The sequence below is a fragment of the Trichomycterus rosablanca genome, chromosome 3 (genome assembly GCF_030014385.1).
Source record: "Trichomycterus rosablanca isolate fTriRos1 chromosome 3, fTriRos1.hap1, whole genome shotgun sequence".
In the NCBI taxonomy this organism is placed as follows: Eukaryota; Metazoa; Chordata; class Actinopteri; order Siluriformes; family Trichomycteridae; genus Trichomycterus; species Trichomycterus rosablanca.
This window is the reverse complement of record NC_085990.1, coordinates 56,801,210-56,945,388: the sequence shown is the minus strand read 5'-3', so window position 1 is coordinate 56,945,388 and position 144,179 is coordinate 56,801,210. Positions and strand designations below refer to the sequence as shown.

The 144,179-nt window shown below is 40.9% G+C and overlaps 1 protein-coding gene across 1 annotated transcript; it reads left to right on the top strand.

Moving 5' to 3' along the window:
• The first annotated feature begins 25,195 nt into the window (after nucleotides 1–25,195).
• LOC134310006 (NACHT, LRR and PYD domains-containing protein 3-like) lies at nucleotides 25,196–134,338 on the top strand. The gene is made up of 15 exons (XM_062991509.1): nucleotides 25,196–25,388; nucleotides 43,412–43,528; nucleotides 43,993–44,109; nucleotides 44,330–44,356; nucleotides 45,871–45,987; nucleotides 47,647–47,763; nucleotides 47,977–48,040; nucleotides 48,875–49,073; nucleotides 49,474–51,265; nucleotides 57,539–57,712; nucleotides 60,936–61,109; nucleotides 73,425–73,598; nucleotides 99,078–99,251; nucleotides 131,153–131,329; nucleotides 133,433–134,338. The coding sequence occupies exons 1-15, from the start codon at nucleotides 25,342–25,344 to the stop codon at nucleotides 133,437–133,439; spliced, it is 3,477 nt and encodes a 1,158-aa protein (XP_062847579.1). The 5' UTR covers nucleotides 25,196–25,341; the 3' UTR covers nucleotides 133,440–134,338.
• Nucleotides 134,339–144,179: the final 9,841 nt, after the last annotated feature.

Genomic DNA, 144,179 nt, shown 5'->3' with positions numbered 1-144,179 from the left:
GGGGAACATAATTTATTATGTAAAACACTATCTAGTGTACTATGTGGGGAACATAATTTATTATGTAATACACTATCTAGTGCGCTATGTAGGGAACATAATTTATTATGTAATACACTATCTAGTGCACTGTGTGGGGAACATAATTTATTATGTAAAACACTATCTAGTGTACTATGTGGGGAACATAATTTATTATGTAATACACTATCTAGTGCACTATGTGGGGAACATAATTTATTATGTAAAACACTATCTAGTGTACTATGTGGGGAACATAATTTATTATGTAATACACTATCTAGTGCACTGTGTGGGGAACATAATTTATTATGTAATACACTATCTAGTGCACTATGTAGGGAACATAATTTATTATGTAATACACTATCTAGTGCACTATGTGGGGAACATAATTAATTATGTAATACACTATCTAGTGCACTATGTAGGGAACGTAATTAATTATGTAATACACTATCTAGTGCACTATGTAGGGAACATATGTAATTATGTAATACACTATCTAGTGCACTATGTAGGGAACATAATTTATTAATACACTATCTAGTGCGCTATATAGGGAACATAATTTATTATGTAATACACTATCTAGTGCGCTATGTAGGGAACATAATTAATTATGTAATACACTATCTATTGTACTATGTAGGGAACATAATTTATTAATACACTATCTAGTGCGCTATGTAGGGAACATAATTTATTATGTAATACACTATCTAGTGCGCTATGTAGGGAACATAATTAATTATGTAATACACTATCTAGTGCACTATGTAGGGAACATAATTTATTAATACACTATCTAGTGCGCTATGTAGGGAACATAATTTATTATGTAATACACTATCTAGTGCACTATGTGGGGAACATAATTAATCAATACACTAGTGCGCTATGTAGGGAACATAATTTATTATGTAATACACTATCTAGTGCACTATGTAGTGAACATAATTTATTATGTAATACACTATCTAGTGCACTATGTAGGGAACATAATTTATTATGTAATACATTATCTAGTGCACTATGTGGGGAACATAATTAATCAATACACTAGTGCGCTATGTAGGGAACATAATTTATTATGTAATACACTATCTAGTGCACTATGTAGTGAACATAATTTATTATGTAATACACTATCTAGTGCACTATGTAGGGAACATAATTTATTATGTAATACACTATCTAGTGCACTATGTAGGGAACATAATTTATTATGTAATACATTATCTAGTGCACTATGTGGGGAACATAATTAATCAATACACTAGTGCGCTATGTAGGGAACATAATTTATTATGTAATACACTATCTAGTGCACTATGTAGGGAACATAATTTATTATGTAATACACTATCTAGTGCACTATGTAGGGAACATAATTTATTATGTAATACACTATCTAGTGCACTATGTAGGGAACATAATTTATTATGTAATACATTATCTAGTGCACTATGTGGGGAACATAATTAATCAATACACTAGTGCGCTATGTAGGGAACATAATTTATTATGTAATACACTATCTAGTGCACTATGTAGTGAACATAATTTATTAATACACTATCTAGTGCGCTATGTAGGGAACATAATTTATTATGTAATACACTATCTAGTGCACTATGTAGGGAACATAATTTATTATGCATAATACACCAGATAGTGTATTACATAATAAATTATGTTCCCTACATAGTGCACTAGATAGTGTATTACATAATAAATTATGTTCCCCACATAGCGCACTAGATAGTGTTTTACATAATAAATGATCTATCTAGTGCACTATGTAGGGAACATAATTTATTATGTAATACACTATCTAGTGCACTATGTAGGGAACATAATTTATTATGTAATACACTATCTAGTGCACTATGTAGGGAACATAATTTATTATGTAATACACTATCTAGTGCACTATGTAGGGAACATAATTTATTATGTAATACACTATCTAGTGCGCTATGTAGGGAACATAATTTATTATGTAATACACTATCTAGTGCTCTATGTGGGGAACATAATTAATCAATACACTATCTAGTGCACTATGTAGGGAACATAATTTATTATGTAATACACTATCTAGTGCACTATGTAGGGAACATAATTTATTATGTAATACACTATCTAGTGCGCTATGTAGGGAACATAATTTATTATGTAATACACTATCTAGTGCACTATGTGGGGAACATAATTAATCAATACACTATCTAGTGCACTATGTAGGGAACATAATTTATTATGTAATACACTATCTAGTGCACTATGTAGGGAACATAATTTATTATGTAATACACTATCTAGTGCACTATGTAGGGAACATAATTTATTATGTAATACACTATCTAGTGCACTATGTAGGGAACATAATTAATTATGTAATACACTATCTAGTGCACTATGTAGGGAACATAATTTATAAATACACTATCTAGTGCGCTATGTAGGGAACATAATTTATTATGTAATACACTATCTAGTGCACTATGTAGGGAACATAATTTATTATGTAATACACTATCTAGTGCACTATGTAGGGAACATAATTTATTATGTAATACACTATCTAGTGCGCTATGTAGGGAACATAATTAATTATGTAATACACTATCTAGTGCACTATGTGGGGAACATAATTTATTAATACACTATCTAGTGCGCTATGTAGGGAACATAATTTATTAATACACTATCTAGTGCGCTATGTAGGGAACATAATTTATTATGTAATACACTATCTAGTGCACTATGTGGGGAACATAATTAATCAATACACTAGTGCGCTATGTAGGGAACATAATTTATTAATACACTATCTAGTGCACTATGTAGGGAACATAATTTATTATGTAATACACTATCTAGTGCACTATGAGGGGAACATAATTTATTAATACACTATCTAGTGCACTATGTGGGGAACATAATTTGTTATGTAATACACTATCTAGTGCACTATGTGGGGAACATAATTTATTATGTAATACACTATCTAGTGCACTATGTAGTGAACATAATTTATTTTGTAATACACTATCTAGTGTACTATGTGGGGAACATAATTTATTATGTAATACACTATCTAGTGCACTGTGTGGGGAACATAATTTATTATGTAATACACTATCTAGTGCACTATGTAGGGAACATAATTTATTATGTAATACACTATCTAGTGCACTATGTGGGGAACATAATTAATTATGTAATACACTATCTAGTGCACTATGTAGGGAACGTAATTAATTATGTAATACACTATCTAGTGCACTATGTAGGGAACATATGTAATTATGTAATACACTATCTAGTGCACTATGTAGGGAACATAATTTATTAATACACTATCTAGTGCGCTATGTAGGGAACATAATTTATTATGTAATACACTATCTAGTGCGCTATGTAGGGAACATAATTAATTATGTAATACACTATCTAGTGTACTATGTAGGGAACATAATTTATTGATACACTATCTAGTGCGCTATGTAGGGAACATAATTTATTATGTAATACACTATCTAGTGCGCTATGTAGGGAACATAATTAATTATGTAATACACTATCTAGTGCACTATGTAGGGAACATAATTTATTAATACACTATCTAGTGCGCTATGTAGGGAACATAATTTATTATGTAATACACTATCTAGTGCACTATGTGGGGAACATAATTAATCAATACACTAGTGCGCTATGTAGGGAACATAATTTATTATGTAATACACTATCTAGTGCACTATGTAGTGAACATAATTTATTATGTAATACACTATCTAGTGCACTATGTAGGGAACATAATTTATTATGTAATACACTATCTAGTGCACTATGTAGGGAACATAATTTATTATGTAATACACTATCTAGTGCACTATGTAGGGAACATAATTTATTATGTAATACATTATCTAGTGCACTATGTGGGGAACATAATTAATCAATACACTAGTGCGCTATGTAGGGAACATAATTTATTATGTAATACACTATCTAGTGCACTATGTAGTGAACATAATTTATTAATACACTATCTAGTGCGCTATGTAGGGAACATAATTTATTATGTAATACACTATCTAGTGCACTATGTAGGGAACATAATTTATTATGCATAATACACCAGATAGTGTATTACATAATAAATTATGTTCCCTACATAGTGCACTAGATAGTGTATTACATAATAAATTATGTTCCCCACATAGCGCACTAGATAGTGTTTTACATAATAAATGATCTATCTAGTGCACTATGTAGGGAACATAATTTATTATGTAATACACTATCTAGTGCACTATGTAGGGAACATAATTTATTATGTAATACACTATCTAGTGCACTATGTAGGGAACATAATTTATTATGTAATACACTATCTAGTGCACTATGTAGGGAACATAATTTATTATGTAATACACTATCTAGTGCGCTATGTAGGGAACATAATTTATTATGTAATACACTATCTAGTGCTCTATGTGGGGAACATAATTAATCAATACACTATCTAGTGCACTATGTAGGGAACATAATTTATTATGTAATACACTATCTAGTGCACTATGTAGGGAACATAATTTATTATGTAATACACTATCTAGTGCGCTATGTAGGGAACATAATTTATTATGTAATACACTATCTAGTGCACTATGTGGGGAACATAATTAATCAATACACTATCTAGTGCACTATGTAGGGAACATAATTTATTATGTAATACACTATCTAGTGCACTATGTAGGGAACATAATTTATTATGTAATACACTATCTAGTGCACTATGTAGGGAACATAATTTATTATGTAATACACTATCTAGTGCACTATGTAGGGAACATAATTTATTATGTAATACACTATCTAGTGCGCTATGTGGAGAACATAATTTATTATGTAATACACTATCTAGTGCGCTATGTGGGGAACATAATTTTTTATGTAATACACTATCTAGTGCACTATGTGGGGAACATAATTAATCAATACACTATCTAGTGCGCTATGTAGGGAACATAATTTATTATGTAATACACTATCTAGTGCACTATGTAGGGAACATAATTAATCAATACACTATCTAGTGCGCTATGTGGGGAACATAATTTATTATGTAATACACTATCTAGTGCACTATGTAGGGAACATAATTTATTATACAATACACTATCTAGTGCACTATGTGGAGAACATAATTTATTATGTAATACACTATCTAGTGCACTATGTAGGGAACATAATTTATTATGTAATACACTATCTAGTGCACTATGTAGGGAACATAATTTATTATGTAATACACTATCTAGTGCACTATGTAGGGAACATAATTTATTATGTAATACACTATCTAGTGCACTATGTAGGGAACATAATTTATTATGTAATACACTATCTAGTGCACTATGTAGGGAACATAATTTATTATGTAATACACTATCTAGTGCACTATGTGGGGAACATAATTTATTATGTAATACACTATCTAGTGCACTATGTGGGGAACATAATTAATCAATACACTATCTAGTGCACTATGTAGGGAACATAATTTATTATGTAATACACTATCTAGTGCACTATGTAGGGAACATAATTTATTATGTAATACACTATCTAGTGCACTATGTAGGGAACATAATTTATTATGTAATACACTATCTAGTGCACTATGTAGGGAACATAATTTATTATGTAACACACTATCTAGTGCACTATGTGGGGAACATAATTTATTATGTAATACACTATCTAGTGCACTATGTGGAGAACATAATTTATTATGTAATACACTATCTAGTGCACTATGTAGGGAACATAATTTATTATGTAATACACTATCTAGTGCACTATGTGGGGAACATAATTAATCAATACACTATCTAGTGCACTATGTAGGGAACATAATTTATTATGTAATACACTATCTAGTGCACTATGTAGGGAACATAATTTATTATGTAATACACTATCTAGTGCGCTATGTAGGGAACATAATTTATTATGTAATACACTATCTAGTGCGCTATGTGGGGAACATAATTTATTATGTAATACACTATCTAGTGCACTATGTGGGGAACACAATTTATTATGTAATACACTATCTAGTGCACTATGTAGGGAACATAATTTATTATGTAATACACTATCTAGTGCGCTATGTAGGGAACATAATTTATTATGTAATACACTATCTAGTGCGCTATGTGGGGAATATAATTTATTAACACACTATCTAGTGCACTATGTAGGGAACATAATTTATTAACACACTATCTAGTGCACTATGTAGAGAACATAAATCAATTGTTAAATATACTGTCTAGTGCACTAAGTAGGTAATACAAATTCTCGTGGAGGATGTCATACCTGTAAAATACAATCTAGGGGGCGCAAAATAATAATAAAAAATAAGATCAAAACAGAGGAACAAAGCCATACAACGATACAATGAGAAACTTAAAACAGTAAGTTTTTAGAGGTCATATGTGGGATGGTTCTAGCAGTTTTCTTCACCCATATCCTTTGATGTGTGCGAGAGCTTTTTTAGCTTTTTTTTTTTTTTTTTTGGGAGGGGGGCGTGGAAATCAGTTTTTGCAACTTGGGATGTCTGTGTATGCTTCTGTAATATTGCTGTTTTAAAATAAAAGTTATTAAAAAAAACTTTTAAAAAATGTCAGTTTGCTTCCACACGGTGGCGACACTCCACCCTGTTTATCTGACAAGACGAAAAAGAACGTGTGCGTTCCAAATCGCACTTTGTAAACTATGTAGTGCACCAGTTGGTGACTTTATTTGTTTAATTTAGCAGAACGGATTAATAAAAGTGAAATTATGTGCGGATTTATGAAGCACCCAGGTAAATCAGAAAGTCAGTAAATAGGCAGCCTACGTGTAGTGGACTTGTGTAGTGGATAGGGAGTAGGGTGGAGAGTTGTATTTAAAACACATCCGAGCGTTCTGCTCACTGCGCTGTGATTGGCTAGGTAGTATGACGCACATTGAGTCCATCCAATCAGCGCAGTGTGGTGTGAAAAGAGGTGTGAAATGCCCGAATGCGGTTGGGAAAAGTGAAAGGTTGAGTCCATCAAATCAGGCAAATAAGTGATAATCTAAGTAATTATTAATTCCCTTTTTGTTCAGTGTGTGTCCGTGCTTTGCGTTCACTGTTTTCTGTGACCAGCCGCGACCGTGACCAGGGTTAAACAAACTAAAACACTCTGCCAGCAGTTACACATAAATAATGTCGGTTTGTTTCCACAAGGTGGCGACACACTTTATAATCCCAGTTCATCCTTTTTCTGCAGAAAACTATAAACTGGTGTAGGAGATCCTCCATGGTTCGTTCTGTTCCTTTCTTTTTCTGTTTAAGAGAAATCAGGAACTTACGAACACAGCAAACAATAAAAGTACTATATACAAATATGAATATAAAAATATAAAACAGTACTTAAACAAAACTGTGGTAGAAAAAACCCTTTTAATAAATACCTTGAAGACTGGATTATAAGTAGAAAAAGAGGTTTATTCTTATCTGCAGAGAAGGATCACACTGGCAAGCCCTTCACGTAAAAAAACCTCAGCAGTGCGACCCGGAACAAAGGAACAGTCTTTCTTATATTCATGGTGACAATGCCCTTCTAGCTGTGTGGGAAAGTTCACACATTAACAGATGTTTCTAGATGGGGAGTAGGAACTGTTTGAATTCAGCGGGAACAGGATTTGTAAGTCTCTTTATTGCAGGCAATAGTCTTTTGTTATGTATAACAACTGGCGAAAGACAGGATCTGGACGTCATCATAGGATCTGGGAGTAGGAGCAAACCATGCACCTTTTGTTATGTGTATCAATTAATATTTTCTTTAACAAAACAGAAGCAGAACTGAAGCTATTGCACATGTCCTATTCAAATTAAGTTAAATTAGAAGTTGCACATGTCCCATTTAAAGTGAAATAAGTGAAATTGCACAAGACCCGTTGAATGACACATGTTGTGCCACATGTTTGTGTTTAAAAACTGTCTCTTAGTCTATTAGCCTGTACCGTCTACCCGGGGGCAGTAGTTCGAACATCCAGTACCCTGGGTGTGTGCTGTCTTTTTAAATTTTTTTGTGCCCTCCTGAGACAGCGGGTGCTGTAGAGCTCCTTTAGTGATGGGAGAGGGTGCCCAATGATTTTCTGCAAGAACAAAGTGATGTAAGAAATTCATATTATTCAGGGGTATATTTGGATGCATGGTTTTGCACTTTTGTTTACTGTTATAACTACACTTTTCTAAAAGTAAGGATTAACATTTGTGTTTACTTTTGTGTTTAGTGTTCTCATGCCTGTTGAAATATCTTTGTTTTCTTGAAATGTACGGGGAATTCGTGGTTTGAACGGAAAGCTTTGTTTTTGTTTTGCACTTCACAGAGAAAAAAACTTTTATTTTTTGCAGAAAACTCAAAATGTTGATCATAAGCAGCGCAAGAAGCTTGGAAAGGCCTTTAAACATAACTTTACTCCTCATGCCACTATTCTATGGAATAACCAACACATTTTATACAAAAATAAATCCATATTTAAAAGTGATTGGTATGACAGAGGTATTGTTTTTGTAACAGATTTGCTCAATGTAAATGGTGAAATGTATCAATATGAGGAACTTATAAGTATACTGGGATGGAATTTCTTACAGAAGGAATATAACAATATTTGTAAGAATATATCATCTAAATTACTTCATCTAATATTCGCAAATGTGCACATGGCACTACTGCACCAGCAATGTATGTATATATTGTATATTATCCACTATACTTGTATACTCTCTTCTATTTATTATCATTCATTTAGCCCCTGTAGTTAATTGATTTATCCACTGTAGTCACCTTGTAATTATATAGTAGTCTATACACTGTACAACCTTTATCTGTTTACTGTTTTTAATATATGCACCTTTTTTACTTATCTTATTTGGTTGGTGGTTTTTGTATTCCAGCTCATCATCGCCTGTTTCATCCGGAATTAAAGCCGTTCTTCTGTGACTACCAGCAGAAGCGCCGGTGAATCCAACATAAACATCATCTCCAACTCATCTTGTAAAGCTAAGTATATTTCTTTGTTACTATGGCCCCAGCAGGAGCTTTGTATCCATGTTCCGAGTGTAATATGTTCAGTTATTCCTTCTCCGTGTTTAGTGATAACTTTACATGTGATAAGTGTAGATTAGTTGTTAGCCTGACGGAGAAGATCTCAGTGTTAGAAGGGCGCATTCGGGCGTTAGAACAGACTACTACTAGTGAGTGTTTAGATTCAGCTGTAGCAGTCCCGAATGCCAGCAGTTCAGGTGTAGAACCCCAGACTCCGGCATTAGAGCCCTCACAGCGGGGCGACTGGGTGACGTCTCGGCGACATAGTCGTAGGGAAAAGCACCGACCATCTCAGTTGCACGTGTCCAACAGGTTTTCCCCACTCAGTGAGCCACCCACTGAGCAGCCTGTTAATGTAAGTGCTCTGGTTATAGGAGATTCTCAGCTCCGACACGTGCGTATTGCAACCCCCATAGAGACACCAGCAACCATAGTCACTTGTATTCCGGGGGCCAGGGCGCCTGACATCAGAGCAAATCTAAAAGTGCTGGCTAATGCTAATCGTAGATTTTCGAAGATTGTTATCCACGTCGGCACTAATGATGTTCGCTTACGGCAGTCTGAGGTTACTAAGAGTAATGTTAAAGAGGTGTGTGAGTTAGCTAGGTCGATGTCTGAGGCAGTAGTGTGCTCTGGCCCCTTACCGATTCGACCCAGTGGCGAAACCTACAGCAGGTTGTTGTCGCTGAACCGCTGGATGTCTAAATGGTGCTCAGAAAACTGCATTGATTTTGTAGATAACTGGTCCACCTTTGAGGGAAGGCCTGGTCTTTTGAAGCGGGATGGTGTCCACCCCACGTGGGAGGGTGCTGCTCGCATTTCTTGCAGCATAGGTGACAGGCTGTACCACCGCGTTAGTGTAGCGGCAGATAGTGTTAAATGACTATCCAGAGCCAAGACCAGGCAGCAGACTAACAGGCCTAACCGACTGTCTGCGAGTCGCCATCGGACGTCACCTGGAATCCTTAGGTCACAAACCATTGAGACTGTGTCTGTTTACCGTGGCAGGTGTAAGCCAAAACAAAATCAAAAAGTATGTCATAATAACTTAATTACAATTAATCTAAATGAGCATCATGAAAACCCTAGTAAAGTTAAACTAAAGTTAGGACTTCTAAACATCAGGTCACTTGCATGCAAAACAGTAATTGTAAATGAAATAATTACAGATAATAGTCTTAGTGCCCTGTGTTTAACTGAGACCTGGGCTAGACCTGATGAGTATCTAGGTTTAAATGAAGCATCTCCTCCGGGTTACAGTTATGAACATAAGCCACGTCTTAGCGGTCGTGGTGGAGGAATAGCTACAATTTATGATAAAGACATAGGTCTTACTGTAAAATCATCTCCCATAACAAACTCGTTTGAAGTTCTTATCTCTGACATAACCAATAAATGTTCATCTGATAAAACTAGTATGTTTAAACTGGTTACTGTTTATCGACCCCCTGGTCCTTACTCAGAATTTCTTAACGAATTTGCCGATTTTCTTTCTAAATTAGTTTTATCAACTAAGAAAGCTTTAATTGTTGGTGACTTTAATATTCATTATGAGGATAAGTGTAATCCACTCAAAATTGCGTTTGACTCTATTTTAGAATCCTTAGGCATCACCCAAAATGTAACAGGACCCACTCACCGCTGTAAACATACCTTAGATTTAATACTTACTTATGGTATAAACATAGACAACCTGGAAATTATACCACAGAATGACTTAATTTCCGATCACTCCCTACTAATATATGAAGTGTCCCTGTCCAATAATATACAGCAACCAAATCGTTTTAAATATAAGCGCACTATTACATCTGCAACTGCAGCAGCGTTCATAAACTGCCTACCAGAATTACCAAATATATCAGCATCGGAACCTAAAGAACTAGATCAGGCAACTCAAAACCTAGAGACCGTACTGCGCACAACCTTAGATAACATAGCCCCACTCAAAACTAAACTGATTAGGGAGAAAAAACTTGCTCCATGGTACAATGACCACACATGCGCACTTAAACAAGCAGCACGGAAATTAGAACGCAAGTGGCGTCACACTACACTGGAGGTGTATAAGATTGCTTGGAAAGATGCTCTAACTGAGTATAAACATGCACTTATAAAAGCTAAATCTGTATATTATTCATCCCTAATAGAGAAAAATAAAAACAATCCTAGATTCCTTTTTGAGACAGTGTCCAAATTAACTAAAAACGTCAATGAAACTGAATCTAATATACCGCCTGACTGTACCAGCGATGATTTTTTAAAAATTCTTTAATGACAAGATAGAAAAAATACGACTTCAGAGTCAAAGTGTGTCACTTGCCAATGTTAAGTCTGGACTCACTCCGAGCAGCATTGGTGATAATAGTAACGAGTTAATCCAACTAAATTCCTTTAATCCAATCTCCCAAAATGAACTAACTGTGTTGATTAAATCATCGAAGTCATCATCGTGTATACTCGATCCTGTTCCAACTCGTTTACTTAAAGATTTACTCCCAGCTATTGTAGAGCCCCTGCTTACATTAATCAATGCATCCCTTAGCCTTGGGTATGTACCTAAATTGTTTAAAAGTGCTGTTATTAAACCCCTGATTAAAAAACCTAATCTTGATCCACATATTTTATCTAATTATAGGCCAATTTCAAACCTTCCTTTTGTCTCAAAGATATTAGAAAAAGTCGTTTCCAAACAGCTATGTTCTTATTTGAATGAAAATTGTATTCATGAAAAATTTCAATCAGGATTTAGACCCAACCATAGTACCGAAACCGCATTAATTAGAGTAGTTAACGAGTTGTTAATGTCTTCTGATAATGGATGTGTCTCTTTTCTTGTTCTATTAGATCTTAGCGCAGCGTTTGATACGGTCGATCAGAACATTTTACTGGAGAGGCTAGAAAATACAGTAGGTGTTAAAGGACTCGCACTCTCTTGGTTTCAATCATATCTGACTGAATGCTCTCAATTCGTTTATGTAAATAATAAATGCTCAGAAACTACAAAAGTAAAGTGTGGTGTTCCACAGGGGTCGGTACTTGGACCGCTATTATTTACACTCTATATGCTTCCACTAGGTGAAATTATTCATAAACATGGCATAAACTTTCACTGCTATGCAGATGACACACAGCTGTATATATCAGCCAAACCAAATGATACTGACACAATCAGTAAGATAGAAGATTGTGTAAACGACATAAAAAACTGGATGTCGTGTAATTTTCTTTTACTTAATTCAGATAAAACTGAGGTTTTACTTGTTGGCTCTAAAGCTGCAAGAGACAAGTTGTCTAACCTGGTGCTAAACTTAAACACGTTCTCTGTTACTCCCAGCCCAGATGTAAAAAACTTAGGTGTCACAATAGATTCAGATCTCTCCTTTGATACACACATTAATAATATTACTAGAGTTGCTTTCTATCATCTTTGTAATATCTCTAAAATAAGAAATATACTATCTGCTAATGACGCCGAAAAACTGATCCATGCGTTTATAACTTCTCGGTTAGATTATTGTAATGCTCTTCTAACTGGATGCTCTGGTAGATCCATAAACAAACTCCAGTTAGTTCAAAATGCAGCAGCTCGAGTGCTAACTAGAACTAAAAAATTTGATCATATCACTCCTGTTCTATCATCTCTACACTGGCTGCCAGTTAAATTTCGCATTGATTACAAAATACTTTTACTAACCTATAAAGCGCTACATGGTCTGGCTCCACAGTATCTGAGTGAACTTATTAATCACTACAACCCAGCACGTCCACTTCGTTCACAAGATGCAGAGTTACTTATAGTTCCTAAAATTAAAAAGACCACAGCTGGTGGAAGAGCGTTTTCTTACAAAGCTCCACAACTCTGGAATAATCTTCCTGCCTCTGTTCGGTATTCGGACACAGTCTCAATGTTTAAGTCTAGACTGAAAACATATTTATTTTCTCAGGCTTTTGAGTAATATAGACAAAGGTGCAGAGCTTGGGGGTTCTTGGTCATAGAAACTTGTGGTGATCAGGGATGTTGGGTCGCTGTCGTTCTGCCTCTCTTGTCCGATCACTCCGGTTTGGGTAGGAGAGGTGGGCGCTGATGTCCTGTGAAAGCCTTCATGACCTTGTTACCTGCTCGCTCTCCCTTTTAGTTATGCTGTAATAATTAGGGCTGCCGGAGTCTAAAACTCTCTGTAAAACTGTTTTACTCAACTAGCATTGTACATTATTAACTACATTCTCTGTTGTTTTACCCCGAGGGCATTCTGATGGAAACCTGTTTACCCGCCGAGGTTAAGGATTAAAGTCAAGACTGCCGGGACAACGATGCTGCTCCTGTCAGATGTGACGGGTCTGGAGTAATTGCAACGACAAGAAATCACTACAGACTTTATTGAAGACTACAGCGGATAACAACTCTATTATTATTTAATTGTTTATTTATCTATTTATTACCAGTTATGACTTTTAGATCATTCAATTCTGTGTTTGTATGATTTGTGTAAATCGTGTATTTATTTAAAGTATCCTCCAGACCACCCAAGAAGGATGGGCCCTGCTGAGTCTGGTTCCTCTCAAGGTTTCTTCCTGTAATTTTCAGGGAGTTTTTCCTTGCCACAGTCGCCCTCGGCTTGCTCAACAGGGGTTTTTGTATCTGTTGGTCCTGGATTTTGTAAAGTTGCTTTGAGACAATGTATATTGTAAAAAGCGCTATATAAATAAAGTTGACTTGACTTGACTTGACTTAATATCTAAGTTTTTTATACATAATAAGTTTAAAGAAACCCATCTCAAGATACTTCATAGAATTTACCCAAGTAATGCCTCTCTCCAGAAATGTCATGTTAATGTAACATCACTGTGCTCTCTTTGTAATTGTGAAATAGAAACAACTGTACTGTACATCTGTTTTTTCTGTTAGGGTTGCACCTGTAAACAATATAACGGGTCTTACACCATCATAGGAACATTATCAAAATGTTTAATTTAAGCTGTTTAACATATATTATTTTCATTCTTTAATGATAAATCAGAACCATATTTTAGGTAAAAGCACATGCGTAAACAACATCATGTAACATTTTTTCTCAATAGTGAAAACAACATTTTTACATAATCCATCTTCACACCGACATGCAGCCCGGTTCTGGACTGTGTTGCTTAGGGGGGCAGTAAGAAAATTGTGGGAGGGTTGGGGCAATGCCCACCCCAGCGCCCCCATAGTGCTGGCCCTGCTTGTGTTACTTTAGTTTCGCCCTAAGCCGGATGCCCACTGCGCTACTCAAACAGTGAAGTATTTATAGTGGTGGTAAATTCGGTTCATTTTATGGACTCGGGTTAATCTGAGTATTGTGATCCGGTTCACTTGGGTCACCTGAGTCAGTTGAGTCACTGACATTCTGATTGCATTTACATTTACATTTTCAGCATTTAGCAGACGCTCTTATCCAGAGCAACTTACAGAAGTGCTTCCATAGTGAACATTTCATTTCTCAAGTTTAGGTAAACAACAGTCAAAAAACACAAATCTGCTAAAACCTGGTGTTTTTTTTTTTTTTTTTTTTTTTTGGAAATGGAAAAGAATGGAATAAAGTGTTAGTAAATAAGTACAAGTCAGCTTAAGTGCTTAATAAAAAGGTGTGTTTTTAATCGTTTTTTAAAGACAGCAAGAGACTCAGATGTTCGGACAGACAGAGGAAGTTCGTTCCACCACTTGGGTGCTAGAACAGAGAACAGCTTTGATGCTTGTCTTCCTTTAATCCTGGATGGAGGCTCAAGTCGAGCGAGACTAGAGGCTCGGAGGTTGCGTGGTACAGAGCGGGGTTTGATTAGGCCACGAAGGTAGCTTGGGGCGGCTCCATTTTTGGCTTTGTAGGCGAGCGTCAGTGTTTTAAACTGAATGCGTGCAGCAACAGGAAGCCAGTGAAGAGAACGCAGCAGTGGGGTGATGATGAGGCAGCAGTGGGGTGATGATAAGGCAGCAGTGGGGTGATGATAAGGCAGCAGTGGGGTGATGTGGCAGTGTTTAGGTTGGTTAAAAACCAGACGGGCAGCTGCATTTTGAATGAGCTGCAAGGGTTTAATAGTGGACATGGGAGCTCCTGCCAAGAGGGAGTTGCAGTAGTCCAACCGTGAGATTACAAGTGATTGGACCAGAATCTGGGCAGCTTCCCTGGAGAGAAATGGACGAATCTTCCTGATGTTGTACAGGAGGAACCGGCACGATCTTGTCATGTGGGCTATATAAGGAGAGAATCAGCTGGTTATCAAGGATAACACCAAGGCTTCTTACCTTATCAGATGGTCTGATCTGGGAGTCATGCAGAGAGATGACCAGGTCCTGGGTTGGAGACTGATCTCCAGGAATGAGCAACATCTCGGTCTTGCTGGGATTAAGTTTTAGATGATGAGCTGACATCCATTGTGAGATATCTCGCAGACATGCTGAGATGCGAGCTGAGACTTGCGTGTCTGAATGAGGAAATGACAGAACGAGCTGAGTGTCATCTGCATAGGAGTGGTAGGAGAAGCCATGGGAGGCTATGACCTTACCCAGAGAGCGGGTGTAGATAGAGAAAAGAAGTGGACCAAGTACAGAGCCCTGAGGAACACCGGTTGAGAGAGTGCATGGGTGAGATATGGATCCCCTCCATGACACTTGGTAGGAGCGTCCTTCCAGGTAGGAGGCCATCCATTGCCATGCTGAACCTGTTACTCCAAGGTTGGAGAGAGTGGTCAGGAGAATGCTGTGATTCACTGTGTCGAAGGCTGCAGAGAGGTCAAGAAGAATAAGGACAGATGACAGTTTGGCTGCTTTGGCTGCATGAAGCTTCTCCGTAACAGCTACAAGTGCTGTTTCCGTAGAATGCGCTGCCTTGAAGCCAGACTGGTACGGATCGTGGAGGTCATTCTGAGTAAGAAAGGCAGATAGTTGGTTATAGACAGCACGTTCAAGAATTTTGGATAGAAAAGAGAGGAGTGAGACAGGTCTGTAGTTGTTAATGTCTGTAGTGTGTAGTGTAGGTTTCTTAAGAAGGGGAATTACCTGAGCCTTCTTAAAAGCAGTAGGGACAGCACCTGATGTCAGGGAGTTGTTGATGATGGGTGTGATGAAGGGGATTAGGTCCTGTGAGATGTCTTTGAGGATGGTGGATGGTATAGGGTCAAGTGTGCATGTAGTGGGATTGCTGGATGAGAGGAGCTGTGTAACCTCATCCATGGTGAGTGGGGTGAAGCTGGTGAGTGTGTTGGTGGGTTGAGGGTCAGTTGAAAGTGGGTCAGTCAGTGAGAAGGATTGATTGATTTTGTCGATCTTGTCCTGAAAGAATGTTGAAAAGTCAGTAGCAGTGAGAGAGGCAGATGGGGGAGGGGGAGGAGGGTTCAGAAGAGAGGAAAAGATAGCATGAAGCTTACGTGGGTCAGAAGCAGATTGTTCAAGCTTGGCTTTGTAGAAAGATGTTTTTGCAGCAGTCACGTCAGATGAGAACCTGGACAGCAGATTGTGGTAGGAGTGAAGATCAACACCGAGCTTAGATTTCCTCCACTTTCTCTCAGCTGCCCTTAGTTCTCTTCTGTTGCTGCGCAATGCATCTGAAAGCCAAGGAGCAGGGTGAGAAGGTTTTCCTCGTTTGAGGGTAGGAGGACAGAGCTGATCGAGGGATGTTGAAAGAGAAGAGAGTAGAGTATTAGTAGCAGAGTTGAGTGGAAGGGTAGCAAGCATGTCAGGGTTAGGTAGTGAAGTTAGGATGTTAGAGATCAACAGGGAGGAAGATAAAGAGTGAAGATTAGGGCGTGTTGTAAGGGTGAAAGTGTGGTTGGAGGTAGGAAGAGTTGGGAGACAGAGAGAGAAGGACACAAAGTGATGATCGGAGAGGTGCAGTGGGGTGACAGTGAGGTCCAGAACAGAAGCTGGACGGCTGAAGACCAGGTCCAGAAGATTTCCTCCTTTGTGTGTCGGACGGCTGTGGTTAAAGAGGAGGTCGAAAGATGAAAGAAGAGGAAGAAGACAGGAGGACTGAAGTGAAGGGAGATTAAAGTCACCAAGAACAGTCAGAGGAGTTCCATCTGAAGGGAAGAAACTCAGAAGAACATCCAGCTCTTCTATGAAGTCTCCCAGTGTGCCAGGTGGTCTGTAGATGACAATGATATGAAGAGTAATTGGAAAAGTAACAGTAATAGCATGGAATTCAAAGGATGAAATGTTAAGGTGAGAAAGATTCAAAGTAGTGAATTGCCATTTCCTGGTCAAGAGCAAACCTGTACCACCACCCCTACCAGATCCTCTCGGTGTATGAGAGAAGGTGTAGGCAGAGGATAAGGCTGCTGGTGTTGCTGAGTTCTCGGTGGTGATCCACGTCTCAGTCAGTGCCAGGAAGTCGAGGCTGTGAGAAACTGCAAAAGCTGAGATGAAGTCAGCTTTTTGGACGGCTGATTGACAATTCCAAACCCCACCTACCACCACTGTTTGAGACTGTTGTAACAGTTGAGGGTAGATGAGGTTACTGGCGTTGCTGTTCCTATAATGTGCCCTCTGATGTCTGCAGGGTCTGTGAGATATAAGCACAGGGATGATTGAGTAGCACATGCTGAAAAAAGTTTGATAGATTACACAATGTCAGAGACTGAAAGTACTTACCCAAGTTAGTTTGGATTAGGAGAAAGTAGAAAGTTAAATAGATTAAACAATCCAGACAGACATTAAAATCTAGTGATAGCGAAGACCAGGAGCTTTAATTTTATACTAAGCTTAGCCCTGCCCCTCAATTCACACCTAGGCCTCTAACACTCGTGATTCCTGATTCAGTACAAAGATTCGGATTATTAACCCGGGTGATTCAGGAACCGCCCAGCTCTAGTACTGAACATCTAATCTGCAGCATTTCTCTCCCATTGATAAAAATACGGAACAAAGCGCGTCCAGTATCAGTTCAATACGAAACACCACATTTAGTTTCCAAATACGGAACGATTCCGTATTTTACGGGACGGTTGGCAACCCTAAATAAAGTCCAAATCTAAGTAATTATTAATTCCCTTTTTGTTCAGTGTGTGTCCGTGCTTTGCGTTCAGTGTTTTCTGTGACCAGCCGCGACCGTGACCAGGGTTAAACAAACTAAAACACTCGGGGCGGCACGGTGGCTTAGTGGGTAGCACTGTCGCCTCACAGCAAGAAGGTCCTGGGTTCGAACCCCAGGTGGGGCGGTCCGGGTCCTTTCTGTGTGGAGTTTGCATGTTCTCCCTGTGTCCGCGTGGGTTTCCTACGGGTGCTCCGGTTTCCTCCCACAGTCCAAAAACATACAAGTGAGGTGAATTGAAGATACTAAATTGTCCATGACTGTGTTCGATATAACCTTGTGAATCGAATAAACTTGTGTAATGAGTAACTACCATTCCTGTCATGAATGTAACCAAGGTGTAAAAACATGACGTTAAAATCCTAACAAACAAACAAACAAACTAAAACACTCTGCCAGCAGTTACACATGAATAATGTTGGTTTGTTTCCACTATATATATATATATATATACTGCTCAAAAAAATAAAGGGAACACTAAAATAACACATCCTAGATCTCAATTAATGAAATATTCCAGTTGAAAATCTTTATTCATCACATAGTGGAATGCGTTGAGAACAAAATAACATAAAATTGATCAATGTAAATCAAAATTATTATCCCATGGAGGTCTGGATTTGGAATCATACTCAAAATCAAAGTGGAAAATCCAATTACAGGCTGATCCAACTTCAGTGGAAATTCCTCAAGACCAGTTAAAATGAGGCTCAGTAGTGTGTGTGGCCTCCACGTGCTAGAGGTAGCATGAGACGGTGTCTACAACCCACAGAAGTTGCTCAGGTAGTGCAGCTCATCCAGGATGGCACATCAATGTGAGCTGTGGCTAAGAAGGTTTGCTGTGTCTGTCAGCACAGTGTCCAGAGCATGAAGCAGATACCAGGAGACAGGCCAGTACACCAGGAGATGTGGAGGGGGTCGTAAGAGGGCAACAATCCAGCAACAGGACCGCTACCTCCTCATTTGTGCCAGGAGGAACAGGAGGAGCAGTGTCAGAGCCCTGCAAAATGACCTCCAGCAGACCACTAATATCCATGTTTCTGCTCAAACTGTCAGAAACAGACTCCATGAGGGTGGTATGAGGGCCCGACGTCCACAAGTTGGGCTTGTGCTTACAGCCCAACACCGTGCAGGGCGATTGGCATTTGGCAGAGAACACCAAGATTGGCAGATTTGCCATTGGCGCCCTGTGCTTTTCACGGATGAGAGCAGGTTCACAGTGAGCACGTGACAGACTTGACAGAGTCTGGAGATGCCGTGGAGAACGTTCTGCTGCCTGCAACATCCTCCAGCATGACCGGTTTGGCAGTGGGTCAGTAATGGTGTAGGGAGGCGTTTCTTTGGAGGGGCGCACAGCCCTCCATGGGCTAGCCAGGGGTACCCTGACTGCCATTAGGTACTGGGATGAGATCCTCAGACCCATTGTGAGACCATATGCTGGTGCAGTGGACCCTGGGTTCCTTCTGATGCATGACAATGCTAGGCCTCATGTGGCTGAAGTGTGTCAGCAGTTCCTGCATGATGAAGGCATTGATGCTATGTACCGGCCTGCCCGTTCCCCAGATCTGAATCCAATCGAGCACATCTGGGACATCATCCACCAATGCCACGTTGCACCACAGATTGTCCAGGAGTTGACTGATGCTTTAATCCAGGTCTGGGAGGAGATCCCTCAGAAGAACATCCGCTGCCTCATCAGGAGCATGCCCAGGCGTTGTAGGGAGGTCATACAAGTACGTGGAGGCCACACACACTACTGAGCCTCATTTTAACTGGTCTTGAGGAATTTCCACTGAAGTTGGATCAGCCTGTAATTGGATTTTCCACTTTGATTTTGAGTATGATTCCAAATCCAGACCTCCATGGGATAATAATTTTGATTTACATTGATCATTTTTATGTTATTTTGTTCTCAACGCATTCCACTATGTGATAAATAAAGATTTTCAACTGGAATATTTCATTAATTGAGATCTAGGATGTGTTATTTTAGTGTTCCCTTTATTTTTTTGAGCAGTGTATATATATATATATATATATATATATATATATATATATATATATATATATATATATATATATATATATATACGGTATATATATATATATATACAGGGGTTGGACAAAATAACTGAAACACCTGTCATTTTAGTGTGGGAGGTTTCATGGCTAAATTGGACCAGTCTGGTGGCCAATATTCATTAATTGCACATTGCACCAGTAAGAGCAGAGTCTGAAGGTTCAATTAGCAGGGTAAGAGCACAGTTTTGCTCAAAATATTGCAATGCACACAACATTATGGGTGACATACCAGAGTTCAAAAGAGGACAAATTGTTGGTGCACGTCTTGCTGGCGCATCTGTGACCAAGACAGCAAGTTTTTGTGATGTATCAAGAGCCACGGTATCCAGGGTAATGTCAGCATACCACCAAGAAGGACAAACCACATCCAACAGGATTAACTGTGGACGCAAGAGGAAGCTGTCTGAAAGGGATGTTCGGGTGCTAACCCGGATTGTATCCAAAAAACATAAAACCACGGCTGCCCAAATCACGGCAGAATTAAATGTGCACCTCAACTCTCCTGTTTCCACCAGAACTGTCCGTCGGGAGCTCCACAGGGTCGATATACACGGCCGGGCTGCTATAGCCAAACCTTTGGTCACTCGTGCCGATGCCAAACGTCGGTTTCAATGGTGCAAGGAGCGCAAATCTTGGGCTGTGGACAATGTGAAACATGTATTGTTCTCTGATGAGTCCATCTTTACTGTTTTCCCCACATCCGGGAGAGTTACGGTGTGGAGAAGCCCCAAAGAAGCGTACCACCCAGACTGTTGCATGCCCAGAGTGAAGCATGGGGGTGGATCAGTAATGGTTTGGGCTGCCATATCATGGCATTCCCTTGGCCCAATACTTGTGCTAGATGGGCGCATCACTGCCAAGGACTACCGAACCATTCTGGAGGACCATGTGCATCCAATGGCGGTGCCGTGTATCAGGATGACAATGCACCAATACACACAGCAAGACTGGTGAAAGATTGGTTTGATGAACATGAAAGTGAAGTTGAACATCTCCCATGGCCTGCACAGTCACCAGATCTAAATATTATTGAGCCACTTTGGGGTGTTTTGGAGAAGCGAGTCAGGAAACGTTTTCCTCCACCAGCATCACGTAGTGACCTGGCCACTATCCTGCAAGAAGAATGGCTTAAAATCCCTCTGACCACTGTGCAGGACTTGTATATGTCATTTCCAAGACGAATTGACGCTGTATTGGCCGCAAAAGGAGGCCCTACACCATACTAATAAATTATTGTGGTCTAAAACCAGGTGTTTCAGTTATTTTGTCCAACCCCTGTATATATATATATATATATATATATACACTGTTGTGTTCAAAATTATTTAGCCCCCACTGCAGTAAAGTGTTTTAGCAAGTTTGACATTTATTTTTTATCTTGTTCACAATCAGATCAAATAAGGACGTGTATAATAGACAAATGCAACTGAAATTACAACAATATTTTTTGTAATATACCAACAAACGTCCTTTTTGTGATTTCCTCATTGACACAATAATCCAACTTCTTAGTCACATACATTATTAGTACTTAGTACAACTCCCTTTGGCAGTAATAACGTCCCTCAGACATGAAACATAGCCTGACACAAGTTTCTTGCAGCGATCTACAGGTATCTTAGCTCATTCCTCATGGGCAAAGGCCTCCAGTTCATTGACATTCTTGGGCTTGCGTAATGCGTGCTGCAACTGCCTTCTTCAAGTCCCACCAGAGATTTTCTATGGGTGAATTGGAGGTATGCTTGGGATCGTTGTCCTGTTGTCCTGTTGTCCTGTCCAACGTCTCTCCCAAGCATCAGCTTTGTCACTGACTGCATGACATTTCCACCCAAGATCTCCTGGTAGTTAACTAAATTCAAGGTACCTTGCCTTGAGGTACCTTAAGAATCCCTGTACCTGAAGAAGCGAAACAGTCCCAGAGCATGACTGACCCACCGCCATGCTTCACAGTAGGCAAGATGTTCTTCTCTGTATAGGCCTCGTTCTTCCTCCTCCAGACATATTGTTGAGCCAGAGGCCCAAAGAGTTCCAATTTTGTCTCGTCGCTCCAGAGAACAGTATCCCAAAACCTTTGTGGTTTGTCCACATGGTTTGTCCACATTGGCATACTGGATTTGACTCTTCTTGTGCTTTTGGGGGTGCATCTGGGAGTTCTGGCACAGAGGCCTTCATCTCGCAGTGCGTACCTTATTGTCTGGGCCGAAACCTGAGTACCTCCCTCTGACAAGTCCTGTCACAGTTCCTCAGCTGTCAGCCAGGGAATTTCTCCATCTTTCATTTTAGGTAACGGACAGCAGTCGCCAACAGCATCCACTTTCTGCCACGCCCAGGTAGCATTTCCACTGTGCCAATTATGCTACCAATTGTGTCTCTTGGAATGTTTAATGTCTTTGCTATCTTTTCATATCCATATCCTTGCTTATGAAGAGAAATCACCTCCTCTCTTGACTTGTTTGACCATTACCTGGACTTCACCATGTTGTCACCATTAACTGTCTAAAAGGAGTTGAGTATCTCAGTCCTTTTAAATCTGCTTAATTGCTGCTGGTTATGGTTCTGTTCACATCTACAGGTGCTTTCAACCGCTGATTAAAAACACCCGATTGAAACCTCTGTTCTTGAGAGTGGTAATCTTTAAGGGGTTAAATAATTTTGTCAATGAGGAAATCACAAAAAGGACATTTGTTGGACCTGCTAAATCTGTGTGCAACAAACCTAGTACCTCTTTAGCTTTTTTGTCAGGATTCCGGTTTCTGCTTTGGGTGAACTTTCCCTGTATACACACTTTACATGGCAAGTTAGATACAGTGGGGCCAAAAAGTATTTAGTCAGTTCTCCTACTTAGAAAGATGAGAGGGGTCTGTAATTTTCATCATAGCTACACTTCAACTATGAGAGACAAAATGAGAAAAAAAAATCCAGGAAATCACATTGTAGGATTTTTAAAGAATTTATTTGTAAATGATGGTGGAAAATAAGTATTTGGTCAATAACAAAAGTTCAACTCAATACTTTGTAACATAACCTTTGTTGGCAATGACAGAGGTGAAACGTTTCCTGTAAGTCTTCACCAGGTCTGCACACACTGTAGCTGGTATTTTGGCCCATTCCTCCATGCAGATCTCCTCTAGAGCAGTGATGTTTTGGGGCTGTCGCTGGGCAACACGGACACCGCAAATTTTCTATGGGGTTGAGGTCTGGAGACTGGCTAGGCCACTCCAGGACCTTGAAATGCTTTTTACGGAGCCACTCCTTCGTTGCCCGAGCGGTGTGTTTGGGATCATTGTCATGCTGGAAGACCCATCACACGTTGATGTCAGTTATAACGTGTGATGGTGCAATGCTAAGGTAGGGTGACCAAACGTCCGTATTTCCCGGGACATGTCCGTATTTCACGTCCTGTCCCGGGCGTCCCGGGTTTTTTTTTTAAAAAGTGAGGAAATGTCCTGGTTTTTAAATTACCTTCATTGGACCATTAAATTTACAGGCACTAGGGCACTGCGCACGGCGCTGCGTGTGACGTAATCCCTGAGCAGCGTCAGTGAGGGCAGCCCTGTTCTTAATCAGATTATTAATCAGAGGTATTTTTTTGTTAATTGGCTAATTCGTTAATTTATTTTTTCCAATAGCTGATTGTTAATTAGTTCATTTGTTAATTTATTTTTTTCCAATAGCCTACAGAACAGACAATATTTGGTTCATTACTGAGGGTAACTGAGTATCATGTGTTATTTGGAGTTGAGAGTTATTGTTAACTTTTGTTGTTAAGTGAGGGATGTTTAGATGAGACATTATTTCTTTCATTGTGCTATTCATTCATTACAGGAAATGTTAACTTAAGCATTTTGAATAAATGCATTTTGAATAAAATTATCATTTGTTATTGGAGTTTTTGTTGTTGACTTTTACTGAAAATAAAACTTTTACTGAAATAAACCAACTGTAAATGTCATGTTATTGTAGGATTACGTGGGCCTATGTAATCCCCCCCCCCCCCCCCCGCTCCAAGGTGTCCTGGTTTTCCCAAATGAAAATATGGTCACCCTATGCTCAGGGCTGACCGTGTCAGTATAATCTGTTAAAGTATCAGTAATAATCAGTATAAGAGTTGTAATGTGAGTTCCACTTGATATAATACAACTTGTTTTGGAGCAATTTGATGCATTTTTTAAAAGCTATTGAAGTTATTAATATGATGAATACTTTATCAGCTGGCTTGTCCTGTGACCACAGATGAAGGTCTAGAAGATGAGCGACTCAAACAGCAGCAATAGATGAGCGATTTTCTCTGACTTTACATCCACAAGGTGGACCAACTAGGTAGGAGCGTCTAATAGAGTGGACATTGAGTGGACACGGTGTTTAAAAACTCCAGCAGCGCTGCTGTGTCAAGTGAAGCTGCACATTCTTAAACTCTTCACTCCCCGAGATGTGACTTAGTTATGGTTTAATAAAAGTCCTTATAAACTCATTATTTTATACAGCTCCAAGTGTAGTGGTGAGTTCTTTTTATGGCTAAATTAATTCAACTACATTTATTCAACTACATTCATTTAACTACATTTATTGAGTATGTTTTGAGGACAGATTTAAACTGGTGAAGTTTTTATGTAACATATTAAATTATTTACATTTTATTGACACCATTTTAGCCAGTGGTGTGATGCATCCTGGGAAACACCTCACCCGCTGACTACCACGAATAACTCAACCCATTCCGGGAAATGGGCTGCTGTTTACAATCATTTCTGTACTGCGCGCGCGCGTGCGTGCGTGCGTGTGTGTGTGTGTGTGAGTGTGTGTGTAGCTCCTCCCTCCTCCGTCTCAAACCAGTTCAGTCCTGTTTTTAAAAGCGAAAGTAAACTCGCTGCGCAGTTTAGTGAAGAGAGGAATATAAAGTTATATAAAGAAAATCACAGTGAGAAACTGAATTTAAAGCTGTAATATGTAGATGTTATAAATCTAGACCTCATAAAGAAGAATTCTGTTGTGCTGCTGTCGGAAGAGAAATGAGCTCTGAAATGAATCTCTCTGAGGAGCTGAGAGAAGTTTGGGGGTGAGTGAATTTATCTCTCAGTGTAAATAATAAATAATGTTGATAAGTAATTAAAATTCTTCACTCTAAGTGTTTCTGTTACTGACTGATTAAAGTAATTTGGTATAAAAGCTCCAGAAAAGTAAATAAAAGCGTCATTAAACTCCCTAAATACGTTTTCAACCATCAGTCCGAATCTCAAATAGTTTCTTACTTCCTACTCCTGTACACTATGTAGGGTACAATAATAATGTCTTCTATTCACTATGTAGTCAGTATGTAGTGTATATGAAGTGATTTAGGATCGATATTGCTGGTATGTAACACTAACAAGTTCTGGCTGATTTTACTGTTTATCTCCAGCACATTTCATCAGTTTTACTCACTGAGAGAATCTTACCTGTATTTTACTCATTGAGAGAATCTTACCTGTATTTTACTCACTGAGAGAATCTTACCTGTATTTTACTCTCTGAGAGAATCTTACCTGTATTTTACTCACTGAGAGAATCTTACCTGTATTTTACTCATTGAGAGAATCTTACCTGTATTTTACTCACTGAGAGAATCTTACCTGTATTTTACTCACTGAGAGAATCTTACCTGTATTTTACTCACTGGGAGAATCTTACCTGTATTTTACTCACTGAGAGAATCTTACCTGTATTTTACTCACTGAGAGAATCTTACCTGTATTTTACTCACTGAGAGAATCTTACCTGTATTTTACTCACTGAGAGAATCTTACCTGTATTTTACTCTCTGAGAGAATCTTACCTGTATTTTACTCACTGGGAGAATCTTACCTGTATTTTACTCTCTGAGAGAATCTTACCTGTATTTTACTCACTGAGAGAATCTTACCTGTATTTTACTCACTGGGAGAATCTTACCTGTATTTTACTCACTGGGAGAATCTTACCTGTATTTTACTCACTGGGAGAATCTCATCTGTATTTTACTCACTGAGAGAATCTCACCTGTATTTTACTCACTGGGAGAATCTTACCTGTATTTTACTCTCTGAGAGAATCTTACCTGTATTTTACTCACTGAGAGAATCTTACCTGTATTTTACTCACTGGGAGAATCTTACCTGTATTTTACTCACTGAGAGAATCTCACCTGTATTTTACTCACTGGGAGAATCTCACCTGTATTTTACTCACTGAGAGAATCTTACTTGTATTTTACTCACTGGGAGAATCTTACCTGTATTTTACTCTCTGAGAGAATCTTACCTGTATTTTAGTCACTGAGAGAATCTTACCTGTATTTTACTCACTGAGAGAATCTCACCTGTATTTTACTCACTGGGAGAATCTTACCTGTATTTTACTCTCTGAGAGAATCTTACCTGTATTTTAGTCACTGAGAGAATCTTACCTGTATTTTACTCACTGAGAGAATCTTACCTGTATTTTACTCACTGGGAGAATCTTACCTGTATTTTACTCACTGAGAGAATCTTACCTGTATTTTACTCACTGAGAGAATCTTACCTGTATTTTACTCTCTGAGAGAATCTTACCTGTATTTTACTCTCTGAGAGAATCTTACCTGTATTTTATGAGAATCTTACCTGTATTTTATGAGAATCTTACCTGTATTTTACTCACTGAGAGAATCTTACCTGTATTTTACTCACTGAGAGAATCTTACCTGTATTTTACTCACTGGGAGAATCTTACCTGTATTTTACCCTCTGAGAGAATCTTACCTGTATTTTAGTCACTGAGAGAATCTTACCTGTATTTTACTCACTGAGAGAATCTCACCTGTATTTTACTCACTGAGAGAATCTTACCTGTATTTTACTCACTGGGAGAATCTTACCTGTATTTTACTCACTGAGAGAATCTTACCTGTATTTTACTCACTGGGAGAATCTTACCTGTATTTTACTCACTGAGAGAATCTTACCTGTATTTTACTCACTGGGAGAATCTTACTTGTATTTTACTCACTGGGAGAATCTTACCTGTATTTTACTCACTGAGAGAATCTTACCTGTATTTTACTCACTGAGAGAATCTTACCTGTATTTTACTCACTGGGAGAATCTTACCTGTATTTTACTCACTGAGAGAATCTTACCTGTATTTTACTCACTGGGAGAATCTTACCTGTATTTTACTCACTGGGAGAATCTTACCTGTATTTTACTCACTGAGAGAATCTTACCTGTATTTTACTCACTGAGAGAATCTTACCTGTATTTTACTCTCTGAGAGAATCGTACCTGTATTTTACTCACTGAGAGAATCTTACCTGTATTTTACTCACTGGGAGAATCTTACCTGTATTTTACTCACTGAGAGAATCTTACCTGTATTTTACTCACTGGGAGAATCTTACCTGTATTTTACTCACTGGGAGAATCTTACCTGTATTTTACTCACTGGGAGAATCTTACCTGTATTTTACTCACTGGGAGAATCTTACCTGTATTTTACTCACTGAGAGAATCTTACCTGTATTTTAATCACTGGGAGAATCTTACCTGTATTTTACTCACTGGGAGAATCTTACCTGTATTTTACTCACTGGGAGAATCTTACCTGTATTTTACTCACTGGGAGAATCTTACCTGTATTTTACTCACTGAGAGAATCTTACCTGTATTTTACTCACTGGGAGAATCTTACCTGTATTTTACTCACTGGGAGAATCTTACCTGTATTTTACTCACTGAGAGAATCTTACCTGTATTTTACTCTCTGAGAGAATCTTACCTGTATTTTACTCACTGAGAGAATCTTACCTGTATTTTACTCACTGAGAGAATCTTACCTGTATTTTACTCTCTGAGAGAATCTTACCTGTATTTTATGAGAATCTTACCTGTATTTTACTCACTGAGAGAATCTTACCTGTATTTTACTCTCTGAGAGAATCTTACCTGTATTTTATGAGAATCTTACCTGTATTTTACTCAATGAGAGAATCTTACCTGTATTTTACTCTCTGAGAGAATCTTACCTGTATTTTATGAGAATCTTACCTGTATTTTACTCACTGAGAGAATCTTACCTGTATTTTACTCACTGAGAGAATCTTACCTGTATTTTACTCACTGAGAGAATCTTACCTGTATTTTACTCACTGAGAGAATCTTACCTGTATTTTACTCTCTGAGAGAATCTTACCTGTATTTTATGAGAATCTTACCTGTATTTTACTCACTGAGAGAATCTTACCTGTATTTTATGAGAATCTTACCTGTATTTTACTCACTGGGAGAATCTTACCTGTATTTTACTCTCTGAGAGAATCTTACCTGTATTTTACTCACTGGGAGAATCTTACCTGTATTTTACTCTCTGAGAGAATCTTACCTGTATTTTATGAGAATCTTACCTGTATTTTACTCACTGATTGATTGTTTACCACCGCAGTAAAGTTAGGTTTAGTGATGGCATATGTGGGGCGTTTGAGAGATTGAAGCAAATGAAACAAAAGATTCAGAATAAGATTCGAGCTTGTGAAACGTTTGAATCATCGCACCACAGTCACATCTAGTGTCCAATCAGTGGTCTAACAGTAACATCTGTCTTATCCACGTTTATTAATAGGGTCCTCTCCTCTGGGCAGATATGGAGATGAGAGGTAGCGTTGAACCTCAACAGTGGCATCAGCAGTGATACTCTGACTCTCGGTTGTTTTACCGACTCTGCTGTCAAAAAAATCTCACAGGTTGTCTTGATTCTCCTGACTGACCAGAGCTGCTGTACCTGCTGATGTTGTTGGCTGACAATACCTGCTTTGTGTTTGAGATGTTTCACGTATGATAGCACAACACTCAGATGTTAAAATCTTCACTGCTTTGTTAGCATTTTCAGTACATCCAAAACCCAGAACCTTGAATCTAGGGTCCAGTAAAGTTGCCATTTCAAGGACCCTCACAGATTCCACCCCACAGCGTACCCTTAAATTATTATGTAGGTTATGGCTTAACTGTAAAGCTGCTGGATTTGACATGTTTTGGCTTTTCTCTTGGACCTTGTGATTTAGCATCCGAATCTTCTTCTTCTTCTTCTTTCGGCTTTTCCCTTTTCAGGGGTTGCCACAGCGAGTCATCCTCCTCCATCTCACTCTATCCACTGCGTCCTCTGTCCTCACCCCAACTACTTCCATGTCCTCTCTAACTGCATCCATATATCTCCTCTTTGGTCTTCCTCTTTGTCTTTTTCCTGGCAGCTGCATATCTAACATCCTTCTACCAATATACCCACTGTCCCTCCTCTGGACATGTCCAAACCATCTCAGTCTGGCCTCTCTAACTTTATCTCCTAGTTGTTTAACCTGTGCTGTACCTCTGATTATCTCATTCCTAACCTTATCCATCCTTGTCACTCCCAAGGAGAACCTCAACATCTTAATTTCTGCCACTTCCAGTTCTTTCTCCTGTCTTTTTGTCAATGCCACTGTCTCCAAACCATACAACATAGCTGGTCTCACCACTGTCCTGTAAACTTTTCCTTTGACCTTTGCTGTCACCCTTTTGTCACAAATCACTCCTGAAACTTTTCTCCATCCACTCCATCCTGCCTGAACTCTCTTCTTGACCTCTTTACCACACTCCCCATTTTCCTGAACAGTTGACCCTAAGTACTTGAAGTCCTTCACCTTTGTGACTTCTGCTCCTTGTAGCCTCACTGTTCCACCTGTCTCTCTCCCATTCACACACATGTACTCTGTCTTACTACGGCTGACTTTCATTCCTCTTCTTTCAAGTGCATATCTCCACCTCTCCAAGTTATCTTCCACCTGTTCCCTGTTCTCACCACAGATCACAATATCATCTGCAAACATCATAGTCCATGGGGATTCCTGCCTGACCTCATCTGTTAGTCGGTCCATCACCAAAGCAAACAAGAAGGGGCTCAGAGCCGATCCTTGATGTAGTCCCACCTCCACCTTGAAGCTATCTGTCACTCCTACAGCACATCTCACCACTGTCCTGCTGTCCTCATACATGTCCTGTACCAGTCTGACATACTTCTCTACTACTCCAGATTTCCTCATACAACACCACAGCTCCTCCCTTGGCACTCTGTCATACGCTTTTTCTAAATCAACAAAGACACAATGAAGCTCTTTCTGACCCTCTCTGTACTTCTCCATCAGCATCCTCAAAGCAAAGATGGCATCTGTGGTACTCTTTCTTGGCATGAAACCATACTGCTGCTCACAAATAGTTACCTCTTGTCTAAGTCTAGCTTCCACAACTGTCTCCCAGATCTTCATTGTGTGGCTCATCAACTTAATTCCCCTGTAGTTGTTACAACTCTGTACATCACCCTTGTTCTTAAAAATGGGCACCAGCACACTTCTCCTCCATTCCTCTGGCATTTTCTCACTCTCAACAATGCCATTGAATAATTGAGTCAAAAACCTCACTGCCATCTCACCTAGACATTTCCATACTTCCACTGGTATGTTATCAGGTCCAACTGCCTTCCCTTTCTTCATCCTCTTCAAAGCTTTCCGAACTTCATTCTCATTGATCTTTCCTACTTCCTGATCCACCGTTCCTATGACCTCTACTCTTCTTTCCCTTTCATTCTCTTCATTCATTAGCTCCTCAAAGTACTCCTTCCATCTTCCCATCACACTCTCCTCATTTGTTAGAACATTACCATTCCTATCTTTGACAAGTCTAACCTGCTGCACATCCTTTCCAGCCTGATTCCTCTGTCTGGCCAATCTATACAAGTCCTTCTCTCCTTCCTTAGTGTCCAACCCCTCATACAACTCCTCATATGCCTTCTGCTTTGCCTTTGCTACCTCTCTTTTTGCCTTACGTTTCATCTCCTTATATTCCTGTCTACTTTCGTCAGTCCTGTCAGTGTCCCATTTCTTCTTGGCTAACCTCTTCCTTTGAATCACTTCCTGCACTTCACTATTCCACCACCAGGTTTCCTTATCATCTTTTCTCTGTCCAGCTGCCACACCAAGTACCTTCCTACCTGTCTCTCTAATCACTGTTGCTGTAGTAGCCCAGTCATCTGGAAGCTCTTTCTTACCACCCAGAGCCTTTAACAGCTCCTCTCTGAACTCTTCACCACATTCCTCCTTCCTCAGCTTCCACCATTTGGTCTTCTTCTCTGATTTGACACTTTTTCTCTTCTTCACCACAACAGTCATTCTACACACCACCATCCGATGCTGTCTGGCCACACTCTCCCCTGCCACAACCTTACAGTCCCCAATCTCTATCAGGTTTCCTCTTCTACACAGAATGTAGTCTACTTGGCTACACATTGGTACACTTCCGGTTGAGAGTTACGCTGTGCGCTTTGTTTTGCTGCCGCTTCTCGCCGTGATCTTTTCTCTATTTTTCTTTTCCTGATTTCTTTCATCACGCTGGATACTATGGACTGAGATTCTCCTGTTTTTCGGACCGCTGCTGCCGTCTTGCTCGTTATTTCACTATGCGTATTAAACTTGCGCTACTAACTTTTTCTTTCTAATACCGGCTGCTATTGCTTGGCTGCGAGCCCGCTTACACAAATCGGCCCTGTAGCTTCGGCAAGGTGAGTGAATGTCTTTTCATTCTTTTGTTGTTGGCTATCAGATTCCATCAGTTTCGAGTGTTGCTGATTGTTTGTCTGGTTGGGTTCGGCTCTGTTTTTGGCTAACGTTAGTGCTTGCAACTTAGCGTCACGGTGTTGTAATGACGAGCCGGCGGCTATGCGGGTTGTCGGAGTTTTTACTTTGGGTCTACATTTTTGGAACTTCTGAATTTGGCTCTGTGATGGATGGGGTAGTTGGCACTCAATGCTCTAACCCCAAATACACATACACTACTACGGATCTCCGATGTCTACGCTCATTCCACCGGCTTGATGCTTCAGTATATAGTCTATGCCGTTCTATTGGCATCACTAGGCGACCTCGCTACATACATCGCGGTCGTAAACACCGATCTCATCCTCTACCTCCTGTGCCCTGTGTTAGTTACCCTGCAGTAAGGATTACTGATCGTGGGTTTAGGAGACGCACTGGAAGCTCGCACCGTGGAGTAAACCACAGTGTTCTACGGGAGGTTCCTTGCTCTACCACAATGCATCAGTCCACTACATCCACATCATCACATCGTCTGTTTAATCTGGCTCTGCTGAACTGTCGCTCACTCACCGATAAAGCTACACTAGTTAATGACCTCATTGGTCAATACCACTTGGACCTATTTTTTCTAACTGAAACCTGGCAAGTACCTGGTGAGTTTTTTCACCTGAATGCTGCCACTCCCCCTAACTTTAAATACCTAGCCTCACCTAGGAAAACTGGCAGGGGCGGGGGTCTTGCAGTACTTTTCAGTGAAGGAATTGAACTGTGTTTGTGCAATATACAGGAGGTCTCCTCCTTCGAGCTCATGGTTCTCAAGGCACATGGATGCAGCCCATTTATCTTTGTGCTGGTTTATCGTCCCCCCAAGGGCTCTATACCTGAGTTTCTGTTGGAATTTGGAGAGGTTTTGGCTTCAGTCAGTTCACTTTCTGCCTCGTTTATTGTTCTTGGCGACTTCAATATTCACCTCGACTCTGGATCTTCTTCTGCCTCGGAACTTCTGTCACTTTTGAGCTGTTTTGATCTAATACAACACGTGGACTTCCCGACTCACAAGAAGGGACACATTTTAGACATAATTTGTTCTGCATGTGGGATTATCAATAATTTGACTGGACATTGTATAGGTGTTTCCGATCATTTACTAATCAACACCTCTTTTTCTCTACCTGCTCCCAAATCTCGGCTCAAAACTGTAGTCTCTTATCGTAATGTAAAAGCTGTTGACTCCCTTTCTCTGTCTGCTTCTCTGGAGGCTTTCAACCTTGCTTGCATTAGCTCTATGGAATCTGTTGATGATGCAGTTTTATTTTACAACCAGACTCTCTGTGCTTGCCTTGACACCTTGGCACCAGTAAAAACTAGGTCTGTGCCCTCTACCCATAGGTCTCCCTGGTTTACGCCTGCTCTCCGTATTATGAAAACTGTTGGTAGACGTCTTGAACGTCTCTATAAGAAATCTGGGCTGCAGGTTCACATTTTAGCTTATACTGATCATCTGTCAAAATACAAGTCTGCATTAAATGATGCTCGTTCATCATTTTATGCAGATGTACTTAGGAAAGCCGGACAGGATCCTAAGCTTCTGTTTTCAGCTGTGAACAAGCTCCTACGCCCTCCGTCTGAATTACTGGCTGCCTCAACTGATTTATGTAATGCCTTCCTGAGTTTTTTCGATGACAAGGTGTCAACCATTTATCGGGAATTGCTAAACTCTCCTGCTGACCACCACTGGCCCCTCTCTTCCTCTTTTTCCCCATCATTTTCACTCTCAACCTTCTCTCTGACTGATTCAGCCAATATTGTCAAAATCATAACAAGCTCGAAGTCCTCATCCTCACGACTTGATCCAGTCCCCACCCATCTTCTACAATGCTGTGTCTCTGTCCTATCAGAACCTATCTGTCACCTAGTGAATCTTTCACTCTCCTCTGGTCATGTTCCTGTTCCATTAAAAACTGCTGCTGTTACTCCGATCATTAAGAAACCTGACCTGGACAGGTCAGTTCTGAGTAATTTCAGGCCTATTTCAAATCTTCCCTACATTTCCAAAGTCCTTGAAAAAGTCGTGGCTTCCCAGCTTCTTGACTTTATGAACTCTAAGGAACTCTTCGAAAAATTTCAATCTGGCTTTCGTTCTCACCACAGCACAGAGACTGCTCTTCTGTGTGTCCTAAATGACCTCCTTTCATCTGCTGATTCCGGTTGTGCGTCCATTTTATTGCTCCTGGACCTCACTGCTGCCTTTGATACAGTCAACCATAGCCTTCTTCTAACTCGGCTCACTGAGATTGGTCTCTCAGGGACTGTGCTATCCTGGTTTAATTCGTATCTGACTGACAGGCATCAGTTTATCGCAATCAGGAATTATGTATCGGATACAGTGTCCATCAAGCAAGGTGTCCCTCAGGGGTCCGTTCTTGGTCCCCTTCTCTTTATTATCTATATCCTTTCACTCGGCAACATTTTTCGCAGGTACAAGTTAAATTTTCATTGTTACGCTGACGACACTCAGGTCTATCTTAGTTTCAAACCGACAGATCCTTTTCCTCCCGCTCACCTAACTGGGTGTCTTAATGAACTAAACTCCTGGCTTCGGGCAAATTTTCTTTTACTGAATGCTCAGAAAACAGAGTTTCTAATTACTGGTACAAAGTCCACCGTCCACTCTCTCTCTAACTCCGTCCTTTCTATTAATGACATCATAATCACACCCTCAGACACTGTCCGCAATCTCGGTGTTCTGTTCGATCCCCTTCTGTGTTTTGAACCGCACATAAAATCTCTATCCAGGTCTGCATTCTTCCATCTCCGCAACATCGCGCGTATCCGCCCTCTACTGTCCTCTGCGGCAGCTGAGACGCTGGTCCATGCCTTTGTGACTTCTCGGCTGGACTATTGCAATTCTTTGCTCCTTAGGCTTCCCTCTAAATCTATACGCCCCTTGCAAATGGTCCAGAATTCTGCTGCACGGATCTTAACCCATACAAAAAAGTTTGATCACATCACCCCAGTCCTGGAGCAGCTTCACTGGCTGCCCATTACCATGCGCATACAGTACAAAATTATACTTCTCACCTATAAGGCACTCCATGGGTTGGGTCCCCGTTATCTTTCAGACCTCCTAAAACTTTACAATCCATCCCGTAACCTAAGGTCATCTGATGCCGGTCTCCTAGTGGTCCCCAGGTTCAGACTGAGCACCATGGGTGGCCGATCTTTCAGTGTTGCTGCCCCTGCACTTTGGAACTCTCTTCTATCCTCGTTACGGTCTACTACTTCTCTATCCAAATTTAAAACTTTACTAAAAACCCATCTCTTTTCTCTGTACTTTTCCCCTTCCTCCCCTGCTATTCTGGTGTGATTGTTATTGTTATTGTGATTGTTATTTTTTGTTATTTTGTTTGTAAAGCGACCTTGGGTTTTTGTGAAAGGCGCTATATAAGTGTAACTTATTATTATTATTATTATTATTACTTGTGAACTCCTTCCTCCACTCTTATAGGCCACCCTATGTTCCTCCCGTTTTTGGAAATAAGTGTTGACTACAGCCATTTCCATCCTCTTGGCAAAATCCACCACCATCTGTCCTTCCTGGTTCCTTTCCTTGACACCAAACCTACCCATCACTTCCTCATCTCCTCTGTTTCCTTCACCAACATGTCCATTTAGGTCTGCTCCTATCACCACTCTCTCCTCCCTGGGAATACTCTCTATCACTTCATCTAGATCCTTCCAGAACTTCTCTTTTTCCTCTTTCTCACAACCAACCTGCGGAGCATAACCACTGACAACATTCAACATCAGACCTTCTACCTCTACCTTCAGACCCATCACCCTATCTGACACTCTTTTCACCTCTACTACGTTCTTTGCTAACTCCTCTTTCAAGACCACCCCTACTCCATTTCTCTTTCTATCCACACCATGGTAAAACAGTTTAAACCCTGCTCCAATGCTGTAAGCCTTACTGCCCCTCCACTTTGTCTCTTGAACACATAAAACATCTACCTTCCTTCTCTGCATCATGTCAGCCAGCTCTCTACCTTTGCCTGTCATTGTCCCCACATTTAGAGTTGCCACCCTCAGTCCTACACTCTTGACTTTCCTCCTCTCTTTCTGTCTCCTGACACGTTTCCCTCCTCGCGGTCTTCGACTAACAGTAGCACAATTTCCACCGGCACCCTGTTTGTCAACAGCACCAGTGGCGGTCGTTGTTAACCCGGGCCTCGACCGATCCGGTATGGTATCTCTTAGATGAACTCGCATGATAGTTTTGGCAAGTGTTTTACGTCGGATGCCCTTCCTGACACAACCCTCACCATTTACCCGGGCTTGGGACCGGCACAAAAGATACACTGGCATGTGTTCCCTAGTGGCTGGTTTGATTTAGCATCCGAATAATTGGAATAATTTTAGAAGCAGAAATTCTTTTTTCTGCTGACAGTTCAACAGTAGCTTGATTAAAGGCCACAAGAACTTGAAGACACTGACCGATTATTTCATGTTGCCCACTATTTAGGGGAGTCACACTGGTGTTGAGGGAGGCCAAGGCTGCTGCCACTGCTTCACGTTGCTCAAACAAACGCTATGCTATTCCATCTGGTCTCCACTTCCTGGATGAGTTTTATTTTAGGTTTGCCCATCTGTTTCTGGGTGTTTGAGAGTTTTTCTTTTGCAGTGGTGCTAGATCTAAAGTAGCCAATAATGTCTCGAGACTGTGACCGCACCTCATGCAGACCAGGAGTTTGTTCTATGGCCTTTTTCACTACCAGATTTAGTGTGTGAGCAAAACAAGGCACATGTTGTACCTGATTTGCACAGGCAATCATATTAGGAGCATTGTCTGTAACAAGACATGTGACCTTGTCCTTTATTCCCCATGAATCCGGAAGTGCAGTCTTGGCCTCTTTTATGTGCTCTGCTGGGTTTCAGGAAATTTTGACACCACCAAGAGAGTGGTACAGAGCTTGCTCTGGTCATCAGTGTAATGGCATGTTACTGCTAGGTAGGCATCCATGTTTACTGAGGTCCACATATCAGATGTTATGCTGACAGCTGTTGTTTTCATTACTTCTGTCATTGTCTTTTTCTTGCCCTCGTCATATTTAGATCTCACCATTACCTTAAGGGTATTTCTACATGGAAGAACATAATTAGGGTCAAGCTTGTGAACAAAATTTTTGAAACCCTCCACAACAGAAAATGGTTGTGAGTCCTTTATTATTAAGTTGACAAGAGCCTCATCTAGCTTGTATTTCTAGACATTAAACTAAGTATGCTTTACACAAAGCAGGCTAAATATTAATATGATGTCATTTTTGGACTAACAGTACACAATTAATTTAAAGTGTAATATATAGATAAACTAATTTTAAACAAGCACACAGACACACATTTAAAAGAATAAAAAAAATATTATGTTGTCATATATACCATATGTGGACCATCTTTCAACATCAGAAGCCACATTGGCACTGAAAAATTCAGGATGCTTTGAACGGAGGTGTCGCCACATACTTGTTGTATTATTACAATAAGCAAGATGTTGCTGGCAGATCAAGCACTTTACTTGTTTGTCTTGAACAAGTTCAAAATGATCCCAAACAGCAGACCTTGGTCTTTTTCGAGATCCTTCCATGTTGTAAATTATATAATTTGCAAAATAATAAGAAAATATTGAAAAAGAATGTGTTATTTTTTCCCATAGAAAATAGTTAGGTGGCTTCGCATCTCTTTTAAAGTTTGTGAGGGTGTGGCAATGTCGTAACATGTCATGTTCACACTAATCACAGTTCTGGGATCAGTGATAAGATTTTCCGCCTTTTATTTAGAAGCATTCTGGGTAAAAACATTGTGAACTCAGATCAGCTGCTTGCACTTCCTTATGCGCGTATAGCAAAACGCGGGAAATCATTTGAAATGTTTCGAAACAGTGTGACGTAATGAAACCTTTTTCGGGACAGTCACGTGACTTTTTCATTTTGATACGGACTTCGAAGCAACGTTTCGAAACACTGAGCTTCAAATTAATCGATTCAGTTTCGAATACGAGTTTCGAGGTTGACATCACTAGTTAGGTTTATATTGGACATTCGGCTGACGTTTGAGTTTATTTCGGCTTGTTCTCGGCTAATAAACATAAAAAATTAATGAAACTGCACGAACTGATACCTCAGTAAACACAACAAACTACAATTAAATTTAAGTGTTTTCTGCTCATTTTTATTTAACGTTATTTTGTGAGGTGCATCTGCATTGAAATGCTAAGGAAGTGCTAACCCAGCTAACAAAATCCCCAAACGTTCCAATTTGGTTGTGGGAACGTTGCATTGGAATGTTCCCTCAACGTTATTCTGCCAAGTTTTCTTGATGTTCTCAGAACGTTTTTTAAGTTATGAAAATGTTCTCTGAACATCCTCACAACCTCATTTGCAAAGATTATAGGAATGTCTTGCAATGAGAGTGTGTACATTTACTTTCATTTATTTAGTCATTTAATTCTATTATGATACAGAAATGTTTGAAGGTTTATAGTCCCAGTTTTCTTAATATTTTTAAGACATTTAAGTTGAAGAACATTCCCAAAAACATTTTTAAATGATTTTTAAATGTTACTTTATCATACCTTTAACATAACTACAGATTGAGACAATGTTGTTAATCCCTTTGTCTTAACCCCTTCAGACATTACCATTAATTATAAAAAATATATATCTGAATCACTCATTTGCTATGATGGTCTAATTTAAACAATTCATTTGAAAATAGTGACATAAACTAAGGAAAAATTAATGCAAACATTTATTTAAAAAAATGTTTTACCATCATCAGTCAGATTCAGTTGAATGAAAGAAAAAAGAAAAAATGAAAAATCCTTCAATTTTTCTATCCCTTATAAACTGAGGTAAAATCAATTAAAATATATTGTATTTGTTATATGTTATTATTGTTATCATTATTATTATCAAGCAAATAATTTAAATGAATCAATGGAAAATGGGCAAAAAACAAATGATAATTCAGGGCGTCTCTGCATTCTCCACCTGCAAATTAAACAAAGAGGTTTTTTAAGTATTTCTGCATATTTATCAGTACATGTAAAACATTTTACACTGTAACCAGGTCATTCTGGGCAGCTAAAATACAAAGCTTCCTCAAAGTTATGTTGCAGTCTTTCATTTTTAAGTAAATGTGCAAGAGGCATCTGTGGCTATTTTTAATGGTTGAATTACTGGTATGTGATAGGATTTTACAGTGAAAATCATGAAATAGCATTATAAAACAAATGTCTTACAAAATGGGTACAAAAATAAATTATAAATTGTGAAAATGCAATAAAAATAAAAGGTTAAAGTAGTCTCCTAGTGGATTGTACTACTTACTACAGCTGTATTACAAAAATGCTGTACAGTATAGGTACTATAATAAATCATAAAATCACTATATAAAGTAACTACTACAACTTTTATTCTATAAAAATGTCATTTTTGTTAATTTTTTACATTATTGCTTACCTACTGTAGCCAGTAAGACTTTTTTTTTATAAAACTCCTACAACCATCGTTATAGTAAAATGTACATTTCTCAAATTATTGTTAATTATTTACAGTATATAAAATACTGCTGTACCCTTACTGTAGGACTTTTTTTCTAATGCACTAGGTAACTACTACAATCTTTGTTGTATAAAAATTAGCATTTCTCAAATTTTGTAATTTTTTTTTAACATATTTTGATTACTTACTGTCCCCGTGCTGCAGTTTTTTTTGTAATGCCATTGTAGTAAGCAGTGCAAATGACTGGGTATCTACCACAACCTTCGTTATATGAAAATGTGCGTTTCTTAATTTTTGTTGTTTTTTAAAATGTTATGATTCTTTACTGTATGAGTCCTGTAGGACTTTTAATTGGTAATGTGGTTGTAGTAAGAAGTGCAAGTGACTAGTTAACTACTACAACCGTTGTCAAAATATGCGTTTTTTTATTTTTATTAATTTTTAAATTTTGTTTTGATTTTGTTTAGATTTTACTACAACAAAATCTGCGTTTCTCGGTTTTTGTTCGTTTTAAATTGATATTGTGGTTGTAGTAACTAGTACAGGAGACTAGTTAACTACTCCACTCTCGTCATATCAAAATGTGTCTCGATTTTTATCAAAATTTGTCTCGACTTAATACAGTTGTATGCCACTGAGTCATTACTACACCTCGGCACTTTGTAGACGCTCCCTTAGCATTTCAACGCAGATGTACTGTAGCTCACATTGACGAAATAACGTTAAATAAAAATAAACAGAAAACAAACAAATTTTTTAAACAAATTTGATTGTAGTTTGTTCCTTGTTTACCGAGGTATCAGTTTGCGCAGTTTCATTAATTTTTGGATGTTTATTAGCTGAAAACGAGCCGAATGTCAGCCGAATGTCCAATATAAACCTAACTTTACTGCAATTCATTACCGAGACACATTAAAATTAAATCTAAAATCCACACATTACATCACTGAGAATTACCTAGTAGTGTTAACAGTAATCCGTACAGCACTGGTTCATGATATCACTAATTAATTAGACAGTTACTAATTAGCCCCAGCTGCCAGTATTTAAGAGAGGCTCTGGGAAAGGCTGGTTGGAGACTATTCTTGGTAACTCTGTTTGGTTTGTACCTCTGATAGCTGTTTGAAGTTCCGTCTGAACTTTTCTGCCTTGTCCTGGTCCGTCCCATCCGGTCTGTTTGTTCTGTTCATGTTTTGTTTGTCAAATGTTCCTGTCTAGTTAGTTCATGTTCCTGTCTATTTAGTTTATTTAGCCCTTTGTTTGTTAGCTCCCTGTATTAGCATTACCCTTTTTTAAATTAGCTTTAGTTCTGTTAGTACCTGTTCAATCCTGTCTAGTTCCTGTTTAACTTAGTCTTTGTATGTTTAGATTAGTTAGCATTTAGCTTAATTCCTTTGTGTTTAGTTTAGCTTGTTAGCATTTAGCCTGTTTGGTCTTTGTAATTTGTTTAGATTTGTTTAGGTCTTGTGTTTCTCTGTCTTGTCTTTAATTATTAATGAATCCTTGATTTTGTTTACATCTCTGCGTGTGTGTCTGCCCCTCCTGTCCGTCTAGACAGCCTATAACCATTACACATACATGTTATGTTAAATTAGAAATGTGAGAAGTGGTTTTACCGCTTCTCATCTGAACGTACACTAAATGGGCACAGTTCCCACATACACACTCCAAAATCTTGTGGAGCCTTTCCAGAAAATAAAGTAAATGTTCCTGGTTTTTGAAATGTGATCACTAATTAATAGCCGGTTGTCCACATACATTTGGCTGTGTAGTGTTCACTAGGGGTGGGGTGACACGTCAACGCAATCAACGTAATCGATTACAAAAATACGTCGATTTGCAAAAAACGTGCGTCAACGTGTCGCAAAGATGACCACGCCCACTAAAAACATGGCTTTCTCTGGGGAAGCTGCAACTTAAAAAAACTTGCACACAAGCATCTAAAGTTTGGGACTTTTTTTTACAAAGATACAACATGGTGCTTCGTAAACTCCGTAAAAGTGAAGATTTTATCACAGCAGTACAACTACTTATATACACGAGCATATAATAGTGATGGCATAAGTGGGGTGTTCGAGAGATTGAAGCAAATGAAACAAAAGATTCAGAAGAAGATTTGAGCTTGTGAAACGTTCCAATCATCGCACCACAGTCACATCTAGTGTCCAATCAGTGGTCTAACAGTAACATCTGTCTTATAGATCAGCCTTTCTCAACCGGGGTGCCGTCAAAAATATTCTGACGTTACTGATATTATGAAATACATTTAAAATACAAAACAGTCAACTTATCATGAAAATTTGAGATGGACCGATCAGCGCTTTTGAGGCCGATTCTGATCGCCCATCACCTTTCAGCGTAATCAGCCGATAGCCGATACCGATCGTGGGCGAGGCTATGTGCCACGGCAGGACAACATGCAATTTTTAGCGCAAGAAAAACATGAAACCTGGTCTAACTGGTTTATTACCATTTTCACAAAGCTCATGTGAAACAGCGTAATATCTTTAACAAAATTAGCAGTAAATAAACAAAGTAAATCAAACAAATACAGTACTTAATTTCCTTCGGGATTAATCTGTCTGTCTATCGAATACTGCAATGATTATATTTAGACCATTTATTAATTTAAAACATAAAAAGTAAACTAAATAAATGCAGTCAGAACTGCAGTCATTAAACGCAGCCTTTGGGTTATTTTAAATGAAAAACTGCAATCATTAAATGTAGATCTTGAATTATTTTAAAATGAACTCAAATTGTTTTTAAACAGTAAATTAAACAGTCAGTAGTGCAATACGCAATAGGCATTAAAAACAGGCCCAGTTGTTTAATTTTAAACGTTTCATATTTTATATAGCTGCTGTTATATTTCATCTATAATTAATTTAAGACCTATCACAACTGCGCGATTTCAGTGACGCTATGCAGACAACATTTGTTTGATTTGCTGTTTTTTGTTAAAAAAAATTCAATATATACATTTAATGGTTGCAGTTATTCGTTTTAAAATAACCCAGGGTCTGAGTTTAATGACTGCAGTTTTGACTGCTTTTATGTAATTTACTGTTTTTTGGTGTTAAAATAATTAATCGCCTAAATTTAATGATTGCAGTATTTTCACTGTTTTTGTTTAATTCACTGTTTTTCCGTTTTAATTAAGGGCTACGTTTAATTATTGCAGTTTAATTTTGTGATGTTTCATGCATTGTCTCTTAAGATGACATGTATTTTACTCTTTAAAATGGACCACAACTGAAACATGCTGTCGGCATCATCCCAGACTCAGGTTTCCGATTAAAAGTAAATCACGTTTACCCCTCCCTCCCTAAATGACACCTTATGGTGTGTGTAATCTGTAAATGTATATGTGACAAATAAAGACGATCTATATTCCTTTACTGGAATTTTACAAGCTCTTACTTTAATATAATAGGAGATTTAATGTTTGACATTATAATAAAGGTACCCATTACTGCAGGTATTTTTTGCCGAATGATGCCCTGCATGTTGTGTTAAGAGAAGATTAGAGAAAATATTGAAACATTAAGATGAATTCTGTTTTTCATTATTTTATGTTTGCGTGCACACATAAACCCCTTTAAAATAATCAGTAAATAAGATTAATCGAAAAAATAATCGTTGGGTGCCGCCCTAGTGTTTACCCACATGAGATATGGCTTCATATAATATTTATACTAAAATGGTACATCAGATGTTTTTTAATCCCAAATGTAGCATGTTAGTAATGCTAGTAGGACATGTTCAAAATATATTGTGTGCCATTATTACTTTATTCATTATTCATCATCATTTTATTGATAGGTGGAGATTATTTTCAACATCTCATCACTATACAAGCTTATTAATCACATTTTAATCTCCAGTGATTGTTCTTCTGTGCTTTAGATTACTGGAAGTGGAAAGCTCAGACTCACCTGAACCCAGCTGGGTGTCCATGAAGAGTGATCGGTCAATAGATCATCCCTTATTCTTCAGAGGAGGCAATTATTCTACTGATCTGAGGTCAGGATTGTATTTTCTATTTTATTAAGTTTTTCATTCCCAGTCTCACCTGATTAAATTAATTAACTTGATGTATTTATGGAAGATGAGATTATTAGAACATCAATAATTCACGTTGCCTTGCCATGAGCACACTGTCCAGTGTTCAGCCTTACAGACAAGGTAAAACCTCACAACTTACACCGGTGTGTGCGTTCCCAAGCTGTAGTGTGTTGGATAATTTCATAATGGATTTACCTACTGCTATCTCATGACTATCAGCACATCAGTATAACAGTAATAATACAACACAAAATCGGAGAAAGTCGACTAAAGGAACCAAAAATATTTCATGATTTTTCTGGTCAACTTTATCATTAAGATGGAAATATCTAAATATATTTTCACCTATTTTCAACATCTCATCACTGTACATGTTTATTAATCACATTTTAAACTCCAGTGTTTGTTCTTCTGTGCTTTAGACCAGTGGCATATAAAATCTCAGACTCACCTGAACCCAGCTGTGTATCCATGAAGAGTGATCGGTCAATAGATCATCCCTTATTCTTCAGAGGAGGCGATTATTCTACTGATCTGAGGTCAGGATTGTATTTTCTATTCTGTTAGGATCTTCACTCCCAGTCTCACCTGATTAAGTTCGTTAACCTGATTTATTGTTTATGAAAAATGAGAGTTTCTGATTGTACTGCATTGCTGTTAATGATGTTAAACAGCTGCTGGATGTTTATTGCTGTTTGCTGTGCAGATGTAAAAATGTTTTATTATTTACATTAAACTTGATGTTTCGGTTCTTTACAGAAACCAAAAGAACTTATACACAGAAAGGTAAAACTCTTTTGCACTAATTATTATCCGTCTCTCTCTCTTAACAGAACTGTTTACAATTAATATACATTAAATCAGTGTGTATCTGCCTAATTTATGTAATTACAATTTATTAATATTAAACTATTCACTAACCCCCAGGCTGGATGCTAATCATTTACTGCAGCACACATCTATTCAACAAGATGTATTCCAAACTACATTGACAATCAGAAAAAATGGAAATTATGTATCTGGAACATGTGCAGTTGGGGTCATAAGTTTACATACACTAGAAATTCAGGAAAATGTGTTTATCACAGGTTCCATGTCAGCAAACTACAGCTTTAGCAGGTTGTTTAGGTTCTACTGTACACGACGGATCTTTTTACTTATAATTCACTATATTCAAATCTCAGTGGGTCAGAAGTTTACATCCAGTGAATTCACTGTGCCTTTAAACAGCCTGGAAATTTTCAGAAAACAATATCAGGACTTTAGAAGCTTCTAATAGGCTAATTGATGCCATTTGATCATTAGTGTACCTGCGCTTGATATCATGGGAAAATTAAAAGAAATCAGTCAATACATCAATAAGGGGCGGCACGGTGGCTTAGTGGGTAGCACTGTCGCCTCACAACAAGAAGGTCCTGGGTTCAATCCCCAGGTGGGGCGGTCCGGGTCCTTTCTGTGCGGAGTTTGCACGTTCTCCCCGTGTCCGCGTGGGTTTCCTCCGGGTACTCCGGTTTCCTCCCACAGTCCAAAAAACATGCCACCAGGTTAATTGAAAACACTGAATTGTCCTATAGATACCTAGCCGCTAGATGCACTAGTGCATTGTAGTGCCGGTCCCAAGCCCGGATAAATTAGGGAGGGTTGTGTCAGGAAGGGCATCCGGCGTAAAAACTGTGCCAAATCAATGAGCGATCATGAGGATGACTCGCTGTGGCGACCCCTGAAAAAGGGAAAAAGCCGAAAGAAGAAGAAGAAGAGTCAATACATCAATAAAATAAGTGTGGACCTACACAAGTTCATCCTCTGGAGCAATTCCCAACTCCCTGAAGGTACCATGCGTATCTATACAAAAGACACTGTGTATTGAGGAATGTTAAATGCCTTCAAACTTCTGAAGGTCCATACGTCTGGCACCCACTATCATGTCTTATTAGAACATCAATAATTCACGTTGCCTTGCCATGAGCACACTGTCCTGTGTTCAGCCTTACAGACAAGGTAACACCTCACAACTTACACCGGTGTGTGCGTTCCCAAGCTGTAGTGTGTTGGATAATTTCATAATGGATTTACCTACTGCTATCTCATGACTATCAGCACATCAGTATAACAGTAATAATACAACACAAAATCGGAGAAAGTCGACTAAAGGAACCAAAAATATTTCATGATTTTTCTGGTCAACTTTATCATTAAGATGGAAATATCTAAATATATTTTCACCTATTTTCAACATCTCATCACTGTACATGTTTATTAATCACATTTTAAACTCCAGTGTTTGTTCTTCTGTGCTTTAGACCAGTGGCATATAAAATCTCAGACTCACCTGAACCCAGCTGTGTATCCATGAAGAGTGATCGGTCAATAGATCATCCCTTATTCTTCAGAGGAGGCGATTTTATTACTGATCCAAGGTCAGGATTATATTTTCTATTCTTTTAGGATCTTCACTCCCACTTTCACCTGATTAAATTCATTAACCTGATTTATTGTTTATGAAAAATAAGATTTTCTGATTGGACAGTTTTGTTGTGTTGTTACAATATGATGATGATGTAACACAACACAGTTACAACACAGCTGCTGGGTGTTTATTGTTGTTTGCTGTGCAGATGTAAAAATGTGGTATCATTTACATTAAACTCAATGTTTTTAATATATATATATATATATATATATATTTATATATATATATTTATATATATACAGGGGTTGGACAAAATAACTGAAACACCTGGTTTTAGACCATAATAATTTGTTAGTATGGTGTAGTGCCTCCTTTTGCGGCCAATACAGCGTCAATTCGTCTTGGAAATGACATATACAAGTCCTGCACAGTGGTCAGAGGGATTTTAAGCCATTCTTCTTGCAGGATAGTGGCCAGGTCACTACGTGATGCTGGTGGAGGAAAACGTTTCCTGACTCGCTTCTCCAAAACACCCCAAAGTGGCTCAATAATATTTAGATCTGGTGACTGTGCAGGCCATGGGAGATGTTCAACTTCACTTTCATGTTCATCAAACCAATCTTTCACCAGTCTTGCTGTGTGTATTGGTGCATTGTCATCCTGATACACGGCACCGCCATCGGATGCACATGGTCCTCCAGAATGGTTCGGTAGTCCTTGGCAGTGACGCGCCCATCTAGCACAAGTATTGGGCCAAGGGAATGCCATGATATGGCAGCCCAAACCATCACTGGTCCACCCCCATGCTTCACTCTGGGCATGCAACAGTCTGGGTGGTACGCTTCTTTGGGGCTTCTCCACACCGTAACTCTCCCGGATGTGGGGAAAACAGTAAAGGTGGACTCATCAGAGAACAATACATGTTTCACATTGTCCACAGCCCAAGATTTGCGCTCCTTGCACCATTGAAACCGACGTTTGGCATTGGCACGAGTGACCAAAGGTTTGGCTATAGCAGCCCGGCCGTGTATATTGATCCTGTGGAGCTCCCGACGGACAGTTCTGGTGGAAACAGGAGAGTCGAGGTGCACAGTTAATTCTGCCGTGATTTGGGCAGCCGTGGTTTTATGTTTTTTGGATACGATCCGGGTTAGCACCCGAACATCCCTTTCAGACAGCTTCCTCTTGCGTCCACAGTTAATCCTGTTGGATGTGGTTTGTCCTTCTTGGTGGTATGCTGACATTACCCTGGATACCGTGGCTCTTGATACATCACAAAGACTTGCTGTCTTGGTCACAGATGCGCCAGCAAGACGTGCACCAACAATTTGTCCTCTTTTGAACTCTGGTATGTCACCCATAATGTTGTGTGCATTGCAATATTTTGAGCAAAACTGTGCTCTTACCCTGCTAATTGAACCTTCACACTCTGCTCTTACTGGTGCAATGTGCAATTAATGAAGATTGGCCACCAGACTGGTCCAATTTAGCCATGAAACCTCCCACACTAAAATGACAGGTGTTTCAGTTATTTTGTCCAACCCCTGTATATATATATCAACGTCAAACAGTAAATCTGTCAGCATCTATCAAGCAGTTTGTGTTCAAAATATGCTTTACTGCATTATTACTTTTCTTCTTTATTACAATTTCTTCTGTGCTTTAGATCGGTGAAGAGAAAAAAATCAGACTTACCTGAACCCAGCTGGGTGTCCATGAAGAGTGATCGGTCAATAGATCATCCCTTATTCTTCAGAGGAGGCGATTATTCTACTGATCTGAGGTCAGGATTGTATTTTATATTCTATTAGGATCTTCACTCCCAGTCTCACCTGATTAAGTTCATTAACCTGATTTATTGTTTCTGAAAGATGAGAGTTTCTGATTGTACTTTATTGTTGTGATGATGTTAAACAGCTGCTGGATGTTTATTGCTGTTTGCTGTGCAGATGTGAAAATGTCGTATCATTTATATTAAACTCGATGTTGTTTACAGGAACCAAGAGAAATTTAAAAAGTTTAAAAGAAGCAGCAGAAATAAGTTGGACTCAATGTTCGAGGTGTGTATCTTTGTGTGGAATTTATGTTTCTTTATATTGTTCATACATGTAACGGTGTGATGGTTAATCAGAGATGATTACAGTTTATCTGTTGTAATAAACAGTAACTCTGGTCTCTCTTTCATAGAACAGTCAAATATAGTGAGCTCCAAAATTATTGACACCCCTAAATGGTAAAAGAAGTTTTTTTTAACCATTTTACTTGGTTATTCAGGACCTCCTGTTCAAAACACAATTGGGTGTTAGGGTTAGCTTTTGTTTTGATTGTTTTAATCATCTGACCTAAAACCCTTTAAAAAGCTGTAATGTAACAATAACACTACAATTCCTTATTTGAATAAATATTGTAGCACTTGGTGCATTTATGCCACACCAACTGGGACCTGCCTGAGGGCTTTGTATGTAAATAAGTTAAGCTAGTGTTCATGGATGTTATATGTTTTTGGCAATCTACAATCCAGGTCTCAGTTATTGATTGAAACATCTAGATGTGAGCAAGTGAGCTTGCTTAGAGTTTGAGTATCTGTATTGTTACTACTGGGAGTGTTGTCTTTCTGTTTAGCTTGATAATAGCGTAGTGGTTGATGTGTTAAACAGTTGCTGTGAACAGCTCCGTCTAAGAATCACATCTGACTATTATTATTAATGTAGATGTAGAGTTACAAGGTGAGCTAGTGAAATGAGCCCACATGTAAGAACTTTGAAACCTGGAGGATCTGCAGAGATTCTATCATGACCATTTTACTCATTTTAACAAAAGGAGCCAAGCATTCTGGTGCTGAATGTACCTGTGTTTTTCTCTAGATGTTTTATTATTGTGTATTTGTTAATCAGGAGCTGGAGCAGAAAGTCTTCACTCTGCTGAAGAATGAGCTGAATAAATATAAGAAGATACTGAGTCCAGATTACCCAGAATGCCTTGAGGTGAAGGATGAGGAGGATCAATGTAGTTTTAGAGAGGAGGCACTGAAGATCACTCTACACGTCCTGAAGAAGATGAACCAGACAGATTTAGCCAACACACTGCAGACCAGTAAGAGCTGCTGGTTTTACTTTCACATTTTCAGCATTTAGCAGACACTTTTATCTAAAGCGACTTACAGTACAGTTACAGTATACAATCTGAGCAATTGAGGGTCAAGGGCCTTGCTCAAGGGCCCAACAGCAGCAATCTTGCAGTGATTAGGCTTGAACCAACAACCTTTTGATTACTAGTCCAGTACCCTAACCACTAGGCTACAGCTTGCCCCAGATTTATTCCATCACTTTCATTTAAGAACAACAAAACTGGTCCAGATTTAATTACAGATCAGTTCAGTTTTGATATTTCTAGTAATAATAAACATTAATAAAGGCAAAGTGATTTAACAACTGTTTTTAACATTTTGATTCATACAGTGAAATATTTCTCTTCATGTTCTTCTGTTTATTAGAGCTGGTCTCTGTTTATCAGAAGAACCTCAAAACCAAACTGATAGAGAAATATAAAAGAATTAATGAAGGAATCTCACAGCATGGATCATCAGTTCTCCTGAATCAGATCTACACTGAGCTCCACATCACAGAGGGTTCGAGTGGAGACGTCAATAATGAACATGAGGTGAGACAGATTGAAACGACATCCAGGAGACCAACAACACAGGAGAAACCCATCAAATGTAACGACCTCTTTAAAGACACGTCCATCAGAACTGTGCTGACTAAAGGAGTTGCTGGAATTGGAAAAACAGTCTCTGTTCAGAAGTTCATTCTGGACTGGGCTGAAGGAAAAGCCAATCAGGACGTTCTCTTCATGTTCCCACTTCCCTTTAGAGAGCTGAATCTGATGAAGGAGAAACATCTCAGTCTGATGGAGCTTCTTCATTATTTTTTCCCAGAATGTAAAAGAATAGAATCAATAAACTGCAGCACCTTCAAGATCATTTTCATCTTTGATGGTCTGGATGAGTGTCGACTTCCTCTAAACTTCCAGAACAATGAAACTGTGAGGGATGTAACAGAATCAGCCTCAGTGGATGTGCTGCTGACAAACCTCATCAAGGGGAACCTGCTTCCCTCTGCTCTCCTCTGGATCACCTCTCGACCAGCTGCAGCCAATCAGATCCCTCCTGAGTGTGTATCCCAGGTAACAGAGGTACGAGGGTTCAGTGATCCTCAGAAAGAGGAGTACTTCAGGAAGAGGATCAGTGATGAGGACCTGGCCAGTAAAATCATCAAACACATGAAGTCATCAAGAAGCCTCTACATCATGTGTCACATTCCAGTCTTCTGCTGGATTTCAGCCTCTGTTCTAGAGAGAATGCTGGGTGAAGCAGAGGGTGGTGAGATCCCCAAAACTCTGACTCAGATGTTTACCCACTTCCTGATCTTTCAGATTAAACACAAGGAGCAAAAGTATCATGGGAAATGTGACCCCAACCCTCATCAGACCAGAGAAACGATACTGGCACTGGGAAAACTGGCTTTCCAACAGCTGGAGAAAGGAAACCTGATGTTCTATGAGGAAGACCTGAGAGAGTGTGGTATTGATGTCAGAGAAGTGTCAGTGCACTCAGGATTGTGTACCCAGATCTTCAGAGAGGAGTTTGGGTTGCACATGGGGAATGTCTTCAGCTTTGTTCATCTGAGCGTCCAGGAGTTTCTGGCTGCTTTATTTGCATTTATCTGCTTCATCAGCAAAAATCAAAGAGAACAACAAACCACTGATCTGTCTGATCTGTTCACCAAGTCCAGCATGTCTGATTTCCTCAAGAGTGCAGTGGACAAGGCCTTACAGAGTGAGAATGGACACCTGGACCTTTTCCTTCGCTTCCTTCTGGGTCTCTCACTAGAGTCCAATCAGACTCTGTTACAAGACCTACTAACACAGACAGGAAGTAGATCTCACAGTAAAGAGAAAGCTGTTAAATACATCAAGGGGAAGATCAGGAAGAATCCCTCACCAGAGAAAGCCATCAATCTGTTCCACTGTCTGAATGAACTGAATGATCACTCTCTAGTGCAGGAGGTCCAGACTTACCTGAACAAAATTAAACCTGATTATGAATTTGATGATTCTGGTTGTCTCAGTGGAATTAGACTCTCTCCTGCTCAGTGGTCTGCGCTGGTGTTTGTGTTGCTGAACTCAGAAGAAGATCTGGAGGAGTTTAATTTGAGTAAATATTACAGATCAAATGAATGTCTTCTGAAGCTGCTGCCAGTGGTGAAAGAATCCAGAAGAGCTGTGTAAGTATTTTCTTCATTAATATCACAGCAGCAGCTTTTTACTGTTAATATAAATGCAGTGCAGCAACATGAAGTGGTTCTGATCCACCTAAACACAACTTATTCTAACCTGTGTGTTTGTATTACATTTTTAAAATGAGATGAATCTTGATGACAGTTTTTTCATTTATTGTTAGTTGTACTGTAGTAACTTTGTTGGGTTACTGTCTCAACCCTTTGGTGCATTTATTCAGAATCAGCTTGCAATACCCTTGTACAAAAGTTTCCAAAATAGATTCCAAAGTATGTACGTAAACTATCGTTAACATTCTCTCATGCTATAATTTTGTGCTATTTTTAGTACGATGCAGCACGTGGGCATCTCGCGGTGCTTTGCTAACCATGGAGGTACTAAGCCATTACACTTTTTGTAGTAAGGAACACACATAACTTATTAGTTTAGAACATTTTTAGAACACACAAAACAAGGGCTGAAATCGAGGCCTAGTTTAATCCATACAACTATATACAGCTCACGGTGTTTCACACTTTTGCACAACGCGTTCACGCTGTGAGCAGGTGACTGAAGAAGCCGACAGCTGCATCCCAAATCTCACACTTAACAGGACATAATCCGGGTACTTTTCACGTACAGTTCATATGTTTTTTTAAACACGCTCACCGCTCCTGCGTACTTCAGTATGAAAGTGTGTGATTTGAAAAGCAGCTGAGATTTGATAGCGCAGACTGCAGAATGGTGAGAGAGAGAAAATATTGAGGGGCGAACAGAGGAGACCGAACAGAGAAGACCACAGAGCGTTTCAGATTATTTTAAGCTGGAAAAAAACGAAAACTTAGAACAACATCCACACCATCAGAGCGTCGCGTTGATACTCTGACTTTTCTTCCTTGTAACCACCACAGGCTTTTTTGAAGGCTCAGACAAACACGCACACACACACACACACACCAGATCTACCTCATCTAGGAGATACAATCCTGACAGAAGCTCCTACAAACACCACAAAACCTCCCAACAAAATGTTACAGCTTTATGTTCTGTGTGAGCTGGAGCTGAAACTTTTAGAGGTTTATATTTATGTATTATTGTTTATTATTATGTATGCTTTAGTTTTAGGTTGCCATTTTTAAAAGTAATTTGATTTATTCTTGATGTATTTGTTTTTGCATTTCAAAAATGTTCTCTTTAAACTGTCCTGTATGCAGGAATAAAAATGTAGAGTTTGCTTTAAGAGGCGCATCTTATTTAATCTTATATGTACTTATTTTTGCTCTTTATTAAAGCAAAAGTATTTCTTATCCAATTACTCGATTAATTGCTGGAATAATCGATAGAATACAAAATTAATCGATAGTTGCAGCCCTACACAAAACACAGTTGTGGTTTAAATATTGGATTAAACTCTTTTTATTTAAATAAATGTTCACATTTTATGTGGTTTTACCTGTTGGGAGGGAAACAATAAAATAGAGAACTTTTTCACTGTCTCAATTCTTCAGTGCCTTTATTCAGAATGAGCAAAGACACAGTGACAGCGCCCCTGAAAACTGGCATGAAACAGGCATTAGCAATTCAGTGCAGTCCAGTATATGAGCCAGTACTAATAGAAAACAGATACACTAATGTAAACAGTAGTTTTAAAAAATACTAACAGTTTTTTTTCTTTTTTACAAAAATGTTATTTTTCCAATACTAGCTCAAAAGGTATATTTACAAACTTTAAAGTAATAATCAAGTGATAAAGAAAACTTCACAAATTAACCCTTTACAGTACCACCATTTTATCCTGGTCAGGGTTGTGATGAGTCTGATTTATTGGGTGAAAGGCAGGAAACACCACTGACAGGTTGCCAGTTAAAGATGAACAGGACCCATGAGCTCTAAAATGTTCCACCTTTGACTCATGCATCCACAGACTGTTATACCAAAAATCTTGGGGTCATCTAGATTTTCTTTGGCAAATGTGAAATAAAGCTTTGTGTTCTTGGTCAGCAGTGATTGCCATTTTTCTCTCTTGTCTTATAATAGCATAGTGTTCATGTACATTGATTGTAACTGAGGCAAATCAGGCCTGCAGCTCTCTAGATGTTTGTTTGGGTTCTTTTTTAAACTCTTGAATACATTTTGGATGGAAGTTCAGGAAGTTTAGATAGAACAGGTGTGGCAGTGTCATGCTGAGTGTGGCTAGTGAAATTGAACCCAGTTGTGAAGTGAATTTGGTTAACTGGTTGATTTAGTATGTAAGGGGAATACTGGGTGATAGAGGTTTTGAATACATTTTTAGCTTTAATAAGTGAATTGTTTTTTAAAGCTGTATCTTGTGTTTACTTGTGTTTCTTTATGTCAGAAACATTTAAATGTGATAAATGATCAAAAATACTATAAAATGGGAAGGGGGTAAATACATTTTCACAGTACTTAAATGATTATAGAAGAATAAATATAATCAGGCGATGCACCACCAAAGATCAACCGGCACACGATGCGAGATCCCGAATGCTTCTTCCTGTATGAAAGGAACAGAGAGGAAAAAAAAAGAGTTAAATAGAGGAACCAACTTACGAGTCAGATTTATCAAAATAATTGATTTGTGAGCGAATTCACTCAAGCGAGAGCAATGGCTTCCCAAGAACGGAAGCGGTAGATTTCGTTGCAGAGTGATATCTACTTTTAAGCAAAAGCTTGAAGAGTACTTTTCTATACGAAGTAAGTAGCAAGCATACGCACACTGGCCAACTACCTTGTCGGCTGGGGTTGACTCAGCACAGTGCAACGCTTAAATACATTCACCCACAGGTGCTACAAATTAGCGCTAATCAGCGCTATGGCTTTTGGGACTTGTAGTTCCTTTGAAGCGGGCCGATCTACTCTTCCTGCTGTGAGAAACAATGAGTGAAGGTATTCGACCCGTTACACTAATTGTGACTGTTCTAGACAGTTTGTTTTGCCTCTGAAAATCATAGTCCCATCACCGTCGAGTTGGGTTCTGTACAGCATCACCCCCTTTTGGGCGATTAAAGTCTGATTGAAAATCACCCAGAATGCTCTCATACACTCATGTTAAGGCTTTTTTTTTCCAGCTGTAGTCATCGCATTGCAGTCTGTATGGGTTCCAGGAGGGTAACCTGGTGTGCTGATAATAGGGGCTAGCAGATAGATAGATAGATAGATAGATAGATAGATAGATAGATAGATAGATAGATAGATAGATAGATAGATAACTTTATTAATCCCATAGGGAAAGTCAGTTATTAAAGCAGCTCCAGGTACATTAAAGTACAAATAATTAAAGTACACAAGTAATGTTGTACACACTATGTAATTAAATAAATAGAATAAAAAAAAAAAGTAGTATGTCATATAAAAAACCTAAAAAGTATCCGAGCAATAAATATTTAGATGATATATGTAATTTGTGATATACTAAGCTGTTGTAGTGTTAAATAATAACAGATGTGTAGTATAGTCTTTATAAACTAGAACATGCACCATGAGTCTGTCCTGATAGAAGTTTAGTGTTTGATGAGGTCCCGAACTAATGAGGTGTTGTACTGCGTGATCGCTGCTGGTATAAACGATCTTCTGTACCGTTCCTTGTTACAGCGGAGCTGGATGAGTCTGTTGCTGAAAGTGCTCCGCTGTCCGACTAACAGCTCATGAAGGGGGTGTGATGGGTTGTCAAATATGGTTTTGAGTTTATTCAGTGACGACCTTCCTACCACCAACTCGAAACTGTCCAGTGAGCAGCCCAACACAGAGCCAGCCTTCCTAATCAGTTTATTAGGTTTCTCTGAGATTGCTTCCCCAACACACTGCTGCAAAGAACACAGCCCCCCCCCCCCACAACCAACTGGTAAAAGATAGCCAACATTTTGTTGCAGACATTAAACTCCACGAAACTGCTCACTAGGTCTCTGTACACATCCTTCTGTCCATCCCTGATACACCCAACCACTGCACAGTCATCAGAAAATTTCTGAAGGTGGCAGTGGTCTGACTCGTACTGGAAGTCGTTGGTGTACAGCGTGAAAAGAAAGGAGGAAAGCACAGTTGCCTGTGGTGCTCCAATGTTGCTGATCAGGCGCTCAGACTGGCAAGTTCCCAGCTATACATACTGGGGTCTTTCAGACAAGTAGTCCAAGACCCAGGTGATCATGGTTTTGTCCACTCGCATGTTCTCCGTCTTTTCCCCCAGTATGCAAGGTTGAATGGTGTTGAAAACGCTTGAGAAGTCAAAGAAAGTGATTTTCACTGTGGTGTTGCTCTGGTCCAAGTGGAAGTGAGCCCTCTGTAGTAAGTAAATCACAGCATCGTCCACGCTTACCTGCTGTTGGTAAGCAAACTGCAGGGGGGTCCAGGAAAGGGCTGACCTGAGACCTCAGGTATGACAGTACTAGTCTTTCTAGGACCTTCATTACGTGGGATGTCAGGGCCACAGGTCTGTAGTCATTCAGAGATGAGGAACAGGACTTCTTTGGAACAGGAACCAGACAGGATGTTTTCCAAATCATTGGTACCTGCTTTTGCTTGAGACTCGGGTTGAATAGATGCTGAAGAATTCCACAAAGCCGGGTGGCACAGACCTTCAGTACTCTTGTGCTGATTCTGTCCGTTCCTGCAGCTTTGCCCACTTTAAGTTTCTCCAGCTGTCTCTTCACTTGGCTCGTTGTCACTTCTAGCAGAGAATATGGGCCATCAGTCAATGGGTCGTATGACTGTGGGTCCTCTGAAAATGGGTCATCAGACTGTGGGTCTCCTGACAACAGGTCGTCAGAGAATGACTGTGGGTCCTCTGACGATGGGTCATCAGACTGTGAGTCTTTTGACAATGGGTCATCGGAGGATGGCTTTGTGTTGAGGAGGTGCAAGTCGTTATGTGTAAGAAGTGGAGGTGGTGAGGGAGTGGGAATGGTGTTGCCAGTGCTGGAGGAGGATGGTGTTGTGCTGAACCTGTTAAAAAACACATTTAGATTGTTGGCTGTGTTCAACTGCCCCCTACAGTGATCTGCTTCATTCCAGCCCAGACTTCTTTTGCATTATTTTGTTCAAGTCTTCCCTCCAGCTTCCTTCTATAGGCATCCTTATTCTCCCTCAGTTTCAACTTCAGTTCCTGAAGCAACAGTGACTCTCCTTCACAGTAATATGTCCCAGATTACACCATCTGTTATTCACAAACAGTGTGACTCCGCCACCTTTCTTCTTACTGCTCCGTTTAGCATCTCTGTTCCCTCTCACTATCTGAAAGCCGGGAATCGAAACGTTGGAGTCCGGAATATCAGCATGAAGCCACGTCTCAGAAAAACACAGCACACTGCTCTCCCGATACTACCGCTGGGTTCCGATCATTGCGTTCAACTCATCCATCTTATTTCCAAGTGTTCTCCCGTTCCCCATGATGGTGGAAGGAATGAAGGGCTTGTAGCATCTCCTCTTCGACTTCTGTTTTAGTGGGACCTGTACTCACAGCCCAGCACCGTGCAGCTCGACAGGCATTCGCCAGAGAACACCAGAATTGGCAGGTCCACTATTGGTGCCCGTTCTCTTCACAGATGAGAGCAGGTTCACGCTGAGCAGATGTGAAAGAGTCTGGAGATGCCATGGTGAACGTTATGCTGCCTGCAACATCATCCAGCATGACCAGTTTGGTGGTGCGTCATTGATGTTCTGGGAGAGTTGCACAAACCTCCATGTGATAGCCAACGGTAACCTGAATGAAATCCTCAGAGGCCCCGTGTGGCCAGAGTGTGTGGGAAGTTCCTGGACAATAAAGGCATCAATTGACTGGCTCTCACGTTCCCCAGACCTGAATTCAATTGAGAACCTCTGGGACTTTATGTATCAGTGCATTTGATGCTGCCAAATCACACCACAGCCTGTCCAAAGTCTCAGTGATGATGACATTAACAGAAATAGGACAAGTCTATGATTTCAATGTTTTACTTTGATTTTCTGTATGAATTTGAGGTCTAGCCCTCCATGGGATGATGATGATTTTAGTTTCCATTGACTGTTGTTGTGTCATTTTGTTCTTATTCTTTTTTATTCTTCTAATTACACAATTTATATTAGTAAAGATTTTCAACTTAAATCTTTCGTTCATCCAGATCCAATGTGTGATTTCCCCCTTAAGGTTTTTGAGCAGTGTATATTCATTCAACTTTTATTAGGATTTGTAGCTTAAAGATTCACGTGTGTGTGTGTGTGTGTGTGTGTGTGTGTGTGTGTGTGTGTGTGTGTGTAAATAATCTGATGTTTCATCTTTTCTTTTTCAGGTTGTTTGATTGTTCTCTTACAAGTAAAAGTTGTGCAGCTCTGTCCTCAGTTCTCAGTTCAAACTCCTCCAATCTGAGAGATCTGAACCTGAGTTACAATAAGCTGCAGGATTCAGGAGTGAAGCTGCTCTCTGCTGCACTGAAGAATCCACACTGTAAACTGGAGATACTGAGGTGAGATTATAACACACACACACACACACACTGTACACTGGAGATACTGAGGTGAGATTATAACACACACACACACACACACACACACACACACACACACACACTGTACACTGGAGATACTGAGGTGAGATTATAACACGCACACACACACACACACTAAACTGAAGATACTGAGGTAAGATTATAACACACACACACACACACACACACTGTACACTGGAGATACTGAGGTGAGATTATAACACACACACACACACACACTGTACACTGGAGATACTGAGGTGAGATTATAACACACACACACTGTACACTGGAGATACTGAGGTGAGATTATAACACACACACACTGTACACTGGAGATACTGAGGTGAGATTATAACACACACACACTGTACACTTGAGATACTGAGGTGAGATTATAACACACACACACACACACACACTGTAAACTGGAGATACTGAGGTGAGATTATAACACACACACACTGTACACTGGAGATACTGAGGTGAGATTATAACACACACACTACACTGGAGATACTGAGGTGAGATTATAACACACACACACACACACACACACTGTACACTTGAGATACTGAGGTGAGATTATAACACACACACACTGTACACTGGAGATACTGAGGTGAGATTATAACACACACACACACACACACACACACACACACACACTGTACACTGGAGATACTGAGGTGAGATTATAACACACACACACACTGTACACTGGAGATACTGAGGTGAGATTATAACACACACACACACACACACACACTGTACACTGGAGATACTGAGGTGAGATTATAACACACACACACACACACACACACACACTGTACACTTGAGATACTGAGGTGAGATTATAACACACACACACACACACACTGTACACTGGAGATCCTGAGGTGAGATTATAACACACACACACACACTGTAAACTGGAGATACTGAGGTGAGATTATAACACACACACACACACTGTACACTAGAGATCCTGAGGTGAGATTATAACACACACACACACACACTGTACACTGGAGATACTGAGGTGAGATTATAACACACACACACACACACACACACACACACACTGTACACTTGAGATACTGAGGTGAGATTATAACACACACACACTGTACACTGGAGATCCTGAGGTGAGATTATAACACACACACACACACACTGTACACTGGAGATACTGAGGTGAGATTATAACACACACACACACACTGTACACTTGAGATACTGAGGTGAGATTATAACACAAACACACACACACTGTAAACTGGAGATACTGAGGTGAGATTATAACACACACACACACTGTAAACTGGAGATACTGAGGTGAGATTATAACACACACACACACTGTAAACTGGAGATACTGTGGTGAGATTATAACACACACTGTACACTGGAGATACTGAGGTGAGATTATAACACACACACACTGTACACTAGAGATACTGAGGTGAGATTGTAACACACACACTGTAAACTGGAGATACTGAGGTGAGATTATAACACACACACACACACTGTACACTTGAGATACTGAGGTGAGATTATAACACACACACACACACTGTAAACTGGAGATACTGAGGTGAGATTATAACACACACACACACACTGTACACTTGAGATACTGAGGTGAGATTATAACACACACACACACACTGTAAACTGGAGATACTGTGGTGATATTATAACACACACACACACACACACACTGTAAACTGGAGATACTGAGGTGAGATTATAACACACACACACACACACACACACACACACACACACTGTAAACTGGAGATACTGAGGTGAGATTATAACACACACACACACACACACACACACACTAAACTGGAGATACTGAGGTGAGATTATAACACACACACTGTACACTGGAGATACTGAGGTGAGATTATAACACACACACTGTAAACTGGAGATACTGAGGTGAGATTATAACACACACACACACACACACACTGTAAACTGGAGATACTGAGGTGAGATTATAACACACACACACTGTAAACCGGAGATACTGTGGTGATATTATAACACACACACACACACACACACTGTAAACTGGAGATACTGAGGTGAGATTATAACACACACACACACACACACACACACTGTAAACTGGAGATACTGAGGTGAGATTATAACACACACACACACACACACACACACTAAACTGGAGATACTGAGGTCAGATTATGACACACGCACACACACACACACACACTGTAAACTGGAGATACTGAGGTGAGATTATAACACACACACATCTTCATATGCAATGTTTTCCAGGATCAATAACGTGTTATCTAATATGATTCTAGCAGTGGAGGAACAAACCATTAATGTTAGAAGATGAAGGAAATGATCATGATTAGATTCAGATTCATTACAGCTTCAGTAATGGGGCAGATATTTGTGTGGATTTTGATTTTTTGACAACTTAATTGTGTTGTGGATTTGATTTTGATTAGCAATATTGTAATTAATCAACACTTAATTACCCGTAATGATTACATTAAAAATACCATGAGTTTCTCATCAATAGCTTCTATCTCACCACAGTACCATACAGGCCTGGTTTATGACGTGTTAAAGATTACTACTCAGGTATCCAATCAGTGAGCAGCACAGATCTGAAGAAGCACACGAGAGAATTTTAAAGATTCTTAATATACCTCAAAGCTCAGTTCAGTCCATAGTGAAGTAAAAACATCTGATACTACAGCAACACAACTCAGGTCAGGTCACACCTCTAAACTATTTCATCAACTAGCTGGTAAACTGTTAACATTAACTACCACATTGTAGAGGACCGAGTGTCTGTGACTAAATCAAGGTGATGGACCACCAAGATCTTTATGGAGGAGTTAAAAAGATTTTTCTGCCTCCAAACTAAGCAGCACAACTCAGTATTTAATCAAATTACAAAGTACTAAAATAATATAAATCAGCTTTAATTAATGTAACAGTTCTGATTGTAACAGAAGCGATATTATGTGTTACACTGGGGGGGTAAATAATTATGAAGAGTTGATACATGTTAGATTTGAATTTTAAATGTTAAAAATTATTTCCAAATAAATATTTTTAATAAAACTAAAACATTAATAACTGTATTTTATTTTACTTACATTCAGATCCTAATGTTCTGATGTTTTATCTTTTTCTTTCTCAGGTTGGAATGTTGTTCTCTAACAGGTGAAAGTTGTGCAGCTCTGTCCTCAGTTCTCAGTTCAAACTCCAACAATCTGAGAGATCTGAACCTGAGTTACAATAAGCTGCAGGATTCAGGAGTGAAGCTGCTCTCTGCTGCACTGAAGAATCCACACTGTAAACTGGAGATACTGGGGTGAGATTATAACACACACACACACACTGTACACTGGAGATACTGAGGTGAGATTATAACACACACACACACACACACACACTGTAAACTGGAGATACTGGGGTGAGATTATAACACACACACACACACACACTGTAAACTGGAGATACTGGGGTGAGATTATAACACACACACACACACACTGTAAACTGGAAATACTGAGGTGAGATTATAACACACACACACACACACACACTCTGTAAACTGGAGATACTGGGGTGAGATTATAACACACACACACTGTAAACTGGAGATACTGAGGTGAGATTATAACACACACACACTGTAAACTGGAGATACTGAGGTGAGATTATAACACACACACACTGTACACTGGAGATACTGAGGTGAGATTATAACACACACACACACTGTACACTGGAAATACTGAGGTGAGATTATAACACACACACACACACACACACACACTCTGTAAACTGGAGATACTGAGGTGAGATTATAACACACACACACACACTGTAAACTGGAGATACTGAGGTGAGATTATAACACACACACACACACACACACACTCTGTAAACTGGAGATACTGAGGTGAGATTATAACACACACACACTGTAAACTGGAGATACTGAGGTGAGATTATAACACACACACACACTGTAAACTGGAGATACTGAGGTGAGATTATAACACACACACACACACACACACTCTGTAAACTGGAGATACTGAGGTGAGATTATAACACACACACACACACACACACACACACACACTCTGTAAACTGGAGATACTGAGGTGAGATTATAACACACACACACACACACACACACTGTAAACTGGAAATACTGAGGTGAGATTTTAACACGCACACACACACACACACTAAACTGGAGATACTGAGGTGAGATTATAACACACACACACTGTAAACTGGAGATACTGAGGTGAGATTATAACACACACACACACTGTAAACTGGAGATACTAAAGTGAGATTATAACACACACACACACACACACTGTAAACTGGAGATACTCAGGTGACATTATAACACGCACACACACACACACACACACACACTAAACTGGAGATACTGAGGTGAGATTATAACACACACTCACTGTAAACTGGAAATACTGAGGTGAGATTATAACACACGCAAACACACACACACACTGTAAACTGGAGATACTGAGGTGAGATTATAACACGCACACACACACACACACACACACTAAACTGGAGATACTGAGGTGAGATTATAACACACACTCACTGTAAACTGGAAATACTGAGGTGAGATTATAACACACGCAAACACACACACACACTGTAAACTGGAGATACTGAGGTGAGATTATAACACGCACACACACACACACACACACTAAACTGGAGATACTGAGGTGAGATTATAACACACTCACTGTAAACTGGAGATACTGAGGTGAGATTATAACACACACTCACTAAACTGGAGATACTGAGGTGATATTATAACACACACACACACACACACACTCTGTAAACTGGAAATACTGAGGTGAGATTATAACACACACACACACACACACACTGTAAACTGGAAATACTGAGGTGAGATTATAGCACACACACACACTGTAAACTGGAGATACTGAGGTGAGATTATAACACACACACACACACACACACACTGTAAACTGGAAATACTGAGGTGAGATTATAACACACACACACACTGTAAACTGGAGATACTGAAGTGAGATTATAACACACACACACACACACACACTGTAAACTGGAAATACTGAGGTGAGATTATAACACACACACACACTGTAAACTGGAGATACTGAGGTGAGATTATAACACACACACACACACACACACACTCTGTAAACTGGAGATACTGAGGTGAGATTTTAACACGCACACACACACACACACTGTAAACTGGAGATACTGAGGTGAGATTATAACACACACACACACACACACACTGTAAACTGGAAATACTGAGGTGAGATTTTAACACGCACACACACACACACACACACACTAAACTGGAGATACTGAGGTGAGATTATAACACACACACACACACACACTGTAAACTGGAGATACTGAGGTGAGATTATAACACACACACACACTGTAAACTGGAGATACTAAGGTGAGATTATAACACACACACACACACACACACTGTAAACTGGAGATACTCAGGTGAGATTATAACACGCACACACACACACACACACTAAACTGGAGATACTGAGGTGAGATTATAACACACACTCACTGTAAACTGGAAATACTGAGGTGAGATTATAACACACGCAAACACACACACACACTGTAAACTGGAGATACTGAGGTGAGATTATAACACGCACACACACACACACACACACACTAAACTGGAGATACTGAGGTGAGATTATAACACACACTCACTGTAAACTGGAAATACTGAGGTGAGATTATAACACACACACACACACACACTGTAAACTGGAGATACTGAGGTGAGATTATAACACGCACACACACACACACACACACACTAAACTGGAGATACTGAGGTGAGATTATAACACACACTCACTGTAAACTGGAATTACTGAGGTGAGATTATAACACACGCATACACACACTGTAAACTGGAGATACTGAGGTGAGATTATAACACACACACACACACTGTAAACTGGAGATACTAAGGTGAGATTATAACACACACACACACACACACACTGTAAACTGGAGATACTGAGGTGAGATTATAACACGCACACACACACACACACTAAACTGGAGATACTGAGGTGAGATTATAACACACACACACACACACACACTGTAAACTGGAAATATTGAGGTGAGATTATAACACACACACTGTAAACTGGAAATATTGAGGTGAGATTATAACACACACACACACACACACACTGTAAACTAGAAATATTGAGGTGAGATTATAACACACACACTGTAAACTGGAAATATTGAGGTGAGATTATAACACACACACACACACACACACTGTAAACTAGAAATATTGAGGTGAGATTATAACACACACACACACACACTAAACTGGAAATATTGAGGTGAGATTTTAACACACACACACACTGTAAACTGGAAATACTGAGGTGAGATTATAACAGACACACACACACACACACTGTAAACTGGAAATACTGAGGCAAGATTATAACACACACACACACACTGAACTTGAAATACTGAGGTGAGATTATAACACACACACACACACACACACTGTAAACTGGAAATACTGAGGTGAGATTGTAACACACACACACACACACACACACACACACTGTAAACTGGAAATACTGAGGTGAGATTATAACACACACACACACACACACACACACACACACACACACACTGTAAACTGGAGATACTGAGGTGAGATTATAACACACACACACACACACACACACTGTAAACTGGAAATACTGAGGCAAGATTATAACACACACACACACACACACTGTAAACTGGAGATACTGAGGTGAGATTATAACACACACACACACACACACACTAAACTGGAAATACTGAGGTGAGATTATAACACACACACACACACACACTGTAAACTGCAGATACTGAGGTGAGATTATAACACACACACACACACACACACACTGTAAACTGGAAATACTGATGTGAGATTATAACACACACACACACACACACTGTAAACTGGAAATACTGAGGTGAGATTATAACACACACACACACACACACACACTGTAAACTGGAAATACTGAGGTGAGATTATAACACACACACACACACACTGTAAACTGGAGATACTGAGGTGAGATTATAACACACACACACACACACTGTAAACTGGAAATACTGAGGTGAGATTATAACACACACACACACTGTAAACTGGAAATACTGAGCTGAGATTATAACACACACACACACACTGTAAACTGGAGATACTGAGGTGAGATTATAACACACACACACACACTGTAAACTGGAGATACTAAGGTGAGATTATAACACACACACACACACACACACACACTGTAAACTGGAGATACTGAGGTGAGATTATAACACGCACACACACACACACACACACACACACACACTAAACTGGAGACACTGAGGTGAGATTATAACACACACTCACTGTAAACTGGAAATACTGAGGTGAGATTATAACACACGCACACACACACTGTAAACTGGAGATACTGAGGTGAGATTATAACACACACTCACTGTAAACTGGAAATACTGAGGTGAGATTATAACACACGCACACACACACTGTAACCTGGAGATACTGAGTTGAGATTATAACACACACACACACTGTAAACTGGAAATTTTGAGGTGAGATTATAAGACACACACACTGTAAACTGGAGATACTGAGGTGAGATTATAACACACACACTGTACACTGGAGATACTGAGGTGAGATTATAACACACACACTGTACACTGGAGATTCTAAAGTGAGATTATAACACACACACACACTGTAAACTGGAAATATTGAGGTGAGATTATAACACACACACAGTAAACTGGAGATACTGGGGTGAGATTATAACACACACACAATGTAAACTGGAAATATTGAGGTGAGATTATAACACACACTGTAAACTGGAAATATTGAGATGAGATTATAACACACGCACACACACTAAACTGGAAATACTGAGGCAAGATTATAACACACACACACACACACACACTAAACTTGAAATACTGAGGTGAGATTATAACACACACACACACACACTAAACTGGAAATATTGAGGTGAGATTTTAACACACACACACACTGTAAACTGGAAATACTGAGGTGAGATTATAACAGACACACACACACACACAGTAAACTGGAAATACTGAGGCAAGATTATAACACACACACACACACACTAAACTTGAAATACTGAGGTGAGATTATAACACACACACACACTGTAAACTGGAAATACTGAGGTGAGATTATAACACACACACACACACACACACACACACTGTAAACTGGAAATACTGAGGTGAGATTATAACACACACACACACACACACACACACACACACACTGTAAACTGGAAATACTGAGGTGAGATTATAACACACACACACACACTGTAAACTGGAAATACTGAGGTGAGATTATAACACACACACACACACACTGTAAACTGGAAATACTGAGGCAAGATTATAACACACACACACACACACTAATCTTGAAATACTGAGGTGAGATTATAACACACACACACACACACTGTAAACTGGAAATACTGAGGTGAGATTATAACACACACACACTGTAAACTGGAAATACTGAGGTGAGATTATAACACACACACACTGTAAACTGGAAATACTGGGGTGAGATTATAACAGACACACACACACACACACTGTAAATTGGAAATACTGAGGCAAGATTATAACACACACACACACACTAAACTTGAAATACTGAGGTGAGATTATAACACACACACACACACACTGTAAACTGGAGATTCTGAGGTGAGATTATAACACACACACACACACACACACTGTAAACTGGAGATACTGAGGTGAGATTATAACACACACACACTCTGTAAACTGGAGATACTGAGGTGAGATTATAACACACACACACACACACACACTGTAAACTGGAAATACTGAGGTGAGATTATAACACACACACACACACACACACACACACACTAAACTTGAAATACTGAGGTGAGATTATAACACACACACACACACACACTGTAAACTGGAAATACTGAGGTGAGATTATAACACACACACATACACACTGTAAACTGGAAATACTGAGGTGAGATTATAACACACACACACACACACACACACACACACACTGTAAACTGGAAATACTGAGGTGAGATTATAACACACACACTGTAAACTGGAAATACTGGGGTGAGATTATAACAGACACACACACACACACACACACACTAAACTGGAAATACTGAGGCAAGATTATAACACACACACACACACACACACACTAAAATTGAAATACTGAGGTGAGATTATAACACACAAACACACACTGTAAACTGGAAATACTGAGGTGAGATTATAACACACACACACACACACACACACTGTAAACTGGAAATACTGAGGTGAGATTATAACACACACACACTGTAAACTGGAAATACTGGGGTGAGATTATAACAGACACACACACACACACTGTAAACTGGAAATACTGGGGTGAGATTATAACACACACACACACACACACACACTGTAAACTGGAAATACTGAGGTGAGATTATAACACACACACACACACACTGTAAACTGGAAATACTGAGGTGAGATTATACACACACACACACACACACACACACACACTGTAAACTGGAAATACTGAGGTGAGATTATAACACACACACACACACACACACACACACACACACACACACACACACTGTAAACTGGAAATACTGAGGTGAGATTATAACACACACACATTTTCATATGCAATGTTCTTCGGGATCAATAAAGTGTTATCTATGTAATATGATTCTAGCAGTGGAGGAACAAACCATTAATGTTAGAAGATGAAGGAAATGATCATGATTAGATTCAGATTCATTACAGCTTCAGTAATGGTAACATTTTATTGTGGATTTAGATCTCTTGACATTTTGCTCACTTTGTGTTGTGAATTTAATTTTGTTTAGCTATAATTATGATTAATTAACACTTAATCACTATAACATGCTGTTTAAAGAACTCTAAGCGAGCTGTCATGAGTTTTTTCCTCATTCAGTCTCACCACACTGCCTTAAAGACTTGATTCATTAAGTGCTGCAGAAATGGTTGCTGGTCCAACAGGTTCTCCCATTTCTGCAAATTTGTTAGATTAGATTAGATTCAACTTCATTGTCATTACACATGTACAAGTACAAGGCAACGAAATGCAGTTTAGCATCTAACCAGAAGTGCAATAAGCAGCAAGTGCAGAATAAACAGTATTTATGATATACATTATTTACAGTGGGTAAATAGCAGTGGTATGAACAGGATCTATAAACAAGATATGTAACTGAAAACAATATACATTTTAAGGTGCAGATTAATATTAAGGTGCTATGCAGGTTAAAGTGATTAAGGTGCTATGGACACGAGCAAGGAATGAGTACGTAAAAACATAATAAACAGATGCATACAGTATATATGGGATTTATGTACAAATGAGGTATGTACCAATAAAATACAAAGCGGAAAAAGGATAAAAATGTTTGTAGTGCAACCTTCCTAGGAGGAGAGATTTGGGGGGGGGTTAACGGGGGACAAAGTTCAGTATGGAGACAGCTCTGGGGAAAAAGCTGTTCCTCAATCGAGTAGTCCTTGTCCGGAGGCTCCTGAAGCACCTACCAGAGGGCAGAAGGGCAAACAGTCTGTGCAGGGCAGGCGGAGTCCTTAAGAATGCTGTGAGCTCGACGCAGACAGCGTTTCCTCTGGACGTCCTCAATGGATGGAAGTGCAGTCCCTGTGATGCGCTGGGCCGTTTTTACCACTCGCTGCAGTGCCTTGCGGTTCGCAACAGTGCAGTTCCCATACCAGACTGTGATACAGCTGGTCAGGATATTTTCTATTGCACAGTGGTAAAAGTTCACCAGGATGGCCGAAGACAGATGGTGTTTCCTGAGTGTCCTCAGGAAGAAGCTGGTGAGCCTTCTTGGCCAAGCTGGAGGTGTTGGTGGACAGGTCCTCCGAAATGTGGGTCCCCAAGAACTTGAAGCTGGAGACACGTTCAACAGCTATTCCGTCTATGTGGATGGGGTCATGCATGCCTCCTCCTTCCCTCCTAAAGTCCACGATGAGCTCTTTAGTTTTGTTGTTGTTGAGGAGCAGGTTGTTGTCCTCACACCATGTGGCCAGATGCTGTACCTCCTCCCTGTAGGCTGTCTCATCATTGTTACTGATGAGTCCAATCACCGTGGTGTCGTCAGCAAACTTAATGATGGAGTTGGATCCATGCACAGGCCTGCAGTCGTGGGTGAAAAGGGATTAGAGGAATGGGCTCAGCACACAGCCCTGTGGTACCCCTGTATTGAGTGAGATGGTGATGGAGTAGGTGTGGCCTGACCTAACACGCTGAGGTCTGTTGGTCAGAAAGTCCTTGATCCAGTGACAGAGGGAGGTGTTAATACCCAGATCTCCAAGTTTAGTGACTAACTTGGAAGGGATTACGGTATTAAATGCTGAGCTGAAGTCAATAAACAGCATTCGTGCGTATGTGTTGCTATTGTCCAGATGTGTGAGCACAGAGTGCAGCACCATGGACACTGCGTCCTCTGTACACCTATTGCTGCGATATGAGAACTGATGTGGATCCAGAGTGGGTGGGAGACAGTTCTTCAGGTGTGCCAGGACCAGTCGCTCGAAGCACTTCATAACAATGGGTGTGAGTGCTACAGGGCGGTAGTCCTTCAGGCACGTCGGGCTGGAGTGTTTCGGCACTGGTACGATGGAGGTGGATTTGAAGCATGTAGGTACAGTTGCCTGGGCGAGGGACAGGTTGAAAATGTCCGTAAAAATTCCAGCCAGCTGCTCCGGACATGTTCTCAGCACTCGTCCGGGAATGCCGTCTGGACCAGCAGCTTTGCGAGCATTGATCTGGCTCAGTGCGGTATAGACGTCTGTGGAGGAGAGTGAGAGGGGCTGGAGGTCTGCAGAGAGTCTGGTCTGAGTAACCGTCTCTCTGTTGTCTCTGTCAAAGCGAGCATAGAAGTCATTTAGCTCGTTCAGGAAGGAGACATCTGTAGTTACCGGGGTGGAGTTGCTGGGCTTGTAGTTGCTGATGACCTGGATGCCCTGCCACATGCGTCGGGGGTCGGAGTTGAAGTGTTCCTCTACCTTTAGCTTGTAGCAGTGCTTGGCCTTTTTGATGCCCCTCCTCAGGTTCGCCCTGGATGTGCTGTAGGCCTGTGCGTCACCTGTTCCGAAGGCGATGTTGCGGGCTTTCAGCAGAAGACGCACCTCCTTATTCATCCATGGCTTTTGATTTGGGTACGTGGTGATCTGTTTCTGTGTGGTAACACTGTCAGTGGTGGTTGTGATATAATCCAGCACAGAGGAGGTGTACGTGTCGATATCCGTGTGAGAGCCACAAGTAGCCTGTGAAGCAAACATACTCCAGTCCGTGTGTTGAAACCTGTCCTGAAGTACAGCGTCTGTCCCCACTGGCAACACTTTGATGGTTGATGTTGATGGCTTCACACGTTGGATAGGTGGAGAGTACTTAGGAATGAGAAACAAAGAAAGACGGTCTGACTGTCCCAGGTGGGGGAGGGGGTCGCAGTGTAAGCTTCAGCAATGTTTGTATGAACATGATCCAAAGTTTTGTTTCCTCTTGTGTTGCAGGAAACATGCTGGTGGAATTTTGGCAGTGCTGTCTTTAAGTTTGAGTGATTAAAATCACCTGCAACTATAAATGCAGCCTCTGGGTGCGCAGTCTGTTGTTTGCTAATGGCTGAATAAAGTTTGTTTATAGCAAGCTTGACATCCGGGGGGATATAGGCTATGGTTATAATGGTAGAAGTGAACTCCCTAGGCAGATAGAAAGGTCTTCACTTAACCATGAGAAATTCTATGTTAGCCGAGCAGCCGACACTGTGATTATTTGGTGCGTACGGGATGAACAGGAGGAGGAGTATAGGAACCTGGTGGATGACTTTGTTGCTTGGTGCCGGTTGAACCATCTAAAGTTAAATTCATCGAAAACTAAAGAGATGGTGGTGGACTTTCGTAGATCTGGGCTTCCCCTGCAGCCGGTCTCTATTGAGGAGTCTAATATGGAGTTAGTAAGGACCTACAAGTACCTTGGTCTGCAGCTGGATGATAAATTGGACTGGTCTGAAAGCATGGACAATATAAACAAGAAGACACAAACACAGCTGTCTTTTCTGTCAGATCTGTCAGATCTGTCTGTCTGTCTGTCTGTCTATCTATCTGTCTATCTACCAACAGTGACAAAGTTCGTGCACCAAGCAGTGTTGCCAACTTAGCCACTATATTTAGCGAGTATTCAGACCCCTCTAGCGACTTTTTTTTAAAAAAGCGACTAGCGTCAAATCTAGCGACTTTTGCTGGTGTTATTGGAGACTTTTAGAGACTTGAACATGAAAACGCATATTGTTTTGCAGTTACTGTCCTCATCGAGCAGCGGGTCCTCTCCGCCATCCCAAAGCACTCACGGGTGGTCAGTATCACAGTCAGTGTTGCCAGATTGGGGGGTTTTCCACCAAAATGGGTGAATTTTGTTGGAAATTAGCAGGGAAAAACACACTTTGGGCTGGTTTGTAATCATTTTGGCGGCTTAAAATGTAAATAAAGAAACGATTGCTTTTTAAAGCAGGTGGAATATAAACAGGTCTCCCTTCTCCCACCACATCCCACCCGTTGTCAAAAGTTTGATTGACAGGTTATTCTTTCCAGTCCAAGACACTGTTGCCACACCCATCAATACAGTGATTCATATGTTAGACAAGTGATTTGAGTTGAATATGAAGGTAAGCAAGTCTCGTACATACAGCCTCTCATATGTACGAGAGGTCAAACTTTCATTGCTTGCAAGTTTATTTTTATTTACTTGCAAAGGGTTGTGTGTCCTATCATAAATAATGCATTTTACAAACTTGGTAGGCTACTTCAAAGACATGCAAGCAAAATAATGTGTCCTTTATAATGTAAGATATTAATTTGTACATCATGATGGTTTAACTTGTTTATTATTTGTGAAATGCTAAACATCATCTGCTTATCCTGTGTTTTGGGCATTTTTTCATGCATTTTGGCTGAAAATTACTGTCGCAATCTGGCAACCCTGCCCAGAGTGGCTCATTGTCTTAAAAAACAAAAACAAACCATGAATCAACTGAAGAACGTTCATTTGTAGTTCTAAACATATTTTAAATTTTTACCCACTTTTTGTCTCTCCCACGATGTTATTCCTCTCTTCTACAGCATCAATTACATGCAAATGGATCATATGCAAATTAGACGATGGCGTCATTTAGCGACTTCTAGCGACTTTTAGGACAGCCAATAGCTACTTTCCTTACTGAGGAGTTGGCAACACTGGCAGCAAGCTTTGTTAATATAAATGCACAGTCCACCACCTCTGGTCTTACCGGAGTCATTTGCTGTTCTATCTGCCCGGAGTGTGTTGTGTCCGGTTAGCTCGATAGCATTGTCGGGTACGCCGCCATTTAGCCATGTTGCTGTGAAAATCATGACAGTCCATAAGTCTCTTACTGCAGGTGATGCAAAGTCGTATCTTGTCCATTTTGTTCCCCAAAGACCGCACATTAGTGAAGAAAATGCTGGGTAACGAAAGCCGATGCAGTGTTAGCTTTAGCTTAGCTTTTAGTCCTCCGTGCTTCCCTCGCCTTTGTTTACGTTCTCGACGCCGCCTGCGAGCACTTCCGCCCGGCCGGTTAGAGTGCGTAGCCTCCGGTGTTTTGGAGATCTCAGGGATGAGTCGAAAATTGGTGATAAAACTGTCGGAGTAACTTCGACCGATGTCCAAAAGTTCCTGTCGGGTGTAGGATGTTAAAGTAAAGCTGTTTTGTATGAACAGACTGAAAATGAGCAGGAAAATACTGCAAAATCGCGAAATCTGGTATAGACGCAGGGTCCCGCGATGTGCTCGCGCCGCCATCCTGGTCGTGCACTACAAGATGTGGACAGATGTGTAACAGGGGATTTCAAAATACACATCATTAACATACATAAACAAAACTATATCAAACTGCAGCTCAATTACATCAAATGTTTCCTAAACGTCCTATTTATGATCCCTGTGTAATTCTGATATAGATCCTGTAATGCACCTTCTTCTACTGTCCACAATATTATTTTAGCTTTTCCTCACTAACATGCAGTAAAGGTGATAAAATAAAAGCAATTCCTCTATTACACTGTTTTTATGTCGATCAACATCAGTCAGATCTAAACTGAGAAACATCTGGAAATGAAGAACCACACTGAATATACTGTATATATTCATTCATTTTCACCCACCATTCTGTCCTGGTCAGGGCCACAGGGCACGTAGTGCAGGTGCCAGTCAATCAGTACATCACACACACATTCACTTTTACAGCAGCCAATCCACCTTCTGCATGTTTTTGAAGAGCTGGAGGAAATGACTTTTATTATGATTTGTAGCTAAAAGATTCACGTGTGTGTGTGTAAATAATCTGATGTTTCATCTTTTCTTTTTCAGGTTGTTTGATTGTTCTCTTACAAGTAAAAGTTGTGCAGCTCTGTCCTCAGTTCTCAGTTCAAACTCCTCCAATCTGAGAGATCTGAACCTGAGTAACAATAAGCTGCAGGATTCAGGAGTGAAGCTGCTCTCTGTTGCACTGAAGAATCCACACTGTACACTGGAGATACTGTGGTGAGATTATAACACACACACACACACACACACACACACACACACACACACACACACTGTACACTGGAGATACTGTGGTGAGATTATAACACACACACACACACACACACACACTGTACACTGGAGATACTGTGGTGAGATTATAACACACACACACACTGTACACTAGAGATACTGCGGTGAGGTTATAACAGACACACACACACACACACACACACTCTCTCTCTGTCTCTCTCTCACACACACAGACACACACAATCTCTTAATTTACTAAATAAATGTTGGGGTCAAACTTGGGCATATGATTAATCCGTGTTAAAAATGAACACATCAGCCTTGACAGCACTGTTTTAAAGCTTAGAATCTAAACAGGCTCCATTCATTAGGCAGTATGTGCCAAACCCAAAGTAACTCTAAAGTAATTCTAAATGTTTTCAAATGTAAAACCATTTAACTTACCGATAGCTAGTTTAATCTACCTTTCTTTCTTTCCTCTCCTCTATGTATCTCTCTATCTCCTCTATTTCTCTCTCTCCTCTACCCCCCCCCCCCTCAATTCAATTCAATTCAATTTGCTTTATTGACATGACAAATGCACATATTTGTATTGTCAAAGCATACATACAGTGAAAAAAATAAGTATTTGATACACTGATGCCGATTTTGCAAGTTTTCCCACCTACAAAGAATGGAGAGGCCTGTAATTTTTATCGTAGCTACACTTCAACTGTGAGAGACAGAATCTAAAAAAATCTCCAGATAATCACATTGTATGATTTTTAAATAATTAATTTGCATTTTATTGCATGAAATAAGTATTTGATCACCTACCAACCAGCAAGAATTCTGGCTCTCACAGACCTGTTAGTTTTTCTTTAAGAAGCTCCTCCTATTCTGCACTCATTACCTGTATTTATTGCACCTGTTTGAACTCGTTACCTGTATAAAAGACGCCTGTCCACACACTCAATCAATCACACTTCAACCTCTTCACCATGGCCCAGACCAAAGAGCCGTCTAAGGACACCAGGGACAAAATTGTAGACCTGCACAAGGCTGGGATGGGCTACAGGACAATAGCAAGCAGCTTGGTGAGAAGGCAACAACTGTTGGTGCAATTATTAGAAAATGGAAGAAACACAAGATGACTGTCAATCATCCTCGGTCTGCTGCTCCATGCAATATCTCACCTCGTGGGGTAAGGATGATCCTGAGAAAGGTCAGGAATCAGTCCAGAACCACACGGGAGGACCTGGTCAATGACCTGAAGAGAGCTGGGACCACAGTCTCAAAGATTACCATTAGTAACACTCTACGGATTAAAATCCTGCAGGACACACAAGGTCCCCCTGCTCACGCCAGCACATGTCCAGACCCATTTGAAGATCACCAATGACCATCTGGATGAGCCAGTGGAGGCATGGGAGAAGGTCATGTGGTCAGATGAGACCAAAATAGAGCTTTTTGGTATCAACTCCACTCGCCGTGTTTGGAGAAAGAAGGAGGATGAGTACAACCGTCCCAACCATGAAGCATGGGGGTGGAAACATCATACTTTGGGGGGGCTTTTCTGCAAAAGGGACAGGACGACTGCACCGTATTGAAGGGAGGATGGATGGGATCATGTATAGCGAGATTTTGGCCAACAACCTCCTTCCCTCAGTAAGAGCATTGAAGATGGAACGTGGCTGGGTCTTCCAGCATGACAATGACCCGAAACACACAGCCAGGGCAACTAAGGAGTGGCTCCGTAAGAAGCATTTCAAGGTTCTGGAGTGGCCTAGCCAGTCTCCAGACCTGAACCCAATAGAACATCTTTGGAGGAAGCTGAAACTCAATGTTACCCAGCGACAGCCCCGAAACCTGAAAGATCTGGAGAAGATCTGTATGGAGGAGTGGGCCAAAATCCCTGCTGCAGTGTGTGCAAACTTGGTCAAGAACTACAGGAAACGTCTGACCTCTGTAAAGGTTTCTGTACCAAATATTAACTTCTGTTTTTTCATTGTATCAAATACTTATTACATGCAATAAAATGCAAATTAATTATTTAAAAATCATACAATGTGATTATTTTTTTAGATTCTGTCTCTCACAGTTGAAGTGTAGCTACGATAAAAATTACAGGCCTCTCCATTCTTTGTAGGTGGGAAAACTTGCAAAATCGGCATCAGTGTATCAAATACTTATTTTCCTCACTGTATGTGTTTAAATAATAAAAAGAACAAGTATGTACATGAAGATAAAATGGTAAAGAAAATATCATTAAGTGTTTGGTGTGTGTGTGTGTGCAGGGGGGTATATAATATACATACATAATAAAAAGAACAAGTATGTATAGAGAGAAAATGGTAAAAAAAAATCATTATGTAATAAAACAATTGTTCATAAAAAAGAGAGTGGGGAGAGTGTGTGTGCGGGGGGTGGGTGGGGGGATTATCTGGTGTTTCACTCACTGTCCCGGTGTGTGTGACACTCCTGTACATATCTGGCTGCAGTGGGGGCTGATGGTCCCTCTCCTAATATAATGGCCAGTTTCTGGCTCTCTGTAAATGCTCTGAAGCCGCTCACGTATCTTTCCAATTGATCAAAATATTTATTTCTTATTGTTGTGTATTTTGGGCAGTTTAGAAGGAAGTGCACCTCTGTCTCAACCTCACCTGTCCTGCAGTGACCACACAGTCTCTCCTCTCTGGGGATCCAGGACTTTTTTAACCTGCCTCTCTCGATGGCCAGGCTGTGGTCACTCAGTCTGTATTTGGTGAGGATCTGTCTCTGCTTCGTACCTCGGACAGTGAAGAGATACGTGGCCAGGTTGTATTCATGTTTTAGGGTCAGATAGCAGTTCAGTCTGTTTTGGGATTGAGTTTGGGTTGTCCAATGTTCCAGATAAGTGTTTTTGAGGTGTTTGATAATTTGGGTGATCCTGATTGGTGTTTGGGAAGCAGTGCTGGTCAGAGAGTTGGGGTTGTTAGGGGTCAGTGTGTTGGTCAGTCTCTGGACCAGCTGACACAGGGGACTCTTTTCAGGGTGGAGCTCTTGGGATTGGAGTGCCTGAAACTGCAGGCTTGTTGTGGGACTGGATTTTAGGTGCATCCAGAATTTAAGAGCTCTTTTATAAATATTAAAAGTTAATGGGAGAGATTAATTTATCTCTCCTCTGTTTCTCCTTCTCTCTCCCCTATTTCTCTCTCCTCTATTTCTCCCTTTCTCTCCTCTATTTACATTTACATTTTCGGCATTTAGCAGACGCTTTTATCCAAAGCGACTTACATTACAGTTACAGTACACAGTGTGAGCAATTGAAGGTTAAGGGCCTTGCTCAAGGGCCCAACAGCAGCAACCTGGCAGTGGTGGGGTTTGAACCAGCGACCTTCTGGTTACTAGTCCAGTACCTTAACCACTAGGCTACTGCTTACTATTTCTTCTCTCTCCGCTATTTCTCTCTCTCCGCTATTTCTCTCTCTCCTCTATTTCTCTCTCTCCTCTATTTCCTCTCTCTCCTCTATTTCTTCCTCTCCTCTATTTCTCTCTCTCTATTTCTCTCTCTCCTCTATTTCTCTCTCTCCTCTATTTCTTCTCTCTCCTCATTTTCTCTATTTCTCTCTCTCTCTCTCCTCTATTTCTTCTCTCTCCTCTATTTCTCTCTCTCCTCTATTTCTCCCTCTCTCTCTCCTCTATTTCTCTCTCTCCTCTATTTCTTCTCTCTCCGCTATTTCTCCCTCTCTCCTCTTTCTTCTCTCTCCTCTATTTCTCTATTTCTCTCTCTCTCTCTCTTTGCATGCTGGGAGTGGGCGGGGCGAGTGTGAGTGTGCGAGAGCGGTGGTGTGTGTGGAAGTGAGTGAGTACTCTATACTACTTTACTTTTTCTTTAAATTCTCACAGTCTTCGGGTGTTTATATATTTTTTTTCTTTATATTCGTTTTACTGTGCACTGAAATCGGTAACTAGCTGAGCCTAGTCGGGGGGGGGAGTAATGGCGTCTCTCCCGATCGAACGGCTTCAGGTGTGTTCCACCTGTTGCCACCTCAGTGGAAGACGTACTGATCGCGGTGGGCGAAAAAGTGGGCTGTGAGCAGATCCACTCCGCGTCCCGCATGAATAAAGCTGTGGTTGTCTTCTTGAAGGACAAACAGCTGGTCAATGAGCTTATAGTGAGTGGGATTTGGGTGCAGGAGACTTTTGTGCCGGTGTCACCCCTTTCTACACCCGTAACGAAGGTCACCATCTCCAGTGTTCCCCCGTACATGTCCCATGAACCACTCATAAAGGAGCTGAGTCGTTTTGGCAAATTTGTGGGTGAGATCAGGGACATACCATTGGGATGTAAGAAATCAGGATTAAAACACGTCCTGTCTTTTAGGCGTCAGGTGCTCATGGTTCTAAATAGCGCGGATAAAACACTCGAGGCCTCGTTCCGTGTTTCGGATGGTGAAGGCTCGTACCTAGTATTCGCCAGTTCGGACAGTATGAGGTGTTTTCAGATGGGGAAATGTTGGGCATAAGCGTTTTGAGTGCCCATTGAATGAACGGAGAACTGCGCAGGAGAACCGGGATTCTACTGCAGCTGAGAATGGTGGCACCCCGGAGAGGGATGCTGAGGATACCGCTCCTGAGGATTCAGGTGAGGGATTGTCCACAGCTCCAGCCCTGGAGGCGCATTGTGGAGTTAAGGTGAGTGAGCGTTTAAAAACTAGTGTTTCAGGCAGTGAGGCTGGTCAGAAGCAAGCTAGCCAGGGTGAATGTGTGGTGGGTGCCAAGGTGAGCGGTGAGGGGGGTAACCAGGTGAGCAGTGAGGAGGGTGCTCAGGGGAGCAGTGAAGAAGATGCACGGGGAGGTGCTCAGGTGAGTGGGGAGGTGGGTGTGCAAGGGGGTGATAAGGTGGATGATGAAGAGGGTGCTCAGGTAAGTGGTGAGGGTGGTGCTCAGGTGAGTGATGAAGGGGGTGATCAGGAAGGCCTGAGCACTGTTGGTGTTAGTGCTTCAGTGCAGATGTCTGAGGATATATGTGACGCTCAGTCAGGTCCAGTTGTGTCCCAAGAAGAGGACATGGAGGAGGACAGAATGTCTGTGGTATCTGACTTTGGAGGTAGTCAACTTGGAAGTGAGATGCTGTACTCTGTACATCAGATCAACTCTTTTTTGGACAAGACGAAGGGAAAAACTGTGCATGTGACTGATTTTTTTCAGGATTTAGATAAGTTTGTGGCTTCAGCGTTGAAGGTGCAAAGAGATGTTGGGTATGACATTCTTTCCAAACAGAAACGATTCCGTTTGAAAAAACACATTACTGCCATCCGAAAAGCTAAAAATGCGAGGAGTGGTTTACGGTCCGTCTCTGATCGTGAGGCTGTAGAAACACAGAGCACATGGGGAGAAGTTTTCTCCTGTCCTCTTTACCTGTTTTCTACTTCATTGTTTCCTCTCTCTTTTTTCTGTTTTAATGGGGGTTTTGAGGGGGGGTACTTTAAATGTAAATGGTTTTAGACATAGGAATAAACAGGCTTATTTTTCTGAACTTTTCAATTTTAAAAAATTAAATGTTTGTTTTTTACAAGAGACGCACAGTGATGATAATTCAGTCTCTGATAGGCGCTTATGGTGGAAGGGGCAGGCTTATCTTAGTCATGGGACTAATGTTAGTGCAGGGGTTGCCATTCTTTTTTCTCAATCCTCTGTAGTAACTGTTTTATCTGTAAATGAAGTTGTAGCAGGGCGTTTACTTGTGATTAGAGCCAAGGTTGATCATCATGTTTTTAATTTTATTAATGTGTATGCTCCTAATAGAGGATCAGAGAGAAGTGAGCTGTTTACTAAGCTATGGCAGTTTTTACAATCTTTCTCGTCTGAAGATGTTGTCTTAGGAGGTGATTGGAATTGTACCCTTGACTTTGTTAAAGACAGAAATGGAGAGGAGCCACACCCCCAGTCTGCTCGTGATCTTAATAACATTGTCTCTGACTTTGAACTGATAGATGTGTGGTGAGAAAAACACCCCTCTGTTAGGCAGTATTCCTGGGTGAAAGTGGATGCTAGGGGAGTGTTTGCAGCACGTCCGGACAGATTTTATGTTTCAGACTGTGCACGTGATAAAATTTCTCGATCTAGTATACAGCCCACTTCTTTCTCTGATCACCATTTATGTATAGTGGATTTTTCTTTAAATTTTCAGACACCTAGACCCTGTCAATGGTATTTTAATAAGTCACTTTTACAAGACAGAAAGTTCTGTGAAGATTTTAAGCTGTTTTGGGCTGAGTGGGTAGGAAAAAAAGGAGATTTTGATAATCTAATGCAGTGGTGGGACGTGGGGAAAGCTCAAATACGAGTTTTCTGCCAGGATTTTACTTCCTATTCTACATCCCGACTGAGAACCACAATGACTGCTTTAGAAAAGGACATTACAAGGATACAAAATTCGTTGATAAATCAGAATGTTTCTGATTTGCGGGCAGAGCTCACCACAAAGTTGCTGGAGCTGAGTGACATTCTGCATGAAAAAGCAAAGGGAGCACTGGTGAGGTCAAGTTTCCTTTCTGTGCAGGACATGGACGCTCCCACTGCTTTCTTTTTCAATCTGGAAAAGTCCTCCTCTGTACATAAGACATTGATCTCAGTGCGTAAAGAGGATGGTATGATTACCACAGACCCAGTTGAGGTTCGGAAGCTGGCAGTAGAGTTTTATTCAGACCTGTACACTGCAGATGTTCGAGATCCGCAAAGTGCAAATGTCCTGCTTGACGGCTTGCCTCAACTGGATGAACAGTATAAACTGGAAATGGAAAATGAATTGACTTTTGAGGAGGTCACTGAGGCCGTATATCAACTCACTCCTGGGAGAGCACCTGGGATAGACGGCTTACCAGTGGACTTCTACAGAAGTTTTTGGGGAGTTATAGGGAGAGACTTTTATGAGGTGTTACTGGAAAGTTTCAGTGCTGGTGTTCTTCCAATAAGCTGTCAGCGTGCAGTTTTATCACTCATTCCAAAAAAAGGGGATCTTTGCCGACTGACGAACTGGAGACCTGTGTCTTTATTGTGTTCTGATTATAAAATTTTATCTCGCTCAATCGCAAATAGATTGAAAACTGTTTTAGACATGGTTATTAACGAAGATCAGTCCTACTGCATACCAAAAAGATCCATTTATGATAATCTGTTTTTAATTCGAGATTTATTTGATTATGCTAAACTGTCTGGATCAGATTTTGTTTTTTTATCGCTTGATCAAGAAAAAGCTTTTGACCGAGTAGATCATGGTTATCTTTTTTTAACCTTGAAGGCTTTTGGTTTTGGAAATGGTTTTATCTCTTGGATCAAGCTGTTATATGCTGGGGCATCATGTATAATAAAGGCGGGTGGGGGTCTGAGTACTCCTGTATTGGTAGGAAGGGGGATACGTCAAGGCTGCCCTTTGACTGGACAGTTGTACTCGCTTGCTGTAGAACCCTTTCTCTGTTTACTTAGGAAAAGGTTGTCTGGTTTGCAGATTGAGAACAGCATGGTTAAGATTTCAGCATATGCTGATGACATCACAGTAGTGATACGTCATAAACAAGACATATTAGCATTGAAAGATGCATTGCAGGTATATGAACAGGCCACCTCCGCAAAACTAAATTGGGGTAAGACGGAGGCTCTTTGGTGTAGTTCAGAAAGAAGGGGTGACCCTTTGCCACAACTTCCAGGCAGTATACAGTGGAGCAGGACTGGTCTGAAGTTTTTAGGAGTATGGTTGGGCACTGATGAAGCAAAAACAAAAAACTGGGAAAGTGTAGTGGAGAAAGTCCGTGCCAGGTTGTCCAAATGGTCTTGGCTGTTACCCCAGTTATCATATAGGGGTAGAGTTCTAGTCACCAACAACCTTGTTGCGTTTGCTTTATGGCATAAGTTCACGGTCTTGAATCCACCAAGGGGAATTATTGATGATATCCAGAGAGAGCTGGTGAATTTTTTCTGGGATGGACAACATTGGTTGAGAGCTGCAGTTTTGTACCTTCCTGTGCAAGAGGGGGGTCAAGGGCTCATGGACATTCGTTCCAGAGTGGCTGCCTTGCGTTTGCAGGCTATACAACGCCTGCTGTACCATGAGCATCACAGTTGGATGGAAGTAACCTGCGCTCTTTTGAGAACTGCTGGGCGGTTGGGCTTAGATAGACATTTGTTCTCTCTTTCACTGAAGACCATGGATTTAGGGGGCCTGACACCCTTTTACTCAGCTGCTGTGGAGGCTTGGCAACTGTTTTCCTTCTCAAAGGAGTGTGATGTACCATCTGCATGGATTTTTGAAGAGCCACTGTTTTTTAACCTGGTTTTTCCATCTCTGGCCCAGATTTCAGGCTCTGTGAGAGGTCGTCTAATACAGAGCGGAATCACTAAGCTCTGCCACTTAAGGAGAGGTATGGACTGGGTACCGGTAGAACAGCTGGCAGAAAGAGTCAGTTTTAGGTCTGTGCGCCTGGTTGGGCAGGTACTAGACCATTTAAAATCTGATATGTCTGCCTCTGTGTCCGAGTACCTTAGAACAACCCCTGTTGAGCAATGTTGGAGTGATGAAGCCACTTTTCCGGAGATAGTGATGGATTTGGGCTGGGAGGACTGGCAGGAGGGACAGGGAACACTGCTGTCTTCCAAAACGCCTACACTGGGTGTCTTTAGCACTCTACAAAAACGGTCACTGTACATGGCCTGTGTTAAAGCTGTGAATTTTAATGTCCTGCGAGACTTAAGAGAGACCAAATGGGCAGAGGTTGTAGGGGCTGGTTTTTTCCCTAAGGGTAGCTGGCGGTCCCTGTACAAAAGACCCATTCAGAAGAGGGTGGGTGACCTCCAGTGGAGGATTGTGCATGGGATTTTAGCTACCAACAGGCATGTGGCACGGATTGATCCTTCGGCTAGTGACAGCTGTCCTTTTTGTGGGGCCACTGAGTCGCTTTTTCATGTCTTTTTACAGTGTCCACGTCTAGGCCCCCTTTTGGATATTTTTTTGGTGTTTTGCCGGTCGCTACGGCGGTGATGGAGAACACTCGCTTTGAGCAGCTCTTTCGCCGTCATGGCGTTAAGATCGCCCCCGGGGTCCGGTGCTCGGTAGAAGAGTGCTTCCTGGCTGTCGGGGAGGTGGTGGGCTGTGGGAGTATCATGTCTGCCTCCAGAATGAACAGCTCTGTAGTGATCTTTCTGGACAGCATTGAAAAAGCCAATACTGTTGTTCAGACTGGTGTAGTGATACAGGGGACACTTACGTCTGTAATGCCCCTTGTACGACCTGCAAAAAAGGTTATATTGTCCAATGTCCCACCTTTCATGAAAAATAAGCTTTTAATAGCAGAATTGTCCAGACATGGCCAAATTGTTTCTCAGATGAAAAAAATATCACTGAGTACCAAATCACAGTCGTTAAAACATGTGGTTTGTATCAGACGCCAGGTTTTTATGATATTGAACAACGGGGCTGATGAAGTGAATGAGGCTCTTAAATTTAAAATTGATGATTTTAACTATGTGATTTTTGTTACCTCTGAGACAATGAAATGTTTTGGGTGTGGACAAGAAGGGCACTTAAAGCACTCATGTCCATCTGGGGCAAGGGAGGGCACCTCACAGGTCTCAGACTCTGTACATGCTTGTGGAGCGGAGGCCGGTACAGGGCCTGAGCCTAGGCCTGAGCCTGAGCCTAGGCCTGAGCCTGAGCCTGCTACAGTGGGGGAGGTGAGGGCTGAGGCTGGACCTAGTGAATTAGAGGTTAGTAGAGCAGGTGCTGATATACAGACACAGGTTGGAGAGGAATGTCAGGTAGATCAGCCTGATACTGTACAAAGCGCTAATGTTGAAGTTGATAATGTTGATGTACAGCAGGTGGGTTCGGGTCTCACTGGAGTTGAGGAGGGTGAGGAAGCTGTAGCTGCTCCAAACCTGACTCTGGGTGGGGAGGACATGGAGACTGAAAATGTGGCAGAGGAAACTCGCTTTAGAGAAGAAAAATGAAACAGGTAAAGACATGTGATATAAAGGGGAAGCAGAGGTCTAGCACAATGCAGACAGAAAAGAACAATGAGAACGTTGGTTCTGGTACCTTAGATGATTCTGATAGTGATTTTTCTGAAGTTAAAAGTCAGCAGAGTCAACGTAGAATGTATACCTTTGAGAAAATTAGATCTTTTCTCAACAAAACTAAAAATATGAAGGGTGTTGTGATTGGAAATCACTTCCCTGATCGAAAGTTACTTATCAGATCAGTCCAAACATTCATTAGAGGTGAGGGTGAAGAACAGTTTACAGCTCAGGAAGTTTATAGATTAAAGAAGATAGTTTTGAAACTAAAATTAGAACTTCAAAATGAAGAGGATTTTGATACATCATAGTCTCTTTTGGCTTCTTTGTCTGCTACTACCTGTGTGGTGTTTTCTTATTTTTTATATGAGTAGCATTAGGGTGGGCTCTTTAAACCTGAACGGAGCACGAGATGCTCGGAAAAGAATGATGTTGTATGAACTAATTAAACAGAAAGGTGTTGACATTATGCTAGTTCAGGAAACGCACAGTGATGGGGTTAATGAGGTGGAGTGGATGAAAGAGTGGGATGGGAAAGTTCTCTTTAGCCACATGAGCTCAACCAGGGGTGGGACTGCAGTACTCTTCGCTAAGAATTTTCTGCCAATCTCATATGAGGTGGAGCAGGTGGTAGAAGGCAGGGCTTTGATTGTGCGTGCACAGTTTGAACATTTTAAGATTAATGTGTTTAATGTTTATTCTCCTACGTCTGGAGCTGTGAGGGTTGGTTTCTTTAACGCTGTTAATACAGCTCTGCAAACCTGCAGCTCTGATGATTTTTTATTCCTGGGAGGGGATTTTAACTGCACTGAGGATGACATGTTAGACAGAAACCATTCTGAACCTCACGCGGCCTCTCAACGTGCTCTTCGTGAGTTATTGAAGGCTCATAACTTGTGTGATGTTTGGAGGGTCTTCAACCAGGGCACTAAACAATATACATGGGCGCATGCAAGAGATGGTTTTATGTCAATGGCGAGACTGGATCACTTTTACTCTTTTAAATACCAGCTGAATGTTTTTAAATCATGTGATATCTCTCCTGTTGGTTTCTCTGATCATAGTTTGGTTCTTTGCTCTGTTTTTATTGCAAATCTTAAGCCTAAGAGTGCCTACTGGCATTTTAACTCCAGCTTGTTGAGTGATGCTAATTTTAGAAAAGCTTTTACTGTTTATTGGAATGGTTTCAAACTGCAGAAACAACATTTTAGAAACTGTGAGTGGTGGGACTATGGCAAAGTGTGTATTAAACAGCTTTGTCAGCAGTACACTTTCAATGTTTCTAAGCATATATCTTGGTCTATGGAGAAGCTTGAACATGAGATTGGTGAGCTACAAGGGCTGGTAGATTCCACCGGAGACTTGTCATGTCGGGGCTCTGAAATCCAAGTTCAATACTCTCAGAGATATTTTGGGTGTCAGGGCACAGGGGGCGCTGGTCCGGTCTCGGTTCACGAACCTGTCGCAGATGGATGCCCCATCCAAATTTTTCTTTGGCTTGGAGAGAAAAAATGGTCAGAAACGGTTTATTCACGCTCTGTGCTCTGAGGACGGGAGGGAGTTAACAGAGCCAACAGAGATCCGTAAAAGGGCTGTACGGTTCTACGTTGAACTGTACAGGAGTGAATACAAGGAGGATGCTGACCTAGCTGCTGAGTTTTTCACAGGGTTGCCAAGACTCTCGGCGCACTACAGTAAGAAACTGGACAGGTCACTGGGTGAGCAAGAGCTACATGCTGCCTTACAGGGCATGGAGGGTGGTACTGCTCCAGGGATCGATGGCTTACCAGTAGAATTTTATAAGACATTCTGGACAGAAGTGGGCGCAGACCTATTGGATGTCCTTAATGAGACCTTAATGGATGGTGTCCTACCCTTGAGCTGTAGGAGGGCAGTGATCACCCTGCTGCCTAAAAAAGGTAACCTACAGGACATAAAAAACTGGCAGCCAGTGAGTCTCCTGTGTACTGACCTTAAAATTTTCTCCAAAGTACTGGCTAACAGGCTGAGAGAAGTGATGGGGCAGGTGATTAACCATGACCAGACCTACTGTGTGCCTGGCAGGTCCATTAGAGATAATATTTGTTTGATCAGAGATGTCTTGGAGATTTCTAGAGTCCAGAAGCTTGATTTCGGTCTCATTTCTATTGATCAGGAGAAGGCTTTTGATAGAGTGGAACACCAGTACTTGTGGCAAACCCTTACGACTTTGGGTTTTAGTACAGTTTTCATTAACATGATCAGAGTACTGTACAGAGACATTGAAAGAGTACTAAAGATTAATGGTGGGCTAAGTGCTCCTTTTAAAGTTTGTCGGGGCATTCGGCAGGGCTGTGCTTTGTCCGGGATGTTGTACTCCTTGGCCATTGAACCACTGCTGAATAAGCTTCGCTCAGACATTGAGGGGGTTGATTTGGGACAGGATGGCCAATCCCGACATCAGTTATCAGCTTATGCTGATGACATTATAGTTTTAGTAAAGGGGCAGTCAGACATTGATAGACTTACTTCAATTGTCCACAATTTTGGGATTATTTCAGCCGCCAGGGTGAATTGGGGAAAGAGTGAAGCTCTGGCAGTGGGACAACGGTTGAGGAAGTTGCCCACTTTACCAGCCAGCTTAACCTGGAAGAGGGGGGGGGGGTATTAAGTATTTGGGGGTTTTTATAGGGGATGAGGCTGCTCAACAAAAGAACTGGGAGGGTGTGGTAGAACAGATGTCAGGCAGGCTTACAAGATGGAAATGGATCCATGGGCAAATGTCGTTTAGGGGGAGGGTGCTGGTGATTAACAATTTGGTGGCATCAATGCTTTATCATAAGTTATCATGTGTAGACCCCCCTGTTGGCCTGCTGTCTCGACTACAAGCGATCCTGGTTGACTTCTTTTGGGATCGGCTTCACTGGGTACCCCAAGGAGTGCTGTTTCTCCCCAGGGAAGAAGGTGGACAAGGGCTGGTGCACCTGGGCAGCAGACTGGCAACTTTTCGTTTGCAATTCCTACAGAAACTCCTCACAGGACCTGAGGACCTGGTGTGGAGAGTGGCGGCCTGCACTATTTTACGTCAGCTAGATGGACTAGGACTGGACACTGCACTGTTCTTAATGGATTTTAAGCAACTGCGCCTGAGTGGATTACCTCTGTTTTATCGTGGAATTTTTAAAATATGGGGACTTTTTAAACAACACAGACTGGGAGGAACATTGTTGCACTGGCTTCTGGAAGAGCAATTAATTAAAGGAGCTCGGCTGGATGTTTCTGGTGGTGGAGTACCAGGGATTAGTCATATGCTTTGTGCTTCAAGGACACTAACTTTGCGGTCTTTGGTGGACGTTGCAGGACCAGGCCTGGATAATATCCAGGCTGTCGTGTCTTTGCTGGGTCTACGGTCCTTACGCCAGACAGAGAACTTCATTGCCTCATGGAAGGGCAGGCTCTCATGTGAGGAACTGTCTTTGCTGCAGGACTACAAGAATGGTCGGGTCAGGCCAGACAGAAAGGACCCTTTCCCAAAGACTGTACTTGAGCCAAACCTGGACAATGTGACAGGTCCGTTTTTGGACATGTCTGACCTGCAGGACTTGGATCTTCACACTGTGTCTGGCCAAGTGCTGTATAAATGTTCTGTTAAAGTTCAAATCAGTGTTAAATGGTAGGTCAGACACGGTGTGGAGGGACAAGCTGGGGGTAGAGATGGACAGAAGGCCTGTTTGGAGGGTACTATATAAGCCCCCTCTTACAAAAAGGTCTGGTGATCTCCAATGGAGAATTTTACATGGCATTTTAGCTGTTAATGCCTTTGTATCAGTCATTAACCCAGAGGTTAGTGATGGTTGTCCTTTCTGTGGGCTCAGAGAAACCATTTTTCACTGTTTTTTAGAATGTATGAGACTTAAGTCTCTTTTTACTACACTTTGTTTTTTATTTAAAAAGAGTGGGGAGGTTTTTAACTCATGTGTTTTTATTTTTGGAGCTGGCTATAGACAAAAAGATCGTTTTAAATGGCAGCTGCTTAATTTTTTAGTCGGCCAAGCAAAACTGGCCATTTATAACTCCAGGAGGAACAAAATGGAGAACAAGTCGGGGCTGGATGTTCTACCATTGTTCATGGCTTTGGTGAAGTCCAGGATTCTCCTGGAGTTTGGCTTCTATAGGGCCATGAACAATGTAAAGGTGTTTGAGTTGGAGTGGTGTTATAAAGATGTTCTGTGCAGTGTGGACGAAGGGGAGCTGGCTCTTTCCAGCCCTTGGAGCTGATGCTCATGTGTTGTGGTCTGTTTTTGATTTTGGTTTTGTTTTGATTTCTGTGTTTGACTGATTTAATAAAGTGTTGGTTAAAAATCAATAAAAAATCTCCTCTATTTCTGCTCTCTCTCTATTTCTCCTCTCTCTGCTATTTCTCCCTCTCTCCGCTATTTCTCCCTCTCTCCGCTATTTCTCCCTCTCTCTCCTCTATTTCTGTTCTCTCTGCTATTTCTCCTCTCTCTGCTATTTCTCCCTCTCTCTCCGCTATTTCTCCTCTCTCTGCTATTTCTCCCTCTCTCCGCTATTTCTCCCTCTCTCTCCTATATTTCTTCTCTCTCCGCTATTTCTCCCTCTCTCTCCTCTATTTCTTCTCTCTCCGCTATTTCTCCCTCTCTCTCCTATATTTCCTCTCTCTCCTCTATTTCTCCCTCTCTCTCCTATATTTCTTCTCTCTCCGCTATTTCTCCCTCTCTCTCCTATATTTCTTCTCTCTCCGCTATTTCTCCCTCTCTCTCCTATATTTCTTCTCTCTCCGCTATTTCTCCCTCTCTCTCCTATATTTCTTCTCTCTCTGCTATTTCTCCCTCTCTCTCCTCTAGTTCTCTCTCTCCGCTATTTCTCTCTCGCTGCTATTTCTCCCTCTCTCTCCTATATTTCTTCTCTCTCCGCTATTTCTCCCTCTCTCTCCTATATTTCTTCTCTCTCCGCTATTTCTCCCTCTCTCTCCTATATTTCTCTTTCTCCTCTATTTCTCTCTCTCCTCTATTTCAGTTCAGTTCAGTTCAGTGGTGCTTTATTGGCATGAATGTAATTAGATACACTATTGCCAAAGCGGTAAACAATAAACAGTAAATAGAAATGAGAAAATACGATACATATATATAAAAACAATAATAATAAAAAAAATGACTAATAAAACAGATTAAAAATACAACTCTAGAATTAAAGTTATTTACAGGATTATTAGTGATCAATAAAGGTCAAAGAGAAATTAATAAAATGAATAAAAATAAAAACCATGTAATATCAGTAAAAATCAATAATAATTTGTGCTCGACCTCACTGGTTGTCCCTCAGATTGTGACACGCTGCTACAAATTGTGCAGCGTGTGTGATCAGTCCTCTCTTCTCTCCCAGTATGTAGGACAGTTTGTGTGTGTTACTGCAGTGTAGGAACTCCGGGGAGATGCTGCTGATCTTCCCATAGTACACACTCCTGATAGAGCTGTACTTGGGGCACTCTGTTAGGAAGTGCAGCTCTGTCTCCACCACTGCCAGCTCACAGTGAGAGCACAGCCTGGCCTCTCTGGGTGTCCAGCTCTGTCTGCGCCGCCCGGTTTCGATGGCCAGGCTGTGCTCACTGAGTCTGTACATCGTCAAAACCTTCCTCAGTTTTTTCTCTTTAATTTCTGTCAGGTAAGCCGCCAGAGAGTAATCTCGGTTCAGGGCTGAGTAGCACTGGAGTCTGTGTTGTTGTTGAATTGTCTCAGTCCAGTATTTAATGTAATTTTCTTTTTGTTTGGTTATAATTTGGTTGGGTCTAATGTTTTGGGCGAGTGTGTGGTGAGGCTGATTGGTGTGTGTGATGTTAGTGTGTTTTAGGTCACTGAGACTCAGGACCAGCTGGGTTAGGGAACTCCTTTCCATGCTCAGCTCTTGGCATGGCAGCGCTTTATAATGGAGTGAGTGGGGGTCACTGGATTTGATATGTATCCAGAAGTTTAGAGCTCTTTTCTGAATGCAGAATATTAGTGGGTATTGTCCCAATTCTGCCCTGCAGGCCATGTTGGGGGTCTTCCTCTGCACACTGAGAAGATTTCTGCAGAACTCTGTGTGCAGAGTTTCAATTGGGTGCTTGTCCCAGTTAGAAAAATCATTTTGGGTTAGGGGCCCCCACACCTCACTATCATACAGTGCAATGGGTTCGATTACAGATTTAAATATTTTAAGCCAAATTGTAATGGGTATTTCAAACTGAATTGATTTCTTAATGGCAAAAAGAGCTCTCCTTGCTTTTTCTTTAAGTTCCTTCACAGCCAAGCCAAAACTTCCAGTGGAGCTGATTGTTATGCCCAAATAAGTGTATGCTTTTGTATGTTCTATTTGTGTGTTATTAATTGTAAAAATATAATTCCCCTGACTTTTACACCTTTTTTTGGAAGACCATAATTTTGGTTTTTTGGTGGTTTATTTTCAAAGCCCATGTCTCACAGAAGTTCTCTAACAGTTCTAGACTTAGTTTTAGTCCCTCTCTTGTAGGTGACAGTAAGACGAGGTCATCTGCATAGAGGAGACATTTAATGCTGGTGTCACCTAAAGTGAGACCAGGTATGTTACTGGATTGATCCAGTTTTTCAGCAAATTCATTAATATATAAATTAAACAGAGTGGGGCTCAGGCTACAGCCTTGTCCTACTCCTCGTGACTGGTGAAAGAAATCAGTTCTAAGCATTCCCATTTTTACTGCACATTTACTCTGTGAATACATTGATTTTATGACGTCATACATTTTACCCCCCACACCATTATCAATAAGTTTATAAAATAATCCATTATGCCAAATTGAATCAAAAGCTTTATGAAAATCCACAAAGCAGGTAAAGATTTTGCTCTTATTTTGGTTTACATATTTATTAATGAGTGTGTGGAGAGTAAAAATGTGGTCTGATGTTCTGTGATTTTGTAAAAAGCCAATCTGAGTTTTGTTTAGAACATGATGTTCTGTTAGAAATTCCGTAACTCTGGTGTTCAGGATGCTGCAGGACACCTTTCCCAGGTTACTGCTTACACAGATTCCTCTGTAATTGTTTGGATCAAATTTGTCGCCAGATTTAAAAATAGGAGTTATGAGTCCTTCATTCCAGACTCTTGGGAAGTGACAACATTTAAAATAAAATTGAATAGTTTTAGAATAGCCAATTTGAATTTATAGCTTGTGTTTTGTAACATTTCATTTAAAATACCATCTGCACCACAAGCTTTCCTGGATTGCAGTTTTTTTAGTTTGTCCTCTAAATCTTCTTCTGAAATTGGGAAGTCCAGGGGGTTTTGGTAATTCTTAATTATTGTTTCAAATGTTTGTAGTTTTTCAGATATATTTAATTGTTTCATATTCATTGATGGATTACTGTATAATTTTTCAAAATGGGTTTTCCATGAATCTCCATTAGTAATTGTTAAATCGTCCTTCTGTGTTCTTTTTAGTGATTTCCAGTGGTTCCAGAATGAATTGGAGTTAATGGATTTCTCCAGGTCATTTATTTGACTTTGTATATATTTGTATTTTTTAATTTTAAGTATGTGTTTTTATTCTTTAAGTGCCTCACAGTATTTTGTGCGCAGTTCCTGATTATGTGGTTCCCTATGTTTCTGATTGGATATATTTCTTAGCTCTTTTCTCTTGTTTTTGCAGTCCTGATCAAACCATTTGTTTTCTTGGGTGGTCTTGGGTTTGCTTTTACTAATTGTCAACTTTGATATTTGAGTGGCATGGTCAAAAATACTGTTTAAATTTTCCACAGCCATGTCAACTCCTTCTGTATTTTGGGGATAGGTGTCTGACAGAAAGGAGTCGAGAAGTGTCTGAATTTGCTGGCTATTAATTGAGTGAAGATATTTTTCAGCGCTGTCCTGAGCCCACCTGGGGGGTTGTTTAAATGTATATAGTTTGCTGGGTTTTTGCCAATTAGTATTTACAGTTGGTTTGTTCAGGTATACTATAATTTGGCTGTGGTCAGAGAGGGGAGTTAGTGGCTTGACTGTGAAGGCTCTCAGGAAGGTCAGGTCCAAGTCTGTTATGATATAGTCTACTGTACTGTTGCCAAGAGCTGAGCTGCATGTAAACTTACCAAAGGAGTCACCTCGCGTCCGACAGACCCAGGCTTCGACAGAGCTGCAGTAGATTTCTTCCATGTGCATTTATTGAGTTATCACAGTTTTCCCTGGGGGAGTAAGTGGGAAAATGAACATCATCTCCTGTTATGAAATGATCACCCTGTGTGCTGATGAAGTCTGGTTGGTCTCCCGTTTTAGCGTTTAGGTCCCCGCAGATGATTACATGGCCTTGTGTTTGAAAATGACTAGTTTCTTTTTCTACATTTGGGAAGGTTTCTTCCTTGAAATAAGGGGATTCTGTTGGGGGAATATATACTGCACAAATAAATAAGTCCTGAGGTGTTGAAATGGTCTGTTTGTTGATTTTTATCCACAAATAGTTTTCTCCTTTTTTTACTACTTCAATAAAATGTGATAGTTCTGATTTAAACCATATGAGGATCCCCCCTGAGCTCCTACCCTGAGTCACTCCTTTTAACTTGGTAGAAGGGACCACCAATTCTCTGTAGTGTGGGGGGCAACCAGTGGGCTCTTCTCCTTTACACCATGTCTCTTGTAATATTAAAATGTCAATATCTCTAATCTGATTAACAAATTCAGGGTTTTTGCTTTTTAAACTAAACAGAGAAGAGTTTAAACCTTGAATGTTCCAAAGTGAAATGCGAAATGATGCCATTCTGTTTGAACTAAAATGTATGTCATTTAAATCTGGAAATGAGAGAAATCTTGAAATGATTAATCATTATATATATGTTATATACAATTATTAGTTATCCCCCTTTTTTTTTTTTTTTCCCTTCATCATACTTCATTGGCAATATATCTGTCAATCTATGTACATTGCCTGTATGATTCTCTACCTCATCACAGACCATGTTCCATCAGACGTGTGCAGATGTGACTGAGAATCTGCTGTATGTCTCTGAGTTCAGACACATTAGGATTTGCCCCTCTGCTGACAACCTGAGCATAGGTCAGTGTTCCAGGCTGGGTCTGGAGTTTCTGAGCAAATGATGCTGGGTCCTGGGAGAAGGATGCACTGTGAGTATCCATGGTGACTGTTGGTGCTGGTGTTGGTGGAGGACCAGTGTTCCCATGGTGTCTCTTCGTCCTGCCTGGCTGTGGAAGATAATGAGGAATGTGGTACTGCCGCATTAGATGGGGGGCTTGTGGAGATGCTCCTTCTGTAGGTCTTGGGGTGCGTTTTGGTGGTGGTGGGTTGTTTGGATTCCGTCCAGCATTGTGTTGGAAGGTGCTGAAGTTGCGGGCCAGTGTGATGTCTTTTAGTGTTTTTGCAAAAACAGGAACTACCTCTTTGAATAGATGGACGTGGTCATAGAGGCAGGTCTAGAGTCGGGTGATGGGCGAGGTGAGTGTTTGGCCGGAGAGCACATTCTCTGGAGATACTGGTGTTGATCTTCTGAATTGTGTAGGGATGAAAATCTTTGCGAGGCAGCAGGGTGGAGACGATGATCTTTGAATTAGTGAAGGTATTGCTGGCCTTCTCTATTACTGCTCTCAGGGATGAAGCCACTCTCTCTTGTTGAGCCCTGAGGTCATTTGTCCCAGTGTGGATTATGATGTGGCTTGGTGATCCTAGTTTTGCCTCTGTGAGTAGCTCCAGTGCTTTTTGAGTAGTTGGGCACCAGAGCTTAACCACTCTGTGTCTGGGGAAAAGTTTTTTCTCATTGATGAATTTCCCATTTGAGTCAATTAACAAGACAATGTCATACTCATCTGGAATTCTCCTTTCTCTCTTTGTATCCTGGATGTTGGGCTCTAGATGTTCTTTTTGGCTGACAGGTGGTTGTTGAGAGTTAGTGGATGGAGTTGGAGGAGGCTGTTGTGAGCTGGTGGTTGGAGTTGGAGGAGGCTGTTGTGGGCTGGTGGTTGGAGTTGGAGAAAGCTGTTGAGAGCTGGTGGGGGTTAGATGTGAGTGCTGAAGCTGGGTGGAGTTCTCTGTCAGAGGAGTCTGGTGTTGACTATAGGAGAGTAGCTTTTCTCTCAGAATCTGTACTATGTTGTCTCTCTGTCTCAACTCCTCTCTTAGTGTAGACATCTCCTTCTTGTGGTTGTCTCTGTCTTTCTCTCTGTCCCTTTGTAGTTCTCTCACCTGCTCTCTCAGTGCTGCCAGCTCTATTAGATAGTTCTCCTTGTCTTTCTTTGGTTGTTCAAATGGCTGCTGCTTTAGGACCATCTCTCGAAGCTGTACTAACTCTACCTCCAGTCGTGTGAAGTGCTCCTTCATCAAGTTAATGGAGGTGTAGAGTGAAGCATGTTGGTTCTTCTGCTCCTGAGCAGGAGGCTCTGCAGGCTCTGTTGTGGTACTGTATAGGGGGGCACAGTCTTCTTTCTGCAGAGTGTTTTCATTTAACTTTTCTTGCTCTGCAATTTCTCTAAGATTACTAAATGAGCCCTGAAATTCACTCAAGTTTCCCTGTATCATGACAGTTCCATTTTTGTTCGGGGGGTGGGTGGGGATTTTATTTGGTGTTTCACTCACTGTCCCGGAGTGTGTGACACTCCTGTACATATCTGGCTGCAGTGGGGGCTGATGGTCCCTCTCCTAATATAATGGCCAGTTTCTGGCTCTCTGTCAGCGTTCTGAAGCCGCTCACCTCTCTTCCAAACTGATCAAAATATTTGTGTCTAATTGTTGTGTATTTTGGGCAGTTTAGAAGGAAGTGCACCTCTGTCTCTACCTCACCTGTCCTGCAGTGACCACACAGTCTCTCCTCTCTGGGGATCCAGGACTTTTTTAACCTGCCTCTCTCGATGGCCAGGCTGTGGTCACTCAGTCTGTATTTGGTGAGGATCTGTCTCTGCTTCGTACCTCGGACAGTGAAGAGATACGTGGCCAGGTTGTATTCATGTTTTAGGGTCAGATAGCAGTTCAGTCTGTTTTGGGATTGAGTTTGGGTTGTCCAATGTTCCAGATAAGTGTTTTTGAGGTGTTTGATAATTTGGGTGATCCTGATTGGTGTTTGGGAAGCAGTGCTGGTCAGAGAGTTGGGGTTGTTAGGGGTCAGTGTGTTGGTCAGTCTCTGGACCAGCTGACACAGGGGACTCTTTTCAGGGTAGAGCTCTTGGGATTGGAGTGCCTGAAACTGCAGGCTTGTTGTGGGACTGGATTTTAGGTGCATCCAGAATTGAAGGGCTCTTTTTTTAATATTAATGATTAATGGGTATCGACCTAATTCAGCCCTGCATGCATTGGTTGGGGTTTTTCTTTGTACATGTAAAATCATTCTGCAGAATTCTGCATGCAGGACTTCAGTGGGATGCTTGTCCCATCTAGTGTAGTCATGATGACTGAGTGGACCCCATACTTCACTACCGTATAGCGCAATGGGCAGGATTATACTGTCAAAGATCTTTAACCAGATTCCAATTGGGACGTGAATCTTAATGAATTTGTTTTTAATTGAATAGAGGGCTCTGCAGGCCTTCTGTTTCAGTGCATCCACTGCCAGACCGAAGCCTCCTGAGGCGCTGATTTTGAGCCCCAGGTAATCATAAGAAAGGGTGTGGTCTAGGGCGGTGTCTCCTAGACTGAAAGTGTACCTGCTCTCCTGAGATCTGGCTTTCTTTTGGAAGATCATGATTTTAGATTTATCAGGATTTACTGTCAGGGCCCAGGTCTGACAGTACTTCTCCAGCAGATCCAGGTGCTGCTGAAGCCCCTTTTCTGTGGGCGACAGCAGCACCAGGTCATCTGCATAGAGGAGAAATTTAACTTCCGTTTTATTTAGTGTCAGGCCGGGATTTGCAGATCGCTCCAATAACACCGCTAAATCATTGATATAGATATTGAATAGAGTAGGAGACAAGCTGCAACCCTGCCTGACACCACGCCCCTGAGTGAAGACCTCAGTCATTTTATTGCCAGTTTTTACTCCACATTTATTATTGACATACATTGATTTAATGATGTCATAGACTTTACCCCCTACACCATTTTGGATAATTTTATAATATAATCCTTCTTGCCAGATTGAATCAAATGCTTTTCTAAAATCTATAAAACATGCAAAAACTTTAGCATGATTTTGTTTGTGTAGCTGTTGGTGGATTAGGGTGTGTAGGGTGTAAATATGGTCAGTAGTGCGATGATTTGGTAAAAAGCCGATCTGTCCATTACTCAGGACACTGTGCTCGGTAAGGAAGGCCTGTATCCGGGCGTTAATGATACAGCAGAACACCTTCCCCAGGTTACTGCTCACACAGATGCCTCGGTAGTTGTTGGGGTCGAATTTGTCTCCACTCTTGTAGATTGGGGAAATAAGCCCCCTGTTCCAGATCTCCTTCCTGTCTTCTCTATTTCTTCTCTCTCCGCTATTTCTCCCTCTCTCTCTCTATTTCTCCCTCACTTTTCTTTATTTCTCTCTCTCCTCTATTTCTCCCTCTCTCTCTCTATTTCTTCTCTCTCTGCTATTTCTCCCTCTCTCTCCTATATTTCTCCCTCACTCTTCTTTATATCTCTCTCTCCTCTATTTCTTCTCTCTCTCCGCTATTTCTCCCTCACTCTTCTTTATTTTTCTCTCTCCTCTATTTCTCCCTCTCTCCGCTATTTCTCCCTCTTCTCTATTTCTCCCTCTCTCCTCTATTTCTCCCCCTCTTTTCTCTATTTCTCCCTCTCTCCTCTATTCCTTCCCCTCTCCTCTATTCCTTCCCATCTCCTCTATTTCTCCCTCCCTCCTCTATTTCTCCCTCTCTCCTCTATTTCTCCCCCTCTCTCCTCTATTCCTTCCCGTCTCCTCTATTTCTCCTTCTCTCTCCTCTATTTCTCCCTCTCTCCTCTATTTCTCCTTCTCTCTCCTCTATTCCTTCCCGTCTCCTCTATTTCTCCTTCTCTCTACTCTGTTTCTCTCTCTCCGCTATTTCTCTCTCACTCTTCTTTATTTCTCTCTCTCCTCTATTTCTCGCTCGCTTGTCAGGTGTGTAGAGATAGAAGCAGCGCGGTATGCGTCATTATTGCACTTCCTGTATTTCTCACTCCAAAATAAAAGCTCTCTGCTTTTGTAATTGCGGTTTCATGTGATTATATAAATTCTGATGGAGTGGCCTAGGGTTGGGTGGTATTACAGTATACCGCGGTACTTAAAAATGTTGATGGTATTTAAAAATGTTGACGGTATTTTAAAAATGTGAAGCGCCAAATTTCCACCTTTAAGACTTTAAGACCTGCGCGCATCCACAATAAGGGAGGGGCGGGAGTTGTAGGTGGTTGGAGCTCATTGATTGGTTGTGGGGGTGCTCACTGTTTGAGGTAATAACACAAAAGCTAGGGAGCTCTCTACATGGGGTGTGTTAAAACACCTAGTGAGCTGCCTTGCTGTCTTACTGCCTACACAGGCAACTGCCTCAGTAAAGAGGATTCTAACAAGTCAATGACTTATTATAAGGCAGGTTATTCGAACGCGCTACTTAGACAGCGATTCCATCGGGTTTGCTTGCTAAGCTAACAGTTAGTATTTTGCCATTCAAAACCATGGGATGGGGTGGCACAACGCGCTGGCATGTAAATATAATATCTCTGTGTACCGAATACGGTTACATTCACTGACAAGCCCGAACTTGCAAAAAAACACACTTATGCAAGTTTATACAATGTAATATTATCTCTGTGTGTGTGTGTGTGTTGCGCTCACTCTTCGCGATACTCGGCTTTTGGATTTGAATTCCGACAATAAACAGCTTTTATTAAGACTGATTAATTCCCCGCACTGATGTGAAGCAGAATGGGTGCATTACAGCCAATAAGAGCGACGCAAAAATGAAAAGAACATAGGAAACATATACAGGGGTTGGACAAAATAACTGAAACACCTGGTTTTAGACCACAATAATTTATTAGTATGGTGTAGGGCCTCCTTTTGCGGCCAATACAGCGTCAATTCGTCTTGGAAATGACATATACAAGTCCTGCACAGTGGTCAGAGGGATTTTAAGCCATTCTTCTTGCAGGATAGTGGCCAGGTCACTACGTGATGCTGGTGGAGGAAAACGTTTCCTGTCTCGCTTCTCCAAAACACCCCAAAGTGGCTCAATAATATTTAGATCTGGTGACTGTGCAGGCCATGGGAGATGTTCAACTTCACTTTCATGTTCATCAAACCGATCTTTCACCAGTCTTGCTGTGTGTATTGGTGCATCGTCATCCTGATACACGGCACCGCCATCGGATGCACATGGTCCTCCAGAATGGTTCGGTAGTCCTTGGCAGTGATGCGCCCATCTAGCACAAGTATTGGGCCAAGGGAATGCCATGATATGGCAGCCCAAACCATCACTGATCCACCCCCATGCTTCACTCTGGGCATGCAACAGTCTGGGTGGTACGCTTCTTTGGGGCTTCTCCACACCGTAACTCTCCCGGATGTGGGGAAAACAGTAAAGGTGGACTCATCAGAGAACAATACATGTTTCACATTGTCCACAGCCCAAGATTTGCGCTCCTTGCACCATTGAAACCGACGTTTGGCATTGGCACGAGTGACCAAAGGTTTGGCTATAGCAGCCCGGCCGTGTATATCGACCCTGTGGAGCTCCCGACGGACAGTTCTGGTGGAAACAGGAGAGTTGAGGTGCACAGTTAATTCTGCCGTGATTTGGGCAGCCGTGGTTTTATGTTTTTTGGATACAATCCGGGTTAGCACCCGAACATCCCTTTCAGACAGCTTCCTCTTGCGTCCACAGTTAATCCTGTTGGATGTGGTTTGTCCTTCTTGGTGGTATGCTGACATTACCCTGGATACCGTGGCTCTTGATACATCACAAAGACTTGCTGTCTTGGTCACAGATGCGCCAGCAAGACGTGCACCAACAATTTGTCCTCTTTTGAACTCTGGTATGTCACCCATAATGTTGTGTGCATTGCAATATTTTGAGCAAAACTGTGCTCTTACCCTGCTAATTGAACCTTCACACTCTGCTCTTACTGGTGCAATGTGCAATTAATGAAGATTGGCCACCAGACTGGTCCAATTTAGCCATGAAACCTCCCACACTAAAATGACAGGTGTTTCAGTTTCATTGTCCAACCCCTGTATATATATATATATAACGGTTCCCAGAGATGCGACTCGGTTCATTTGAAAGAGCCGTTCAATAGAATCGGATCGCTCGCGAACAACCCATTACTAACAGAGAGACGTCCAAACCCCCGCGGTAATAACGTAAACCGCTGTATTTTATGAAGACGGTATGAAAATCGGCAATATCGCCCAACCCTAGAGTGACCGCAATAATTAAGCAGCGGCGAGCCTTCACCGCAGAGTACATGTAGCGGACACACTGGATTATAACACTCACAGATCCTAATAATCTGATGTTTCATGTTTTATTTTTCAGGTTGGAATGTTGTTCTCTAACAGATGAAAGTTGTGCAGCTCTGTCCTCAGTTCTCAGTTCAAACTCCAACAATCTGAGAGATCTGAACCTGAGTGAGAATAAGCTGCAGGATTCAGGAGTGAAGCTGCTCTCTGCTGCACTGAAGAATCCACACTGTACACTGGAGATACTGAGGTGAGATTATAACACACACACACACACACACACTGTAAACTGGAGATACTGAGGTGAGATTATAACACACACACACTGTAAACTGGAGATACTGAGGTGAGATTGTAACACACACACACTGTAAACTGGAGATACTGAGGTGAGATTATAACATACACACACTGTAAACTGGAGATACTGAGGTGAGATTATAACACACACACACACACACACACACACACACTGTAAACTGGAGATACTGAGGTGAGATTATAACACACACACACTGTAAACTGGAGATACTGAGGTGAGATTATAACACACACACACACACACACACACACACACTGTAAACTGGAGATACTGAGGTGAGATTATAACACACACACTGTAAACTGGAGATACTGAGGTGAGATTATAACACACACACACACACACACACACTGTACACTGGAGATACTGAGGTGAGATTATAACACACACACACTGTAAACTGGAGATACTGAGGTGAGATTATAACACACACACACTGTAAACTGGAGATACTGAGGTGAGATTATAACACACACACACACACACACACACTGTACACTGGAGATACTAAGGTGAGATTATAACACACACACACACACACACACGCACTGTAAACTGGAGATACTGCGGTGAGATTATAACACACACACACACACACACACACACACTGTAAACTGGAGATACTGAGGTGAGATTATAACACACACACACACACACTGTACACTGGAGATACTGAGGTGAGATTATAACACACACACACTGTAAACTGGAGATACTGAGGTGAGATTATAACACACACACACACACACACACTGTAAACTGGAGATACTGAGGTGAGATTATAACACACACACACACACACACTGTAAACTGGAGATACTGAGGTGAGATTATAACACACACACACACACACACTGTAAACTGGAGATACTGAGGTGAGATTATAACACACACACACTGTAAACTGGAGATACTGAGGTGAGATTATAACACACACACACACACACACACACACACACTGTAAACTGGAGATACTGAGGTGAGATTATAACACACACACTGTAAACTGGAGATACTGAGGTGAGATTATAACACACACACACACACACACACACTGTACACTGGAGATACTGAGGTGAGATTATAACACACACACACTGTAAACTGGAGATACTGAGGTGAGATTATAACACACACACACTGTAAACTGGAGATACTGAGGTGAGATTATAACACACACACACACACACACACACTGTACACTGGAGATACTAAGGTGAGATTATAACACACACACACACACACACACGCACTGTAAACTGGAGATACTGCGGTGAGATTATAACACACACACACACACACACACACACACTGTAAACTGGAGATACTGAGGTGAGATTATAACACACACACACACACACTGTACACTGGAGATACTGAGGTGAGATTATAACACACACACACTGTAAACTGAAGATACTGAGGTGAGATTATAACACACACACACACTGTAAACTGGAGATACTGAGGTGAGATTATAACACACACACACACACACACACACACTAAACTGGAGATACTGAGGTGAGATTATAACACACACACACTGTAAACTGGAGATACTGAGGTGAGATTATAACACACACACACACTGTAAACTGGATATACTGAGGTGAGATTATAACACACACACACTGTAAACTGGAGATATTGAGGTGAGATTATAACACACACACTGTAAACTGGAGATACTGAGGTGAGATTATAACACACACACACACACACACTGTAAACTGGAGATACTGAGGTGAGATTATAACACACACACACACACACACTGTAAACTGGAGATACTGAGGTGAGATTATAACACACACACACACACACACTGTAAACTGGAGATACTGAGGTGAGATTATAACACACACACTGTACACTGGAGATACTGAGGTGAGATTATAACACACACACACACACACACACACACTGTAAACTGGAGATACTGAGGTGAGATTTTAACACACACACACACACTGTAAACTGGAGATACTGAGGTGAGATTATAACACACACACACACACACACACACACTGTAAACTGGAGATACTGAGGTGAGATTTTAACACACACACACACACTGTAAATTGGAGATACTGAGGTGAGATTATAACACACACACACACACACACACTGTAAACTGGAGATACTGAGGTGAGATTATAACACACACACACACACACACTGTAAACTGGAGATACTGAGGTGAGATTATAACACAGACAGACACACACACACACACACACACACACACACTGTAATCTGGAGATACTGAAGTGAGATTTTAACACACACACACACACTGTAATCTGGAGATACTGAAGTGAGATTTTAACACACACACACACTGTACACTGGAGATACTGAGGTGAGATTATAACACACACACACACACACACACACACACACACACTGTAAACTGGAGATACTGAGGTGAGATTATAACACACACACACTGTAAACTGGAGATACTGAGGTGAGATTATAACACACACACACACACACACACGCACTGTAAACTGGAGATACTGCGGTGAGATTATAACACACACACACACACTGTACACTGGAGATACTGAGGTGAGATTATAACACACACACACTGTAAACTGAAGATACTGAGGTGAGATTATAACACACACACACACTGTAAACTGGAGATACTGAGGTGAGATTATAACACACACACACACACACACACTAAACTGGAGATACTGAGGTGAGATTATAACACACACACACTGTAAACTGGAGATACTGAGGTGAGATTATAACACACACACACACACTGTAAACTGGATATACTGAGGTGAGATTATAACACACACACTGTAAACTGGAGATATTGAGGTGAGATTATAACACACACACACTGTAAACTGGAGATACTGAGGTGAGATTATAACACACACAGACACACACACTTTAAACTGGAGATACTGAAGTGAGATTTTAACACACACACACACTGTAAACTGGAGATACTGAGGTGAGATTATAACACACACACTGTACACTGGAGATACTGAGGTGAGATTATAACACACACACACACACACACACACACTGTAAACTGGAGATACTGAGGTGAGATTTTAACACACACACACACACACACACACACACACACTGTAAACTGGAGATACTGAGGTGAGATTATAACACACACACACACACTGTAAATTGGAGATACTGAGGTGAGATTATAACACACACACACACACACACACACACTGTAAACTGGAGATACTGAGGTGAGATTTTAACACACACACACACACACTGTAAATTGGAGATACTGAGGTGAGATTATAACACACACACACACACACACTGTAAATTGGAGATACTGAGGTGAGATTATAACACAGACAGACACACACACACACACACACACTGTAATCTGGAGATACTGAAGTGAGATTTTAACACACACACACACACACACACTGTAATCTGGAGATACTGAAGTGAGATTTTAACACACACACACACACACACACTGTACACTGGAGATACTGAGGTGAGATTATAACACACACACACACACACACAAACACACACACTGTAAACTGGAGATACTGAGGTGAGATTATAACACACACACACACACACACACACTGTAAACTGGAGATACTGAGGTGAGATTATAACACACACACACACACACACACACACTGTAAACTGGAGATACTGAGGTGAGATTATAACACACACACACACACACTGTAAACTGGAGATACTGAGGTGAGATTATAACACACACACACTGTAAACTGGAGATACTGAGGTGAGATTATAACACACACACACACACTGTAAACTGGATATACTGAGGTGAGATTATAACACACACACTGTAAACTGGAGATATTGAGGTGAGATTATAACACACACACACTGTAAACTGGAGATACTGAGGTGAGATTATAACACACACACAGACACACACACTTTAAACTGGAGATACTGAAGTGAGATTTTAACACACACACACTGTAAACTGGAGATACTGAGGTGAGATTATAACACACACACTGTACACTGGAGATACTGAGGTGAGATTATAACACACACACACACACACACACACACACTGTAAACTGGAGATACTGAGGTGAGATTTTAACACACACACACACACACACACACTGTAAACTGGAGATACTGAGGTGAGATTATAACACACACACACACACTGTAAATTGGAGAAACTGAGGTGAGATTATAACACACACACACACACACACACTGTAAACTGGAGATACTGAGGTGAGATTTTAACACACACACACACACACACTGTAAATTGGAGATACTGAGGTGAGATTATAACACACACACACACACACACTGTAAACTGGAGATACTGAGGTGAGATTATAACACAGACAGACACACACACACACACACACACTGTAATCTGGAGATACTGAAGTGAGATTTTAACACACACACACACACACACACTGTAATCTGGAGATACTGAAGTGAGATTTTAACACACACACACACTGTACACTGGAGATACTGAGGTGAGATTATAACACACACACACACACACACACACACACACTGTAAACTGGAGATACTGAGGTGAGATTATAACACACACACACACACTGTAAACTGGAGATACTGAGGTGAGATTATAACACACACACACACACACACACTGTAAACTGGAGATACTGAGGTGAGATTATAACACACACACACACACACTGTAAACTGGAGATACTGAGGTGAGATTATAACACACACACTGTACACTGGAGATACTGAGGTGAGATTATAACACACACACACACTGTACACTGGAGATACTGAGGTGAGATTATAACACACACACAGACACACACACACTGTAATCTGGAGATACTGAGGTGAGATTATAACACACACACACACTGTAAACTGGAGATACTGAGGTGAGATTATAACACACACACTACATTGGAAATACTGAGGTGAGATTATAACACACACACACACTGTACACTGGAGATACTGAGGTGAGATTATAACACACACACACTGTACACTGGAAATACTGAGGTGAGATTATAACACACACACACTGTACACTGGAGATACTGAGGTGAGATTATAACACACACACACACACTGTAAACTGGAGATACTGAGGTGAGATTATAACACACACACACTACACTGGATATACTGAAGTGAGATTATAACACACACACACATACTGTACACTGGAGATACTGAGGTGAGATTATAACACACACGCACTGTAAACTGGAGATGCTGAGGTGAGATTATAACACACACACACACTGTAAACTGGAGATACTGAAGTGAGATTATAACACACACACACATTGTAAACTGGAGATACTGAAGTGAGATTATAACACACACACACACACTGTAAACTGGAGATACTGAAGTGAGATTATAACACACACACACACACACACACTGTAAACTGGAGATTCTGAGGTAAGATTATGACACACACACACACACACACACACACACACTGTAAACTGAAGAGATTGAGGTGAGATTATAACACACACACTGTAAACTGGAGATACTGAGGTGAGATTATAACACACACACACACACACACACACTGTAAACTGGAGATTCTGAGGTGAGATTATAACACACACACACACACAGTGTAAACTGAAGATACTGAGGTGAGATTATAACACACACACACACACACACAGTGTAAACTGAAGATACTGAGGTGAGATTATAACACACACACACTCTGTAAACTGAAGATACTGAGGTGAGATTATAACACACACACTGTAAACTGAAGAGATTGAGGTGAGATTATAACACACACACTGTACACTGGAGATACAGTGGAACCTCGGTATACATCCTTAATCCATTCCAGATCCTCGGACTTATACCAAACAGGACGTATACCAAACAAATTTTCCCATAAGAAATAAAGAGAAAATGATTAATCTGTTCTCATGAAAGAAATCCTGTTGTTATTGGCATATTATACGTTCATGGGGTTGTATAAAATAATTTATAAAACAGATAGTTCCGGTCCTAAAATCTGATTGGCTGAGCTGCGTTCAAAGCCGCTGTAAAATCCCCGATATTCACGCACCTGTGACCACCTCACATCATTCCATATTAATACACCACTGAAAAGTAAAAGTACAAACTTGGTTGAACACTATTTTAAGTCATGTACTATACATGGAAATGTCCAGATTATTATAAACAGTAATCCTGATCATTAAACGGGTTTTTCGTTCAAGAAATAGTGTAATAGTTTGCGAATGTTATGTTCGCCTTCATGTTGCCTAGCAACACGGCGTACCGTTAACGGGACCTGAACATTATATAACGCGTTATAGCTAAAGAGTTGTAGCGCGGGTTGTTTACTGAATGGTAGCAACTGGCGTAATGACGCTCGTGTCTTGGTCTCGCGAGAGATAAACAAGAGTAGTGCGCGGCGTCGTGACTGATTTTGACCCGTACAAGTTCTAGCATCCGAGTCGTATTCCAAATAAAGGTCGTATACCAAGCTAAATTTTTCTTATCCAAACAGGACGTTTACCAAGCTAAATTTTTCGCCTCCAAACAGGACGTTTACCAAGCTAAATTTTTCGCCTCCAAACAGGACATATACCAAGCTAAATTTTTCGCCTCCAAACAGGACATATACCAAGCTAAATTTTTCGCCTCCAAACAGGACATATACCAAGTTCGACTTATACCAAAGCAGACGTATACCGAGGTTCCACTGTACTGAGGTGAGATTATAACACACACACTGTAAACTGGAGATTAAGGTGATATTATAACACACATGTATATCTATACACACTTGTACACCCACAAATATCATGCACCACTTGGCCCTCCTCAGTTATCACACACACTTACGCTGTAAACCATAGAAACGGAGGTAAAATTAAAATAGAACAGATGCGTTTCATTTGTTTCCAAATGAGCATTTAGACAAATAAAAACAATAATAAATTGTCTCATCATGTAGGTTAAAATTTCTCCATCAGCAAACATTGTAGATCAGCGGTGCTTTAGGTGGGATGAGGTGTAGTTATTGTAACAGACTTTTCTGTGGTTGTATCATGACAATGGTTTGATGGACGTTTCTACACGAAGTGAGTGTGTTTTGACCCTTTGGGGCTTCCATAGTTCATGGACAAGCGTGCTTGACTCAGCTGTCCGCTATTCGGTACCGTAACAGAATAAGTTAATAAAGTGTTAAATGCTCCCAACAACTTGTGAATATACCGTGTATTTATTTCTTTATTAAGCGAGTGCATCACTACGACGCTCGGTTACATTTGAGAAACGCCCCACACTTTGAGAAACGCCGTCTTAATGAGAGATGCCGTGCACGGTCAAGCCTCAACATGAACTACGGATGACTCACAGGGCCAAATAGAATTTGCGTTAACGGCACTATTTTTTACAAACGCGTTAAATTCAGATCGCGTCAATGCGTTATTATCGCGTTAACTTCAACAGCCCTAATATATATATATATACAGTGTATCACAAAAGTGAGTACACCCCTCACATTTCTGCAAATATTTCATTATATCTTTTCATGGGACGACACTATAGACATGAAACTTGGATATAACTTAGAGTAGTCAGTGTACAGCTTGTATAGCAGTGTAGATTTACTGTCTTCTGAAAATAACTCAACACACAGCCATTAATGTCTAAATAGCTGCAACATAAGTGAGTACCCCCCACAGTGAACATGTCCAAATTGTGCCCAAATGTGTCGTTGTCCCTCCCTGGTGTCATGTGTCAAGGTCCCAGGTGTAAATGGGGAGCAGGGCTCTTAAATTTGGTGTTTTGGTGTACAATTCTCTCATACTGGCCACTGGATATTCAACATGGCACCTCATGGCAAAGAACTCTCTGAGGATGTGAGAAATAGAATTGTTGCTCTCCACAAAGATGGCCTGGGCTATAAGAAGATTGCTAACACCCTGAAACTGAGCTACAGCATGGTGGCCAAGGTCATACAGCGGTTTTCCAGGACAGGTTCCACTCGGAACAGGCTTCGCCAGGGTCGACCAAAGAAGTTGAGTCCACGTGTTCGGCGTCATATCCAGAGGTTGGCTTTAAAAAATAGACACATGAGTGCTGCCAGCATCGCTGCAGAGGTTGAAGACGTGGGAGGTCAGCCTGTCAGTGCTCAGACCATACGCAGCACACTGCATCAACTCGGTCTGCATGGTCGTCATCCCAGAAGGAAGCTGACGCACAAGAAAGCCAGCAAACAGTTTGCTGAAAACAAGCAGTCCAAGAACATGGATTACTGGAATGCCCTGTGGTCTGACGAGACCAAGATAAACTTGTTTGGCTCAGATGGTGTCCAGCATATGTGGCGGCGCCCTGGTGAGAAGTACCAAGACAACTGTATCTTGCCTACAGTCGAGCATGGTGGTGGTAGCATCATGGTCTTGGGCTGCATGAGTGTTGCTGGCACTGGGGAGCTGCAGTTCATTGAGGGAAACATGAATTCCAACATGTACTGTGACATTCTGAAACAGAGCATGATCCCCTCCCTTCGAAAACTGGGCCTCATGGCAGTTTTCCAACAGGATAACGACCCCAAACACAACCTCCAAGATGAGAACTGCCTTGCTGAGGAAGCTGAAGGTAAAGGTGATGGACTAAACCCAATTGAGCACCTGTGGCGCATCCTCAAGTGGAAGGTGGAGGAGTTCAAGGTGTCTAACATCCACCAGCTCCGTGATGTCATCATGGAGGAGTGGAAGAGGATTCCAGTAGCAACCTGTGCAGCTCTGGTGAATTCCATGCCCAGGAGGGTTAAGGCAGTGCTGGATAATAATGGTGGTCACACAAAATATTGACACTTTGGGCACAATTTGGACATGTTCACTGTGGGGTGTACTCACTTATGTTGCAGCTATTTAGACATTAATGGCTGTGTGTTGAGTTATTTTCAGAAGACAGTAAATCTACACTGCTATACAAGCTGTACACTGACTACTCTAAGTTATATCCAAGTTTTATTTCTATAGTGTTGTCCTATGAAAAGATATAATAAAATATTTGCAGAAATGTGAGGGGTGTACTCACTTTTGTGATACACTGTATATACAGGGGTTGGACAAAATAACTGAAACACCTGTCATTTTAGTGTGGGAGGTTTCATGGCTAAATTGGACCAGTCTGGTGGCCAATCTTCATTAATTGCACATTGCACCAGTAAGAGCAGAGTGTGAAGGTTCAATTAGCAGGGTAAGAGCACAGTTTTGCTCAAAATATTGCAATGCACACAACATTATGGGTGACATACCAGAGTTCAAAAGAGGACAAATTGTTGGTGCACGTCTTGCTGGCGCATCTGTGACCAAGACAGCAAGTCTTTGTGATGTATCAAGAGCCACGGTATCCAGGGTAATGTCAGCATACCACCAAGAAGGACAAACCACATCCAACAGGATTAACTGTGGACGCAAGAGGAAGCTGTCTGAAAGGGATGTTCGGGTGCTAACCCGGATTGTATCCAAAAAACATAAAACCACGGCTGCCCAAATCACGGCAGAATTAAATGTGCACCTCAACTCTCCTGTTTCCACCAGAACTGTCCGTCGGGAGCTCCACAGGGTCGATATACACGGCCGGGCTGCTATAGCCAAACCTTTGGTCACTCGTGCCAATGCCAAACGTCGGTTTCAATGGTGCAAGGAGCGCAAATCTTGGGCTGTGGACAATGTGAAACATGTATTGTTCTCTGATGAGTCCACCTTTACTGTTTTCCCCACATCCGGGAGAGTTACGGTGTGGAGAAGCCCCAAAGAAGCATACCACCCAGACTGTTGCATGCCCAGAGTGAAGCATGGGGGTGGATCAGTGATGGTTTGGGCTGCCATATCATGGCATTCCCTTGGCCCGATACTTGTGCTAGATGGGCGCGTCACTGCCAAGGACTACCGAACCATTCTGGAGGACCATGTGCATCCGATGGCGGTGCCGTGTATCAGGATGACAATGCACCAATACACACAGCAAGACTGGTGAAAGATTGGTTTGATGAACATGAAAGTGAAGTTGAACATCTCCCATGGCCTGCACAGTCACCAGATCTAAATATTATTGAGCCACTTTGGGGTGTTTTGGAGAAGCGAGTCAGGAAACGTTTTCCTCCACCAGCATCACGTAGTGACCTGGCCACTATCCTGCAAGAAGAATGGCTTAAAATCCCTCTGACCACTGTGCAGGACTTGTATATGTCATTTCCAAGACGAATTGACGCTGTATTGGCCGCAAAAGGAGGCGCTACACCATACTAATAAATTATTGTGGTCTAAAACCAGGTGTTTCAGTTTCATTGTCCAACCCCTGTAGATACACCACTAACACACACACACTAATAACACACACCTATACACCACTAACACACATAGATACACCACGAACACACAGATACACCACTAACACACATAGATACACCACTAACACACAGATACACCACTAACACACATAGATACACCATTAACACACACAGATACACCACTAACACACACATAGATACACCACTAACACACATAGATACACCACTAACACACAGATACACCACTAACACACATAGATACACCATTAACACACATAGATACACCACTAACACACACATAGATACACCACTAACACACACATACACCACTAACACACACATACACCACTAACACACACATACACCACTAACACACACATACACCACTAACACACATAGATACACCACTAACACACACATACACCACTAACACACACATACACCACTAACACACACAGATACACCACTAACACACACATACACCACTAACACACACATACACCACTAACACACACAGATACACCACTAACACACACATACACCACTAACACACACATACACCACTAGCACACACAGATACACCACTAACACACACATACACCACTAACACACACATACACCACTAACACACACATACACCACTAACACACACAGACACACCACTAACACACACAGATACATCACTAACACACACAGATACACCACTAACACACACATACAGCACTAACACACACAGATACACCACTAACACACATAGATACACCACTAACACACACAGATACACCACTAACACACATAGATACACCACTAACACACACCGATACACCACTAACACACACCGATACACCACTAACACACACATACACCACTAACACACACATACACCACTAACACACATAGATACACCACTAACACACACAGATACACCACTAACACACATAGATACACCACTAACACACACAGATACACCACTAACACACACATAGATACACCACTAACACACATAGATACACCACTAACACACAGATACACCACTAACACACATAGATACACCATTAACACACATAGATACACCACTAACACACACATAGATACACCACTAACACACACACACTAACACACACATAGATACACCACTAACACACACACACTAACACACACCCATACACCACTAACACACATAGATACACCACTAACACACATAGATACACCACTAACACACATAGATACACCATTAACACACATAGATACACCACTAACACACACACACACCACTAACACACACAGATACACCACTAACACACACCCATACACCACTAACACACACAGATACACCACTAACACACATAGATACACCACTAACACACACAGATACACCACTAACGCACACCCATACACCACTAACACACACAGATACACCACTAACACATAGATACACCATTAACACACACAGACACACTAATAACACACACAGATACACCACTAACACACACAGACACACTAATAACACACACAGACACCAATAACACACATAGATACATCACTAACACACACAGATACACCACTAACACACACAGACACTCTAATAACACACACAGACACACCACTTACACACACATACACCATTAACACACAGATACATCACTAACACACACAGACACACTAATAACACACACAGACACACCACTAACACACACAGATACACCACTAACACACACAGATACACCACTAACACACACATATACACCACTAACACACATAGATACACCACTAACACACAGATACACCACTAACACACACAGATACACCACTAACACACAGACACACCACTAACACACACAGATACACCACTAACACACAGATACACCACTAACACACACATATACACCACTAACACACACAGATACATCACTAACACACACAGACACACTAATAACACACACAGACACACCACTAACACACACAGATACACCACTAACACACAGATACACCACTAACACACACATATACACCACTAACACACATAGATACACCACTAACACACAGATACACCCCTAACACACAGATACACCACTAAGACACACATATACACCACTAACACACACAGACACACCACTAACACACACAGACACACCACTAACACACACAGACACACCACTAACACACACAGATACACCACTAACACACACAGATACACCACTAACACACAGATACACCACTAACACACAGATACACCACTAACACACACAGACACACCACTAACACACACAGATACACCACTAACACACACAGACACACCACTAACACACACAGATACACCACTAACACACAGATACACCACTAACACACAGATACACCACTAACACACAGATACACCACTAACACACACATATACACCATTATACAACAGGTAGTTCCGACCTTACAATCTGATTGGTTGAGAAGCGTTCTAACCGTGCTGATATTCGTGATAACAGCACGGCCTTTTCACACCACAACTGTATTACTCCGTTGACGCGTTGCCATTAACGACAAGCTTCATGCACATAAACGCGCACGCAGGCAACACAGACTTTTTTTCCCGGTCGCGTTTTAAATCCGTTATCTGATATACAATCTAGCGCACTGTGTAGGGAACATAAATCAATTGTCTATTTCAGTATCTAGTGCACTATGTAGGGAACATAAATCCGTGATCTGATACACAATCTAGTGCACTATGTAGGGAACATTAATGTGTTTGTAACGCGAACAGTTAGTTAAGCCCTAGTAGTTCTGTTTTCATCCATAGCCTTTGGTGTGTGCGAGAGGTTTTTTTATTTCTTTTTTTCCCTTCGGAGGTTCTTGCTTTCTTCTTGTTGTTGTTCTTACCTCCCTGAAATAAGTTTTTGCAACTTGGGATGTTCTGCTTTGTAGTGTTAAACTTTATATTGGTTGTGGAACTACATTTTGGCGGAAGGTATTGTCAATATTAAAGCATATTTAATATGAAATTCAGGGCTTCTTTGATTTATTTTCTTTCTTTATTTTGTAAAAACTGTTGTATAAAAGCAATAGAACACTCGAGGTCGTGTGTTATCGTGAATAATATCACAGCTGTGATGATCTACTCGTCTTCAGCTCGTGCCTGCGACCAAATCACAGCCGTGATGTTATTCTCGATAACACACGACCTCTCGTGTTCTATTGCTTAACTAACACACATAGATACACCACTAACACATAGATACACCACTAACACATAGATACACCCCTAACACACAGATACACCCCTAACACACAGATACACCCCGAACACACAGATACACCACTAACACACAGATACACCACTAACACACACAGACACACCACTAACACACACAGATACACCACTAACACACACAGATACATCACTAACACACACAGATACACCACTAACACACACAGATACACCACTAACACACATATACACCACTAACACACACAGATACACCACTAACACACACAGATACACCACTAACACACACAGATACACCACTAACACACACAGATACATCACTAACACACACAGATACACCACTAACACACACAGATACACCACTAACACACACAGACACACTAATAACACACACAGACACCAATAACACACATAGATACATCACTAACACACACAGATACACCACTAACACACACAGATACACCACTAACACACACAGATACACCACTAACACACACAGATACATCACTAACACACACAGATACACCACTAACACACACAGATACACCACTAACACACACAGACACACTAATAACACACACAGACACCAATAACACACATAGATACATCACTAACACACACAGATACACCACTAACACACACAGACACTCTAATAACACACACAGACACACCACTTACACACACATACACCATTAACACACAGATACATCACTAACACACACAGACACACTAATAACACACACAGACACACCACTAACACACACAGATACACCACTAACACACACAGATACACCACTAACACACACATATACACCACTAACACACATAGATACACCACTAACACACAGATACACCACTAACACACACATACACCACTAACACACACATATACACCACTAACACACACAGATACACCACTAATAACACACACCCATACACCACTAACACACATAGATACACCATTAACAGACACATATACACCACTAACACAACACACGTAGATACATCATTAACACACATAGATACACCACTAACACACACATAGATACACCACTAACACACACACACTAATAACACACACCCATACACCACTAACACACATAGATACACCACTAACACACACATAGATACACCACTAACACACACACACTAATAACACACACCCATACACCACTAACACACGTAGATACATCATTAACACACATAGATACACCACTAACACACACATAGATACACCACTAACACACACACACTAATAACACACACCCATACACCACTAACACACATAGATACACCACTAACACACATAGATACACCATTAACACACATAGATACACCACTAACACACACATAGATACACCACTAACACACACACACTAATAACACACACCCATACACCACTAACACACATAGATACACCATTAACACACAGATACACCACTAACACACACAGACACACCACTAACACACACAGATACACCACTAACACACACAGATACACCGATACACCACTAACACACACAAATACACCACTAACACACACAAATACACCACTAACACACACAGATACACCACTAACACACACAGACACACCACTAACACACACAGATACACCACTAACACACACCGACACACTAATAACACACACAGACACACCACTAACACACACAGATACACCACTAACACACACAGACAATCTAATAACACACACAGACACATCACTAACACACACATACACCATTAACACACAGATACATCACTAACACACAGATAAACCACAAACACACACAGACACACTAATAACACACACAGACACACCACTAACACACACAGATACACCACTAACACACACAGATACACCACTAACACACAGATACACCACTAACACACACCCATACACCACTAACACACATAGATACACCACTAACACACACATATACACTAATAACACACACAGACACTCTAACACACACAGATACACCACTAACACACACAGATACACTAATAACACACACAGACACACCACTAACACACATAGATACACCACTAACACACACACACTAATAACACACACAGACACACTAATAACACACACAGACACACCACTAACACACACAGATACACCACTAACACACACAGACACTCTAATAACACACACAGACACACCACTAACACACACAGATACACCACTAACACACACAGACACACTAATAACACACACAGATACACCACTAACACACACAGATACACCACTAACACACACAGACACTCTAATAACACACACAGACACACCACTAACACACACAGATACACCACTAACACACACAGACACACTAATAACACACACCGATACACCACTAACACACACAAATACACCACTAACACACACAAATACACCACTAACACACACAGATACACCACTAACACACACAGACACACCACTAACACACACAGATACACCACTAACACACACCGACACACTAATAACACACACAGACACACCACTAACACACACAGATACACCACTAACACACACAGACACTCTAATAACACACACAGACACATCACTAACACACACATACACCATTAACACACAGATACATCACTAACACACAGATAAACCACAAACACACACAGACACACTAATAACACACACAGACACACCACTAACACACACAGATACACCACTAACACACACAGATACACCACTAACACACAGATACACCACTAACACACACCCATACACCACTAACACACATAGATACACCACTAACACACACATATACACTAATAACACACACAGACACTCTAACACACACAGATACACCACTAACACACACAGATACACTAATAACACACACAGACACACCACTAACACACATAGATACACCACTAACACACACACACTAATAACACACACAGACACACTAATAACACACACAGACACACCACTAACACACACAGATACACCACTAACACACACAGACACTCTAATAACACACACAGACACACCACTAACACACACAGATACACCACTAACACACACAGACACACTAATAACACACACAGATACACCACTAACACACACAGATACACCACTAACACACACAGACACACTAATAACACACACAGATACACCACTAACACACACAGACACACCACTAACACACACAGATACACCACTAACATTTCATTTCATTTTCAGCATTTAGCAGACGCTCTTATCCAGAGCGACTTACAGAAGAGCTTCCATAGTGAACATTTCATTTCTCAAGTTTAGGTAAACAACAGTCGAAAAACACAAATCTGCTAAAACCTGTTAGAACCAAGTGTTTTTTTTTTTTGGTTTTTTTTGGGTTTTTTTTAAATGGAAAAGATCGGAATAAAGTGTTAATAAATAAGTACAAGTCAGCTTAAGTGTTTAGTATAAAGGTGATGAAGGTTTTTAATCGTTTTTTAAAGACAGCGAGAGACTCAGATGTTCGGACAGACAGAGGAAGTTCATTCCACCACTTGGGTGCTAGAACAGAGAAGAGCCTTGATGCTCGTCTTCCTTTAGTCCTGGATGGAGGATCAAGTCGAGCAAGACTAGAGGCTCGGAGGTTGCGTGGTACAGAGCGGGTTTGATTAGGCCACGAAGGTGGCTTGGGGCTGCTCCATTTTTGGCTTTGTAGGAGAGCGTCAGTGTTTTAAACTGAATCCGTGCAGCTGCAGGAAGCCAGTGAGGAGAACGCAGCAGTGGAGTGATGGTGTGGCAGCAGTGGGGTGATGGTGTGGCAGCAGTGGGGTGATGGTGTGGCAGCAGTGGGGTGATGATGTGGCAGCAGTGGGGTGATGTGGCAGTGTTTGATTTGGTTAAAAACCAGACGGGCAGCTGCATTTTGAATGAGCTGTAAGGGTTTAATCGTGGACATGGGAGCTCCAGCCAGAAGGGAGTTGCAGTCGTCCAACCGTGAGATTACAAGTGATTGGACCAGAATCTGGGTAGCTTCCCTGGAGAGAAATGGACGAATCTTCCTGATGTTGTACAGGGGGAACCGGCACCATCTTGTCATGTTGGCTATATAAGGAGAGAAGGTCAGCTGGTTATCAAGGACAACACCAAGACTTCTTACCTTATCAGATGGTCTGATCTGGGAGTCATCCAGAGAAATAACTAGGTCCTGGGTTGGAGACTGATCTCCAGGAATGAGCAACATCTCTGTCTTGCTGGGATTAAGTTTTAGATGATGAGCTGACATCCATTGTGAGATATCTCGCAGACATGCTGAGATGCGAGCTGAGACTTGTGGGTCTGAGACACATACACCACTAACACACACAGATACACCACTAACACACACATACACCACTAACACACACAGATACACCACTAACACACACAGATACACCACTAACACACACATACACCACTAACACACACAGATACACCACTAACACACACAGATACACCACTAACACACACAGATACACCACTAACACACACATACACCACTAACACACACATACACCACTAACACACACATACACCACTAACACACACATACACCACTAACACACACATACACCACTAACACACATAGATACACCACTAACACACACATACACCACTAACACACACATACACCACTAACACACACAGATACACCACTAACACACACATACACCACTAACACACACATACACCACTAACACACACAGATACACCACTAACACACACATACACCACTAACACACACATACACCACTAACACACACATACACCACTAGCACACACAGATACACCACTAACACACACATACACCACTAACACACACATACACCACTAACACACACATACACCACTAACACACACAGACACACCACTAACACACACAGATACATCACTAACACACACAGATACACCACTAACACACACATACAGCACTAACACACACAGATACACCACTAACACACATAGATACACCACTAACACACACAGATACACCACTAACACACATAGATACACCACTAACACACACCGATACACCACTAACACACACCGATACACCACTAACACACACATACACCACTAACACACACATACACCACTAACACACATAGATACACCACTAACACACACAGATACACCACTAACACACATAGATACACCACTAACACACACAGATACACCACTAACACACACAGATACACCACTAACACACACAGATACACCACTAACACACATAGATACACCACTAACACACACAGATACACCACTAACACACACAGATACACCACTAACACACACAGATACACCACTAACACACACAGATACACCACTAACACACACAGATACACCACTAACACACATAGATACACCACTAACACACACAGATACACCACTAACACACACATACACCACTAACACACACATACACCACTAACACACACATACACCACTAACACACACATACACCACTAACACACACAGACACACCACTAACACACACAGACACTCTAATAACACACACAGATACACCACTAACACACACAGATACACCACTAACACACACAGATACACCACTAACACACACAGATACACCACTAACACACACCGATACACCACTAACACACACATACACCACTAACACACACCGATACACCACTAACACACACAGATACATCACTAACACACACAGATACACCACTAACACACACATACACCACTAACACACACAGATACACCACTAACACACACAGATACACCACTAACACACACATACACCACTAACACACACAGATACACCACTAACACACACAGATACACCACTAACACACACAGATACACCACTAACACACATATACACCACTAACACACACAGACACACTAATAACACACACAGATACACCACTAACACACACATACACCACTAACACACACAGATACACCACTAACACACACAGATACACCACTAACACACACAGATACACCACTAACACACACCGACACACTAATAACACACACAGACACACCACTAACACACACAGACACACTAATAACACACACAGATACACCACTAACACACACATACACCACTAACACACACAGATACACCACTAACACACACAGATACACCACTAACACACACAGATACACCACTAACACACACAGACACACCACTAACACACACAGATACACCACTAACACACACAGATACACCACTAACACACACATATACACCACTAACACACACAGACACACCACTAACACACACAGACGCTCTAATAACACACAGATACACCACTAACACACACAGATACACCACTAACACACACAGACACACTAATCAGACACACCACTAACACACACCGACACACCACTAACACACACAGATACACCACTAACACACACAGACACACTAATAACACACAGAGACACACCACTAACACACACAGACACTCTAATAACACACACAGATACACCACTAACACACACAGATACACCACTAACACACACAGACACACTAATCAGACACACCACTAACACACACCGACACACCACTAACACACACAGACACACTAATAACACACAGAGACACACCACTAACACACACAGATACACCACTAACATACACCCATACACCACTAACACACACCAACACATCACTAACACACACAGATTCACCACTAACACACATAGATACACCACTAACACACACAGATACACCACTAACACACAGATACACCACTAACACACACAGATTCACCACTAACACACATAGATACACCACTAACACACACAGATACACCACTAACACACATAGATACACCACTAACACACACAGATACACCACTAACACACACAGATTCACCACTAACACACACCCATACACCACTAACACACACAGATTCACCACTAACACACATAGATACACCACTAACACACACAGATACACCACTAACACACACAGATACACCACTAACACACATAGATACCCCACTAACACACACAGATACACCACTAACACACACAGATACACCACTAACACACAGATACACCACTAACACACAGATACACCACTAACACACACACACCACTAACACACACAGATTCACCACTAACACACAGATTCACCACTAACACACACAGATTCACCACTAACACACATAGATACACCACTAACACACATAGATACACCACTAACACACAGATACACCACTAACACACATAGATACACCACTAACACACACAGATACACCACTAACACACAGATACACCACTAACACACAGATACACCACTAACACACAGAGACACACCACTAACACACACAGATACACCACTAACATACACCCATACACCACTAACACACACCAACACATCACTAACACACACAGATTCACCACTAACACACATAGATACACCACTAACACACACAGATACACCACTAACACACAGATACACCACTAACACACACAGATTCACCACTAACACACATAGATACACCACTAACACACACAGATACACCACTAACACACATAGATACACCACTAACACACACAGATACACCACTAACACACACAGATTCACCACTAACACACACCCATACACCACTAACACACACAGATTCACCACTAACACACATAGATACACCACTAACACACACAGATACACCACTAACACACACAGATACACCACTAACACACATAGATACCCCACTAACACACACAGATACACCACTAACACACACAGATACACCACTAACACACAGATACACCACTAACACACAGATACACCACTAACACACACACACCACTAACACACACAGATTCACCACTAACACACAGATTCACCACTAACACACACAGATTCACCACTAACACACATAGATACACCACTAACACACATAGATACACCACTAACACACAGATACACCACTAACACACATAGATACACCACTAACACACACAGATACACCACTAACACACAGATACACCACTAACACACAGATACACCACTAACACACACAGATACACCACTAACACACACAGACACACTAATAACACACACCCATACATTACTAACACACATAGATACACCACTAACACACGCCCATACACCACTAACACACAGAGACACACTAATAACACACACAGACACACTAATAACACACACAGACACACCACTAACACACACCACTAACACACACCGATACACCACTAACACACACAGATACACCACTAACACACACAGACACACCACTAACACATAGATACACCACTAACACACACAGATACACCACTAACACAGAGATACACCACTAACACACACAGATACACCACTAACACACACATACACCACTAACACACACAGATACACCACTAACACACACAGATACACCACTAACACACACAGATACACCATCTACACACACCGATACACCACTAACACACACACAGATACACCACTAACACACACAGATACACCACTAACACACACAGATACACCACTAACACACACAGATACACCACTAACACACACAGACACACCACTAACACACACAGATACACCACTAACACACACAGATACACCACTAACACACACATACACCACTAACACACACATATACACCACTAACACACACATACACCACTAACACACACATACACCACTAACACACACAGATACACCATCTACACACACCGATACACCACTAACACACACACAGACACACCACTAACACACACAGATACACCACTAACACACACAGATACACCACTAACACACACAGATACACCACTAACACACACAGATACACCACTAACACACACATACACCACTAACACACACAGATACACCACTAACACACACAGATACACCACTAACACACACAGATACACCACTAACACACACATACACCACTAACACACACATACACCACTAACACACACATACACCACTAACACACATAGATACACCACTAACACACACAGATACACCACTAACACACACATACACCACTAACACACACATACACCACTAACACACACAGATACACCACTAACACACAAATACACCACTAACACACACATACACCACTAACACACACAGATACACCACTAACACACACATACACCACTAACACACACATACACCACTAACACACACATACACCACTAGCACACACAGATACACCACTAACACACACATACACCACTAACACACACATACACCACTAACACACACATACACCACTAACACACACAGACACACCACTAACACACACAGATACATCACTAACACACACAGATACACCACTAACACACACATACAGCACTAACACACACAGATACACCACTAACACACATAGATACACCACTAACACACACAGATACACCACTAACACACATAGATACACCACTAACACACACCGATACACCACTAACACACACCGATACACCACTAACACACACATACACCACTAACACACACATACACCACTAACACACATAGATACACCACTAACACACACAGATACACCACTAACACACATAGATACACCACTAACACACACAGATACACCACTAACACACACAGATACACCACTAACACACACAGATACACCACTAACACACATAGATACACCACTAACACACACAGATACACCACTAACACACATAGATACACCACTAACACACACAGATACACCACTAACACACACAGATACACCACTAACACACACAGATACACCACTAACACACATAGATACACCACTAACACACACAGATACACCACTAACACACACATACACCACTAACACACACATACACCACTAACACACACATACACCACTAACACACACATACACCACTAACACACACAGACACTCTAATAACACACACAGATACACCACTAACACACACAGATACACCACTAACACACACAGATACACCACTAACACACACAGATACACCACTAACACACACCGATACACCACTAACACACACCGATACACCACTAACACACACATACACCACTAACACACACCGATACACCACTAACACACACAGATACATCACTAACACACACAGATACACCACTAACACACACATACACCACTAACACACACAGATACACCACTAACACACACAGATACACCACTAACACACACATACACCACTAACACACACAGATACACCACTAACACACACAGATACACCACTAACACACACAGATACACCACTAACACACATATACACCACTAACACACACAGACACACTAATAACACACACAGATACACCACTAACACACACATACACCACTAACACACACAGATACACCACTAACACACACAGATACACCACTAACACACACAGATACACCACTAACACACACCGACACACTAATAACACACACAGACACACCACTAACACACACAGACACACTAATAACACACACAGATACACCACTAACACACACATACACCACTAACACACACAGATACACCACTAACACACACAGATACACCACTAACACACACAGATACACCACTAACACACACAGACACACCACTAACACACACAGATACACCACTAACACACACAGATACACCACTAACACACACAGATACACCACTAACACACACAGATACACCACTAACACACACAGATACACCACTAACACACACAGATACACCACTAACACACACAGACACACCACTAACACACACAGACACTCTAATAACACACAGATACACCACTAACACACACAGATACACCACTAACACACACAGACACACTAATCAGACACACCACTAACACACACCGACACACCACTAACACACACAGATACACCACTAACACACAGAGACACACTAATAACACACAGAGACACACCACTAACACACACAGACACTCTAATAACACACACAGATACACCACTAACACACACAGATACACCACTAACACACACAGACACACTAATCAGACACACCACTAACACACACCGACACACCACTAACACACACAGACACACTAATAACACACAGAGACACACCACTAACACACACAGATACACCACTAACATACACCCATACACCACTAACACACACCAACACATCACTAACACACACAGATTCACCACTAACACACATAGATACACCACTAACACACACAGATACACCACTAACACACAGATACACCACTAACACACACAGATTCACCACTAACACACATAGATACACCACTAACACACACAGATACACCACTAACACACACAGATACACCACTAACACACATAGATACACCACTAACACACACAGATACACCACTAACACACACAGATTCACCACTAACACACACCCATACACCACTAACACACACAGATTCACCACTAACACACATAGATACACCACTAACACACACAGATACACCACTAACACACACAGATACACCACTAACACACATAGATATCCCACTAACACACACAGATACACCACTAACACACACAGATACACCACTAACACACAGATACACCACTAACACACACAGATACACCACTAACACACACACACCACTAACACACACAGATTCACCACTAACACACAGATTCACCACTAACACACACAGATTCACCACTAACACACATAGATACACCACTAACACACATAGATACACCACTAACACACAGATACACCACTAACACACATAGATACACCACTAACACACACAGATACACCACTAACACACAGATACACCACTAACACACAGATACACCACTAACACACACAGATACACCACTAACACACACAGACACACTAATAACACACACCCATACATTACTAACACACATAGATACACCACTAACACACGCCCATACACCACTAACACACAGAGACACACTAATAACACACACAGACACACTAATAACACACACAGACACACCACTAACACACACCACTAACACACACCGATACACCACTAACACACACAGATACACCACTAACACACACAGACACACCACTAACACATAGATACACCACTAACACACACAGATACACCACTAACACACAGATACACCACTAACACACACATACACCACTAACACACACAGATACACCACTAACACACACAGATACACCACTAACACACACAGATACACCATCTACACACACCGATACACCACTAACACACACACAGATACACCACTAACACACACAGATACACCACTAACACACACAGATACACCACTAACACACACAGATACACCACTAACACACACAGACACACCACTAACACACACAGATACACCACTAACACACACAGATACACCACTAACACACACATACACCACTAACACACACATATACACCACTAACACACACATACACCACTAACACACACATACACCACTAACACACACAGATACACCATCTACACACACCGATACACCACTAACACACACACAGACACACCACTAACACACACAGATACACCACTAACACACACAGATACACCACTAACACACACAGATACACCACTAACACACACAGATACACCACTAACACACACAGATACACCATCTACACACACCGATACACCACTAACACACACACAGATACACCACTAACACACACAGATACACCACTAACACACACAGATACACCACTAACACACACAGATACACCACGAACACACACCGATACACCACTAACACACACAGATACACCACTAACACACACAGATACACCACTAACACACACAGATACACCACTAACACACACCGATACACTAATAACACACACAGATACACCACTAACACACACTAACACAATTAAGACTCAGGAACAGGAGAAATCTGCAAACCCAATTAGAATAAACCAAATTACACAAAGACTCAGAACTAAATATCTGAATTATTGGGAAACTGAAACTAAATCTCAGAGTAAAATGCAGTTATTTATTAATTTTTGTTATTAGTGTGGTTGCCTATGGGCAAGCACACTATTGTTATCCGAAAGTCATATTATTATTATTTTTCATTTTATTATTATTCTGCCCGTTTTTGTCCGCGTTTCTTCGTCCGCAGTTTTCGAGATATCGACCCCGTTCCAACGCCAAATTGTCCGGCCCATACGGGAATGGTGTGCTTGTATACAGGTTTTCGATCCGCCCGCCCATTCGCCCGCCACGCCCGTTTTTCCGGAAAATTTTTCCCATAGACTTCCATTCGTTTTCGAAAAATGTTGAGATATCGACGCCGTTCCAACTCTAGATCGTCCGGCCCGTTATTGACGTCACATCTTGAAGAAAGTTTTTCGATCCGCCCGCCCGTTCATCCGCCACGCCCGCTTTTCTACCGATTTTTGGTCCTATTGACTTCCATTCATTTTTTCTGAATGGTTGTTGAATGGTTATTTCTACAACCATTATTCAACCTATAAAATCCCCATTCACTTCCATTCATTTTTTGAAAGTTCGAGATATCGACGCCGTTCCAACTCTAAATCATAAAGCCCCCTGATGTAACCCCGACTCAGATACAGCATGGGGATTCGAACCCACGCCCACCTGCCACGCCCGTTTTTCGGCTCCATTCACTTCCATTCATTTTTTGAAAGTTTGAGATATCAACGCCGTTCCAACTCTATATCGTAAAGCCCACTGATGTAACCCCGACTCAGATACAGCATGGGGATTCGAACCCATGCCCACCTGCCACGCCCGTTTTTCGGCTCCATTCACTTCCATTCATTTTTTGAAAGTTTGAGATATCAACGCCGTTCCAACTCTATATCGTAAAGCCCACTGATGTAACCCCGACTCAGGTACAGCATGGGGATTCGACCCCACGCCCACCTGCCACGCCCGGTTTTTGGTCCCATTCACTTCCATTCATTTTTTGAAAGTTTGAGATATAAACGCCGTTCAAACTCTAAATGGTAAAGCCCACTGATGTAACCCCGACTCAGGTACAGCATGGGGATTCGAACCCACACCCACCTGCCACGCCCGGTTTTTGGTCCCATTCACTTCCATTCATTTTTTGAAAGTTTGAGATATAAACGCCGTTCAAACTATAAATGGTAAAGCCCCCTGATGTAACCCCGACTCAGATACAGCATGGGGATTCGAACCCATGCCCACCTGCCACGCCCGTTTTTCGGCTCCATTCACTTCCATTCATTTTTTGAAAGTTTGAGATATAAACGCCGTTCAAACTCTATATCGTAAAGCTCACTGATGTAACCCCGACTCAGGTACAGCATGGGGATTCGAACCCACACCCACCTGCCACGCCCGGTTTTTGGTCCCATTCACTTCCATTCATTTTTTGAAAGTTTGAGATATCAACGCCGTTCCAACTCTATATCGTAAAGCCCACTGATGTAACCCCGACTCAGATACAGCATGGGGATTCGAACCCATGCCCACCTGCCACGCCCGTTTTTCGGCTCCATTCACTTCCATTCATTTTTTGAAAGTTTGAGATATCAACACCGTTCCAACTCTAAATGGTAAAGCCCACTGATGTAACCCCGACTCAGGTACAGCATGGGGATTCGAACCCATGCCCACCTGCCACGCCCGGTTTTTGGTCCCATTCACTTCCATTCATTTTTTGAAAGTTCGAGATATAAACGCCGTTCCAACTCTATATCGTAAAGCCCACTGATGTAACCCCGACTCAGATACAGCATGGGGATTCGAACCCATGCCCACCTGCCACGCCCGTTTTTCGGCTCCATTCACTTCCATTCATTTTTTGAAAGTTTGAGATATCAACACCGTTCCAACTCTAAATGGTAAAGCCCACTGATGTAACCCCGACTCAGGTACAGCATGGGGATTCGAACCCATGCCCACCTGCCACGCCCGGTTTTCGGCTCCATTCACTTCCATTCATTTTTTGAAAGTTCGAGATATCGACGCCGTTCCAATTTTAAATCGTAAAGCCCACTGATGACACCCCAACTTGGATAAAGCATTGGGTTACTCGCGCCCGCCCGACCGGCACACGGCAATCACACTCGCATTTTCTCCGGAAATGCACGTCTCTAGTTTATTATTAGTGTGGTTGCCTATGGGCAAGCACACTATTGTTATCCGAAAGTCATATTATTATTATTCTGCCCGTTTTTGTCCGCGTTTCTTCGTCCGCAGTTTTCGAGATATCGACCCCGTTCCAACGCCAAATTGTCCGGCCCATACGGGAATGGTGTGCTTGTATACAGGTTTTCGATCCGCCCGCCCATTCGCCCGCCACGCCCGTTTTTCCGGAAAATTTTTCCCATAGACTTCCATTCGTTTTCGAAAAATGTTGAGATATCGACGCCGTTCCAACTCTAGATCGTCCGGCCCGTTATTGACGTCACATCTTGAAGAAAGTTTTTCGATCCGCCCGCCCGTTCATCCGCCACGCCCGCTTTTCTACCGATTTTTGGTCCTATTGACTTCCATTCATTTTTTCTGAATGGTTGTTGAATGGTTATTTCTACAACCATTATTCAACCTATAAAATCCCCATTCACTTCCATTCATTTTTTGAAAGTTCGAGATATCAACGCCGTTCCAACTCTAAATCATAAAGCCCCCTGATGTAACCCCGACTCAGGTACAGCATGGGGATTCGAACCCACACCCACCTGCCACGCCCGGTTTTTGTCCCCATTCACTTCCATTCATTTTTTGAAAGTTCGAGATATCAACGCCGTTCCAACTCTAAATTGTAAAGCTTACTGATGTAACCCCGACTCAGGTACAGCATGGGGATTCGAACCCACACCCACCTGCCACGCCCGGTTTTTGTCCCCATTCACTTCCATTCATTTTTTGAAAGTTCGAGATATCAACGCCGTTCCAACTCTAAATCGTAAAGCCCACTGATGTAACCCCGACTCAGGTACAGCATGGGGATTCGAACCCACGCCCACCTGCCACGCCCGGTTTTCATTCCCATTCACTTCCATTCATTTTTTGAAAGTTTGAGATATCAACTCCGTTCCAACTCTAAATTGTAAAGCCCCCTGATGTAACCCCGACTCAGATACAGCATGGGGATTCGAACCCACACCCACCTGCCACGCCCGGTTTTTGTCCCCATTCACTTCCATTCATTTTTTTAAAGTTTGAGATATCGACACCGTTCCAACTCTAAATCGTAAAGCCCACTGATGTAACCCCGACATGGGTACAGCATGGGGATTCGAACCCACGCCCACCTGCCACGCCCGTTTTTCGGCCCTATTCACTTCCATTAATTTTTTGAAAGTTTGAGATATCAACTCCGTTCCAACTCTAAATCGTAAAGCCCACTGATGTAACCCCGACATGGGTACAGCATGGGGATTCGAACCCTCGCCCACCTGCCACGCCCGTTTTTGGTCTCATTCACTTCCATTCATTTTTTGAAAGTTTGAGATATAAACGCCGTTCCAACTCTATATCGTAAAGCCCACTGATGTAACCCCGACTCAGGTACAGCATGGGGATTCGAACCCATGCCCACCTGCCACGCCCGGTTTTTGGTCCCATTCACTTCCATTCATTTTTTTAAAGTTTGAGATATAAACGCCGTTCCAACTCTATATCGTAAAGCCCACTGATGTAACCCCGACTCAGGTACAGCATGGGGATTCGAACCCACGCCCACCTGCCACGCCCGGTTTTTGGTCCCATTCACTTCCATTCATTTTTTTAAAGTTTGAGATATCGACACCGTTCCAACTCTAAATCGTAAAGCCCACTGATGTAACCCCGACATGGGTACAGCATGGGGATTCGAACCCACGCCCACCTGCCACGCCCGTTTTTCGGCCCTATTCACTTCCATTAATTTTTTGAAAGTTTGAGATATCAACTCCGTTCCAACTCTAAATCGTAAAGCCCACTGATGTAACCCCGACTCAGATACAGCATGGGGATTCGAACCCTCGCCCACCTGCCACGCCCGTTTTTGGTCTCATTCACTTCCATTCATTTTTTGAAAGTTTGAGATATAAACGCCGTTCCAACTCTAAATCGTAAAGCCCACTGATGTAACCCCGACTCAGGTACAGCATGGGGATTCGAACCCACGCCCATCTGCCACGCCCGTTTTTGGTCTCATTCACTTCCATTCATTTTTTGAAAGTTCGAGATATCGACGCCGTTCCAATTTTAAATCGTAAAGCCCACTGATGACACCCCAACTTGGATAAAGCATTGGGTTACGCGCGCCCGCCCGACCGGCACACGGCAATCACACTCGCATTTTCTCCGGAAATGCACATCTCTAGTTATTTGTTGTTATTTGTTATTATTTATTTGTTATTTGGCCCTAAACAGACACTACAGTACAGCAGATTATCTGAGCACAGTATCCGACCCTAAATTAAGAAACACCCTGACGAGGTACAGACTGAGCACACACGACCTGGCCGTGGATACGGGGCGACACACCCGGTCCTGGCTGCCCCGGGAGGAGAGGTTGTGCCAGCACTGCACTCTCAGTACAGTAGAGAGGGAGCTGCACTTCCTCACCCGGTGTACCAAGTACCACCACGTCCGCTCCCAATTCTTCCCTAAATTTAATAACATCATCCCCAACTTTACCTCCCTCCCAGACCCCGACAAACTGCCCCACCTACTGGGGGAACACAGAGAGAGCTGCACACTAGCAGCACTCTATACTCACACCTGCCACCAGGTGAGGGACAGTGGGTGATCATGTTTCATACACACACATGCACACACAAACTGATTGTTTTTAATACCTCATTAATGTAAATTTTATTGTTATTATTTTGCAGTTTTTATTCATATTTTATTCCATTTTATAATTTTTTTGCACATGTAACTGTTTTGTATATTTTTGTTCTTTCTTATTTTTATTGTTAATATTTCTCTGTAACTTGCTTTGGCAATACGAATGTCATTATTTGTCATGCCAATAAAGCTTCTTTTGAGTTTGAGTGTGTGTGTGTGTGTATGTGTGTGTGAGAGAGATGTAATTGTGATGAGTTCTTGTGTGTGAGTGTGTGTGTGTGTGTGTGTGTGTGTGTGAGTGTGAGATGTAATAGTGATGAGTTCTTGTGTGTGAGTGTGTGTGTGTGTGTGTGTGTGTGTGTGAGTGTGAGATGTAATAGTGATGAGTTCTTGTGTGTGTGTGTGTGTGTGTGTGTGTGTGTGTGAGATGTAATAGTGATGAGTGTGTGTGTGTGTGTGTGTGTGTGTGTGTGTATGTGTGTGTGTGTGTGTGAGATGTAATGGTGATGAGTTCTTGTTCTCTCTGCAGGATGTTGAGCTGCTATATTACAGATGAAGGTTTTATATCTCTGGCTTCAGGTCTGACATCAAACTCCTCATCCCTCCTGAAAGAACTGAATCTGAGTGACAATGAACCAGGAGAATCAGGAGAGAAGCTTCTCACTGATCTACAGGAGGATCCTCACTGTAAACTGGAGGAACTTTAGTGAGTTACTGACTTCCTGTTTCATTATAACAAAGGATCCTAAACTTTTTACAGCCACGTAGCTCCTGTTACATTAAACTGAGTTCCTCTAGATCTGAACACACACACACACAGTGTCTTTATACACACAGTGAGAGGAAAATGTATTCAATCCCTCTACATTTACACTCATCACATCTTTAAACTTTCTAGCTGTAAATATAAACAAAATATGTATTTATAATATTTATAAATATACACACAGGAGGAATGATAGAGAAAACTTTCAGACCATAAATTTAAATGTTCAATGTTCAATATAAAGATTATTTTAAAAAACATCACGTTTTAGACATTAATGCTAAAATATTAAAAATGTTCTGGTGCCAATCTGGTGTGATTGGGTGGTGATTTCACACATCTGGTATCATCACAGTGAAGTTCTCAGGAACAAAATAATAAAACTAAACTTCAGTACAACTGGTTCCATCATCCACAAGTTCATGGAACCACAAATCGTTATTGAACAGGACCAGCACACAGAAAACACAACCTGCTGTCAGACTAATGATGAGAAAGGGAAGAGAGAAGCCAGGATTCACTCAAAAAAATTGCAGGATGACCTGAAAGCAGCAGGAACAACAGTTACACAGTAAACAATAAAGAATAAACTGCGGTGTTTACTAAATGATGTTCTACACAGGGCAGCCTGTAGCTTAAACATGTCTACACTTGCCAATGACATGGAGTAATGCAATAAATGAGTTTAAGATTTATTGAGGTACCTCATCATAGGGCTGGGCGATTCTGCAAAAAAAAAAAAATCTCGATTATTTTAAAATTATACCCGATTGTCGATTACGATTTCGATTTTTTTTGTTTTTGTATAATGCAATTAAAATAAGACTCAAATTTCTTTTTTTGCATTGTAATTAAAGGCTGCAGAAGTGCAAAAATAGTAACAGCACCACCTATAATTATCATTTTAAGGGACTCAAACTTTATAACAATAACAATATCACAATAATTAACAATAATTAAAACAAAATGGATCTAAATTATTTATATCCTTATCTATCTATATCTAAGAATAGCTCACAAACAACTTTTATTGTAAATAATGTTCAGCAGAACCTCCTTACATTAGGAAAAAAACTACAAAAAGTTCTTTACAGGTTTCTTAAAAGGAACACGAGCCTGTACTGTACTGTGCTGCTGTTTCCACCACTGAGTGAGTCTGTATCAGTATCTACACTTAACCACTATCATGTGTCGTAGAATGATTCGATTCTATTGAACGGCCCTTTAAGCCAAAATAAAGGAACCGATTCGCGCATTTGGGAGTCGTTACATACAAACGGCTCTTTAAAAGGAACCGAGACAAAAGATCCTATCGCAGAATTCACTGCCGCAGTTTCCCAGACGCGATTTTTTTTACTCAGTAACGGATGTGATTTAAAATGAAGCGAATTACAATTCTTAGTACAAAACTTACTTAAGTAAAAGTAAAATTACAGGCTGTTAAATCTACTTAAAAAAGTACAAGTACACAAAAAAACGACTCAATTACAGTAACGCGAGTAAATGTAACTCGTTACTTTCCAGCCAATCCTGATCGCGCTCATCGGCTCCGTATTTTGATTCAGTTCAGCGGTGTTTGATTCAGTGAATCTTAATTAAACTCTTCTGTTTGTGTCTCGTTTTGCTGATCGTGTTTGTGCTTCTTATTACTGAATCTAACCGTTACCGTGTAGAATCCTTGTTGTCTTCTGTTTACTGTTTTAGTTTATCCTCTACCTGATTTTGTACCCTGTTTTCGCCCTTTTGATATGAAACTTTCCCTGATTTATATTCCGCGAGCATCTGCTCAGTTTCTGCTTTGTGACATGTTGGTATTTTAATTAAAATATAAAGTATGTAAACAATCGCGATTGTCACATTCTAACATCGGGTGAAAACGTTCATGCGAATTAACTGAATTAATCGTGAAAATCGCCCAGCCCTACCTCATCACCATTAGGTGGGAAAATGAAATTTTCAGCAGATCTGTTTGTGTTTTGTCGTCATTTTATTGCTTATTTTTGTTACATAAATTTTATATTTTTCTCTCTTTCACTCCCACAGTGTGTGACCAGCACCTCATGTTCAGATGGAATGATCTTTTAATTAAGCTGGACATGATGAGTCCCAGTTGGATGTTTGGCAAGATCTCTACAACCAATCCAGCCAATTGCATTCAGTTACAGTAATCACACTGATCTTCTGCTGGCTGCTCTGTGTGAGGACAGGAAACCACCATTTAATACATATTAAGATAAAAACTGGTGTAAAAAAATACTTTAGTTTGGAAGAAAATTACTTTTGGCAAGATTTATTATAAATGTAGTTCATGTAAATGATGATGTAAAGGATGTTACTGGATGCTGTACACTCAGATTTATTGTATCTGTTTAAGTGTAAAAACAATCTTTCTAATATTTTCACTTTATTATACAAACTGTAAGAAATGTAATTCTTAAAGCATAAGGGTGGGGCTGTATTTAGATAATTACATTCTGAATAATTTTCTAACTAATATTCACTTAATACAAGCTTTGTTTAATAAAAAAAAAGTTGACTTTAAAATTGACCTTCATGTTATGTCATTATAAATGTATATTGGAACGAAAGTATAATCATCATTTAAAATCATTAAATAAACAAATAAATAAATACAGCAGCAGTGTGTCATGGATGATTTAGAAACAATGTCATCTGTAGCAGACTAGCCACTGATAATGAAATCCACATCATGATGTCAAAAATCCATCTTGTTCTTCCACAAGTCCTGTCATAACACTACCTTCCATCTTGTTCTGGGGTGCCTCATCACACACCCATAGTAACATCATTTGCCGGAATTAATGTGGTTTAGTAGCCCTTTCTCTGTTCTGGGCATCTCACACAGATGCTCAGTTGTCGTCATCTTCCTCTGTGATATTTTCAGCACTTTTCTGATGTACTTGTTATTAAAAGCCTAAATGCATCTTTCTTCAGTGTTCAGACTTCACATTTATACGTGATTACTGGCCAGATAAAGGCTCCCTCAGAAAACCAAACCAAACTTTAACTTTTACCAAAACTGCCATGAAATTGTTTTAGGTCCTAGATTAACATATTTTAGGTGAAGATAGAGTTAATGAAATACCAGCATTATCTAGTCCTTGTTTGTTAAATGTATTTCTAAAGCTACAAAAACTTTCTGAAAAAGTGAAGAAATGAACATTACCGATAGCACAGATAGGCTGAAGTGGCTGGGCAAATGAATTTAAAGCTGGACTGGACTGTTTACACCCCTGTGCATCCTTGCCCTGCATTGCCTACATTAATTATGAAATGGGAATGAAGAGGAGGGTAGTTTGAGACAAAAGGATGTTGCAGGTTATAAAGGGTATATTGTATAATTAATAGCTGATAATCAAATACGGGGCACCACTGGCGTTTTTTAAAGAGAAATTACCAGGAAAACTGAATTTATAACAGATCAGTCACTTTCTGTTGGAGTAAAGTCCGTTAGTCGAGTATTTCTCTAGTATAAATCTGTAGGTAAAACTATTACTGGGAAATAAATATATGATGATCTGTAGTGGATTAAATGGTGGGTAGAACCAGGAGGTTTTGAGCCTGATTTAAGTTATAATGCTATCGATTAATAGTGGAAGCAAATACAAAAAAAAAAAAGAAAAAAAAAAAAGCACGTGTGGTGTGTTTCAACTCTCCTTTTCTTTCTCAGAGGATGTACAGATTAGAAGCACAAAGGTTAGCACACACAGTGCAATTCAGTGAAGAGTTGGATTATCTACACACAGCCAAATAGGAACTTCACCTTGTAACACGTGTAACGATTTTATACATATAAGTGTTAGACCTGTTTAATCTACATGTAAGTATTTAGATTTTGTTCTTTTATAATGTTAGTGATATTAAGAGTTAAACTTTCACTTCCTCTAAGAGCCAAATTAGAATGTTTTTGTCAAAACTAAGCTTTTATCATCACCTACTGACCACATGTGGTTAATTGCATGGTGGGCGAAAACTTTTTCATCGCGTGATCTTACTTCCATAGACCACTGAAGTCGTGCATCATTCTGTAGTCCTCGTTATGCCCATATTTGGAGACCCGGGTCTAAATCAGATTCCCTATAGGAAAAATGAACGGGGTTTTAACGCATCCTGGGCTAAATAAACATGTTCAGAACCCTGTACGTTTTGTCCTGTACATTTTTCTACAGTACATCACTGGATCCTCTGAATTACAAGGTTGTTAAAGGATCGTAATACTAATAACGCTACTGCACATTAATTAGATGTCACTAAACTACACCAATCAAATCAACGGAACGAGCAGCCCGCGTTTGGTAAGTACAATCAAAGGTGTAACACCCGACCATCCTTGCGTTCTACTTTAATGTAGCTAGCTACTAAAAATAGCAACCAAAACTTGTGAATATCGCTGCACTGTTACTCTGGTGAATCGTGCTGCTTCCTGCGGTTATTTAAGAGGCTTATGAAAGAAAAAGAAAAAAGAAAACATTAAGAGGCTTCCAGTTTAGTGACGTCAGTTCAGTGCGCAGTAGCGTTAGCTTACATGTAGCAATATTCATATTTTGACTCTTTATCGACTAAATAATTCAGAGGATCCAGCGATAATAGACAGAAGAATCTCCATAAAACAAAACCTAACAGGAACATTTTTAATGACTACAGGATGCGAGAGACGCAATTTGCATTTGCATTTTTCCTATTCAAAATTTCTCTTAGACCCGGGTTACCAAATATGGGCATAACAACATGGCGTGGCCTACAAAATGAAGACACGACTTCAGTGGTCTATATGCTATAACGCCTGCATTTACTTATTAGCTGTTATTGTGTGTTAAATTTTGTTAGTTCAATAAACATCATAACAGTTCAGAATTCATTGCTGTGGGTTTGATTACCTGTGTGAGAGAAATACTCGACTAACAGACTTTACAACAGAAAGCACCACAATTTTACAGTTTAAATTACTTTTAAATCGTGCAATGTGAGCAAAGCTAATCATGTTATTCACGGAAAATCCAGCATGATGTTGGATGTTATTTGTACAGATGTTTTTATTAGGATTATGGAGCTGAGTTACACTTAATGCAAAGCAAAGATTGTTGTTATTGTTGTTAAAAACATACAAATGTTTTAACTTTGTATAATTCCATGTTGGATATTGTACTCCTGTTACTAACTCCAGCATGTGGAGGGTTTACAATTTAAATCACTATTTCAAGTGTTTCATCAATAAATATTTCATAATTGCTCTGCATGATGTTTATAAGCATAGTTAGAATAGACTGGATGTGAAGTTACTCAACATGATTTGAGAAACTGACTGTGTGACCATGAATGTGGAGAGTCACAACCGCACCGGGTCTTAAAAATTCATCATCTACATTCAGTGTATCATCCAACACCTGCAGATATACAGGAATAATTCTTCAAAGCTGTGGACATTTACCAGTAGCTGATGAAGTTCCCAGTTTAAATGAAGATTGTGGATAAGATGCTCCTGCTGAAGGTGGTCTCCCTCTAAAGGTACCTGCTGTTCCTGATCATATGGAGAAGGTTGTTCTGCCGGGGCCTGTTGATCTGAGTTAGCTATAGACAGAGAGTTCTGAGTCAGCATATAGAATTCATTCTTTTTATAAATAAACTTCATAAATACGTGTAAACACTCACATGAAGGTGAAGATTGATCTACAGCCACAGATTCCTCATCAAAGTTAAATAAATAAATAAATAAATAAATAAAAATACTAAAATAATAAAAATGCATGAATGACTGATATACAACAAGTACATTGGATGATCTTATCAAATATTTGAGATAAACACTTACATGATGCTGATAGATCTAAATGATCTGGTTCAGCATCAGTGCTGGTTTGGTTGTCAGTAGCTTTAAACAGATGTAGGTGTGATTTATTTCATTCATTAAAATATTAATATTAAAACTAAAATGTTTCATACTAAAATATTTACTTACTTTGCAGCTGCACAATTCTAATTTGTGGTTTAACAATTTCCACCGAGGTGCTAAAATTTCAGGATTAAACTCTTCATCATCAGATACAATTATAACATCATCATCTAAAATAAATAAATTCATTAATTAATAAAAATGTTAATACAAATAATTATAAATAAGTTAATAATGAACAATAATTGAAGTTAAGCTCTTACAGGTTGCTGATGGACTGACTGATGGATCGAGTTGAACCTTAAAAAAGAGACATTAACAGAATGTAAATAAATTTTCTTTCTAGTCGATTCTAGAAACACAAGTTAAGTTATTCTTTAAAACATAAGAAGCTGCACAAATACTGTAAGATTTACCACAAAGCGACGTTTTCTTACCTGCAGCCCTGCGTTTCAAAGTCAGGATTATCTCTGTGACACTTGGAGCTTGAAGTCCTCTGCAGACGGTTGGTGAAAGTAAAGAGCTGCTGATTACTGAAGGTTTTTATACTGAATTGAACTCTTTGAACTATTTGTTTATGGTGGAAAGACGTAAACAAACCCGGGGGGTCGGGGGGGGGGGGGGGGGGGGATTAGGTGAGAGTAGTTTGGGTATATTCAGTTTAGTTTGATTACAGTGAGTCGGGTCAGTAAGTGTAGGACACTTCAACATAGTAAATACATTTACAGTCTTATGAGCTTCTAGTGAAGCTTTATAGCTGCTCATAAATATCAGTAATAATGATTTCAACTATTTTTCAGTAAATCACAGCGTTGTGTGAACAGTGTTGTGTGAACAGCTTTGTGTGAACAGTGTTGTGTGAACAGTGTTGTGTGAACAGTGTTGTGTGAACAGTGTTGTGTGAACAGCTTTGTGTGAACAGTGTTGTGTGAACAGCTTTGTGTGAACAGCTTTGTGTGAACAGCTTTGTGTGAACAGCTTTGTGTGAACAGCGTTGTGTGAACAGCTTTGTGTGAACAGCTTTGTGTGAACAGCTTTGTGTGAACAGCTTTGTGTGAACAGCGTTGTGTGAACAGTGTTGTGTGAACAGCTTTGTGTGAACAGCTTTGTGTGAACAGTGTTGTGTGAACAGTGTTGTGTGAACAGTGTTGTGTGAACAGTGTTGTGTGAACAGCTTTGTGTGAACAGTGTTGTGTGAACAGTGTTGTGTGAACAGCTTTGTGTGAACAGCTTTGTGTGAACAGCTTTGTGTGAACAGCTTTGTGTGAACAGCGTTGTGTGAACAGTGTTGTGTGAACAGTGTTGTGTGAACAGCTTTGTGTGAACAGCTTTGTGTGAACAGCTTTGTGTGAACAGCGTTGTGTGAACAGTGTTGTGTGAACAGCTTTGTGTGAACAGCTTTGTGTGAACAGTGTTGTGTGAACAGTGTTGTGTGAACAGTGTTGTGTGAACAGCTTTGTGTGAACAGCTTTGTGTGAACAGCTTTGTGTGAACAGCGTTGTGTGAACAGTGTTGTGTGAACAGCTTTGTGTGAACAGCTTTGTGTGAACAGCGTTATGTGAACAGTGTTGTGTGAACAGCGTTATGTGAACAGTGTTGTGTGAACAGCTTTGTGTGAACAGCGTTGTGTGAACAGCGTTGTGTGAACAGCTTTGTGTGAACAGCGTTGTGTGAACAGCGTTGTGTGAACAGCTTTGTGTGAACAGCGTTGTGTGAACAGTGTTGTGTGAACAGCGTTGTGTGAAAAGCTTTATGTTAACAGCGTTGTGTGAACAGTGGTGTGTGAACAGCGTTGTGTGAAAAGCTTTATGTTAACAGCGTTGTGTGAACAGTGGTGTGTGAACAGTGTTGTGTGAACAGCTTTATGTTAACAGCGTTGTGTAAACAGCGTTGTGTGAACAGCTTTATGTTAACAGCGTTGTGTAAACAGCGTTGTGTGAACAGCTTTATGTTAACAGCGTTGTGTAAACAGCGTTGTGTGAACAGCTTTATGTTAACATTGTGTGTAAACAGCGTTGTGTGAACAGCGTTGTGTGAACAGCTTTGTGTGAACAGCGTTGTGTGAACAGTGTTGTGTGAACAGCGTTGTGTGAACAGTGTTGTGTGAACAGCGTTGTGTGAACAGCGTTGTGTGAACAGTGTTGTGTGAACAGCGTTGTGTGAACAGTGTTGTGTGAACAGCGTTGTGTGAACAGTGTTGTGTGAACAGCGTTGTGTGAACAGTGTTGTGTGAACAGCTTTGTGTGAACAGCGTTGTGTGAACAGCGTTGTGTGAACAGTGTTGTGTGAACAGCGTTGTGTGAACAGCTTTATGTTAACAGCGTTGTGTGAACAGTGTTGTGTGAACAGCGTTGTGTGAACAGCTTTGTGTGAACAGCTTTGTGTGAACAGCGTTGTGTGAACAGCTTTGTGTGAACAGCTTTGTGTGAACAGTGTTGTGTGAACAGCGTTGTGTGAAAAGCTTTGTGTGAACAGCTTTGTGTGAACAGCGTTGTGTGAACAGTGTTGTGTGAACAGTGTTGTGTGAACAGCGTTGTGTGAAAAGCTTTGTGTGAACAGCGTTGTGTGAACAGCTTTGTGTGAACAACGTTGTGTGAACAGTGTTGTGTGAACAGTGTTGTGTGAAAAGCTTTATGTTAACAGCGTTGTGTGAACAGTGGTGTGTGAACAGCGTTGTGTGAAAAGCTTTATGTTAACAGCGTTGTGTAAACAGCGTTGTGTGAACAGCTTTATGTTAACAGCGTTGTGTAAACAGCGTTGTGTGAACAGCTTTATGTTAACAGCGTTGTGTAAACAGCGTTGTGTGAACAGCTTTATGTTAACAGCATTGTGTAAACAGCGTTGTGTGAACAGCGTTGTGTGAACAGCTTTGTGTGAACAGCGTTGTGTGAACAGCGTTGTGTGAACAGCGTTGAGTGAACAGCGTTGTGTGAACAGCGTTGTGTGAAAAGCTTTATGTTAACAGTGTTGTGTAAACATAAAAATATTGTGTAAACATTGTAAAATATTAGAAAAAGTCGTTTCCAAACAATTATGTTCTTATTTGAATGAAAATTGTATTCATGAAAAATTTCAATCAGGATTTAGACCCAATCATAGTACCGAAACCGCATTAATTAGAGTAGTTAACGAGTTGTTAATGTCTTCTGATAATGGATGTGTCTCTTTTCTTGTTCTATTAGATCTTAGTGCAGCGTTTGATACGGTCGATCATAACATTTTACTGGAGAGGCTAGAAAATACAGTAGGTGTTAAAGGACTCGCACTCTCTTGGTTTCAATCATATCTGACTGACCGCTCGCAATTTGTTTATGTAAATAATAAATGCTCAGAAACTACAAAAGTAAAGTGTGGTGTTCCACAGGGGTCGGTACTGGGACCGCTATTATTTACACTCTATATGCTTCCACTAGGTGAAATTATTCATAAACATGGCATAAACTTTCACTGCTATGCAGATGACACACAGCTGTATATATCAGCCAAACCAAATGATACTGACACAATCAGTAAGATAGAAGATTAAAGTGTAAACGACATAAAAAACTGGATGTCGTGTAATTTTCTTTTACTTAATTCAGATAAAACTGAGGTTTTACTTGTTGGCTCTAAAGCTGCAAGAGACAAGTTGTCTAACCTGGTGCTAAACTTAAACACGTTCTCTGTTTCTCCCAGCCCAGATGTAAAAAACTTGGGTGTCACAATAGATTCAGATCTTTCCTTTGATACACACGTTAATAATATTACTAGAGTTGCTTTCTATCATTTGCGTAATATTTCTAAAATAAGAAATATACTATCTGTTAATGATGCTGAAAAACTGATCCATGCGTTTATAACTTCTCGGTTAGATTATTGTAATGCTCTTCTAACTGGATGCTCTGGTAGATCCTTAAACAAACTCCAGTTAGTTCAAAATGCAGCAGCTCGAGTGCTAACTAGAACTAAAAAATTTGATCATATTAGTCCTGTTCTATCATCTCTACACTGGCTGCCAGTTAAATTCCGCATTGATTACAAAATACTTTTACTAACCTATAAAGCGCTACATGGTCTGTACCACAGTATCTGAGTGAGCTTATTAATTACTACAACCCAGCACGTCCACTTCGTTCACAAGATGCAGAGTTACTTATAGTTCCTAAAATTAAAAAGACCACAGCTGGTGGAAGAGCGTTTTCTTACAAAGCTCCACAACTTTGGAATAATCTTCCTGCCTCTGTTCGGGATTCGGACACAGTCTCAATGTTTAAGTCTAGACTGAAAACATATTTATTTTCTCAGGCTTTTGATTAGTATAGACAAAGGAGCAGAGTTGGGGGTTCTTGGTCATAGAAACTTGTGGTGATCAGGGATGTTGGGTTGCTGTCGTTCTGCCTCTCTTATCACTCAGGTTTGATGACGGTGGGGAGATGGGCGCTGATGTCCTGTGAAAGCCTTCATGACCTTGTTACCTGCTCGCTCTCCCTTTTAGTTATGCTGTAATAATTAGGGCTGCCGGAGTCTAAAACTCTCTGTAAAACTGTTTTACTCAACTAGCATTGTACATTATTAACTACATTCTCTGTTGTTTTACTCCAAAGGCATTCTGATGGAAACCTGTTTACCCGCCGAGGTTAAGGATTAAAGTCGAGACTGCCATGACAACGATGCTGCTCCTGCCGGATGTGACGGGTCTGGAGTATTGCACCAAGAATGACAAGAAATCACTACAGACTTTATTGAAGACTAGAGCGAAGAACAACTCTATTATTATTTATCTATTTATCTATTTATTACCAGTTATAACTTTTAGATCATTTAATTCTGTGTTTGTATGCTCTGTGTAAATCGTGTATTTATTTAAAGTATCCTCCAGGCCACCCAAGAAGGACGGGCCCTGCTGAGTCTGGTTCCTCTCAAGGTTTCTTCCTGTAATTTTCAGGGAGTTTTTCCTTGCCACAGTCGCCCTCGGCTTGCTCAACAGGGATTTTTGTATCTGTTGGTCCTGGATTTTGTAAAGTTGCTTTGAGACAATGTCTGTTGTAAAAAGCGCTATATAAATAAAGTTGACTTGACTTGACTTGAACAGTGTTGTGTGAACAGCTTTGTTTGAACAGCGTTGTGTGAACAGCTGCATCATGTTCAACTGAGCGAGCAGCTGAGTTCACAGCATTATGAACATGATCGTCACTGACATGCGTCCACTGTTCATGGTGGAGGATGAAGACTTTCAGAGGATGATTTACACTTTCAATCCAAGATACACGCTTCCTTCAAGAACCTACTTCATGATGGAATGATGGGAAAAATATGAACACATCAAAGGCAGGTTGAAGAAAACCCTTAAGGAGACCGACAGCATGACACTCACAACTGACATTAGGACGAGTGTTGGTACAGAGGCTTATCTGGAGGTTACGGGTCACTTTCTTGGGAAGGTTTGGGAAATGGAGTCCTACAACCTGACAACAACGCCCTCTTGTGGAGAGACACACAGCTGACAATATTGCAGAGTGGCTTATAGATGTTGTTGCTAAAATCAACATTCCAGCAGTGAAGATTTAGGTAGTAAAGCATGGATGGATCTAAAGGATGCAACATAATTCCTCCACAACATACTGGGGTCATCATCAGACTCCAGCACCAGTGATGAAGAGGAGCAGCAGTTATACCAAACTGTACAGAAGGAGATCTTAATGTATTCTGGAGAACATCCCTTGTTCAAGAAGGAGAATCTTCTGTCATGGTGGAAAACAAATGCAGCACGTTATCCAACGCTGGTTCAAGTCCCTGCTGTGTATTCCAGCAACATCCATCCCATCAGAGCTTCTGTTTTCATCTGTGTTCTTCATTGTAACCACCACATGCTTCTTTGAGGGTTTAGGCAAACACACATGCACACAGACGCCATATTTACCTCATCCAGGAGATACAATCCTGACAGAACTTGTTTTGCCTCCTACAAACACCACAAATCCTTCCAACAAAACATTAAAGCTTTATGTTCTGTATCAGCTGTAGTTGAGACGTTTAGTTCTGAAAGCTGCACAGCTTAAAGGAAATGTTGATGTTTTATTATTTATTATTATTTACACCTCAGTTTCAGGTTGCCCGGATACCTCTGTGTTTAAGACACGTCTTATTTTATCTTATATATATTTACTATCACTCTTTAATAAAGCAAAAGTATTTCTTATCTGATTACTCAATGGAATAATCTGTAGAATCCTTGATTACAAAAATAATAATAATAATAATAATAAGCTCTAGTCTATGTCATCATAATCTCCTTACACATAACCTTTGACCTTTTGGCCCCACACTTAGACTATTATCTCTCTCACAAGGTCTTTCAACATCGTACTTATTAATAACAACAATAACGTTTGTATTTTGGACACGACACCAATCCGAGCATTAACATTAGCAATAACATTAGTGTGGAGTCTCGCTCTCTAAAGTATGTTGTTATTGAGGTAGAAGATTTTACACACAAGTATTAATCATGTTAAAGGTGGAGAAGCTGCTAAAGTTCTTGAGGATGAAGTTATTAAACACTAGAATGGAAAAAGCTACAGAGCCACAGCAGCACCTTCAACATCCCTGTTAGTACAACTGGTTCCATCATCCACCAGTGGAAAGATTAAGAGCATAAAATCATACCTGGACAGGTGCGTCACACAAGATCTCAGAACATGCTCTCCTACTAATGATAAAGAATCCAGCCGTCATTTCTAATACTGTCAGGATGAGCTGAAAACAGCAGGAACAACAGTTACACAGTAAACAATAAAGTCATGAACTGTACTGCTGCAGGGATCTTTGTTTCTACACCCCACACTAAACTCCTCTGCTAATAGCAGCACACATGCTAACGGCCGATTTTTAATCAAAATA

Excerpts from the sequence above, each read along its gene's own strand:
- LOC134310006 (XM_062991509.1), top strand. The coding sequence starts at position 25,342 with ATGAGCTCTGAAATGAATCTCTCTGAGGAGCTGAGAGAAGTTTGGGG. Across the intron at positions 48,041-48,874 it reads AGTTGGACTCAATGTTCGAG|GAGCTGGAGCAGAAAGTCTT; the intron begins GTGTGTATCTTT and ends TTTGTTAATCAG. Across the intron at positions 99,252-131,152 it reads TGTACACTGGAGATACTGAG|GATGTTGAGCTGCTATATTA; the intron begins GTGAGATTATAA and ends TTCTCTCTGCAG.